This window comes from Antechinus flavipes, chromosome 3, assembly GCF_016432865.1.
Source record: "Antechinus flavipes isolate AdamAnt ecotype Samford, QLD, Australia chromosome 3, AdamAnt_v2, whole genome shotgun sequence".
In the NCBI taxonomy this organism is placed as follows: Eukaryota; Metazoa; Chordata; class Mammalia; order Dasyuromorphia; family Dasyuridae; genus Antechinus; species Antechinus flavipes.
In genome coordinates this window covers 633,308,994-633,431,042 of record NC_067400.1, presented here as the reverse complement: position 1 = coordinate 633,431,042, position 122,049 = coordinate 633,308,994, and the positions used below count along the sequence as shown (strand labels likewise).

Below are 122,049 nucleotides of genomic sequence, written 5' to 3'. Positions count from 1 at the left end.
GGCTTCCGGGATTCTGCTTTGCTCCGGTGCAGCCCTCCCCTCCTTGGGGCTTCCGGGATTCTGCTTTGCTCCGGTGCAGCCCTCCCCGCCTTGGGGCTTCCGGGATTCTGCTTTGCTCGGTGCAGCCCTCCCCTCCTTGGGGTTTCTGGGATTCTGCTTTGCTCCGGTGCAGCCCTCCCCTCCTTGGGGTTTCTGGGATTCTGCTTTGCTCCGGTGCAGCCCTCCCCTCCTTGGGGTTTCTGGGATTCTGCTTTGCTCCGGTGCAGCCCTCCCCTCCTTGGGGTTTCTGGGATTCTGCTTTGCTCCGGTGCAGCCCTCCCCCCCTTGGGGTTTCTGGGATTCTGCTTTGCTCCGGGAGAGCGGAGCCTCCTTTGAAGTGGAGATGTGAAAAGCAGGCAAGGCCTCTGGGAAGCCGGCTGGTGGGTTACCATGGGATAGTCCTTTTAGAGCTCTTTAATCCCTGGAGCAGGGGGAAATCAAGGGCATGATTCCCCTAGGATGAGGAGGACTGGGGCGGGGTCAGGGCCTCTGGGGTTGCTGAGGGACTGGGAATCTCGGGTGTGTAAGGGAACATCCACGGAGCGCTCTGGGCCCTGATCTCAATTCCTGGAGATGAGGAGAATGACAGCTGCCGGTTGCTGGCTATTTATGACCTGGATGTGAATGGCATTTATTAGGCTCGGCCCTGGGAATGGATGGACAATTTGGCCTCTCCCGTTCTCCAGGAACCCCCACAGAAATGGGGGAGACGGCTCCTATGGGAGCCTTCGGCTGAGGGCAAACGGCGAGGCCCCGGGGATTGGGCCATAGATTAGGCAGAGTGAACCCAGACGCTGCGAGAAAGGGGAGGAAAGTCTGCAAGCGCCATCAGGGAGCCGGGAGAAGATGCCTGTGAGTTTGGGGGGAGAAGGGGAGGGGGAGACTTGGCCAGCCTGGAGAAGGTGGCGGGGCCGGCCAGAAGCCAGGAGCTTCGGAGCATCCTTCCGAGGTCCCCGCGCCATCCCAGCTCCCCTTGCGCAAGGCGGGGCTCGCGCCCGGGACTGCAGCTACCTCCCCGAGGGAGCTGTGGGCCGGGAGCTGCCCCGGGATCCCCGGCAGGGGGAAAGAAGCCGCAGTCGGAGCCACTTCCTTGTACCTAAGGCGGCCCTTTCTAATGCAACGGCAGGGATGGAGGAGCGGTCCGCGTCTCTCGCAGCCCCTGCCTGGGCCAAGTGAGGAAGCGGAAGGCGGCGGAGGAGAGCGCATTCGCCCACGGCCACGCGCTTGCCTTTCACTCGGGCTCCGCCCGCCGGGCTCTCCCCTGCGGCTGAGCGCCGGCCCTTGTCACGGCCCCGGCTCTGGGGATTTGGGGAGGGGTGTGTGTGTGTGCCTGACCATTAAGCTCCTGCCCTTGAGAGCTTCCCACGGGACGGGGCAGGGAAGGGAGGGATTGGGACTGGCCTGGATGTGGCGGTGAGCTGTCCCAGGGTGGGCCTGGCTCTGCCCCCGACTATTTATGGGGCTTTCTGGGGCTTTGCCTTTGTCACAGACCCCGAGTTCCAGACAAGCGTTACACACGTGGCAATCCCACGGGAGAGGGGATGGAGAAGCCTTCGGGCTCCCTCCCGCCCCCACGCTCTGGGTTCTCGCTTCCTCCCCTCCGGGCTCCAGATTCAGGCCCTCCCACTGATCTCGCCCTGTATCCCGGCTCCTCCTGCCTCGGCTCGGATCTCGTCAGCCCGGGAGCTGTCTCCTCCCTTTCCCTGCAGCTTCTCCCACCCCTTCTCCATCCAATCCAGTTAAAAACCATTTCAGCCTAATAGGGGTAAGATCTGATGCCAGGCTTGGGCACATGAGACGAAGCCAAGCAGTCCTGGCCTCCAAACGGAGAGTTCTAAGCGAAGGGCTATGGGCGCCCACACCCCTCCCCTCAGCCGCAAACACAAGGTGGTTTCCAGGAGATCCCGAGCCCAGAAGCCCTTTAGGGAAGGCCATCCGGAGCCTAGAAGGGAGGTGGAGGATTCTGAGAGGTGCAGCTGCGGGGGGCGGGGCCCCAGGCCATGCAAAGCTGAGCTGTACACAAGGTGTCCTGCGTCTTCTTAATGTGGCAGCAAATGTGGCAGCGGAGGAGAGAGGGGCAAGAAAAAGGGCCTGGGGCAGGACCAGTTAGGGGCCAGTACAATACTCCAGGCGAGGGATGAGCGAGACTTGGAGCAGGTCGGGGAAGTGGGGGTGTGGGGGAAGGGGAGGAAGGGGAGCCCACCCATGTTGTGGAGGGACAGTATTGTCTTCCCCTATTAGAATGTAAGCCAGTGGTTCTCAAACTTTTGTTTTCAGTATCTTTATCCTATTAAAAATTATGGAGGATCTCTCAATTTTGATTTATCTGGGTTCTATTTATAGACATTTACCATATTGGATATAAAAATTATTTTGGAATTTGTAGACCCTCTAAAAGGGTTTCAGAGAAACCCAGGATTCTCTAGACTATACTTTGAGAACCACTGAAAACACTTAGAATGCTCTGGCGGGCTGGCTATCTTTTATCTATCTGTCTATGTGTCTGGGCATCCATCAATTCATCCTTCTCTATGGCTGGCTATATCCCTCTCTTATCCATCTGTATGGCTATCCAGCCATCTATATATTTATTGTATGTCCTTCCATGAGTCTCATCTTTATGGCTTTCTATTCTCTCTCTCTCTCTCTCTCTCTCTCTCTCTCTGTTTCTCTCTCTGTTTCTCTCTCTGTCTCTGTCTGTGTCTCTCTCTGTCTGTCTCTGTCTCTCTGTGTCTCTGTGTGTGTGTCTCTCTCTCCCCCCCCGTCTCTCTGTCTCTGTCTCTGTCTCTCCCCCTGTCTCTCTGTCTCTGTCTCTCCCCCTGTCTCTCTATCTCTGTCTCTCCCCCCCCACTCTCTCTCTGTCTCTCTCTGTCTCTCTCTCCCTGTCTCTCTCTGTCTCTCCCTGTCTCTCTCTGTCTCTCTCTCTCCCCCTGTCTCTTTGTCTCTCTCTGTCTCTTTCTCTCTCTCTCTCTCCCCTATCCTTCTATATGACTATGTGCCCATCCATCCATCCATCTGTTTAATCTATTTATCATCTATCCATCTATTTACCCTTCTCTATGGCTTCGTGTCCATTCATCCACATCCATCCATCTCTTTCCCCCTCCCGCTCTTTGTCTCTGTTTCTCCTTCTGTCTGTCTTTCTCTCTGTCTCTCCCTTCTGTCTGTCTCTCTTTGTCTCTGCCTTTCATTAACCCCGGAGTTCAAGAAGAATGACCCTTGAGACAAAGTAATTTAACGATTAAGAAGTCCCCAGGAACCTTGACAAGTGAATCATCTGCACGTACACCCTCTTTCCAGAGCTCTCTGCCCGTGGGTGACACCGAGGCTACCTCCAGTCTCTGTGAAGGTCTGTCTCGGGGAAGGGACATCTGAGAGGGAAGGGGAGCTCTCCAGCCGTCCAGGGGAGGCCACCGAAAGGCCACGGGTGGGAAACCAAAAAGACCGACCAGGTCTCTCTCTTGCATCCCCCCTCTTGTCCTCAGATATGTGCTCTCTGACCCTTGCCCTTCGTCCCAAGGTGAGCCTGGAGGAGAATGGACTGGCCCCAGAGGGCCCTGGTGGCCCAAGGTGAGGTGAGTCAGCCCTTCTCAGTCGATGAACAAGTTTCTTTCCTGATTATTTGGGTTGGCATTCAAAGCGTGATCCTTGCCCGAGAGCCTGGCTCTGAGGCCGTCCTCCTTGTCTCCAGCATGGAGAAAAAATCAGCAGATTCCCCCCACTCTCCCTCTGGAGCCCAAGGTCTACTGCAAAGAAAGTTTCCCTGAGAGCAGTTCTGGGCCTGGAGCTCAGTCTCCCCTTGCCCCAGTACCTGGGACCTCTCCCCCCAATCTGCCCTTGGTTACACTTTCTCCTCCCCCGGAAAATCTCCAGACCCACTTCCTGTTCACCTGCCCCACCCTTGGGCCCTCCTCCGCCTTCCTCTTCCCAAAGCCTCTGCCAAGGGAGGTCCCTGGCCAGCACGAACGTGCTCTGTGTTGTAGGAAGCGGTGACCTTCGGGGACGTGACTGTGGACTTTTCTGAGGCGGAGTGGGGGCTCCTGAGCCCCGCTCAGAGGGGACTCTACAGGGAGGTGATGCTGGAGAACTACAGGAACCTGGTGTCCCTGGGTAAGGTCGTCTCGTCTGGGCCCAGGCTCTGATCCCCAGGCCCCGAGTACCCGAGTAGTCCTGACTTTGGGAGCCGCGCAGCCCCAGCTGAAGTGGTTCAGAACTGGGGGGCCCCGACATAAGCTGTGTCCATCCTTTCCTGCTTAAGATCACTAGAGAACTCTCCAAGCTGGGGAACTACTGCCAGGAAAGGGGAAAGGGAACGGAACCTGGATTATTGTGTGACAAGCAGCAGAACTGTGGACGTTAGGGCTGAGCCACGGCAAACCCTTTACAGGCGAGGAAACTGAGGCTTGGAGGCCAGTGATGGTCCTCAAGTCCACGTAGAGTGGCAGAAACACGACTAGAAATGGGCACTCTCAAGTGACCCAGGCTTCTCTCCTTCTACCTGTGGGGTCAGAGTCCCACCAGTTTGGTTCTCTTGGGTCCCAGCCTGACATTCCTTCTAGTAGGGCCAGTTCATCTGGCTTATAGGGAGACTGAGGCCCAGGGAGGTTATACATTCCCTGGTACCAAAGATCCCTAAGCTGCAGAATGAGTTTTAAGGGATGCTCTAGAGGTGCTTGGGGCTGCAGAGAAAGGGTGGGACCCCTCAGCTCCTGAGATCCTGGGCTTCCCCCCCCCGCTCCCCGCCTCTGCTGCTGTGTTTTCCACGGCTATCCCCACTTTCTCCGGAAGTCCCTCCTGATCTTCCCCTGCCTTCAGCACGTCCTGAGCTGCCTCATTTCTGCAGACTCCTCCCCTTTCTATGATCCTGGAGCCCTTACAGCTCCTCCAGGTCAAGCCAATCACTTGTCAGAGGAAGGAAGAAGGCAGGGTCCCTGCCCAGGATCCCACAGCGAAAGGAGTAAGTTTCCAAGGCAAGATTCAAACTCAGGGCTTTGGGACTCCCAACTCCCAACCGACTCATTTTCCATTCGCTCTCTGGGTCAGGGAAGCAGAAGCTGGGATGGCAGATCCACTTTAGGGGGCCTGTGACCCGAGTGGGGAAATTCAAGACCTTTATTTTCACTCACCTCTAATGGAAACTTAACATTTCCTTCACCTCAGTGCCTTCCAGCCCTGTTCTGAAAAGGAGTCCCTGGCTTCTCCAGCCTGCCTGGCCCCCAAGGGAAGCCAAGGGACGCAAAGCTTCCTCTTTGAAGTTCAAATGTGCCATCTTGAAAATGAAGGGCTCAGCTCTCAAGTTCTTCCAGCTCTGCTGCTCTAAGGTGTAGATGAGTCACAGAATGTGAGATTTAGAGTCTGAAGGAGCCCCCCAGCTCCCAGTTCCCATGCCCCATAGCCGGTGAATTATGGGGACCTTCAGCGAGGGGCCACTCTACCACCTCCATTTTCTGAAGCTTTCAGGGCACATCATTGGTAACAATAAATGTTCTCTCCATATTTATCTTTTTCACTACATATATTTTTGTTTGTTCTTCCTCTCTTTTGAAAACAAAACTATTTAATGGTTTGTCTGGCTTTGAGTCTTTTTTTTTTTTTTTGGCTGAGGCAATTAGGGTTAAATGACTTGGCCAGGGTCACACAGCTAGAAAGTGTTAAGTGTCTGAGACCAGATTTGAATTCAGGTTCACCTGACTTCAGGGCTGGTGCTCTAGCCACTTTGTCACCTAGCTGCCCCCTGGCTTTGAGTCTTTAAAAAAAAAAAAAATTAGGTAGATGGCACAGGGGCTAGAGCCCAAAGCTTTGTTAGGAAAATGTGACTTCATATCCAGCCTTAGACACTTACTAGCTGCATGACTCTGGGCAAGTCACCCTATCCTGTTTGCCTCAGTTTCCTTACCTGTAAAATGAGCTGAAGAATGAAATAGCAAACTATAAATCTGCCCTGAAAATCCCAAAAGGGTCATGGAGAAGGAGACACGACTTAAACAAATGAACTGATATTCACCATCTCAATTGTCTTTTAAATTTTTAATTATTTTTGTTGTCTTTAATTCACTAAATTTCTGCATTTGTGTTTGTCTTGAAGTCAATAACTTGTCACTTTTCTAGTTTTTTTCAGTTGCACAGTCAGTTCATTGCTCATTTTTATTAACATAAATTTTCCCTGAAGGATTGCTTTAGCTGTGTTCCACAATTTTTTTCCTTTACCTTATCATAATTAAAATCATTTTTCCCTACAATTTGTGTGAAATCACTCATATTTTACAATTGTGTCATCGAGTCTCCATTTAAATCTTGATCTTTTGTTCATATTTCTATGATCGATTCTAGATTTTCATATTATTATGGCCACTAATATGGTATCACTTCAGTACACAGCAGAACAGAAGCAACACATGCTAAAAGGCAGCCTCAAACCCAGATGGACCTGGCCTGGAATCTCTGGTTCTGACATAGGTCAGCCATGTCTGTCATTTAGAACACATCACTTAACCTCTCAGAGCTCTAGGAAACTCAAAACCAAGAAGGTGCCCATATGCATTGGTGGAAGTTCCGTCTACTAATGAAATCATGGGTCCAGACTCTATTCCTCTTATCTCTAAAGCACATGCTTCATATTTCTGTTTTTCTGCGTGCATTGATGAATTGAATTCTGCATGCAGTGCCATGAAGTCAATTTCTGGAGAGGTGCTAGGCGATGCTGAAAAGGATCTATATTTTGCAAGGTACCCATTCATTAACCACTTAAGATCCATCATTTTAAATTTTTCCATCTTTTAGTACAGAATCTTTACTTCTTTTTTATTTACCTATTACACTTGTCCAAGTCTCAAAAAGATTCCCCACCAATGGTTGTTTATTATCCAGGTCCTCCTGTAGCTCATATAGCTTTTCTCTTGGGTATTTAGATATCATTTACCACATATGTATACTATAGACATCAATTCCTTTTCTCTAGTAATTTTCAACAAAATATTGTTTCCCTTCTTGAATTTTTTCACCATATCCATTTTCATTGTTGCTGTATCTGAGGTCAAAAAAAACAATTTTGCTTTTGGAGAGATTTTGTTGAGGCACAGCAACTGTTATGTGCCCGTAGCAACAGAACCAAAGATAGAAAATCCAGACAATCTAATCTAAGCAAACCCAGGTCACAGTAAATTTATAAATGCATCCTAAGAGACATTCAAAGAATAATTAACCTGTGAAATAGAAATGCTTTACCAAAAAAAGAGAAAGGAGGCATCTTCCCACCTTATCCAGCTCTTAGCCTTATATTCAGATAAATAAAACTATAGACCAATATCATCAGTGAATATTGATGCAAAAAAAAAAAAAGAAATATTAGCAAAACAGTATAGACAAAGAATTATTCACTATAACCAAAAATGTAGGAGTGGTTCAACGTTAGGAAAATTATAAATATTTTAAAAATTATATTAAGGGTGAAGAATAAGCATTTATTAAGTACCAACTATGTACCAGGAACTGTTCTAAGTGTTTGTACAAATGTCATGTCAGTTAATCCTACCCTGGAAGATAGGTGCTTTCGTTGTCCCCATTTTACAGTAGAGGAAATCAAAGTAAACAAGTGATTTGCTTAAGGTTACACAACTAGTAAGTGTCAGAGACTAGATTTGAACTCAGTTCTTCTAGACACTATCCTCTGCACCACCAGTAATAGAATTATTAAAATTCCATGATTGCATAGATTCAGGGAGAAAAATCTTTAAGTATCCCATTCATTTATTATCAAGACACCAGAGAGCATGGGAACAAAAGCATTCTTCTACAATGTAAAGCATCTAACCTGTGTTCCACAAATTTTTTTTTGACTCATCATTATTAAAATCATTTTTCCCTACAATTTGTGTGACTCACTCATATTTTACAATTGTGTCATCGAGTCTCCATTTAAATCTTGGTCTTTTGTTCATATTTCTATGATCGATTCTAGGTTTTCATATTTTTATGGCCACTAATATGGTATCACTTCAGTACACAACAGAACAGAATTAAAGGGGCAGAGTTAACATGTTTCAGGCATGGACCTTCTCAGAGGTAACACTGAGGAGGAAAAAAACAACAGGGTCTTAGATTCTATCATTACCTTTTAATAATGCCTTATAATTTAGAGCACCTAGCAGAAAGGAAATCAATTTGAAGTAAGGGAGAAAAGGGGAAAGAAAAGAAAGATCTCATATTATTTGTTTTTAAATTTTTGTATTGTCAAGTTAACAAACATCAACACGTATGAACATTTCCTATACAAAGAACAAAGGAAAAGAGAGTTGTACATGACAGTGAGGGTCTGTGTACATCTCCATTTTGTGTTATTTAGTGTGAATCTCATGCTCCAGTTTGGTTTGATTTGTGTGTATGTGTTTTTAAAATTAAATACCTATATCACACAGTAATACCAACACTGCCCTGCTTCTCTGTGTCTCCTTCCAAACTTTCTTCCCCTTTCTTTGGTACATTAAAAAAAAATTGTCATTGATGGTCTTTATTTTCTTCTTCTTCTTCTTCTTCTTCTTCTTCTTCTTCTTCTTCTTCTTCTTCTTCTTCTTCTTCTTCTTCTTCTTCTTCTTCTTCTTCTTCTTCTTCTTCTTCTTCTTCTTCTTCTTTTCCTCCTCCTCCTCTTCCTCCTCCTCCTCCTTTTCCTTCTCCTCCTCCTCCTCCTTCTCCTTTTTTTCTTCTTCTTTTAATATAAGTATCCCATTCCCTCAAAAACCATAACACCTCCAACCCTGCTTTGTATCAAGTAAGTATAGTCAAACAAAACTAATTTACGCATTGGTTTGCCCACAAAACTCATGTTTCATTCTACACTTACGTCTCTGCAACAGGTGGGGAACATTTTTCCCATCTTCAATCTTCTGGAGGCACAACTGATCATTCCTTCATTATTTGACTCTAGAAGTTTTCTCAGTGTTATCACAGGAGTAAAGCAGATGACTATTTGATGATAGTTCTAGAAAGGCTAGTTGTAGGAATATGACAGGAAAAGGAAATTAAGCATAGAAGCCTAGGCAAAGAGGGAAAATCATTTGCATTAGCCAATCACATAACTGTTTACATAGAAAACTTCAGAGATTCAACAAAACAGCATAGTGTCAGTAAAAAAGGAAACAAAAATAAACCAATAGAGAATACTAATCCAAGAAGAAGAATTTAAATCAAAATAATTTCAACATACTGAAAATGTTTAGGTGTTAGCCCACCAAAACACCTTAAGAACTTAAAGTACATCAGTGTAATAGTAATAGCTTTATAGAGAATCTACCACCTCAAAGAAGAGGTGTTCTGCTTTTAGACAGCTCTAGTTTTTAGGAAGATTTTTCTTACATCAGCTCTAAATTAAGCTCTTTGAAATTTCCATCCATCAGTCCTAGTTCTGGGCCAAAAAAAATCCATGAGACCTCCAATAGCTGGAAGTATGGAGATCAGAGACAAAGCACTGGACCTGGAGGCCCCAAGATTTGGGTTCCAAACTAGTCTTAGATATTTATCAGCTGTACGGTTCTTGACAAACTGTTCCATCTCTCTGGGCCTCAGTTTCCTCATCTGAAAAAATGAGAGAGTTAGACCCAATAATTCTAAAGTCCCTTCCAGCTCTGAATTTATAATTCTATGATCGCCTATTCTCCAATCTAAATGGCCCCAGTTCCTTAAATTAATCTTTGTATGATCTAAACCACAGATCTTCTACTGCCTTAGAGGCTCTCCAACTTTTCAGTATCCTTTATAACACTTGATAATGAGAACTGAAGACAATAATCCAGATGTGGTCTGAGCAGGATGGAGGACAACAGTACAATGGCCCAGAGTCTCAGTGCACCCAAAGGTGTCTTAGCAGTTTTGATGACCAGCTCAGTAGTGAGATTTAAGATTATGGCAGGGGTTGGACTAGCCCTCTGAGGTTTCTTACAACTTAGAAGCAAATACTCTTCATTATCTGTTCCTTTCAGCCTGGGACACAAGATCAGAGAACCAGAATTTAGTGAGAAAGCACAGAGGCTCACTGGGCATATTCACAGGAAGAGAGAATATTCTCCAAAATGACCCATTGGAGGAAGGTCCTGTTAAGGAGTTCAGGCTGTGGAAGCAAATGACAAATCTTACAGTGGAGGCTCCAGAGAAAGTCCTTTCCCAAGAAGGATACCTCAGTGAATGGACTCTCTTTCCCAAGGAAACATCCAGTGGTCAGAGGGACTATGAATGTACTGACTTTGAGAGAAAATCTGGGCACTCAAGATCATGCTTTCATAACAGATTGAAGAATCGCTCTCATTACCAGCCAATCTTTATTCCATATCAGAGGAATAAGAGATCCTCTGACTGTGAGGACTGCAGAAGGGTTGTGAGCCAGAACATACATCCTGTCCAACATCAGAGGATTCATACTGTAAAGAAACCATTTGAATGTAAAGAATGTGGAAAGTCTTTTAGTTGGAGTTCAGGACTTACTGAACACCAGAGAATTCACACTGGAGAGAAACCGTACAAATGTAAAAAATGTGAGAAGGCCTTCAGCCAAAGCTCAACACTTACTCGCCATGAGAGAATTCACACTAAAGAGAAACCATATAAATGTAAGGAATGTGGGAAGGCCTTTAATAGAAGCTCAATCCTTACTCAGCACAAGAGAGTGCACACTGAAGAGAAACCGTATAAATGTAAAGACTGTGGAAAATATTTCCGCCAGACTTCAGCTCTTATTACACACAAAAGAATTCACAGTGGAGAAAAACCCTATGAGTGTAAGGAATGTGGTAAAGCCTTTAGGCAAAGCTCAGCACTTAGTAAACACCACAAAGTTCACACTGAAGAGAAATTTTATAAATGTAAGGAGTGTGGGAAGGCCTTCCGGCAGAGTTTAACCCTTATTCAACATAAGAGGGGTCACACTGAAAAGAAATTCTATAAATGTAAAGAATGTGGGAAAACCTTTAGTCAGAACTCTGTCCTGAGACAGCACCAGAGAGTTCACACTGCAGAAAAACCATTTAAATGTAAAGAATGTGGAAAGGCCTTTACCTACTCTTCATCCCTTATTAAACATAAGAGAATTCACAGTGGAGAAAAACCCTACAAATGTGATGAATGTGGCTCAGCCTTCAGGCATAAGTCATATCTTACGGAACACCTGAGGATACACACCGAAGAGAAACATTATAAATGTAAGGAATGTGGGAAGGCTTTTACTCGAAGCTCCCACCTTATTCAACATCATAAAATTCACACTGGAGAGAAACCCTATAAATGCAAGGAATGTGGGAAGGCCTTCAGCCAGATCTCCGCCCTCATTATGCACGAAAGAATTCACAGTGGAGAGAAACCTTATAAATGTGAGGAATGTGGAAAATCTTTCAGCCAGCGCTCAAATCTTGCTCAGCATCGGAAAATCCACACGGGCGAGAGACCTTATAAATGTAAAGAATGTGGGAAGGCCTTCAGCCAGAGCTCAGCCCTTACTACACATGAAAGAATTCACAGTGGAGAAAAACCTTATGAATGTGGGAAATGTGGAAAATCATTCAGTCAGCGCTCAAACCTCACTCAACATCAGAGAATCCACACTGGAGAGAAACATGAATGCCCCTGATGTTCAGTCTGGAGAGTCTGAGTTCAGTCTGAGGAGTCATGTTGGAGAAATGCAGCAATGTAATGACCATGGGACAGCTTTTACTTTGGAAATGTCTTATTGAAAACTGCAAGCACCACTCTGGACAGAAACCCGAAGAACACAAGCAATGTAGAAAAGTGGTCTCTCCCACTTCATTATAAGTAAACTTATTCTGGAGGAAATCCTACAAAAGTGAAGATTATAGGAAAGGGATGAATCCATCACCACAGAACAAGAAATAGGAAAATTCACAAACCCCAATGAATACAGGCATGAGGTTTGGGCAAAGAATAGGATTTATTTACACCAAGAAGCCAGCTTGCTAGGAAGACAGACTTCTTGGTGGGCAAGGTCCTGTTAGGAATATAATAAAGGGAAGAAAATATTTTTAGCAGTGGGCAAGATCCTGTTAGGACTTCTGCAAAGATTCTGGATTCAGTCGTCTTTTATTTAGCCTTCTGAAGCTTGGGGCCAAGATTTCCAATTGAAAAGAGATTACTTATGTTCAGAGTTGCCCTGGTGGACAGAAGGGTATGCCCCTTGTAGAGATCAGGGAGGGTTTGAGAACTAAAATCACCCTTCCTACCACAGATTAAAGGGGACACATTTCAGGGCCCCCCCTGTAGTGTTCTCTTCTTTTCTAGAATATGATCATTCTCTGGGAGCAGATTTATTGGGTTGGGGGGGGAGAAAGGGGGGTGGTTCTGGAGGCAGCCTTAGTTTCAGTTTAAATCAATAATCACCTCAAATGCAGCCAGCTGATAAAAGTTCAGCTCCTTTATTGTCTCTTCCAAAATAGCCCGGTTAGTTTTCTTAGAAGCCTATCTCCCTCTTTGGTTCCAAGAGCTCTTGCAGCTTGTCCTTTGCCTCTGCCAGCTTCAACCTCCAGGTCTCTCTGAATCTTGGTTCTGAATCTCCTCACCTGATTGAATTCTGGCTCTGTCAGTCTTCAGACCTGACTTACTCCTCTGACTGACTCCTGACTGAGGTTCTAAGAGCTTCTTATATATGATCTCTTAAAGGTGTGAAGGCAAAGGTTGACTCCTCCTCTGAGAGAGTGGGATTGTGGGAGATGTAACTTTCTGAATCTCCTGGACTTGTGAACTCTAATGTGTGAGCTAATGTGAGCTATGTGTCTAAAAAGTGCAACTTAAGCATTGTTTCTATCAATTCCAGTGAGTTAACACTTTGTAAGGATTCTAACACCCCCCAAAGGTTAAAGGGGACACAATTTACATCATCATGATTCTTATTTTTTTCTTCTTGATCTGTTTTCCAGGTTAGTTGCCCTTGCCATGTTTTCCTCCATTTTTCAGTCTTTTGACTTTACTTCAATAGTTGCTGTGGTTTCATGGAGTCATTGGTTTCTATTTCCTACATCATAACTTGGGGAATTTGTTGCTTGGGTAAGATTTTGTAACTCTTTCTCCAAGCTGCCAATTCCCCTTCCAATTTTTTCTTCCCTAATTCTCTCATTTCTCCCCTAATTTCTTCCTTAAGCACTTGTTAAGGACCATGCCTCGGTGAAGGTGATGGAGGGAACCCTGAAACTGTGTCTCTGGCTTTGGGGGGAACACTTGAGAAGTTCTTCTGAAAATTGATTTGACCACTCCCAGTAAGCTGTCCCATTCTACTGGAAATCTAGGTTTAGGGGCAGTAATCTCATTCAATTGAAACTTAAATTCAATTCGAAGATTTCAGTTTGATTCAAACTCAAACTGCACTCAGCCCCTAGCCAAGTTTCCAATTCCTTATAAAAGGGGGTAACTTGGGGCACGGCCAAAAGCAGGAACATGCCATGCCAAGGAACCTCTCTCTCTCCTTGGCATAGCTGCTTCAAGGACCCTCTGCCCCCTGAGAAGACATTCTCTTTTCAGCTCAATAGAGTTGGGTAGAAATTTCGATCTCTAGCTCGGGATAAATTGGATTGGTCCTGGACTCAATTAGTCCCACCAAGATAACAGAATGAAACCACTTTTTCTTAATTCCCTGTGGTGGGTCCTTTGCAGGGGAGAGCATCTCAAGGGCTCAAGGAGAACTTCTCCCCAAAGTCAGAGAGACAGAAAGTTTCAGGGTTCCCCCCATCAAAGGGACAGGTCAATTCTCCATGAGCCTCCACAGCTGTGAATTATAACATCTGAAGGAGTTGCAAAGCAGCCTTTGCTTATGGACTGGGAATGAAATAAATTGGAGGAAGAGGGAAGAGGAGAAAGGTCAGAGAACGCAACTGCCTCTCAGTCTCCTTGTATCATCATCATCAATCTCTCACATGAAGAGATCCTTCGGACAGGTCTGAGTTAGACCTTCAGCAGCACTGCTAGGTGGCTGCCGTGTAATTACAACAAGCACTCTTCCTTCATTTACAAAACAACTCCTCCCCCAATCTCTCCCACCAAAATTCATTTTCTAACTCTTCCCCAACTCTTGCTTCATCTTTCCCAGAAATTCTAGTTGAATTTTTGCCAAGCTGGGTTTTGCTCAGAGGTTTTGCTTGTGGATGTCTTGGAGTCATTGTTTTCTTTATCATCTGTGCCCTGAGGGTTCATGCCATCTTAATAGCTGATTGTGATGGGCTTCTTTTTTTGCTGTTTGCCCATTGTTCCCAACCTACTTCCTGACTTCAGACTTGATGATAGGGCTGGGCCCTGACATACTTCTGGAGGGAAGGTCTGAGATGGTTCTGCTGGTGCTTTCTTGGAAGATTAACTGTTGTGTTATTCCAGGATCTCAGGGAAAGGCTAGGAACCAGTGAGTTTCCAATGCTCCCAAAGGGGTCTGACCCCGAACGAAGTCTGATTGCTCTCTCTGGCCTTAGTGCAGCCATTTCCTGAGTTTGGGCTTTGGTCAGAATAACAACAGAAGGCTGTTGGACTCACCCTAACAGACTGGAAGTCCTGTTGGTTCAGTGACTAACTTTCAGGCTTGCCTTTAGAGGCAAACTGCTGATGCTGTGTGCTTCTAAACTCCCTTCTTTCTCCAAACACCCCAAGGCCAGGGGACCTCATGCCCAGCCCTGTCTCCCTTGGCTCTGGATCAGTGACATAGAACTAACTGAGTAGTGGATGATAAAGCTGCTCATGAGCACCTGCTCCTGTCACAGTGCCCAGGGCTGAGGGTACCCTGACTCCAACTTCAGATATCCCCTTGCCTTGGGGTCCAGCCTCTCCCCATGCTCTTATCTGGTGTCTGCAGACAAAGGACTTACGGTGACTGTTTCTAGATTTCCCCATCAGGACTTAGGCTGGTGCATTTTCTGGGGCTGTTTAGAGTTTTATGGAGAGGAACTCAGCTATCCTGGCTCCTATCACTCCTCCATCTTGGCTGCCCTGCCCTTCATGTAATTCTGGTAGCCAGAACAGGCATGTGTGGGGCCTTCTGCCCAAAACCCTTCTCGGGACGCAGCTGGAACCCGGTGGTCAGTTTGGGGCTGCATTTCAGGAAGGACAGTCCTTAGCAGCAACAATGGTGTTAGCAAGGCTCATGGATCTGAGCTCTTTACTAAGGTCGACCCTCTCCATCTCATTTCTGATATGTTCTAGCTAGAAGCCTTGGGTCTCCTCGAAGAAGGGTCAGCAGGCGTGTGGTGAGGGGACGTGTCACCAGTCAGGGAGGGCTTCTTGGAAGAGATTCCAAATGGACAGAAGGGAGAGGGAGGGCATCCAGGAAGGGAAGCCTGGCAGAATCCAGGATCAGAGCCCCTCCCATCCATTATGGCCATGCCCACCTGATCTGGCATCGCTGGGAACGGAGGCTTCCTTCTCGCCTTCACTTTTGCTTGCTTCCCTGGCACATTGGACTCATTTCCCAGACACCTCTGTGGCCACCACACAAAGCTGGTGAGGAGAATTCTGTGTCCGCATGAGGGATTTCATCGTTGTGTATGTGGCTGTGATTTAAAAGGTCGTGATTCGAGGCTCTTTCCAACGATTCAGGCCAGTTCAAACAGACCTGAAAGGAAGAGCCAACTACACCCAGAGAGAGGCCTGTGGGAACTGAGCGTGGATCACAACACAACATTTTCACTCTTTTTATTGTGGTTTGCTTGAATTTTATTTTCTTTCTCACTTTTGTAACTTTTTGATCTTATTTTTCTTATAATTGTATAAATGTGTGTGCATATGTTGGATTTAATATATATTTCTATCATGTTTAACATATATTGGGTTATTTGCTATCTAGGGGAGGGAATGAGGAGAAGGGGGTAGAAAATGGGAACACAAACTTTTTCAAGGATCAATATTGAAAAATTATCCTTGCATGTTTTGAAAATAAAAATAATTTTTTAAAAGGGTCATGATTGTGTGGATACCACAGTTATACGTGGGGTTGTCATCCATTTGTGTGTGGTGGGGGGTGCACGACAGACAGGTGTGTTTTGCTGTTGTATCCGTGAATCCGGGCTCACGGGTGGTGAGTCTTCCGTCTGGGAGTGGAGAACAGATCCTCCCAGAACTTCTAAAGTCGGTGCTCCGCAACAGAGCATGCACTTAACAAGTGCTTGTTAACTTGCCATGACTCTTCCCGTCTGTGTTACCTTTAGAATGGGCAGCTAGGTGGTGCAGGGGATAGAATGCTGGCTCTGAAATCATCTTCCTCAGTTCAAATCCGGCCTTAGACACTTACTAGCTGTGTGACCCAGGGCAAGTTTCAAAGAAACTTGTAAAACTTGTAAAATGAGTTGGAGAAGGAGATGACAGAGCACTCCAGCGTCTTTGCCAAGAAAACCCCAAATGGGTCCCCACTGAAATGAATGATGACCATATTACTTGTTGTGGTCTCCCACTGATCTTCATGGACACACTATTCCGGGGTCTCCCCTGATTTTCACTGGTTCCTAGATTTCCTTATATGAACACACCATGCTTAATATACATCCCTCTTGTCTCTCTTTTTTTTTAATGGCCATGTTTTAATAATAAAATATTTCTCTCCCAGTCTTGATGAGATGACTTCTAATTCTCCTAGCTGCATTGGGGGTCATGCTGGTTATGACTTCTGAGCTCAGGAGTTTTAATTCCTGATTTCTGCCTTGTATTTGTAGATATCTTATAGCTGTCGTCCAGGAGAGCTGACTTGGTAACCTACATTGTAGAAGGCCAGGAGGTAAGACTCCATTCCAGGTTTTGAGTCTTACAGTAACTTGGCTCACCAAAACTCCCTTATTGAAATAGCAGAGACTGCTTGTCAATATAATAAATTAATAATCTAGGGACTGAAGCAAAATGCAAACACTTCTCTTTGTTAAAGTTAAACCTCTGAATTTAGGACAGGAAAGAATGTCCACAAGGAGACTAAAGATATTTGGGAGAAAGATACCCGAGATAATTTTATAATGAACTTTACTCTGCTGCGTATCTCAACTATTCACATCTCTACGTACAGAAGATGCAGGGTTTAATCATTTACATCATAGCAGAATTTTGTTAGGCTATAGGGATTTTTAAAGAGTGTACTTTGTATCAAACTTATGAGCAATTGAGGTATATATATATATATATATATATATATATATATATATATATATATATATATATATATTTGTGTCTCTGATCCATAAACTTCCAAGAGTCCATAATCAGGACTTTTCCTCCTGGCCCGGATATGTCACATCCTTCATCACTACAGGAGCTGGACCCAACACTACATGGCAATTTTCTTCCATCCTCTCCCTTCTTGCTCATTCCTTGGTAGGTGTACTCCATTTACCCTCAGAATTCTACATCCAGTCAATGAGATCTAAATTGATAAGGAGGGGTAACAAGAAGTGGGGGAGCCTAGCAATAGAGAGTGACTTATGTTAACGCAGTTGTGGACTTTGAGATGCCTATGGGACAACAAACAACAGCAGATGCTGTCTAGGGTACTAGTCCAGGTGTCCCCATCAAGGGCAAATGTGGTAAACAGTAGTCATTCCAAAGCTCATTAGTCATTATGTGTGTGAGAGAGAGACAGACAGACAGAGACTGAGACAGAGAGAGAAGGACACATAGAGGAGAGAGGGAGAGAGAGCGAATGAGAGAGAAAGAAGAGAGATAGAGAAAGAGACAGAGACAGAACACACACACATACATACAAACTTCTAACAGAGAAATCACAAAGTGATCACTTCACTGAAGCCAGTAGAAAATAAGCTTATAACATTTTGAAAAATTATTGAGCACTGGACTGGATTGCTATACTAAAGTGTAAGTGGCATTTAATTTGATACAGAATAAATTGCAAAATACATGTGAGTTATAAAACAATCAGCAGCCTATTAAAAGATTGTATAGACTTAAGGTTTGATCAGAGCTTCAGAGGGGAGGACACTGGAAGGATTTAGATTTGCACAGACAGTGTGGTAGAGCAAAGAGTTTTCTCCACTTTCAGTGGCTGTGATCTCCCTTTCTCTTCCTCCAAAGTGTCAAAAACCTCCCTTTACCTTCCTTGAAGGTATAATTGATGACAATGGACCACAGGGGCTGTCCATCAGCTATCCCTTGCTTTCTTCACACAGACAACTTCCTTTCCTTTCCAACCATGCTTCTCTTGAGGGATCTAACTGGTATGGCATTAAATCTGTGAATTAACTTGGCAGATTATCCCTTTTATTACATAGTTGTGGCCTGGAAACAAGAGCACTGATTATTCCTTCATATAAGTGGTTCTTTATTTCTTTAAGAATTTTGTAATTCTTACAGTACAGTACAGTACAAATATTGAGTGATCAATGGCTTTGCTAAAATCCACATGAAAGAAGAAACACATTTGTTGTTATGATCCAGAACTTGAAACAAGGGGTCAACTCAATGGAATTGATAGAAACAATGCTTATGTATGTTTACACCTTTGAGAGTTCACACCTTAGCTCACACTTTAGTTCACGAGTTGGGAGATTCACAAGTCAGAATTCAGTAGGAGATTCACAAGAATGAGATTCACACCTCCCATAATCCGAATAGAGTTGAAGCCTAGTAACGCAGCAGATGAGAGAGAAAAACAAGTGCCAGAGTCCAGTCTCTGCTCGCTATAAAGAAAGATCCCAGGAGCTTGGTGGCCCCCCTCAGTCCTTCCAGTCAAAGGGAAGAGGAAGCTGAGGAAGGCGGAGTCTGTTCAGGCTTGAGTCAGCAGGACAGTGATGAGATGATGAGGTGATGAGCTTGTTCTGGGGGGTGAGGAGCTATCTTGTTCCAGGTTGCTGAACCCAGACAGGGCAGTAGCTGGAGGGATCAATAATGCTTGTTCCCATCCCATCCCCATTCCTCTTCCCACAAACCCCTCAAGAGTGACCATTTCCTCTTTTTTGTCATTTCTCCTCATTTGGATTTTTGATCCTTAGTATAAACAATTTAGAGCATGCTTCCAAAAGGTCCCTTATAATTTGCAATTACTTGAGAACACTTTATTTATATCATTTGTCCATTAATGATCTACTAGGAAATGATTGTTGGTGCTATGTTTATATCATATTTGATGGAAAGATTTTTTTTTCCAATTGATTGCTTCTCTTTGTATTTTATTTGCATTACTTTTGTTTATATAAAATTTTAAATTTTATACAATTAAAAACTTCTATTTTGCTTTTTTATGATGTTCTTTTTGCTCTACTCCAAGATGCTATAAAAGGAAAAGCTCTCCTATGTCATAATTTTTCATGGTGCAACCTCCTCCCCTTAGGCCCTATATCTATTTGAGCTTATTATTACATATCATTATCATACACGGGGCAAGACGATGGCTTTGCAGAGACACAGTAGTGTCCTTGGGAAAGAGAGAATTAGCATTAGCAGCTTTGTGAAAGTGGCGGACTGCAGAGGTTTCCACAAAAGCCACAGAGCTAAATTCCACTCCTAACTACAAAGTGCACGCAATACCTGGGAGTTAACCTAGACTGACAAAATCACACGACAAGGGGGGCACGATGCAAACAAATGCAGCAATAATAAAAGTCACTGGGAAGAATGAAAGGCCCAGGACCTCCAGGGAAACAAGTCGTTCACATTTAATGAAGGTCAAGCACTTGTTGAAGGTCTCTGCCTCTCTTCACAGGTGAACTGAATGAGGAGTCCAAGAACGGGGCCCAACACTGAAAGCGTTTCTTCCTTATATTTACGTGGTTTCTTTCCTTTCCAAAAATTAGCTATGTCTGCCTTTAACAAGACCTGGATTCCTCTGCGTCCCTTTCTCTCCCTCCTCTCAGAGAGGAAGAGAATAATTATTTCTGTAGCCCCTACCACGTGCCAGGCCCTGGGCTAAGCACTTTACAAATAGGTCATTCGATCCAACCACGTCATGAGGGAGATGTTGTAGTTATTGTAGAGTTGAGGAAATGAGGCAGATGGGCCTGCCCATGGAATGGAAGGCACAGTCAGATCTTCCTGATCCAAACCCAGTGTTACCCAGCCAGACTTTATAAGAAAACAATCTTTCTGATGTGAAGGGCTAGTCGCTAGTTGAAGATTACAGTCATCATGCTTGTAAGACTCTCTTGTGCATGATTGGATGCAAAGAATGAGCCCCCGGAAGGGGGTTCCATAGTACTTATCTTCACTTTTTTCCTAGCATAAACTGTAATTTCCAAGCTGAGGCTGAAAGCCCTCGTCACCCACTAGGGATTCTCTGATGTTCTGTAGTGGCCGGGCTGGGGCTGAAGGCCCTTCCACCTTCCTGACTTTCCTGTTTCTTGCCAGGAGGATGTCTTTGATGTTAAGCGAGGGTTGATCCCTCGTGAGGGGTCCCATGTCCAAGGCCTGTCTCCAGATTCTCTGCTCCTGAGGGAGGTATCAGCTCCCATTCAAGCTTCTCCCACCTTCCTTGCATTTATAAGACTTCTCTCCACTCTAAGTTCTCTGATGTGAACATCTTCTAATGGTCCATCCATGTTCCTTGCACTGATCAAGTTTCTCCTCAGTTCCCTTATTCAAAACAGGAGTTCTAGTTTTACTTACAACCTCCTTCCCCCTCCGTAGGGTCACCAAGGCAACAGGAAACATCCCCACACTTGTTATAACTGCATGTCCTTGGGGTCTCCCAGAGAGAGACATATAGGGACCCCCTTCCCAAATGAGGCTATGCTTCCAAAGAAGTCAATTTCCTGGGAAAGGAATTTCCCCAGAGAAAACTGGGGACGTTTCCCTTTTATTCCATAATCCGATCTTCTGGATGTGGGGCATTCTGGGGGATGTCCCGTTGGAGGGTCCCTTGATGTCCCTGGGGAAGCTGCAGCTTCGGAAGCCTAATATCCCAGGCCAAAAGAAGCTGAGAAAGAAAATCATTTGAATCTGTTATAAGGGACCTCGAAGGTCTAATTATCGGCAGAGTGAGGAATCCTCCCCCTTGGCTGCGGGGATCAGCAGCCCACCAGCAAATGTCATTTTAGGATTCGTGCTATGGGAGGTGGTGAGGTGCCGGCTCACTGCCTTCTAGGGGGCCTTTCCTGGTCCTCCTCCTCCACCAGCACCACCCCCAGACAGGACAGTCCTCTGCAGTTGTCTCTCTCCCCCAACAAATGCACCTGTGTTTGCCATTATCCCAGGGCTTAGCGCAGTGCACCAGCACAAGGGCTTAATTAATGCTTGCTCTACCTTGCACGTACGCGTGGTCTTCCCTAATAAACTGTAAACTCCTGGGGGGGGGGACTGTTTCATATTTATCTTTGTGTCCCAATTTTAAGCCCAATGCCCGGCACACTCAGTTGGGAGCTTGCTGGTGAGCAGATGGCCCTGCCTACCTGCCGGCGGCCAGCTGGAGCCCCCTCCTTCCCAGACTCCACCTTACGGATCCCATGCTTGTGCCTCCTCCCCTCGTTCCAAACGGAAGAGCTCGGCCTCCAGAACCTTCTCAGGGGCAAGGGATCGTGTAGTTCTGTGGGGGCCGAGGCTGCAGATTGCCTTCCCAAGAGGGACGCAAGTCGATATTCAGAAGCAAAGAGCACGACGGCCCAGGGTTTGATAAAGCCAAAGATCCCAGCTATGGAGACGAGAACTCACTATAATGCGTGGAGAAGACTGGGAAGCAGACTGGCGGAAAGTAGGTCAAGAGAAGCATCTCACACCATTTACCGAGGCAGGTCCCAAATAAATAGGGATACAACTAGACATAAAGGGCGACATCACAAACAATTTATAGGAGAATGGAAGGGATTGCCTCTTAGATCTACGGAGAGGGGAAGAGTTCATGAGCAAACAAGAAAGGTTCATAGGAGGTAAAATGGACAATTTGGATTACATAAAATTAAAAGTTTTTGCACAAACAAAACTAATGCAGCTAAAACTAGAAGTCAGTCAGTTAATAAGTATTTATTAAGCACCTGCTTTGTGCCAGGCACTGTGCTAAGAAATGGGGAGACAAAATTTAAAAATAAATGCCATTCCCCAATTGACAAAAAACCAAAGGACAAGAAAAGGTGGTTTTCAGAGGAAGAAATTTAAGTTACTAGTAATTCTATGAAAAACATGCTTTAAAATGCTAGTTAGAGGAGAAATACAAATTAAACAAATTCTGAGGTCCTACTCATATCTGGGGCACGTAAGTGGTACAGTGGGTGGAGTACCAAACCTGAAGTCAGGACGACTTCAGTTCCAATCTGGCCTCAGACGTTTCTTAGCTGTGTGACCCTGAGCAAATCACTTCACCCTGTCTGCCTTAGTTTCCTCATCTATAAGAGGAACTGGAGAAGCAAATAGCAGTATCTTTACTAAGAAAACGCCGAAACTGCTCACGAAGAGTCAGACATGATTGAAAAATGGCTAGTAACACCACTCGGTGCCCACCTGATGGCTGAGACGTCAAAAAGGGAAAATGACAAATGCTGGAAGGAATGCGGGAAGATGGGCTCATTCTGCCCAGTGGAGCTGCGGACTGGGCCGGCCCTTTTGGAAAGCCATTCAGAAGCACGTCCCCATGACTAATCGGAGGACTACTTTTCGGGGTGCAGCCCGAGACCCATATGCTTTGTTTGGGGCTCAGGATCCCGTTTTGTTTGTGACAGGGATTGTGTTTTTCTAACATGCTCAATGAGGCTGAGGGGAGAAGCGATGGGGGCAAGGATTCAGATCTGAAAACTACTAAAAAAAAGGCAGAAGGCAGGCAGGGTTTGGAAGGCACGCAGCACAGTGCACGCACACACACACACACACACACACACACACACACACACACACAGCCAACGGGGCTGAGAGAGAACACAAGTTGGGCTTGGGAACAAGGCCACCGGGCACTCCAGCTGTCCCTCCATTCTCAGCTCCGAAGTTCCCAAAGGCAGAGCTTGGAGGGCATGGAGATATCACTGCTCAGCAGAGCTCAGCCTCCTCCCTTTCCAAGCAGGGCTTGGCCCCGTCCCAGAATGTTGAGGCTTTCAGCAGCCGATTCCGACTGACCAAGCGGCTGCCCCAAGCTCTAGGGAAGAGAAAGGACACTTGGTCCTGGGTGGGGCAGGGTCTAAAATGGGTCTGAAGGGGTCCTGGAGGGAAGGACCATGTGCAGGGAGAGCTCCACGTGCTGCTGAGCACTACCAGAATATTTAGGTTCACTGGTTGTGTGATCTTAGGAGAGTAATTGCCCTTCTCTGGGCTTGTTTCCAGAATTAGCAACTTTATCAAGTCACCTCTAAGGACCACATTTGCCATTTAGGACAGGCCGGTGGCGACATGGAGCATGCTGTGAAGGAGGCAGTGGGAGGCTCTGGAACCACAGCCAGAGAACCTGGATCCAAAGGCCAGCCTACTATGGGCCTCAGGCAGTCGGTCAGTCCACAAACATGAGCACCTACTTTGGCCTCGAGGGACCCTGGCTATGGATGCTGCTCAGCAGGTCCCCTCACCTTTCTGGGGCTCAGCTCTCTCACTGGCTCAGAGGGTCCATAGGATCTGTATACGGTCCATACCTTGTAACCCGTGTGAGCCTGAGTCTTATTGTGGGGATGGGGGGAAGCCTCTCTACACAGACTCCATAGTCTCTGAATCATGTGGGGCTCAGCACTGCAGGTCACCACAATGCCCTCACCGGCCACCTTGGGGGCCCTTCCAGACCGCTCTCTGGCTATCTGATGGCCAAGCCCGTCACTTTGTGCCTCTGTCTGCAGAAATGGAGCGCTTGCCAGCCAACCTCGAAAAACTAGCGCTTTCCTTAGCACAGGAGACTAAATGGGAACCCAAATTGGATTATTGCCAGCCTTGGGAGCAGCCCTGAGTCCTCCAGAGTTGGGGGCCGTGTCCTTCTTGGACAAGGGGAAGGCCACACAAAGAGACCCAACTGCTCAGACTGCTTGCTTGGGACATGGACCTGGAGGAAGCACACTGTAACTCAGCCTGATTCAGGCTTCAGTAATTCTGCTCCAAAGTCGTATGTGAGAAGGAAATAAGAGCTGTCCGGGATCCGGTCTGTGTCACACACCACACTGTTAACAAGCTGTCCCGGACCCGGTCCGTGTCACACACCTAACCCCTAAGTACCTGTCCCGGACCCGGTCCGTCTCACACACCACACTGTTAACAAGCTGTCCCGGACCCGGTCCGTGTCACACACCTAACCCCTAAGTACCTGTCCACTAGGGTGGGAGCTCTCAGGTCAGTCTAAAACTGGGGACCCCCCCAGATGACCCCCTGTCCTCCTCGTCTCACTATTGTCAGCCCCAAGAAAATGATCAAGAAGGAAGGAAGTGGGAGGATTGTCCTACGGAAAGCAGACCTCAACTCACCTGGGCTCTGGCCGGGGGCCCCGAGCTGCCGCCGCGCGCTTCTCTCAGGCTCAGCCCATCTGGGGGACGACAGAAGAATGGTGAAGGTGGCTACACCTGAAATTGTGTCCTAAGGGGATCGAGCTCGGCCTGTGCCCCCCATCCCCCACAAGCAGCCCCGGGGAAGCCCGGAATCTCCGCGGGTTGGAGAGCTCTGGGAGGTGAGAGAGATCGGTCCGCGTCAGTTAGAAACACCAGCCCCCTAAGGCAGGCGAGGGAGGGTCTCCATGGAGGGGGCACCGAGAAGGGGCCGGAGCCAGCCCAGCCACAGCTTTGGGGGTCCCCGCATTTTAGCGTTAGCAGAGTCAGTGCCAGAGGCGGAACGGTCTCAGAGGGAGGAGCCGCCTGGGCACTCGCCCTCCCAAGTTCCGCCCCTTGCAGCGTGCTCTGGCTCCCTGCGGACAGGGACGGTTTTCCGGCAGGCGGGGCCGGGCATGGGCTCCTTGGCTGACTGATGGCCGAGGTGGCTTCCTGGTTGTTCTAACTCTTCCCAGAAACCTCCCCTCCGCCTCCGAGGCCCCACGCCTCCCGGCGAGATGCTGATGGCCCGAAGGCCGCCCACGGGCCAGGATGAGCCTTCCCCAGAAACTGGCCCCGGGTTCTGCTGAATCCAGTCCGCCCCCCTCGCCCATCCCTGCACCCCCGGCACGAGATCCCGCCCGCTCGGCGGACGCTGCGCTCGCTGCGAGCCTCACCAAGAACCTCAGCAAGCGCCCGCGTGCCCGTCCTGGACACGTGCAGTCTCCCACCCTCCTGTCGTCAGTGAAACGAAATGAAAAGTTTGCTCTCAGACTTAACTCTCTCAGCGATCAGGACGTGAGCAGTGAGCTCGGGGTCAAAGGCTGGGGCAAACAGCATTTCCCCCCTAACTGCCTTCCTGGACTCACCATCTCCAGAAGCCCCTCAGCCCCCCTCCAGGGAGACACCGGCCGCTGGGACCCCTCCCTCTGACGGGAGAGGACGGCTCGGGGCCACCGGAGAACCCTCCCTAACGTTCCACCAGTCCGGGTGACCATCGGGGCATTCCCTTCATCATTCCCACTTGGCTGCGTTCCTGCACATCCCGGTCTCCAGAAGATAACGTCAGCTCCGCAACTGGGACCCTGGCTGCAGGACCCACCAGACCCGGGGGCAGGGGCTCCCCCCCATCTCCAGCTCTGTGTCCCTGTGTGAGCTCCTGCAGGGAAGGGCCTCTTGTATCCCCAACAGCTAGCAGAGTATCCGGTACACAGGCGGCACTTAATGTTTGCTGACTCTTCTCTGCGCCACAGGGAGCCGCTCCTCCCCCCTTCAGCAGTGACGTAAGAGGTCTATCTTCCTACAGCCCTGAAACACTGAATCTTCCCAACTTTGCTCATTTCTGCGTGTGGTGAAAGCCATTTCCACGTGTATTTCTCTCCTGAAAACCGACAGCATCCAGCCGCTAGATGGCGCAGTGGACAGAGCACAGGCCACATGTCCGGAGGACCCGAGTTCGGTTCCAGCCTTGGGCCACTTACACACTAACGGTGTGACCTTGGGCAAGTCCCTTAAACACAACTGCCTTAAGAAACAAAACAAAACCAAAAGCTCTAAAAAAAGAAAGAAAAAGGAAATTTGCAGCACTGGAGGTTCACAATCTCACTTGATTTTTCACAACAATCCTGACCAAGAAGGGCTACTGCTCTTCCCATTTTTACAAATGAGGAAACTGAGGCACAGGTGAAGTGGCTTGCCCCGGGTCCCACAGCCTGGTGGTGTCTGGGGCCGACCGTGAATCTGAGTCTCCTTCACTCTGAGCCCCAAGTTCTACCACTGGGCCCCAGCTGCCTGACTTTTCAGAGTTACCAGTAATTTAGATTTCTTCTGCTGAAAACATTCTCATTTTATCCAATGAGTTTTGATTTCCTTTCTTTTGTCCTGTCTATTTGATTGAAACTGTCTGGTCCAAACCCTGCTGTCCCCTCGCCTTCTCGTGGTCCAGAACTCTGGTGGCTGGACCCGGCCTTCTTGGTGGGCTGAAAGGGGGAAGCCAGCCCCCATTACTGGCAGCTACAACCTTCCCCCCACTCTCTGACCTGCTCAGGCAACAGCAGGCCCATGAGTTTCCCTTTTCTCTTCTTCAAATCTCCCCTTTAAATATTTGATTCTTCCTTTCTCTTTTATTCTATTACGATAATTCGGTCTAATTAGGAAAGCTCTCACCTGATCTGACCCTCTACACTTGCTACCATAGGTGACACAGTCAATGGAGAGCTGGACCTGGAGCTAGCAGAACTGAGTTCAAATCCAGCCAGACACTTACGACTTGTAGAATCCTTGGCCTGTTTGCCTCAGTTTCCCGATCTATAAAATGGGGACAAGAGGACCTATCTCATAGAGCTGTTGTGAGGATCAAATGATATATTTGTAAAGTCCTCATAGGCGCACAATAAATGCTTGTTCCTTTCCCTTCCCGGCCAAACTCCTGTGAAGGCCGTCTATAGTCAATACTATAGCTTTCCTCTCCTCTTTCTCTGGTTTTTGACCTCTCTTCAAAGACCCGAGACCTCTTAATTGCCAAACTTAACGGTTTTCTCCATCCTCTCTTCCTACCCCCCTTCCCTCCGGGAAGTGATCTCTTCTCCAGGTCTCTCCTTGGGTCCTGGTCTGGCTGGGGACCCTCACACTTCTGTAGGGCTCTTCCTCCCTGTGTGCCCAGGGCTCTCTCTAGAGCATTTTCCCATTCTGCACGCCCTCACCTGCTCTCAGCTAACACCTTTGTCCAGAAGATACCAGATCCCCGAGTCCAGCTCTGGTCTCCTTCTTGATCCAGTTGCATCTTGACCTGGATCAGCACCTCAGATCAATGTTCAGAGCAGAACTCGTTCTCCTTCCCCCACACCCTTCCTTGTCCAAACATCCCTGTTACTGGTCCCCCGGGACTGCACCATATCCACTCTCGCTCTCCTCACAGACCCACTCCACTGTCCAGCCTTCTTTTTACCTTCACGGCATTTCCCGTATCTATCATCTCTCCACACACATCTCCACACCTTAGTTCAGGTCTCATCACCATCCCCCGGACTATGTCCTTCGGATTGGTCCTCCTCTCAGAGGTCAAGGTGACTCCTTAAAATGTCACTCCCTGCTCCTTAACTCTGTGGCTCCCTATGACCTCTAGGATAAAATGCCGTGTCCTGTTAGGCATCTGAAGCTCTTTATGACCTAGTTCTTCCTTCCTTCCTATGTTCCTTACCTTATGTTCTTCCGCACTTGCTCCATTCCGGCTGTGTAGACATCCTGCTCTTCCTCCTACAGGGCACCTATGTCCTAATTTTGTATTAGCTCCTTTTTGTGCCTTCTCAAGGCTGCCTCTTGCTATTTCTGGCTTCCTTCAAAATTTAGCTCAAACCACCCCAGACTTTTGCTGTGTCTCTGGCTGAATGCCCTCCCTTCTGAGAGAATTCCTTATTGGTCAGAATCTATTATCTGTCATTAGCTATTTACATGTTATCTCCTTCATCAGAGACGGGGATTATTTTTTTTTCGGCTCATATTTAACTTTCTCACAAAGAATAAATGGAAGTCAAAAGTGCATTTTCTTTCATGCCGAGCTTTGTGGGATGTTACTCTTGGATATAAACAAGTTTTATTTGCTTCTCAGGATATGGAACTTTTTTCTTACCTTCTCTTCCATCATGAGAAATCTTCAAGGAACAAGACACAGGATTTCTTGCTAAGTGAACCAACTCTTCCTGCAATGTACTAGACTCTTTCTTTTACTTTGAAACACTAGACCTTTTAGTCTATTTTTCTTGATAAGGTAACATGGCAGTGGGAATGGGGGTGGGGGAATGGTTCCTCTTTGACAACTTCCTGTGGACTCTTAAGTCCAATATTTCCAGGCAGTTTTGTATGATCACTAGAAATATGATATTCTGGAGTCTGGTTCTGGGGGTGGGGACAATGGTTTTCAGACTGGCTCACCAAGCTCTGTCTTGGAGCTCATTTGCCTTAGTCTATGGAATTCTCGATTGTTCTTCCAATTTTGCTGTCTTTTAACTTTGTGCAATATTTACTGCTATATCTTAGCATTTCTGTGATCACTTTCTGCTGTTCTCTTTTCATAGCATCCATCTTATTTAAACTTTCTACCTTTTTTTCTACATAGTTCTGTTTGTTGTGAAATTCTTTAAGAGCTCCAAATTTTCTCCTGACATCTTCAATTTTAATAAGATTCTCACTCACTCTGTTCTATTCTCATTTTTCAAGGCTCTGTTTTGGTATAACAGTATCATTCCTTTCTTCTGGGGATTTTTCTTTGCTTTCTTTTCTCTCACGGCTAAGGATCTGTTTTTAATGAACTCATTAGTTTGGCTTCTCTGCTGGTTTTTCTGCAAGGTTTTCTTGGAAGTGATTTCTTTCCTTGCTTTTATGTTTGTTTTTTTAAATGTGTTTGTTAAATTTCTTACTTTTTCAGGGTGGTAATGTGAAGTTAGATTTAGATAAGAGTTATGTTTATTCTTTTCCACATTTTTTTACATGAGGTAATTTCCTCCAGGATGACCCCGTGGGTGGTAAAGTAGATTAGATCTTGGCCTGAAGGCTTTCCCAAATTTTCTGCCCTCAAGTAAGGTTGTGGCCCAGAACGAACTGGTTGATGTGCAATTAAACCTCATCAATCACACTGAAGGCTGTTCGTTAAAGGTCTTTCAATATTCACGAAATTCAGTTTTCCTCCAGCATGAATTCTCTGATATCAAGTAAGGTTTAAACTTTATATGAAGGGCTTTATATACTCCTCACTTACATAGACATTTCTCCTCTAAATATTCTTTCCTGAATAAGGGATGAGTTGTGGCTGAAGGCTTTCATCTTTTGCTTTTTTAAGATTTCTCTTCAGTGTTGTTCTGCTGATGTTGAATAAGTGCTGAGCTCCAATGGAAATTTGTCCCACGTTTTTTATATTCATAGGGTTTCTCTCTACTATGAATCCTTTTATGCTTAATAAGGGCTGAACTTTGGCTAAAGGCCTTCCCACACTGCTTGCACACATAAGGTTTCTCACCAGTATGAATTCTATAATGTTGAATAAGGGCTGAGCTCCAACTAAAAGACGTACCACACTCCTTACACTCATAAGGCTTCTCTCCACTGTGAATTCTTTCATGTTTAATAAGAGCTGAGCTCTGACTAAAGGCCTTCCCACACTCCTTACATTCATAGGGCTTTTCTCCAGTGTGAATCCGGTGATGTTTAGTAAGCAGTGAACTAAAGCTGAAGGCCTTCCCACAATCTTTACATTTGTAAGGCTTTTCTCCAGTGTGAATTCTCTGATGATTAGTAAGGGCTGAGCTCCAACTGAAGGCCTTCCCACAGTCTTTGCACGTGTAAGGTTTCTCTCCACTGTGAAGTCTCTGATGCTGAGTAAGGGCCGAGCTCCGACTGAAGGCCTTCCCACATTCCTTGCACTCGTAAGGTTTCTCTCCAGTGTGAATTCTCTGGTGTTGAATGAGGTGGGAGCTCCTGCTAAAGGCCTTCCCACATTCTTTACAATGATAAGGTTTCTCTCCAGTATGAATTCTTTGATGTCTAATAAGATGGGAGTTCTGACTAAAGGCTGTTCCACATTCATTACATTTATAAGACTTTTCTCCACTGTGAATTCTCTGATGTTGAATAAGGTGTGAACTTCGTTTAAAACTCTTTCCACATTCCTTACACTCGAAAAGTTTCTCACCACTGTGAATCCTTGGATGCTGAATGAGATTTGAAGTCTTTTCACATTGCTCAAAATCATAAGGTTTCTCTCTACTATTTAGTCTCTGGTGTTGAATGAGGGCTGTGTGGTAATGAGAGAGATTCTCATATACATTATAATCCCATGGTCTTGTGGGCCAGCAGATGCTTTGACTAAAGCTCTTCTCAAGATTAATACAAGCTTGGACTTCTTGTTGATTACTGATCTTCCTGGGAAGAAAGGACAATGGCCCAAAGCTTCTCTCCTGTAATATGAATTTCCCTGGAGGGTCTCCTGTAAAGCTTGCCATGTGCTTCCATACACCGATCTCTTGGATAGGAACCTCCCTTAGCAGATAGCTCTTGGGAACACTTCCCCTGACTCTCTTCATAAAGATCCAAGGTAATCCTCCTCCTTCTTGCTTTTGAGATGACTCCTCATGCTCAAGTTTAATATTCCATGCTGAAAAAAAAGAATGAAAACAAAATGAATTCAAGTTGCAAGGGACCTGTGGTAAAAGCTAGGTCGGTGGGTCAGATTGAAATAGAAACAGATCCTTGTGGGTCACATATTGACTTAGAAAACCACAAATTATCAATATCTTTATTGTACTGTATTTTTATTTCTTTTGTCCAGTATTTCCCAATTTTAATCTGGTCCAGTATGCACTGGGGAATTTTGTGCTGTGAATCTGACACTTTTGGACCAGGCCATTCTTGACTTGGATCATAAATAGCACTAGTCTACAGAAAATTGGCACAATTCCAGGATATATTAAGAGGGATATTGTTTGATTGCAGAATTTGGAGTCTCTCGGTATTCCTCCTGAGTCACACCACATGTGAAGAAAGCACTAGGTTCAGTAATCACCTTTAAGAAAGGACACTGTCCCACCAAGGAGTAGGGAGACTAGAAAGGTGAAGCACCTTGGGCTTCTACATAGAGGGCCACAGATAGTGGGGAATCCTGGGCTAGGTATAAGACCCTTTAGTCCAGTAAAAAGATCCTGCTGATGTGTCCGGTTTGGCTCCTTAAGGGCTCTCGGCCTTCCTGAGAGCCTGTGACAACCTGTACTGTAGTAGAAGCAGAATGATATCAAGTGGCAAAGAGACATCTGCACACAACAGCAAGTTGTTTATGCCGGCAGGCATGCGCAGTGTGCTATAGTTATATAAGGGCATTGGGGTATTTTAAGGCTGAGAGAATTTGGAATAAAGGGACCCCATGTTTGACCATCCACGTGAGTCCCACCTCTTCACTCCTCCTCTAATACCAAGAACTTGGGCTGGTACCGAGATCCTCCAGAGAGCTAGTCCTGACATTGTACTTATACCAGCTGAGATAATTTGAATGAGTTAAAGGTAGGTGATCAGCCTGAAGAAAAAGCCCAGAGGCAACTCTGGAGCCATCTTTGAGAAACCTTCCAGGATTAGGTTTCTTCCATTTGGAGCACAAGGAGCAACAGATGAATTTTGAAGAGCCAAATACAGACTTTCCTCCCTATCTACCAGGACTATGCAAAACTGGAAGGGGCAGGTTTTCTCTCACAGGACATCCTCCAGAAAGGGGGTGATCCATTTGGTCACTTTGTGAAAGGGATCCTAAAATAGAGCAGGGATCCCCAGCCATGTGGCCCTGAACTTTTATTTCCAAATATTGGTAACTCTATTTGGATATAATTAATTTCTTTTGTAATACTGTGTATTTTATTTTATGTGATTAAATCAGTATTCTGAGAATTGGGGTCCAGACAGCTGCCAAAGGATTCTTCCCAAAGTAATAGTCTTAAATGCATAAAATAAAACACTTGCAGTTTTGTTTTCAAAACAGCTATTTTTTTAAAGGTCACAAACCCCAAATTCAGAACTCCTGCATTAAAGGTATCTGTTACAAGCTAGATGAAAAGTGCCCTCCTATCTTCCCCCCTCCCCACCACCCACCTGCCCCCTTCCATCCTTCCAAGGCAGCTGGGCTGCTCCTCATACCAGTTCCTCGATCGTTGCTGGAGCACCCCCCTTCTTGTGCATGGGCTCTTCTTGGGGTCCCTTCCTCGACACCCCACGACTGTGACCCTTCTTCCTCCAACCAGGAGATCAGGTGTGGTTTGGGGCCTAGAAGTCCCGCTCCTGGGGAGGAGAAGATCAAAGGTCAGAAGGGCCCAGCAGAGGCAAGGGGGAAGGGGGCAATCCTCTGGTTTTCAGCCCACAAAGGACCTTGGAGGAGGTTGGGAAACCCACTGTGCCCCCCTGCCCAGAGATAAGGGATGCCGGGTATGGCTAGGAGGTCAGAACACTGGCAGTAAGACAGAGGATGCTGGATATGGGCTGGTGGATTATGGCCATAAAGTGGGGAACACCAGGGATGGGGCATACACTGTCAGACAGGGAACACGGGGAGGGCAGTGCAGCCGCTGTCAGATATGGCCTTCTCGTTCCTTCCCAAACTGCTTTTTCTTTCTTTCTTTTAAAATTTCGGTTACAAGAGGGGGATTTCCCAAGTGTGGCGCTAAGAGGGGCGGATCTGAAAATGAACGTGCTGGAGGGGCAAGAGCTGGCAAGTTCTTTAAAAAAGAAAAGCACGGACTTGGTTTTGCTCATCTCATTGCTGCTGCCGGCGTTTCCAGAGTGCCCACACCGAGTGGCTGGCGAGCCCTGAGCCCCCTCAGCCACAGCCTCCTCCGGGCCCCCCAACACCCACCAGCTCCATCACTGCCCAGGAACAACTCCAGCATCTTGTTGCTAACTTGGGGATCTGCAGGAGGAAGAGGGGGTGCTCCCGGCCAGGGAAGGCGCTCCTTCAGGGCAGAGGGCACGGTCCTGGGGAGCCTCCTCACCCGGCCCGCAGTCCCAGGGCCTCCTTACTCCTCACCCGGCCCGCAGTCCCAGGGCCTCCTTACTCCTCACCCGGCCCGCAGTCCCAGGGGCCTCCTCACCCAGTGAGACCAGGTTCCTGTAGTTCTCCAGCATGACCTCCCGGTAGAGCTCCTTCTGAGTAGGACCGAGATAGGCCCACTCCTCCTGGTCAAAGTCCACGGCCACATCCCCGAAGGTCACTGCTTCCTAAAACACAGACACTTTCATGCTGGCCCAGTCCCCAGCCCTGGCGGGGCCAGGAGGGAGCCCCGGCACCGGGAAGGGCCAGGAGGGAGCCCCGGCACCGGGGAAGGGCCAGGAGGGAGCCCCGGCACCGGGGAAGGGCCAGGAGGGAGCCCCGGCATCGGGGAAGGGCCAGGAGGGAGCCCCGGCATCGGGGAAGGGCCAGGAAGGAGCTCCGGCACCAGGGAAGGGCCAGGAGGGAGCCCCGGCACCGCAGAAGGGCCAGGAGGGAGCCCCGGCACCGGGAAGGGCCAGGAGGGAGCCCCGGCACAGGGAAGGGCCAGGAGGGAGCCCCGGCACAGGGAAGGGCCAGGAGGGAGCCCGGGCACCGGGAAGGGCCAGGAGGGAGCCCGGCACCGGGAAGGGCAGGAGGGAGCCCGGGCACGGGAAGGGCCAGGAGGGAGCCCCGGCACAGGAAGGGCCAGGAGGGAGCCCCGGCACAGGGAAGGGCCAGGAGGGAGCCCGGCACCGGAAGGGCCAGGAGGGAGCCCGGGCACCGGGAAGGGCCAGGAGGGAGCCCGGGCACCGGGAAGGGCCAGGAGGGAGCCCGGGCACCGGGAAGGGCCAGGAGGGAGCCCTGGCACCAGGGAAGGGCCAGGAGGGAGCCCCGGCACAGGGAAGGGCCAGGAAGGTATATGGCAGCATGATAGCACCAGCTGGCATGAGGCAATCAGGACCCCTGGGTCCCAGATCCAGCTTTTCCCTCCCTGGGCCTCTGTTCCCAAAGTAAGGAGACCCCTAAGGGCAAACTTTCCCTACGATGAGTCCCAGGGGCGGTCTCAGAAGGGGCTCTTGCTCCCTAAGTTCTCAAGTCTCCTTCGGGGCTGCCGGCCACAAGGAGGAGGGGCACCGCGGTCTGGGAGCTGGGAGCCCCCTCTCACCTGCATGCCGGAGGCTGGGCGCTGCCTGGGGAGAGGCAGGAGGCTCCCGGGTGTCGGATCTGAGGAAGGAGAAAGGAGAAGCTGGGAGAGCCGCTCCCTCACCGGGAGCGCCCACGTCCCCCCCACGTCCCCGAACGGTAGCGCCGCCTGTCCCGGTGTCCGACCATCCCGGGGGAAAGGGAGGGCCGGGCTGACTAGCGGGGATGAGCTCCCCGTTAGGGCTGGAACAAGCCGCCCGGGCTCTGCCTGTCTGTCCCCCCGGGGCACTGGAGAGCTAAGAGACCCGGAGGAGGAGGCCCAGCCCCGGGGGCGCCCCATCCTGCTGCCCGCCTTTAAGCTCCACAGGATTGCTCCCCCACCCCTTGGCGGCCCGCTTCGCAGGGGAGGGCCTCGGCAACGCGCTCCTTGTTAGCAGAAACCTCTGATTCTGACCGGCCGCAAGCCAGGAATTTCCAACCCCGAGTCACTGCCAAGCGGGACAGGAACCTAGTCCCTGGCGAGACCCGGACCAAGGGGCTTGGGGGAAGGGCGCGGCCCAGGCGGAACACCTTCCCTCCCCCATGGCCCGCCGCGTCCCCCTCCCCCGAGGGCTGCCTTTCCCGCAGAGGGCGGCCCTGACCCACCCTCTGCTGGTCTGGGAGCTCCGGGGGCCCATCCCCGAGCCGGCACCGAACCCCGGCCTCAATGAATGCTTGTGGACCACCGGGCTTGGCCGGAATGGGTGTCTCCTTCCCAAGAAGGCCCGGAGCCCTTAGAACATGTTCCGGAGCCCTTGGAACACGGCCCGGAGCCCTTGGAACACGTTCCGGAGCCCTTGGAACATGGCCCAGAGCGGAGCTGAGGGGGAAGGGTCCCTGAGACCCCGCACGGGTGGGACGCCGGCAGAAAAGGGCAGGTCGGGGTGACACCCCCCCACCCCCAGCAGGCTAAAGCGGGGGAACTTGCAGGGCAGGGCCCCAAGCCAGCGGCTCTCTGCCAGCTCCGCCTCCCCTGCCTCATCACCCAATGAGGTGAAGGCCCTGCTGCAAGCCCACTAGGCACCTGACCTCGCAGGCCACGGGACTCAGTGGCGCCCCCCCCCTCCCCTGCCCCGCCCCGGGGGGGTAACAGAGCCGCTGATCCCAGATCCCTCCTCCCCGGGGCCGGGGCTCCGCCGTTCCTCCTCAGATTCATTTTAGTCTGAACTTTGTAAACCCCACACAGAATGGCCGTTTGTGCGGCGGAACGGAAAACTGCCCCATCCGCAGGCCTCGATCCAGCACTGACTAAGCAATTACTTCCTTAGTGGTACTGTGCGCCAGGGATCCCGGCCTCCCGGGGCTCCCCGAACTCCAGGGATCCCGGCCTCCCAGGGGCTCCTCAACCACTAGGGATCCCGCCTCCCGGGGGGCTCCTCAACCACTAGGGATCCCAGCCTCCCGGGGCTCCCCGAACTCCAGGGATCCCGGCCTCCCGGGGCTCCCCGAACTCCAGGGATCCCGACCTCCCGGGGGGCTCCTCAACCACTAGGGATCCCGGCCTCCCGGGGCTTCCTTCTAGTGGGCAGCTAAATGACGAGTAGGACGGACAGGGAATTTGGGGGCTGCTGTTTTAGGGAAAGTGCCTCACTCTTCTGATCTGCTCTTCCCTAGAACCCTGGGAACCTCCACTTTATAAGAGAGGGAAACTGAGGCTGACTTGCCAGAGTCACAAGGAGGGCAGGGTCTGAGCTCGGATTTGAACTCCTGCCTTTGATTTTTTCCAGTACAATGTCTGAGCAAAGTAAATGCAAAGTCGTTTTGGGGTGGGGGGGAGAGGGTGCCACAGGACACTGATGAAGTCAGGGCTGCCTTCAGGGGCTCCAGCCCCTCCTCCCCTCGGTGACTGGGAGATTCTCCCGCCGAGGTCCAACCTGGTCTCCCCCTCCTCAGTAGAGCCCAGCGGCTCCCTCAGTCACCCGGGGATCTGAGAAAAGCCCTGTTTGGCCTTCAAGGCCTCGGCCTTCCAAGCCTCCCCCCACACCCCACAGCCTCAGCCGCCCACTTCCTGCCCAGCAGGTCCTCCTCATCACAGCCTCCTGCCCTCGTCCTCCATCCCTGGCCCCGCTGGGCCCCTCGAGGGCAGAAAGTGCCGGCCTTTCCTCCTCTCTGTGCCTCCGGCTTAGCAGGTGCCTGGCACATAGTAGGTACTTAACTGGGGAGGGGGGCAGCTACTTTGTGGGACAACCGACCGGTTTTCGAAATAAAACATCAAACAAAGGGCCGGGGGGAGCCTGGGAGAGACTCAGCCTCTCCTCCGCTGGGGCAGCCGCACATCAGTGTCGGGTGGCATTGGGAGGTGGCCCCTCACGGAGCCTTAGAAGCCCTAGCGCCCACTGCCTGGAGGTCAGCCCTCCATTAGAGGCCAAAGGGCAGCCTCCGGACCCCCTCCTTCCTGGCTCTCCTCCTCCTCCGAGACAGCTCTTCCTCCAGGCATCCCCGGCTCCCGCCTGCCACCAACGATCCTCCTAAAATCGGGCCTGATCCACTCCCACCCAAACTCGGCTGCCTCACCTCCAGGATCAAACACGGAAGGTTCCGCTTGGCATTCAAAGCCCCTCATAATGCCCCCAAACCTTCCCCATTACTTCCCCTCCCCTTCGATCCCAGGGGTCTCCTGGCAGTCCCACAAACTCTCTGTGCCATTCCTGGCCATCCTTCAGATCTGGAAGGCTCTCTGCTCTGCCCACTGCCGGCCCCAACTGCCTCCAAGTCCCAATTAAACACCACCTCCCCCTGGAAGCCCGCCCAGCCCCTCCTGGTCCAAGAGCCCTCCCCATTCAGGACTCCTATTTATTCTGCATCGAGCTCTCTGTGCCCGCTGGTGGCCTAGTGGTGCCCCCCCCCCCACTAAGCTCCTCGAGGCGGGAGGGCGCTACTGGGGCTCTGAGGTCGCAGGCACACAGTAGGTGCTTCAGGGACACTTGGGCACTGACTTGTTGGGTCAGGCGGGCTGCGGGCTGGAAGGCAGGCTCAACCACACACGCCCCGCCCCCCTTGTTCACACACTCCCCCTCGCTCCTCCCCCTCCCAGAAACCGGCCTGGTGTCCCCCACTGATTCAAATCCCGCTTTTCGAGGTCCCCAAGAACTCGGGGCCCCCCTCCCTGCACCCAAGCTCAACCCCCCAAAGCCTCCGCTCTCAGCTCCCTGGCCCCTCTGCTCCCTCCTCCTCCTCACCCGCCTAAACCCGGATTTCCCCAAGCCGCTCTCCCGGGCATCTCCCTGCTTCTGGGGGCGCCCCCTCCTCGCCATCTCAGAGAGAATCCCGGAGGCCCCTCCCCCTCGCCAGCCCCAGGTCCTCGTCTCTAACAACCGGGGGCGCTTCCCCCTAGCAACAACCTAGCGGGACAAAACCCCTGGAAATCGGGGAAAGTGGAAACGGCAGGGCGGGGGAGGGGCCGGGGCTGGGGCTGCCGCGGAAGGATTTAGTGCGCTGAGAGAAGTAGCCCAGGCCTTAGGGAAGCGGGGAAGGAGAGCCCGTGGGCCAGAAGGGCTGGGGACGCCGAGGGGCGGGCTGTAAAGAACCGCTGGGGATCCGGGACTGACTGGGCCAAAGGGGATGCTGAAAGCCTGGGGACTCGGAAGGGCTGGGGATGCCCTGGGGACCCTGAAGGGCTGGGGACTCAGAAGGGCTGAGGATGCCAAAGGGCTGGAAACCCCAGAAGGACTGGGGACCCTGGAAGGACTAGGGACCCTGAAGGGCTGGGGACCCCAAAGGACTGGGGACCCTGAAGGGCTGGGGACCCGGGAAGGACTAGGGACCCTCTAGGGCTGGGGACTCCGGAAGGACTGGGGACCCTCTAGGGCTGGGGACTCCGGAAGGACTGGGGACCCCAGAAGGACTGGGGACCCTGGAATGACTGGGGACCCTCTAGGGCTGGGGACTCTGAAAGGACTGGGGACCCGGAAGGACTGGGGACCCGGAATGACTGGGGACCCTCTAGGGCTGGGGACTCTGAAAGGACTGGGGACCCGGAAGGACTGGGGACCCGGAATGACTGGGGACCCTCTAGGGCTGGGGACTCTGAAAGGACTGGGGACCCGGAAGGACTGGGGACCCTCTAGGGCTGGGGACTCTGAAAGGACTGGGGACCCTGGAATGACTGGGGACCCTCTAGGGCTGAGGACTCTGGAAGGACTGGGGACCCGGAAGGGCTGGGGACTCTGGAAGGACTGGGGACCCTCTCGGGCTGGGGACTCTGGAAGGACTGGGGACCCTCTAGGGCTGGGGACTCGGAAGGGTTGAGACCCCGAAGGCCTGGGGACGCCGAGGTGTGGGCTGTAAAGAACCAATGGGGACCCGGGACTGACTGGGCCAAAGGGGATGCTAAAAGCCTAAGGATGCCCCTGGGGACCTTTAGGGCTAGGGACACAGAAGGGCTGAGGATGCCAAAGGGCTGGAAACCCCAGAAGGACTGGGGACTCCAAAGGGCTGGGGACCCGGAAGGGCTGGGAACCTCGAAGGGTGGGGAAGCCGAAAGGCTGAGACTCCGAAGGCCCGGGGACTCGGAAGGGCGAGCTGTAAAGAACCGCTGGGGACTGCGGGCTGGCGCAGTGCCCTTTAGACCGCCGCTCTACACCCGGCGGCACCCGGAATTCGGAGGGGCCGATGTGCCCAAGCCAGGGGAGGAGCGGCCAGACAGAGGCACTCTGGACCCCCAAAGGTTCCTCCCGCCCCCAGTGGCAAAAAAAGAGCGGGATCCAGGCGGATGGCTCACCCTTGCGCCGGCCCCAATTACAGGCCGCTCTCAGGATTTCCAACCCCCGACACCCCACGGGAGAAGGCGCCAAAGCCAAGGGACACAAAGCCCTCGGGCACGGCTCGGGAAGGTCCCGCAGAGCGGGCGCCCCTGGGGGAGCTGCAGCCTGACGGGCCCTGGCCCGGGGTTCTCCGGTGCCTCTATCAGATCCAGCCCCGGCGACCAGGCTGAGCGGATGCCGACTGCCGAACGACCAAGCCAACCGTGCCCACCGAGGCCGCTGGGATGGCCAGAAATGAGGCCGCGGGGCCCGGCTCAGACTCCTGGGACCATCGGCTGTGGACGCCCGAGGCTCTAGCGGGGCCTCAGCTCCCGTGTCTCAGGGCACCCGGAGAGTCCTCAGAGAAGTCCAGGCTGGAGGGAGTCCCTGCCCCCCCTCGGCACCCCCCGGAGTCTGCACCTGCTGGAGAACGAGGCACTTGGGCCTCTCCTCTCCCGAGACCCTGCCTGTGCCCAGGTGGACCTGGCCCCTGACCACCTCCCCAGGCCTCTGGCTCCCCCCGGAGGCTGGGGCAGGGAGCATCTCTGGGAAGCCCCCCTCCCCCCCAGGAGAATGCGCTCCCACCCTCCTCCTCCCAGAGAGCCTGTGGCAACTGAAAGGGGAGAAGGGAAGAGGCATTTCCGAGCGCAGGTACGGACCCGGCGGCCAAGCTTACAGAGGACAGGGGGGGCCGGGCCGCCGAGAGAAGGGGAGGCCCACGAAGACCTGGGCACAGGAGGCTTAGTCCCTGGTCCTCAGGGCCTCAGGCAGAGGAACGGTGAGCCCAGCGGGGGGCTGGGAGCCGGCCGGGAGGAGAGCGCTCTGCCCGGAGGGAAGGCAGCCGCTCCTGCTCCGGGAGGTCCTTGAGGCCGGGGGGCTACCCTGAGCTCCAAGACAGCCAGGGCTCTCCCCCCCTGACCCTCTCGGGCAGACTTTCCGCTCTAATCGCCCAGAGCCGCGGTCTCAACGTCAACAACTCCTGGCCGCGGGAGGGGTGACAAGCCCCCGCCCCGCTTGTGTCTCCCGCACGCCACCCCCCGGAGTTAAGCCTTCTTACCCTTCGGACAGGGCGTGAGGTCCCCGTGGCCGGCGGCGTCCCGAGGGTCAGCTGTCCAGCTCGGGACGGACCCGGCACTGCACCAGATCCGTACCTGCACAGCAGTGCGCGCCCCCGCACCCCCGCTGCCCTCACACAACCGCCCACCCGGCAGCGCGCACGCGCGGGAGTTCACGCTCCCGGGGACTCGCACCAATCCATGGTCACCGCGACCTACCCGGGGACCCCAAGCACAAGCAGCCCCGGAGCATCCACGAGGCCGGCCTGCAGCCCCTCCGGGCCCGCCCCTCCATCACCACGCCCCCTCGCGGGGCCCACCCCTTCTCAGGCCTCCTGCGGATCCGGCCCCGCCCAGTCTGGACAAAGGCCGTTTCCCTCTGGCTAGGCCGCGAGCACAACGCGCCTGCGCAGTGCGCCCTGAGCCTAGCCTGGCGTCGCTTCCCAGAGACCTCCACGGCTGCGTCTCTTCTTCACGTGGGCCGCGAGGGGGCTCTGGGAAAAGAAGTCCGCGGTTTGTGAGCGCCTGTAAAGGGTGCACAGGCGCAGTGCAGCCGAGCCCATCCCCTCATCCGCAATGTAGGTGGGAAGGGGGCGGAGTTGTCTGACCCCTCAGAGCCCGGGCTAGCCTCAGGCCTTGGACCCAAATCCCAGGCTCGAAGGGCTGACCGCAGGTCCGCAGCGAAGCCCCCTTGGCCGTTGCTGGGCCCTGATTGGCTCAGAGGGAACGGAAACAGCCAGTGCTCCCGGGGGAGGGTCTTCCCCCTCAGATTTATGTATTTGGTTGGTTGGGTGAGGGCCGTATTCGACCTCCTGGCGCTCCCAGCCGGAACCACTGGCTGTTGCCTCGGTCACAGGGGGACCTGTAGAAGGCCTTGCTTAGAGGTCCCCCCGCATCCGGGGCCAGGCCAGGGGTCCAGACCCATCTCTGCCCACGGGTCCCTGCTCACAGGAAAAGAGAGGCTGGTCCTTGCAGCCCTCCCTCCCTGAAATCCAATTCGCTTCCATCACGGCCATCTCCCTGACGTCCTGGTCCTGGAGAACAAAGGAGAAACAAGATTACTGCCCGTCTGTTTCTATAATTCAGCTTTTGTGAACGTAAAGCCCATATCATGTGCTTCATAACGCTACTGTTTTGAGTATAATGTATTTTATCGCTTCTTTTTACGTTGTGAGTGTTTATTCTGCCCTAGTTCGCACAGTTCCAGCTTCTGGTTTTCTGGAGCAGCCGCATCCACATTAATTCTTGTTGTAGCCTCTCATTTTCATTCTAATTGGGTTTTTTTTTTTAATGTTTCTTGCACGTAACAAATTGTCAAGTATCGCCTCTTGTGCCTGTTCTGTCATGTTTTCATTTTACTGGGAGCTTAAATTTATTCCGTTTTCGGTTATTGTTAAGTTTATGTTTTCCTCCATTTGTTTCTTTTGTCTTAATTTTCCCCTGCCTCTTTCAAGTCAGCGTTTTGCCCATGAGTTTTGCTCGTGCAAACTTGGAGTCCTTCCCTCTCTCCCAATCTCTTTCCTGGTCTATTTTAAGTTACTTAAATCTCTGAGTCCCCCTGACCCCCACCCCAACTGCAACCTCTTACCTTGAATAGTTGGTCATAAAGTAAACAAGTGCTTCCTTCTCAAGTTTGTTCTGAAGTTAGATGGTAGAAATATATTATTTATATACACATGTATGTGTTATATGTTATATAATGTATAATATATGTTATATAATGTATATAATGTTAAGTATCTAATTGTTTATTTCTCTTGGGGGAAGCTGACTTCTGGTCTAATTTTTTTTTAAAGGGGCCATCTTTCTATCGGCGGTATCAGAGTTTGGTACAGTTGTTTCTGCATCTCCAGGGAATTCACAGAATGTATTGTTTTCTTCTTTTTTCTCCTTGTTGCTTTTGGCTTGCCTTCCAGACATAATAATTATCGTGTGCCAGCCTTTCCAGGAACGCTCCTGCATTTCTCTTCCTCTCTGAGTCATATTGTGGGTTTTCTGCCTGGGACTTGGACTACATGCTCTGCCCTTCTCTTCCTGTTGATCTCTTTTTGATTAACGTTGTTCCAGAGGCCTCTTCTCCCACCCTTCTCCAGGGGAGACTCTGGACAGGAGGCTGGGACCAGAGGGCACCACTCTGCTCCCTTAAATGCTGTTTATGTAGGGGATAGGATAGCTTCTAATTGATTGGTTTGTCCTTTGGGGTGGGAGACTCCAAGTACAACATCCAAGGTTTGATCCCAGCTAATACTGATTCGCACAATGAATACACAGTGACCAGCAAAGAAACCCATTTATCCACATCACAGACAGAATCAGAGAAGTTATACCCTGGAGACTACGTACTGATGAGGCTGGGTGAGCAACTGGCACCGACTGATGGGATGCCTAGTTCAAATGCGAGGCACATGTGAAGAATTCACAAGGGCTCTCCTTGCCAACTTGTCCGAACCTCCCCCGCTCCCCAGGTACAGACAAATGAAGAGGTAAAATGGGCACCAAGACTGGGAAATACGGAATAGGGTTGGGAAAGCATATAGTCATTAGATTTAGAGGGGAAGTTTAACCTTGGTTGTTTGACATCGCAGCTTGGCTTTCTGAGTGGACAAGTAATGTAGGGTTACCCAAGACACCCCCCCCAGGGGTGGGACTGTAAGGTTCAGCTGGTCCCCCTCAATGCCCTTTCCCGGTTGCCTCTGGGAGCAATCTTATCAGTACTTCAGGCTTTCTCTGCCAACCCCACCTAATGACCCACGACCTCATCACAGATGAGACCACAAAGTGAAGGAGCCCATCATTCCACCAAGAGAGAGGGACCCGGAACTCACCCAGGGGGAACTCCAAGAAGCCTCTAGAGCAGCAAAGTGGGGACAGGGACGAGCTGGCTCTTCTCATGTCAACTTCTCCCCAAGTCTTTTCCTTCAGTTCCCTGGAATGGGGCCGGCCTCTTTCATCTTCTCTCTTGAAGCCAGAAGCACCCAACAAGACTGGACCATAAGCTTGCTGTGTCCCTGAAGGGTCCAGAAGGGGACTGGCCTTGAACAGAAGCTCTCACTTCTCACCTACCCCACCCTGTTTTTCACACAGGGCAGAGCATTCACCTTCTCCCATAAGGAGAGTTCTAGTGGGCTTTGGGACAGAGGTTATATGAAGATTACCTTCTCTCTGTCTCTCTCTCCTCTCACTAAGAATGCAAAAGAAACAAATCACCTGTTACAGATTCAAGGAAAGCAAAATCCCTCCCTTGTCTGTGTCTCAGTCTGTACTCCGAACCCCTCATCCTTCGTGAGAAGGATGCTTCATCATGAGTCCTCTAGGATTGTGGTTGGTCATCATGTTGATCAGTTACTAAATCCTTCTAAGTTTACTGTTTGTATGTATTTACAGTGTTGTAACTCTGCTCACTCACTCTGTATCAATTCAAACAGGGCTTCCCAAGTTTCTAATTTCTTATAGCACAATAATATTCCATTCCAATTATATATCATGACTTGTTCAATCATTCCCCAACTGATGGGCAATTCAATTTCCGATTCCTTGCCACTACCAAAAGATCTATAACCATCTTTGTCCATTTGGACCCTTTTGTCTTTGGGAAATAGACCTGGTAGCTTTAATAGCTTTTTGGCACAGTTCCAAGCTGTTCTCCAGAAGGGCTGGACCAGTTCACAACTCCACCAACAATGCATTAAATTGGCCCCTGCTGTCTCCTAGCTCCTCCAGCCTTTGTCAATTTGCTTTTCTACAACTTCTGCCAATTTGGTCGGTGTGCAGCAGAACCTCATTTACTTGGCATTTCTCTAGTTACCAGTGGCCAATAATTTTCCTTATGTGTAGTGTTCTACTCTAAAATATAATGTTCTCCGAATCCAACCATTCTGGAGAGCAATCTGGAATTATGCCTCAAAAGTTATCAAACTGTGCATACCCTTTGATCCAGCAGTGCTACTACTGGGCTTATATCCCAAAGAGATACTAAAGAAGGGAAAGGGACCTGTATGTGCCAAAATGTTTGTGGCAGCCCTGTTTGTAGTGGCCAGAAGCTGGAAAATGAATGGATGCCCATCAATTGGAGAATGGCTGGGTAAATTGTGGTATATGAATGTTGTGGAATATTATTGTTCTGTAAGCAATGACCAGCAGGATGAATACAGAGAGACTTGGAGAGACTTACATGAACTGATGCTGAGTGAAGTGAACAGAACCAGGAGATCATTATATACCTCAACAACGATCCTGTTTGAGGATGTATTCTGACGGAAGTGGATTTCTTTGACAGAGACCTAACTCAGTTTCAATTGATCAAGGATGGACAGAAGCAGTTACACCCAAAGAAAGAACACTTGGAAATAAATGTAAACTTGTAATAGGCTAAAGCTCGAGTTGATGCACTGAGGTCCCAAGCACTTGAAGCTAAATAGTAATTGGACCATACTCTATTAATATATAAGCTTGGAGAAAGAATGGCCCCCACCCACTCTTTGTGCAAGTCCTGATGTGTTGTATAGGAAATGACGATTTTGGTGGGTGGAGGCAGGGGAGCGGAGAGAGAGGGGGAAGAGACTGCTGGCTGCCTTCTTGTTGCAGCTGCTCACATTGCTATCGCAACACCCCCCCCCCTTCACCTTGGATCCCCCTTCACCTCCACAAAGAATAAAGATCAAAGATTTCCCCCTAACCTGAATTCCTGATTCCTATTGATTTTAAATCCGTGGTCATCACATAAACTGTTTGCATTTTTGTTTTTCTTCCCGAGTTATTTCTACCTTCTGAATCCAATTTTCCCTGTGCAACAAGAGAACTGTTCGGTTCTGCAAACATATATTGTATCTAGGATGTACTGTGGCATATTTAACATGTATAGGACTGCTTGCCATCTGGGGGAGGAGGTGGAGGGAGGGAGGGGAAAAATTGGAACAGAAGTGAGTGCAAGGGATAATGTTGTAAAAAATTACCCTGGCATGGGTTCTGTCAATAAAAAGTTATTTAAAAAATAAAATATAAAATATAATATTCTCTGGGAGCAGGTTTCTTGGGGGGCTTCTGGAGGCAGCTTACCTTTCAGTTCAGAGTAATGATCACTTCAAATGCAGCTAAGAATTAAAGTCCAGATCCTTTATTATCTCCTCCAAAATCTTATCTCCTTCACTTGGGGCTCAGCTAGCTTTTCTGGAGACCTTCCAGATCTTGGTTTCAGTGTTCTCCACAGGACAGCCTGCCCCCACTTCTCTGTCTTCCTTCATTCTTCCTGACTTGTGAATCTCCTCAACTGAATCCTGGCTCTGAATCTCCCAAAGTGCATCCTGGTGAGGCTCCTAGCTTATATATGCTCTCTAAAAGATACTAATTAGTACTAAAAGTACTGATAAGCACTAAGTACATTAGTGAATTGTTAAGCACCCTGCTAAACTACCATTGTCTTTATCAATTCCACTGACTTAACACTTTGTAAGAATTCTAACACCTATGGCCATTAATCCACCACTTGGCTTTCTTGTTTTAGTTCCACTCCTAGAGGGTTTTTACAAGGCATCCCTTGGTTCCGTCTTGCTGGTTGGACGCATTCTTCTTGCACAGAGCTCCAAAGCTGGGCTAGGGAGATCACTCTGACTCCTCAGAGCTGACCATGAGCAGTGAGCTCCAAGCACTTCAGCTCTCCACAGTCATTTCAGGTTTTCCTTGTGTGGAAATCTTTCTGTCTTCTTTTCTTGCTTCAGCTTTCATTCACTTCTTGTGGTTCTGAGGTTGTGGGGCAGGGGAACCGTGCTGAGACCGCCTGAGTCCGTATAAGCTCTCAGCCACCTCTATCTATCACCTCTGGGAGAACAGCCAGAGAGACTCTGTGGATGCCCTCCTGGAATCTCCAGGAACCCGACACACTACTTCCCTGCTCCTGCAGTGTCCCAAAGGGAAATAAGATGAGCTTGACTGGTTGTTAAAAAACAGATTATTGATGCTTTTAAAAATACGTCCTAGCCATTGGGCTAGTGTGAGGGACAGATGGCTGGCCTTGGAGTCAGTGAGCCAGTCAACAGGCACCTATTCAGCACCTCCTGTTTACAGGACTGTGCCATATGCTGAAGATGCAAGGACAAGGGCAAGACTGCCCTTAAGGCTCTAACATTTTATTTCATGAGCCACCCTCACCACCCCACCCCTGGCCAGGGTCTCCCTCCCTCGTCTTCCTCCCCTCCTGAACAGCCGCCAAATGATTCTCCTTCAGCACAGTTCTGACCAGCATCACCTCAGCCCAGTGATAGGAAACAGGTAGAACCGGGCCACGAATGTGTATATGGGGACACCCGCAGGCTGCTCGTCTTGGCTTGAGAGAATCAGCCATGTTTTATTTTTATTTCTCCTGTTCAGCATTTCCCAATTACTAATTAGGTGTTCCCAGAGTGTTGTGGGCCAAACTGACCGACTCTGTAAACCTCAATGGCTCACTATTGCCTCTAGGTCAAACTATGATCCCTATAGGGTCAGAGAGTCCTCCCCTTCCTGCCCCCAGGACACTGCTCTGGCCTTTCTGTTCCTCACGCAGGGCCCTCCATCTCCCCTGCCCCAGCTCCTGCACCTGCCAGGACCAAGATGCTCTCCCTCCTCCGCTTCCACTTTCCATCTCTTCTTTCCAGATCTAGTTTCATAAAAGGGACCCGCCCCCAAGGACCTTCAGCGTTGGGGGGGAGGGGCAGGCGCAGACATGGGACGAGTTCAGCCGGACAAGGGGATAAGAGGGAGGCCACAAGGAGCGGGGACGTCACACTCCGTCTGTTGGAATGTCCTACTGGGAGAGGGAGGGTCTGCTTACCTCGTTTTCTCCCCTCTCCAATCTATCCTCCCTTCATTTGCCAAAGTGGTCTTTGACCTCGTGACACTCTTCAATAAATTGCAGTGACTCCCCATGGCTTCCACAAAGACCAAACGCCACAAGACGGCCCCTTCTGCCGACTCGCTCCCCAACCCAGCGCTCTTCTGTCTCCCGGCTCTGGCCAAAGGGCTCCCAAGGAAACAGGCTCCCCTCCTGCCCAGAAAAGAGCTGGTGCTCTCTCGAGCGTACTGCCTCTGCCTCTCCGTTTCTGTCTCTCTCTCTCCCCTCTGTCTCTATCTCTGTCTAGAGAGCTCCACAGCTGCAGATCCCAGCATCTGAAGGAGTCGCAGGGCAGCCTTTGCTGACACAGGTGTTGCGGACTGAGAATGAGATAAGTTGGAGGCAGAGGGAAGAGCAGAGAGGTCAGACAAGGCAACGGCCTCTCAGACACAGAGGTCAGAGAACAGTAACTGCTTCTCAGTCTCCTTGTGTCATCCTCTCACAAGAGGAGATCCATCCTGGGTTGGATCTCCAGCAGCCACTGTCAGGTGGCTCCCGTGTATTCCAACATCTGACTCTGTCTTTCTCTGTTTCTCTTTGTGTCTTTCTGACTCTGTCTTTGTTGCTCTCTCTAGAGCCTTCTTGTACAAAATGACTGATATGGAAATGCTTTACATGACTGCACATATATAACCTATATCAGATTGTTTTTATCTCAGGAAGGAAGATAGGAGGAAGGGAGGGAGAGAGAATGTAGAGCTTAAAACTTAAAAAAAAAAAAGAAACCAAATATAAAAAAATTGTTTTAACATGTCATTGGGGAAAATAAAATATTTTAAAAAGAAGTTTAAAAAACATGATCGATTCAACATGTTACTGCCCAAACTGTCCTGCTTCTCCGGATTTCCTGCTGGCTGTCATTCTGTTGTTTTCTTCACATTGAAAAAATGCTTCCATGACCCTCTCTCTTTCTTTTTCCCCCCCAATGGCAACCCTACTGATACTCACCCCTTCTCTTTTCTCTTTACCCTTCTACTAAAAACACAAGAAATGCAAAATCTTTGGGATACACAGGTAAAGCCAAACAAGGTATGTGAGATATCCCAGCTATGGCAACCACACATGTGCCCACAGATTTCAGCAGGTCACCTGCATCAACCACAAAAATGGGCTCCAGCACTGTTAAGTCCAAGTTAGCTCCCTGGAGGCCTTAGGATCAGCCAGAGTCAGGATAAGCAAAAGTCCTTGGTCTTTAGAGGGAGAAGTGAAGCAGGCAAACTGCCAGGAGTTTTGTCAAAGATCTCACCTCGATTCTGGAGTCCAGAATCTCCACCTTTCTCCTCCTTGTTCTGACGCCAAGTGACTCTGGCCTGTATCCCTCCCATCCTCTCATCCTTGCGTATGATTATCTTAACACCAAAGATTGAGTCAGCATCAATGGTGAGAAGAGTCATTCCAAACATATGCTAATAGAGTCATTGTCTCATACAGAATAGGTAATTAGCCTTAAGTGCTGGGTTGTCTGATTCAACTACACTTTTTCATAGTTTGAGCCTTTACAGAGCACCATGCTTCTCACCTAAGATAGCTGGCTGTAAATTACCCCATTGTGCCTAGGAAACCTCCACTGTTTTCTAAAAATCAAGTAAAATGCAGAATTCCCTCAGACACTCAACCTGTATTTAATAATCTATGTCTAGGCCCTGCATTAAGCTCTCAAAATCTAAGAGAACAGCCAGACAGAACCTCCCTTGAGGAGCAGAGTCTATCCCCCTCTGTTGAGGAGACACCTTGTCCATCGATTGGTTGATACAAAGTTAAGCTACAAGAGGACATTGGTAGGGAGGTATTATCAGCTGGGGGCATTGGGAAAGGCACTGGAATGGATTCGTGAAGGAGAACTCAGGGCGCTATGAAATGAAAATGAGGAAGAGGTGCATTGCCAGCAGAGCAAAGGTCTGGAGGCCAGAGAAAGAGTATCTTGTATGAGGATCAGTACCAAGGACAACTCACCCACAGCACATTGGTTATAAAAGAACAACTGATCACTTACATAAAAGGGAAATCTAGACAGTCCCAATTGTTTTCTGTTCTACTTCATATATGAAAATGCTTGTTTTATTTGGCGTCTGACTAAAGAATTAAAAATATTTCCCCAGAGTGGGAGTCACCATGAGAATGGTCTTTGCTATCTCTGTGACCACCCATTGCTCAGACCCAAACCCAAATCAGGGACGTGCAGAGCTCACACCAGAAGGCATCAGTCAAACTTTGTCCAAGATGCGATCACCAGGGGAGCACTGAAAGATCACAGGCCTGAGAGCCTGGAATAGCCCACCACAATACCCAGTGGCAGGGAGAGTTCGGAGCTCCCCTCCAGAAATGAGCAGAGTCAGCCCTAATGTAAAGCCTGACGTTCAAAAGGCGGCCAGAAGAATAAATAAAGGTTTATTCTTTTACCCAAGTCTGACACAGGCCCAAGCCATGCACTCTCTCAGCCACTCTGAGCCCACAATCTCATTAGAGAAAGAAAGTCTGCTCATTTTGTCGATGGGAGGGGAATAAGATGAGGAACCTCAAGTTCGAGGCAAAAGCTCAGACTCAGGCCAAGCCCCTGAGAATGGGAGCTTCTCAATAAGCCACGAGGTTCACATCGACCCTAATCCCCCTTTTTAAATGGTAATGCTGGGAGGCAAGTAGTAGGATTATCCCCATTTTATAGATGGAGACTGAGGTCAATGGATAAAATTACTTCCTATTATCTTGGGAAGGAAGAGCAGTTTGAGGGAAGCCACAGTTTATGAATTCTAGGAAGCATTTTGATGCAGAGAGACATGAGGTAAAAACAGCCAGGAACAGAGAAAATATTATCTCAGCACCTTCCAGATATTCAGGGCTCTACCCACTTTAATTTGGCTCCTCTCACACAGATTGCAGGGGAAATGACTCATCCTTTGCAGGATAAGGAGAAACTGCCACCAAAGTAGTCTGGCTAGATAAAACTTAATTAAAGAATCTCTAGCTGTCCTGCATGGTGGTCAACCCAGCCACTCCTGGGGATTCCTAGTCATCCCACTTCTGACACCAAACTGTTGGTGGATTTCTCAGCCTGGTCAGCTGGAGGGTCCAGAAGAGTCGCCCCTGCCCGGCGGGTCTGCTGACTGGAGCACAAAGAAACACAAATAAAGTTGTATGGGAAGGAAAGTGCTTGCTCAGACAGCTCTTTCAGACTCACATTGGGCTTTTAAAGCTTTGAGTCCACCGAGGGTACGCAACAACCAGCAGCATCCTGCAACAAGGCAGAATAGGCAAGGAAAACATCTGCAGGAGAGGTGGAGGTGGAAGAAGGGAAATCATCTGAGGGAAAAATGGTGCATATCTAAAATGCAACTGGCAGGGAGTCATATTGGGATGAGAAAGCAGAAAAGAATACTTTTATAATTGATAGAAAAGACTGTCAGAATTAAGACAGCATGGTTGAGGTGACTACAGGAGCAGCTAGATAGCACAATGGATAGAGCACCAGCCTTGAAGTCAGGAGGACCTGAGCTCTGAGTACAAGTCTAGTCTCAGACACTTAACACTTCCTAGCTATGTGGTTCTGGGCAAATCACTTAACCCCAATTGCCTTGGCAAAAAATAATAACAACAATAATAATGAAGATAATAATAATAATAAAATCTTAGATAATAATCTAAGAACCACAATTGATTTTTACAGGAATGGCTGAAACCATAGTTACAGTTGATCTTTTTGTCACTCTCAAGGAGTATACATTTTACAGGGTTGCCTAAAATGTCTTACAGATAGAAAAAAAATGTAAAAAAATTGGAGGAGGACCCTACGAAGAATTATAATCAAGAAAGATCTCTTGGAGGTAGTCCTTGAGAGAGTTTTGGGGGAAGCTCAAAGTTCTAAGAATCAGAGGTGATAATAATTGTCATATTTCTCTATCACTGTGAGATTGGCAAAGTTCTTACCAAATATTACTTTCTTTAGTTTTCACAAGAATCTCATAATGTCTGATCTTGACCTCATTTAACAGACAAGGAAATCAATTTATCAACATTTATTAAGTGCTTACTATGTGCCAGGCACTGTGCTAAGTATAAAAGAGGCAAAATATAGTCCTTCTATCAAGGAGCTTATAATCTACCAGGGGAGACAAAATGTAAAGAATTATATATGAAGCAAGTTATGAATATACAGAATAAATAGGAAATAAGAGAGGGAAAGCACTGGAATTAAGGAGGGAAGACTTAAAGGAATCCAGGAGACACAAAGAATATCACCTGGGAAGAAAAGCAAAGGGACCAGCTTGGCCAGAATGTTAGATTGAACACTTAGTATAAAACACTTATAAAGTATTTACTGTGTGACAGACACTGGGCTAAATTCTGGGGAGACAGAAAGACAGAATTTGCCCTCAAGGATCTCACAATCTAGTGAGATAGTCATCTGTAATCAGGAGAAAAATCTAGATTGGAGCCAAGTAGTTCTGTCACGAGGAAAATGCGAACATTGTTGGGCATTTTTTAAGCATCAAAAAACTTCTTTAAAAAGAATAAAAAAGATCTGGTAGCCAAATTAAGAGGGGCTTCAAATCCTGGAAGAAGTATATTTTATCCAGAGATGTTAAGGAGTCCCTGGAGCTTCTTGAGCAGGGGAATCCATGGTTAGATTTGAACTTTAAGAATCTCAGTTTGGCAGCTTTGGGTAAGACTGGAGAGATTCTCAGGGTATAAATCATTAGATGGGGAGCTCCTTGAGAGAAAGGACTGGTTTTGCTTTTCTTCATATCCCTGGCACTTGTCACAGGACTTGGCACACAATAGGTACTTAATAAATGCCTATTGACAGGGACACTAATACATTGTTGGTGGAATTGTGAATACATCCAGCCATTCTGGAGAGCAATTTGGAACTATGCTCAAAAAGTTATCAAACGGTGCATAGCCTTTGATCCATCAGTGTTTCTATTGGGCTTATACCCCAAAGAGACACTAAAGAAGGGAAAGGGACCTGTATGTGCAAGAATGTTTGTGGCAGCCCTGTTTTGTAGTGGCTAGAAGCTGGAAAATGAATGGATGCCCATCAATTGGAGAATGGTTGGGTAAATTGTGGTATATGAATGTTATGGAATATTATTATTCTGTAAGAAATGACCAGCAGGATGAATACAGGAGGCTTGGCGAGACTTACATGAACTGATGCTAAGTGAAATGAGCAAAATCAGGAGATCATTATATAACTCAACAACGGTACTGTTCGAGGATGTATTCTGATGGAAGTGGATTTCTTTGACAAAGAGACCTAACTCAGTTTCAATTGATCAAGGATGGACAGAAGCAGTTACACCCAAAGAAAGAACACTGGGAAATGAATATAAACTTTGCATTTTTGTTTTTCTTCCCAGATTATTTTTTACCTTCTGAATCCAATTCTTCCTGTGCAACAAGAGAACTGTTCGGTTCTGCACACATATATTTTTTTTAATTTTATTTTATTTAATAATAACTTTGTATTGACAGAATCCATGCCAGGATAATTTTTACACAGCATTATCCCTTGCAATCACTTATGTTTCGCTTTTTCCCCTCCCTCTCTCCTCCCCCCACCCAGATGGCAAGCAGTCCTATATATGTTAAATATGTTGCAGTATATCCTAGATACAATACATATTTCTGCACACATATATTGTATCTAGTATACACTGTGACATATTTAGCATGTATAGGACTGCTTGCTATCTGGGGGAGGGGGAGAAGAGAGGGAGGGGAAAAGTCGGAACAGAAGTGAATGCAAAGGATAATGTAAAAAAAACAGGCATGGGTTCTGTCAATAAAAAGTTATAATAAAAAAATAAATAAATGTCTGTTGACTTGCTGACATTTAGTGTCTTCCCATTTGGACTAGTGATATTCTGTATTCAATCCTAAAGGAATGGCACTTTATTTAGAAATTACATATTGTTTTCTAGGTCTATTATTACTGTTTCACTGTGGCAGAGAAAGAGGGATACAACCTGCCTCTGGAAATTACTTTGCATTTAACTCTGTGCTGTTGCTTTTTGTGCTTCTACCTAACTCAAAAGCTTGCATGTTGTTCAGTCATTCTGTTGTGTTGGATTCTGTGACTCCATGGACATCATCCATGGGATTTTCTTTGGCAAAGATTACTGGAGTGATCATCATTTTTTTCTCCAGTGCATCCCTTTTTACAGATGAAGAACTGAGGCAAACAGGTTAAATGGTTTGTCCAGGATCACAAAGATAAATGTATGGTCAATAAAATTAGCTAGTCTGCTTCACTGTTTTTTTCTAGTTTTGAAAATTTTCTGGTTTGATCATTATTCCTTTCTGATACAGTTTGAGGGGTTGAGATGCTATCCCTTTTTCTACCCTTTTTTCGTTCTTTTTATTTATTTTTTGAGATTTGAGCACTCTTCCAAATGCATGACCTGTTCTTGTTGAAGCCATGGCTCTTGACCATGGCTATTTTCTTCTCTAGGTATTCACTAATAATCATAATAACCCAATAACCTATTAATAAGTTCTGGAATTTTGCTAGAAATCAAAATTTAATAGATCCCCCTTTTGAAAACCTGAGCACTTAGCTTTCTTCTCCCCCAGATGCCTTTCCTGTAATCCTAGAGCTGTCAGAGGTGACTGGCAGTGGCTCAATAATCACATGCAGTTCCTTTGGGCACTGGAACTTGGACACTTTGAAGCTTCCCTCTAAGGATGTCTGCCATTTTTGTTCAATCTCTTTCAATTAAAAATCCTTCTTTTTGACAGAGGAAATGGAAACAAAATAGGAGCTGCCCAGCTCACCTTGTCAACTTTGTCCATTATCACTGTTCTAGCTCTAACCCTTCCTTTGATCATTATCATTTTCTCTGCACAGCTTTGAAAAAGTCTTTGTTGTTCTTAGTTTTCCTTTCAAGTCTTAACCTTCTACTGAGCTTTAAGACTTGTACTAGGTTCCATGTTTCAATCTTAGCTCATCCCATGGATACTGTCCATGGGCTTTTCTTGGCCAAGATACTACAATAGTGGTCTGCCATTTCCTTCTCCTGGAATTTCTAGTCTTCTTCTCTTAGAGGTCCTATGTTCACCTTTCTTTCTTTTTCCTTCATTAATTGTCCTTGAGTTCATCTTCTGCACTTGTATTTTTTTTTTTTTAATATCTAAGTCAACAAACATTGAGTGCCTGCTGTGTGATAAGTGGTGGGGAACAAAGAAAGGCAAAACCTAAAAAGGCTATTCCCCCAATTCTGATTTCCCTGCTTTGGACATGAAGTTGATTAATGTCCTTCCTAACCTTGATTGTCCACAATGGAACTTCATACTGCAATTGTCGTTTGACCCAGAGCAGACCCTTACAGCAGATCTATCACTACCCCAACCCTGGAGACTTTGCCTCCTGCAATAGAGCCTAAAATTGCATTATCGGGGGTTGGGGGGGTACTGAGGGAATTTATAATTATGACGACTTGGATTCAAGTTTATTTAATTTTCAATTCTTTTCAGTCAGGCACATGAGCCATGAGAACCTGAAGCCACCCCAAATCAAAAAACAGGAAGATCACCTGAGGAGTTAGGAGAATGTCCAAGATGGCACATTCTCCATTTGAGGAGGGTCCTGTTCCAGAGATCTGGTTACGGAAACAAATGGGATTTTTTTTTTCCCAAGGAAAAGCTTTGGTCATAAAGCAGCTTCCAGTCCACTGAGTGTGCTCCATACAATACTCTCCACCAAATAAGGCAGCCATGAATGGAACAGCTTCATGAGAAGCTACATCAACAGCACCAAGATTCCATGAATTAATTCCATTGTAATTCCATGAATTACAATGAATGTGGAAATCTCTCACAAACACCTTCCCCTTTATCAGGACGACATGAGAGAAACAAGTCCTATGATTGTGAAAAAGGTCGCTTTCATGAGCCATCCAAACCTTCTCCATCAGAGAGAAACTCTAAAAATTGTAAAAAAACAAACAAACAAAACCATTGGAGGGGCAGCTAGGTGGTGAAGTGCTAGAGCACAGGTCCTGACTCAGGAGCACATGAGTTCAAATTTGTGATCCTGGGCAAGTCAGTTCAAAACAAAAGAAAACAAAAACCCAGGAATTCTGAAGCTGCAACTTTTCTCTCACTCATCATCAAGAGAGTTTACAAAGGAGAAGCCTTAGCAATGTAAGCCGTGAGGGAGATCTTCAACTGCAGCTCATCCCTAACTCAGCATTGGAGAGTTTGCATGGGAGAGAAATCTTCAAACTATAAAATCTGTGTTGAAGGCATTTACAAGAGATGTTGCCATATTAAACATGGAAGAACTCACAGTGGAGACAAATCCTATGAATGTGATGAATGAGAACCTCCATGTGAACTCATGAGGAAGTTGCCCCGAAGGGGATGTCTACAACCATAAAGGCTGTGAGAAAGGACTGAAATCCAGCTGCAGTCAACACTTTTAAATAGCAGGAAATTAACCAAATAAACTAAATGATAAAGGAAAAATGGATCACCAAAACCAAGAGAAAGGCCAAAATAATGAATAAACAAAAAAGAATTTGAAATTCTGTGGGAAAACCAGTCAAAGTAAAAAAAAGGAATAAAGCAGGAGCAACTGGACCCACAAAGTTGGACTAAAAAAATCTCCTGAGCATTTCAGCAGCTTTTTAAAAGAATTAAAGGAAAATTTAAGAAGGGAAGTTAGAGCTTTTTGAGAAGTAGACATGATAGAGCAGAGGCTGCCATCTGGGATCAGAAAAGATCAGTATTCCTTCTTTTGCCTTCTAAAGAGAAATTTTCTTGGAACAAGCCTGCCCTGGATAAAGAATAAAGAATAAAGCAGATAGGTCAGGTGGATTCATTATTGGATTAATTACTAAAAGTTATAGGGGAGAAGAGAGTAAGATTTAGTGGCTCTGGATGCTCTCTAGGAGTTTATGTTCTATAATCGTTATTAACACACGATTTAAAACACAAAGCACTTTGCCCTCAGTTCTGTTAAAAAGAATAAACAGCATAGCCTTAGAAAGGCCCTTCTCTAATGTGATTAAAAACACATGATTCAAATGCAGAGCAGGGTCTTTGGAGTATATATGAAAGTGGTCCTAACCCACTTGATTTGGCTCTGAGCTCCTCAAGCAGCTTCTGGGGACATCTAGGAATCAATGCTGAAAGGATTGGCCTTTGGGATGATGCAGTATACTTCAAGTGGCCTTTTGGTCCTTCCTCGTGAGGGGCAGGGGCCAAGAGACTGAAGCTTCCCCAGGACTTACGGCAAATAATTATTTATAATAATAATATTATTATTCTTTCCTCTGAGAAGTGGGGAAAGGATAGCTCTCTGTCCAGGGCAGACCATAGCCAATGCACAGAGGTGGGTTAAAGCAGCTTGAGGCGAGTTTCAGAGCCAGCTGTCTCTTCTGTTTTGCATTTCTTTGATCATCTGGAATGTCCAGTAATCCTGAAACAAGCGTTTCCAGTCTTGGAGGCCACAAAAACTGGGTCTGCAGCGGAGAAGACAAGATGGAAGATGAGCCTGACCCCTGCCTGGATGCAGCCAGAGAGCAATTATTTGGACAAAGGAGAGCAAAGGAAATGTAAAACATTTATTCCACGCTCCCAAGAGGTCTTCCTTTTCGATGTCTAAGCCTCAGACCCCCGAAGGGGGATGATAGTAAATCTGTGAATTGTCTTAGGATGATTCTGAAGAACTCCTGGCAAGATAGGGTGCAGACACTGAGGTCCTTCGTCCGGCGGAACTGCCCAAGCGATTCCATGGCTGCTCTGTGCCCAGCGGTGTGCCAAGTGACCCGGTTACAAAAAGTGGCCAAAGGCAGCCCCCGCCCCCGCGGTCACAGTCTAGCAGATCTACAACCAAGGGACAGAGGGAATAAAGAGGAAATGATTGCCGCTGGGAAGGCACTGGAATTAAGGGGCGTTGGGAAAGGCTTCCGTGGGTGAGATTTCAGTGGGACTTCAGATGGGACATCCACATGTAGATGCACAGCCATGCACCCGCATGGGGAACACAGACGTGTCCCCCTACGTAGCTCTGTAGGTCTAGGAGTCATCCGCAAAGCAGTGAAATCCAGAGGAGCCCACAAGGTTCCAGAGAGAGAATACAATGGGAGGAGACCAGAGGCCCAAGGCCAGAGCCTCAAAGAACAGCCACGGTTAGGGGCCGGGACGTAGCCTGATGAATGGTCAGACAGCAGCAGAAGAGCCAGAAGAGACATTTTATATCATAAATAAAACAATCAGGCAAAATAAATATCAGATAGTCCTACATTCGATACATCGGCTATAACGGCCTCCCACTCATCCAGAAGCCCTTGGTGCTGGGGGGACGGAGACAGGCGCCCTTGTCGAGCTTGGTCTCCCGCTATCCTCCATCGCAGGCGAAGGCCCCCGGGACCCAAAGGTGGTTCTGCAAGGAGAGCTCAGGTCGGGAGAAAAGCAGAACAGCTCAGGGCTGTTCCAAGCAGGAAACGTAAGAGGAAGAAATTCAGGAAGTGAAAGGGGGAGAGACAAAGAGCACGGGGGTGAAGACAGATGAGAAGCAGGAGCACCTCTGCTCCTCCAGCTGTCCCGACCTCATCTTCTCTAGCAAGTGCTCCCACCTCTTCCCCATGCTTGCTCTCGTCTTCACTCCCCCTTCCCTGAGGCCGCTGGAGAAAATTCGGCCCCCCCTCCCCCTCAGTCCCCCCTCCCCCTCCCCCCTTCACTTCCCCTCCCCTTCCCGAGGCAGCCACATAAATCCCTCAGCGGGCCCGGCCGCCCCGTCCCCAGGGTTGGCCGAACCGTCTTTCTAAATGAAACTCTTTCCCGAGTCTCAGTTTGCCCGGGGAGACACCCAAGCAGCGCCCAAGGGTAAGGATGGAGGCTCCCGGTTAGATGAAGAGCTAACAAAGGGAACCAGGGAGGAGCGGCCGAGAGGCGGGAGGAGAAAGCGGGGTCGCAGCAACCTTAGAGAGCGAGAAAAGGGGGGTTCGCTCTGACCCGGGGTTTCTCCCCCGCGGGCTTTGGCCTGTCTCGCCACAGGGGGCATCTCAGTGGCCACCCAAGAACGTAACCCCGCCTCCAAGGGGACGTCCCGGAAGTACCTCAAACTCACCAAGCCCCCAGCTGCTCTCTCCTCCCCAGCCCACGCAGAGGCCCGCGAGGGCTCCCCCCTGTGGCGCCCCGCCCGCATCCACTCAGCCAAGTCCGCTCCCCTCCTCTCTGGCACCGCCGGGCTCCTTCCCCAACATTCTCCCCCAGAACTACCGCAATGGCCGCCGGGGACGCCTGTGGGCCTCAAGTCTCTCCCCATCCCCCCAGCCTCCCTTCCCAGTCGGACCCCCCTCCTCAACAACTTCCAGGGGCCCCTGGCCTCCAGGGTCAGAGAGGAAGTGCTCTCAAGTCCAAAGTCCTCCCTAACCGGCCCCTTCCTAGCTCCGTGCCCAGGACGCCCCCACCTCCTGGACCTGCACTTCCCCAGGCCCCCCCTAGAGGGCAATCTTTCCGGCTCTGCCTCCCAAGTCAGCGACTCTCTAGCGGGGCTGCACTTCCCCAGAGCGCGTTTGCACCAGGCTGGCCCTCGCTGACTCCTGGGAGGAGCTCCCGCAGAGCAGGGCCCGGCATTGCCTCCGGGCAGCCTTGGCTCCGCCTAGTGGGCAGGGGGTCCCAGGGCGGGGACACAGACAGACACTCACACCTAACTGGGGTCAGAGAAAGCTCAGAGCGGGGGGTGGGGGGGGGGTTGGGGATGGGGGGACAGGAGACGCACCCAGACAAACAGCTCAGGGGGGCAGAGGCTCAGAGCCCTAGAGGAGGAGCAGCGTGGGGTGCGGGCAGAACACCCCCCCCCCCAGGGACAGAGGGGGCTCAGAGGAAGGGGCTGCCTAGGGGAGCAGGGACCAGCTTGGGGGCGGGGCCGTGTAGAGAACTCCCAGGAAGCTGGGAACCCCAGTAACGGGAGATGTTCCCCTCCTAAGATTTATCAAGTGCGTTTAAGCTTGAAATCACGAGAACACAACGTCCTGGCCCAATTCCTGGGGCCCTGAGACCCTAGAAACTCGCGCTTCAGAGAGCTGGAGCAGAGAAAGCGGAAACCAGCGCAGGTCACCCGCGATGCCTTTCGGAGTCACGTGGTTTTAAGATTTAGAAGCACTGGATTTCTCTCAATAAACGGCTCCGGGGAAGCATCAGCAACCTCGGCTCCTCATTCCCAACCGCCAGGGGCCCATTGGTGTAGTGCTGGTCACAACAGGGCGGGACACACTCACTCACACTCACTCTCACACACTCACACACATTCACTCACACACACACTCACTCACATACACTCACACACACACTCACTCTCACTTACTCACTCCACTCACACACACTCACTCTCACTCACACGCACTCTCACATTTACACTCACACACTCACTCTCACACACACTCACTCTCACACACTCACACACACACTCTCACTCACACACGCACTCTCACTCACACTCAGTCTCACTCACACACACTCTCACACTCACACACACTCACTCTCACACACACTCACTCTCACTCACATTCTCACACTCACTCACTCTCACACACACACTCACACTCACTCACACACGCACTCTCACTCACACGCACTCTCACTCTCACACTCACTCACACACGCACTCACACACACACTCACTCACACACGCACTCTCACACACACTCACTCTCACGCACTCTCACATTTACACTCACACACTCACTCACACACACTCTCACACTCTCACTCACACACGCTCACTCACACACGCACTCTCACTCACACACACTCTCACACACTCACTCACACACACACTCACTCTCACTCACATTCTCACACTCACTCACTCTCACACACACACACTCACACTCACACACGCACTCTCACTCACACGCACTCTCACTCACACTCTCACACACACTCACTCTCACACGCACTCTCACTCACACACTCTCACACACTCACTCACACACACACTCACTCACACACTCTCACTCACACACACTCACTCACACACACTCACTCTCACACTCACACACTCACTCACACTCACACGCCTCCAGGGGTCAGAGGAAACTCCGAGATGAGGGGAGGGGCTGCACCTGGCGGGGTTGCCCTCCCCTCCCCTTCCCGGCTCCCGAGGCCGTGTCTACACCACGGCACTCGGGGCAATCAGGGCTTCAAGAGCTCGGCCTTTCCCGTCCTTCCCTCTAGTGCGGCTGCTCCTGCTGCGACCAGAGGCTCCGGCACGGCTGACGCCCCGCGAGCACGCCCAGGTGCCCAGAACACACAAACACAAGTTGACTGCGTCCAGGACTGGGCAGAACCGCGCATGCGCCCTGTTCGGGTCTCGGCCTCATACTGCACCTGCGCACGGAACGCCCCCGCGGAGATTCCCAGAAGCCTCTGCGCTCACTTTGCCGGGGTACACAACTCGCAGGGCGGTTCCGGATGCGCAGGCGCAGTTCGAGGGAGAAGCAAGCTGGGAAGCGGAGCAAGTTCAGGGGGAGCGAGAGGTGAGAGGGGTATGTGTGACGTCACGGGGCTCGGAGGGGGGGCTTCGACGTCACGAGACTCTATCCCGGAGGAGGGAGGAGAGAGGAGAGGGGCGGGGGCGCGATTGGGCGGCCGGAGGGGTGGCGGAGATAGGATGCGCTGGGCTCGAGCGTGTGTCTCTGTGTGTGAGGGGGGCCCGCGTGCATGCGCAGAGGCGGCGCTCCCAGACCCCCTCCGCCCCCCACCGCTGGGCCGTCGCCGTCTGAATGTGTCTTCCCTCCGGGCAGAGGGCAGAGGCTGCCCGCGACCACCTAGGGCCTGGGCCCCAGCCCTGCCTTTGGCCCCGCCCCGTGGCAGAGGGACTTACTCACCTGGGGGTTCCCCCAGCCCGCGCCCGCTTCCCGGGGCCTCCGCCCTTGGGGCGTGGGTGTGGGTGCAGCCCGGCTGGTCCCGGCAGCTTCCCTCTCGTCCCCGATGCCGAGAAGCAGCAGAGCCCTGCGCGCGCGTGTGTGCGTGCACTGCCTGAGCGCGCTGTGGATGTACGGCCAGCTCTGTGGGTGCGGGTCTGCGCGCCCTGCTCGGAGCCCCCCGCTTCCCCCCGATGGGCAGCGGCTAGAGCGGGAAACCCCTTGGCTGCAGGCCCCCCTTTCCTGCCCTCTGGATCTCTGGGCCACTGGGACCCCCATTCCCGTCTCCACCCTCTTCTCCCTCAGGCCCAGCCTCTCCTTGACCTCCAACCCTGCACTTGTGCTCGGGCGGGACCCCTGGGCCTTCGTCACCCCCCACACACTCTGGTCCCTCGGGATGGAGAGGGCGCGGGCGGCTTCTCTGAGCCCTGGCCTCCCGCTCTGGCTCCCCCGACACCCCCTCGGGGCCTTCTGGCAGGGTCGGCTCCTTCCTTGCGCCCCGCCCCCGCTATCCTTGGCGGCCCACCCCCTCCCCTCTCCCCGGCTCTCCTGGGTCACCGGCTCCATCTGCACCAGGCCGAGACCCAAGGCCCCAAGGCCCCGCCTCTCTCCTTCACCCGGCTTCCTCTCCCCCCTCAGGTCTCATGGCACTGAATCTCCTTCCCCCCGAAGGAAGCCCGGAGGAGGAGGGCAGATCCCCAGGGGTCCCCTTGGGCCTAGACCAGGTGAGTCGGGGTCCCCTCGGTCTCCAGGCTCCCCCTCGGCCTCCAGGCCCCCCTCGGTCTCCAGGCCCCCCCCTCGGCCTCCAGGCCCCCCTCGGTCTCCAGGCCCCCCCCTCGGTCTCCAGGCCCCCCCTCGGCCTCCAGGCCCCCCTCGGCCTCCAGGCCCCACCCCCCACCCCCCGGGCCTCCAGGCCCCTCTCGGTCTCCAGGCCCCCCCTCGGCCTCCAGGCCCCCCTTGGTCTCCAGGCCCCACCCCCCACCCCCCACCCCCCGGGCCTCCAGGCCCCCCTCGGTCTCCAGGCCCCCCCCTCGGCCTCCAGGCCCCCCTCGGTCTCCAGGCCCCCAGACCCTCCGGGGCTCCCTGGGGCAGCCATCAATGGTGGGAATGAGCCCGGACAAGGCTGGCCCGCCCCTGGGCTGCAGGCGGGGCTCAGAAGCCACCTTCCCTGTTGTCCTCGGGGCTCCCGGGGGCCAACGGGCCACCTCCTGCCTCCCCAGCTTGCTCTAGGGCCCCCCCCCCAGATCCCCTTCGTCCCCATTCAGGGCTTCCAGGGCTGGGTCTGGGCTGAGAGAGTGTAGGTCCTCCGAGACCCTCGGTGAGGGGACCCAGGCCCAACGTCCCCCAGGGGCGCTCCGGGCCAGCAGGCTGTGTTTGGTTGCAGGAGGCCGTGTCCTTCGGGGACGTGGCCGTGGACTTCACGGAGGAGGAATGGGGGTGCCTGAGCCCCGCTCAGTGGCAGCTCTACAAGGAGGTGATGCTGGAGAACTACAGGAACCTGGTGTCCCTGGGTAAGGCTGGGGGGCCCAGACCTGGGGCCCGGGGCTCCTCTGAAGCTCCTCCAGACTGCCGGCCTCTGGCCCTCTCCTGCAAAGACCCCTGGGTTGGGGCTTCCTGAACCTCCAAGGGGGGGGGTCTTCCCTGGTCTGTGGCAGGATCCTAGGCTGGGGGGGTGGGGAGCTGCCCCAGGCTCGGCTCTGGCTGGCTGAGCCCCTGGGCCCCCAGTGTGGACAGCTGGAAGGGACCCCGGAGGCCACTGATTCCTGCCTGTACCCGAAAGGATCCCCTGCTTCTGTGGCCTGGATTCTAGGCGGGCACGCCCCCTCCTCCATGCCCTTAAGCCCCAGCATGAAGCTCCCAAGAGAGACTGAGTGTGGGCCAAGTGTATCCAGGGCACCGGCTGCCCCCACTCCCAGAAGCCAACGGAGCCCAGGGTCCCATTAGAACCTTTGGCAGCCCCCGGACCCCAGTGACTGCCCTGGAGCTGGCGGGCCCCTCAGACCCTCAGATCTTCAGAACAGCAGTGGTCTGAGCAGCCTCCCCAGCTGGTCCTCGATGTTTTGGTCACAAACATAAGACGTGGCATTTTCTGAGGGAGCCAAAGCCTTTTTGTCCCCGGGGCTGTCCCCCTCCCGTCAGCCAGCAGCCCCTGCTTCGTGTCCTTCCTCCGAGGCAATGCCCAGGGTCGGGCTGTGGCGCTGCCTGGGGACCTCCTGCCGCGCCCTCCGGACCCCTCCCCTGCCCTGCGGGTCCAGCTCAGAGCCTCGTGTCGGCATCCCCACATCCGCACAATCCGCAGTCCCTGCCGGTGGCTCACGGACCTTGTCATACCGGACACGGGGCAGCCTGGCCGCAGGGAGACGCCGAGCCCCTCCCTTGGAGGCCTCTGCCAGGGGCTCCCCCGCTGCCTCCTTCCCCCCTCCCGGCGCCGGCCCGGTGCCACGTGGGCCCCCCACGAAGGGCGAGGGGCTCCTTCCTTTTGCTTGGTTTCCCGTTTCTCTCCCACAGGAGAATGGAGCCCTTCGGCCCCTTGTTGTCCGCTGTTGCCGCGAGGCAGTGAGGGCGGGGCCGAGGCAGACCCCGCCTCAGAGTCTCCCCCCAGGGGTTGTAGGGATCGCAGATGACCTTTGTACAGTGCTTGGCTAACCCCGGGGATGGCCCCTTTTCTAGCCTGTCTCTGCCGTCTGTTTCCGGCCCGTCCCACTGGGAACAGGCGCCTCCGCCAGCCCTCCCTTCGCGTCCCGGAGCTTGCTGCGCGTCCCCAGTCGGTCCCACTTCTGCTTGCAGCTTCTTGAGAGCCTGGGAGGGTCCCCGCGTTTCTCCCTCAGCCCCTCTGTAGTCAGACACGGGGGAGTCGAGGAGGCCCGAGTTTGAATCAGAAACCGGCCAGCCCCGTGTTCAGGCATCAGTACAGTGGGGACGGTAACGACGCCCACTTCTCAGGGATGCTCTGAGGGCCAGATGAGGTAACGGGGTGAGGAGGCTAGCCTCTCGTCCTGGTACCATGGGGGGTCGGAGCTGGAACGCGGCTCAGGGGCTCCTCCTGCCCATCAGCATCTGGTGCGCCCCCTTTGTGTGGCTCTGAGAGCGGGGAGAAAGGCCTCCAGGAGATTGCACCCTGACAGGGACCCCCTGCAACAGCTCAGCCCGTGCAACACCAGAGGCTGAGGACCTGGGGGCAGCTCAGAGGGGAAGGGCCAGGGCAGCTGGAGAGGGGTGAGGGGCCTAGCCTCCCTCGGTGGTCCTCAAGATGGTAAAGAGTCCCTGGCTTTTGCAAAGAGGGAGATGGCCCATCATGGCAGGAAAATCCCCTTGGGAGCCGAGTGGGAAAGGAGAGCAAGAAGGGGACCATCGCAGTGGTCCAGGCCCGAGGCTCTGGGGCTGCCTGGGAGTGAGGACAGAGGCGGGATGGGAGGCTCCCCAAGGACGACATGACGGCATGTCCAGGAGCCATCTGCATCTCCACTTTTGGAAGAAGCCGGAGCAAAAGGAGAAAAGGGCAAGAGAGGGAAGGAGGAAGAGGAAAAGTGGAGAGGGGGAGAAGGAAGAGAGAAGGAGGAAAAGGAAAGAGAGGAGAGAGAGCACAAGCCCCAGCGGACCCCTGCAGACTCCCAAGACCCCTTCACCCCTTGGTCCCCTGCCACGTTCCAGCCTGGAGCTGTTTCTCAGCATCTTCCTCTGTTTCCGCTTTCTGTCCCAATGTTTGTGTGTATCCTCCAGGGACCACAGCTACTTCTCATTGTCCTGTCGGTGTGACCCGCTCTCAGCTCCTTCTCTGCTCTGGGTTCCGGGTTCTGTGCAGTCCGGAGCTTCTAAGCCGCTGTCCCTCCGCAGCCACGAGCCAGCCCGGGTCTCCTCCCACTGAGTCTTTCCTGCGAGGTCCTCTGGCTTGTTGGCCCATTGGGGGCGTTCCTGGGTCTGTCCGCAGTACTCGGGCTCTTTCTGCTTTCTGTCTCCGAGTTAATGAGGGCAGGTGGGCGCACTGATATCGGCCTGGAGGGTCGCAAAGCGCTTTCCCGATGTGGGCTCCCGGGGTGCTCCCGAGCCCGGGATGCTCCACCAGGCTCCGTGGCCGGGAGAGATGTGCGTGTGGGTGCTCCCGCCTGGGCTGCCCTTGGTTCTGCTCAGCCCCCACCGGATTCAGCCACGCTCCCGCCATTCTCCCATCCTTGGGAGAATGCGCCCCAGCCGGTCGCGACCATTATCCCGTTCTCGGCAGCCCCGGGTAGGATGTTGCGGTCCTCCCGTCCTTGGGTCTCCTGTTCTTTGAGGCCGGGGTCAGACGCAGCCGCCCTTGGGAGAATGCACTCCGGCCGGATGCAGCCATTATCCCGATCTTAGGCTCTGTTCTTAGCGCGGGCCGGACACTGCCATTCTTTCTCCCGTGCTTTCCAGGGGGACTCTGAGCACAGCCTTTGGGGGACCCCTCGCAGAGTCTCGGGAGGGTCCGGGGTGGGGCAGACAGAGGCTGCCTTGGGGCCCAGGACAGAGAATCACTAACTCCTCCTCTTCTCTCCCTTCCCGGCCCTGACTGGACGGTCTCCGTCCCGCGTGGTGGATCTGGTGGGTCCCCTGTGTCATTCTTTGGAGGACCTACAGCTGCTTCCTCAGAGCATCCAGCTAGGGGGCGCAGTGGATAGAACCCTGGACCCACATGCAGGAAGACCCGAGTTCAAATCTTGCCTCGGACACTTACTACTGCGTGACCCTGTGCAGTCTTTAAACTGGTTTACTTCGATTTCTTCCTCTGTAAATGGGGATAACGATAGCACCTACCTCCCAGGGTTGCGAGGATTTGATGAGATTCTATTTGAAAAGCCTTTTGCAAACCTTCCGCTCGATATCACGATCGTCTCCTGGACACCCCAGACCCGCGCGAAGCTCTCGGTAACTGTCCAGCCGTCCTTCCGCGGGGCCGGTCCGCCCTCTGCTCTCCAGCGGTTCCGCGGACTGCCGCCCGGGTCCTCCGCCCCTTCACCTCAGAGGCCCATCCCCCACTGAAGCCGCCATTGTGTCTCCTTTCTTCACTGCCCGGAGTTGGGCCAGCCCTTCCCCCGGGAGGAGAGGTGGCCAGAGCTTGTCCCCGGCTTGCTTAGTTCTGCTGAAATGTTTTTGGTTTTGGTTTTTTTTTCCCGAGATGAGGGAATGGTCGGATAAGGAAAGAAAAATGCACAAGATATCCATAAAATATATTTTTAAAAGATTGACACTGATGAAGCTTGATCCCAAAGAAGAGAGACGAGATACCTCCCTCTGCCGCTTTTTCAAAAGAAACGGGGGGAGGGGGGACTGAAAATAAATTTATAAATCCACAAACACGTATTTGGCTGCTACCGTGTGCCCGGCAGAGAGCTGGACGCTGCCTCGGAAACCCTATGTTTTGGGGTGGGGACCACCACCACACGTAAAAAGCTGTGTATGTACAAAGTAAATATACTGCGGGCTGGGAGCGGGGCAGTGACGGACCGGGGAAGTTAGGGAAGGGGGCGCTGAGCCTTGGAGAAAATGAGGGCTGGGCACGTGTGCCGGGCAGACGTGGCAGGTGGCCTGTGTGCCGTCCTGGAGCCAGAGTGGGGAACCCTGGAAAGCTGGGAGGAAAGGCCCGAGGGGCTGCAGCCCGAGGGAGGATTTTTATGTTGTGGGGGAGGGTTTGGCAAAGATCAATGGGGAGTGCGGGAGTCATCCCGAAAGGAAGGGGCGCTCCATCGCCGCAGGAAGTAGCCAAGCGGCCGCCTGGGTGTGCTTGTGGTTCTCCGATCATACTTTTTTTTTTTTAATAAGAGTTTTTCATTTTCCAAATATATGCAAAGATAGTTTCCAACATTTGCCTTTGCAAAACCTTGAGTTCCAAAATTTTCTCTCCTTTACCCCATTCTCTTCCCCTCCCCCCAGACAGCAAGTAATTCAATATACATTAAACAGACCATACTCTTTAAAGCCTGGAGTGAAAGTTCAGAGTTTCAAAGACGGAGAGTCTCATTTTCCTGTTCTTTCTGCCATGAAATGTCCAGGTTTGTTAAATTCTCAGTAGAGGAGAGACGTTTAGAAGAGAAAAGGTAGTGGCGGGAGGCTTTTGGACGCCTGGGGGTCCTAGGAAACCGCGCTCGGCAGCAGTGCCCAATCAGAAGGCTCCTTGTCGCACCCTCGGAGGCCGGGGCGTTGTCTTTGTCCGGGCTGCTTGGGTGCCAAGCTCTGAAGAGCGGGACGGCCATTCCTGCCTGGTCTGCCGCGTCCTCGGTCCAAGTCCCTGGCCCTGGCCCCGCCCAGACAGGATTCCTCCCTGAAGCGGGACCCACGTGGACCAAGAACATTTCTCTAAATTATTGTCTCAATAATAGACCCCTTTCACTGTGTCCTTCGGAACTGCTGCTCCGCAAGCAACAAGATTTCATCTTTAAGTCTTTAAGCCCCCATCTTCTGGGGGCACTTTCCTCATGCCCCAGATCACTCTTCGAGGTAGTGGAGGTGGGAGATCCCTCTCAGCTCTCCCTCAATCAGTCCCTCTCCACCGCCAATTGGAATTCTAGCAGCATTAGCGAGCGACCCCTTCCCTTGGTGTCCCTGGCTCATTATTCCTCTCCTTCCCACTCCTGCCCCAAGGAGCCCCAGCATACCCCTGGCACTCCCTCCCCAGATGCCCTCCAGCACCCACCTCACCATCCCCCTCTTCCCTGCAAGGGCACCTCCTCCCTCCCATTCCTGTCTGCAGCCCCAGTCCGTCTTTGTTCCCACTTCTGGTTGGCCTCCAGTCCCGCCATTCCCCAGTTCTCTCCAGACCACCCTCCCCCACGTCTTCCCCACGATGAACCAATCGAACTCCACGCTGGTCTCTTGGGTCCCTCAGCCCTTGCTCAGACAGGCAGGTCCCGGGCTGAGCCTCACCACCCCCTTCCCTCCTAGAGCTGTGTCCTGGGGGGATTCAGAACTGTTCTCCCCCGGCTCACTACCAACCGGGCCCTCACTGCCGCCCCCTCCCTTCCCAGCTCCCTTTCCCCTCTCCACAGCAGCTCTTCCGCCCTCAGCACCCACCTCCCAGCTACTGCCGGCCCTGTGGGCCTCCTGACCTCGGTCAGCTCCTCTACATGCCCAGATCATGACTCCATCGCAGGAGCGCATCCCCGCGGCTCCACCGGCTGCTTCCCTACTGCCTACAAACATCTGAGCTCCCCGGGGAACCCCCTCCCCTGATGCTCATCTCCGTCCCCTCCCTTATGTGAAGGCTGAATACAAGGGCCCTCTCACTCCTCACTTTCTGCAGACAGTTCTCCCCAGCACCATAACTGATGGGTCCCGAGCCCCAGGTGGTGATGATGGTGGAGGAGGAGGAGGAGGAGGAGGTGGTGAGGTGGTGGTGGGGGTGCAGGAGGGGGTGGAGGAAGTGGTGGTGGTGCAGGAGGAGGAAGAGGAGGAGGTGGTGGTGGTGGTGGTAGAGGAAGAGAGGGAGGAGGAGGAAGAGGTGATGGTGGTGGTGGTGGTGCAGGAAGAGTAGGAGGAGGTAGTGGTGGTAGAAGTTTCACCATAAACCAAATATGTCTAATATTTTTCTCTTTAAGCCAATTCTGATGGCAGTAAGATACACACTATGTTCATTACCCCCTATTCTTTCTCTCACATATAATAGGTTTCCTTTGCCTCTTCCTGAAATGTAGTACCCCCATTTTACCATTTTCCGGGTACAATTTCCCATTGGAGGTGAAGGAGGAGGAGGTGATGGTGGTAGTAGTGGTGGTAGAAGAGAAGAAGGTGGAGGAAGTGATGGTGATTTTGGAGGAGGAAGAGATGATGGTGGTGGTAGTGGTGGTGGTGGAGAGAAGGAGGAGGAAGAGGAGGTGGTGATGGTGTTAATGGTGATGGAGGAGGTGATGGTGGTGGTGGTGGAGGAAGAGGAGGTGGCTATTTGGTAAAGTAGTGGAACAAGGAGTTGTACCAAATTCCTTTTATGACACAAATATGTTGCTGATATCTAAACTAGGAAGAGTCAAAACAGAGAAAGAAAATCATAGACCAATTTCCCTAATGGATATTGATGAAAAAACTTTTAAGAAAATATTATCAAAGAGATTATGGCAACTCATCATCAGAATAATATGTATGACCAAATGGGATTTATGACAGAAATATAGGGTGGTTTAATATAAATAAAACCATCAGCATGATACAGTATATCAATATTAAAACTTATAGAAATCATATGATTATCTCAATAGATTCAGAAAAATTTCACCTATTGCTACTAAAAGAAACACTAGAGAGTACAAAAATGAGAAGTTTTCCTTAAAAGGATAACTAGCATCTCTCTAAAACAATCAACAACTATTATATGTAATGGAGATAAGCTAGAAGCATTCCTAATAAGATCAGAGATAAATCAAAAATGCTCATGATCACCACTATTGGGCAATATTTTACTAAAAATGTTAGCTTCAATAAGAGAAGAAAAAAAATAACTAAAGGAATTAGAGTAGGAAAAGAACCAAAACCTTCACTCTTTTCAGAGAGTCCTAAAGTATATTTAGTATAATCCTAGTATATATGGAGAATCAATTAAAATACTAGAAAGAATTAATAACTTTAACAAAATACCAGGATATAAAATAAACCCACATAAATCATCAACTGTTCTACATGTTACCAACAAAGTCCAGTAGCAAGAGACCAAAAAAGAACTATAGACAATATATAAATTACCTGGGATTACCTACCAAGAGGAGCTGAAAGAATTATATGAACACAATTACAAAACCCTTTTCACACAATTAAAGTTAGACCTCTGGGACCTAGCCTTACCTGTTATAAAAGACTTTAGATAGGGTTAAGGCCAGAACAGAAGTCAGTTTAGCTTTCAGGATCTTAAAATCATTGGCCTGATCAGTGCCCCATTTGGGGAGAATTGTGTCAGGGCCTTGAATAGAATCATAGAAGGGCGTGGCAATAATCACAAAGTTAGATTTCCAGATTCTACAAAATCCAGCCAGACCCAGGAAAGTATACAATTGCTTTTTTGAGGCAAGCTCAGGGAGTGATGAGATTGTCTGTTTCCTCTCCATGGTGAGGTAAGGGGTGGTGGCAGTTAATCCATGGGTCAAAAGCTTAATAGAATGACAGGCAATGTAGGTCATAGACAAAGAAAATATCACCCCAGGAGGGCACAAAGTTAAGTATTGTTATGGGAAGTCAGAGAAGCCTCATCTACATATTGGATAGCCAGTGCCTATCACTGCTGACTGACAGGGCAGTCACAAAAGTCCTGAGGTAGCACTGTCCATGGGAATGGGTGGGGGGTTATGTTCTCCTGGATTTGTCCATTCAAAGAGCAAAAAAAGATTGTGAGTCTTTATGCAGTGTTAACAAAAGAAGCATCTTTATGATCCGGAGTAGAAAACTATTGTGTGTCTCCAGGCATGTTTTATTGAGCTTACAGCTATTACTGACCACTTGCTCTGATTATAGAAATTTGCTATAAGAGGAAAAAGCAGGGACACGATTATAATATCATTAACAAACAATCATGAAGTAACTATTCCACTTCATAGCCAGGACTCAGGAATAGTAATATGGGCAACAAAGAAACAGAACTGGGAAACTGAGTTTGAAAGATCCGACAATGAACAGAGACTAAGGTTACCCTCCCAGCTCTGCCCAGATAGACGTCCACCTGTGACAGTTCAGGAAGGCATCCTTATGTGTAACTTATCAAGTTTTTTCTCCAATGGGGGATTACTGATTTAATGATCCATCGGGTAATCATATCCAAATTCAAAACTCAAAAGAGTATCAGTTACAGTCCCAAGAGATTTTATCACTAATAGCAAATACTTCTAATTGCACCTTAGGGATAGTTATATTATTTTAAAATGGTTACTAGGAATTACATACATAGGAAATTTTGTTTAATATCTTTTATATATTTAAACTCATTTTGATGTAAGGGCCAATCATTAAACAAGCTTATAGATTCTGAGTAAATACATTCCTTATTTAGTAATTATACATCCTAAATAGGTTCATTTCTCAGGATTGATGACCTTGCTATTGGTTACAAGAAAACTGGCAAGCTTATAAATTAAGGGAAGTTGACAGAAACTCCAGGGAAGGGATTGAGCTTGCTGTTGTCCACTCCAGGTAATCTTAGTGTTTTCCTATGCTGTTTGATACCTCCCTCCACTCTGTGAAGGGGGGAAAAGGGGTTGCATACCCTCATAACTGAAAGTGAACTGATAAGGCTTTCCATTTACCCCTCTTGTTCCACACACAATAATTACCAATTTTATGTTTAACTTGATGATGATAACTTCATATAACGTAGTTAACCCTTTTAGTATTTTCATAAGAAATAGCCAAATAGTTTTAATTGTAATTTCCTCTTAATTTTCTAGCAAAGGTAAAAATATCTACTTCCCTGAATTACATTGACAAAATATTATAAAACAGGATTAGCAAGGCTAAATAAATTTTCCGCCTTCTTTTGGTTGTTCAGATTATTCTGTCCCTAGGCTGTTGAATCTTTGGACATTCTCAGGGAGGATTTCTATTCCCTTACATAAGTTTTCCTTTTCTTTTTGGGAGAAAATACAATTCTTAAAATTGAGATACAATAGATTTTAATATTGACATTATATTTCACAAAAACCCATATAAAGTTATCAACTATAAATCAATTATATCCAATAAAGCAGTTAACTTTCATATAATATTTATTTTATGCTAAGCAGTTTTGCAATCATGTGATCTTCACAAAATGAATCATTATTATTTCTCTTTACAAGTAAGAAAATGGGGCAGAGATAAAATAATTGGCTATAAATTACATAGCTAATATATTTTTTCAACTGAAACAGAAAATGGTGGACTTACCAAATGCAGAGGTTGATTGGCTTTCTCATGTCACACTGCCATGGTGGGTGCTGCCAGAGTCACCTGGATTTTTCCCAGGCAGTTTCTGAACAGAACCTGCTGAAGGCCAGGGTGACTGGTGCCAGGATTTAGCTTTAATGGTAGTTTCAGTGCCAGGGCTCAGGGAATACTGATTATGGGGCCTGACCCCCACTCTATTCCCAATCCCCCAAGTTGCACTGGAAAGGTGTTTGGGCAAGGTTCAGTGCAATTCCTATGACTATTTCTGCTACCCTCATTTCTATAGGTAGGCAGAATTTGAATTTTTCTACAATTCTTTGGCATTCTCTTTTCTTTATATGACCTGAGATGAGAGGGGTTTGCAAACAGAAAGACTTGCACTATTTGGATCTTGTTAACAACTGAAAAGCACCCGGGACTATGGGGAGTGGAACAAACTGAGTGATCAACATTGTGAAGAGGGTCCCTTAATACCTTCTGCTGTGCTTTCCCAGTGGGGCAAAAGGGGGGGATTCAGATAAAACAGGAGTCAAGGAAGGTTTATCAACAAGTTGCAATTTACCTCATTTTTCTTTTTCTCTTTCACTCCCTTCTTTCAGAACGGGTTAAATTCCTAGAATTATTCCCAATGTTTTTAGGAATTTTTTTCTTGTAATCTTAAAATCACTAATTGCCTAACAACTTAATAATTGCTCTCAAAACCTTGAGAATCTGTTAAGATGTTATTTTAGCAGTTCCATCATTTTAATTGGCCAATTTTATTGGCCTGGTGGTCCCCAGGAAAAAAATCCAGGTTTTTTTCCCCTTAAAAAATCTTTCCCAGCGTCCTAACTGCAGCATAGAAGTTTTATTTGTTTGTTTGTTTTTTTCTTTCTGGCTGCATTTCAAATCTTTCCAAGTAACAAAGTCTAGTTCACAAAATAAACATGCCAGAGACATTCTACACTGAGATGCAGATATAGACAAAAGTCATGGGGAAGAGGACTGATCCATCTTTGCCAAAAGCCATAAAATTTCTTTGCCAAAAGCCACCCTATTACACATGCCTCATCTGGCATCACAGAAAGAATGGTAGATATTCACTAGCTAGAAGGAAATTTTTGCTGAAAATTGCAAGAATTTCCAAGTCTGGACGTCCCCAGTCAAAGCTCAAAACAACTCAGACAAGCCTTCTCCCAGTTGCTTGGGGTGATCCAGTTACAGAATCCAGGGAGAAAAAATGGGGAGCTTAGCATGACAAGTTGGGGGTGAAACCAGGAGAGGCCAAACTCTCCCCATATAGGGCCACAAAATGTTAAGGTTCAAAAGGAACCCTAAAAGGTTGGGGTTATAGACCAGTGTCATGAGGCATCTCAAAAGAATTTGCAGGATTGAACCTATTTCCAAGTTAAGGGGCAAAACTTATAACATAATTGATTATATTAATAACAATAGTAAGAAAAAATTTATCAATAGATTCAGAAAAAAGCTTTTGATTAAATATAATATTCATTATTATTAAAAAACAAACAAACCTTAAAGCATAGGTATTAAGGGATTTTTCCCTTGAAGTGATAAGAAGCATATACTTAAAACCAACAGCAAGCGTTATTTGTAATAGGAGTAAATTAGGAGGCTTCCTGATAAGATCAAGAGTGAAAGTAAGATGCCCATTATTTACCAGTACTAATTAATGAATTAGAAATATAGGTAATATTAATAAGAGAAAAAAATTCTGAGGGAATCAAAATGGACAATGAGGTAACAAATCTCTTTTTTAGTAAATCTTTTATTTTAAAATTTTTATTCATTTTAAACTGAAATGCAAAACAAGAAATAGGGAAAAGTCTTTCTGTATATTCAGCATAAAATGCTAAATTTCCATTTCAATCAAACTCATCTAATAAATACTACATGTTTTCAAAGCTCCCACGCTTTTTCTTGTTTCCTTGTAGGTTTTCTTTTTCTCTCCACTGTGACTTTTTATTTTATTTTTTTTCCTTCTCTCCTTCCCTCTACTCTAAAGAAGGCTACAATTTAAGGATATGTGTGTATTTATAACAATGTATATAAATACATGCAGATATAGATTTAGATAGATACCTATAAACACACCCTCACACACATATGTATATACACATTCATATACACTTATGTAAAACCATGCTATATATGTCTACACTTGTCATCCTTTTCTGTAGAGGTGGATAGCACCTTCTTTCATTGGTACAAATCTTTCCATGTTGTTATTGTTTTTCTAAATCAACCAACTAATCATTTCCTTTACCCTAGCAGTATTTCAACACAATTAGTTCCTGAGAGATGGTCAAAGAAAGTTTTTTCCTAATTCTCTGAATTCCTTCTATTCTTGGCTACTTTTATTTTAATTTTACAATATAAGAAAATTTTAATTTAAAATAATCAAAATTATCCATTTTATACGTCAAAAATGCTCTCACCTTATAGTATAGTTTAAAATCTGACATTATCAAATTGTCTTCCATTATATCCTTTTCCTTTTTTTTTTTCTTGGTTTCTTTGAAATTCCTGATCTTTTGTTCTTTCAAAGGAACTTGGTTATTTTTTTTCTAGCTCAGTAAGATGATTTTTTAGTAATACAATAAAGTTGGCATTGAATAAATTGATTAGATAAAATTGTTATATTTTATTTTGTTAGTTTTACCTACCCATGAACAATATATTATTCTAATGATTTTAATTTAAATGTATTCATATAAAAATGTTTTTATATTTATGTTCATTAGTTCCTTTATCCATTTTTATACACATATACTTTGGTATTTTATACTGTGCAGTTACTTTAAATGATTTAAAACAATAATAAATAATATTAGTGACAGTTTTAGTGTCATTTTTTGTCTTTTAATAAGTCTATTTTAGTTCTAACTTTGAAATCATAATAGCCAAGTTGGCTTTTTTATATAATAAATTCTACTGTAGTTCTTTATTTTATCTTTGTGTATATTTCTCATTTTTATTTTGTTTCCTGAAAACAACATAGTATTGAATTCACATTTTAATCTGCTATCCATTTCTGTTTTATGGATAAACTTTTGCCAGTCACATTCTAAATTATGATTACTTGTTATATATTTTCCTCTTTCCTATTTTTCCTCACTATCTTTCTTCCCCTATCTCTCTTCACTCCTCTAATTTATTTCTTTCCATTATTTCCCCCTTCTATTCCTTAACCTATTCACCTCTAATGTCCTTCCCTTATGTTCTTCCCTTACCCTATCTTCTTGTCCATTTATTTCTTTCTAAATTAAGAAGAGTTTTATACATTTCTAGATATATGTTCTCTTTTTTAAACATGTTTGATTAGAGTAAGGTTCCAGCACTACCTAGCTCCCTCATGCTTTTTCTGATATCAATTCATTTATGGTTCAATTGTATTAAATAGTGATTCCTTTTTCTCTCTCTACACAGTTTTGTTTGTTTTTTTTTTTTTGTTTTTTTGAGTGACTTTCTATTACACAGCTCACTCTAAACCTTTCTTTCAAATTTATAACATTTTCAAAATTATAATATTTTCACATATAAGAAGTAAACAATTTGACTTTATTGAGGCATTTATATGTCCTAAGTGGGAGTAATATACCTCTGAACTAATTGACACACTGTTTTAAAGCATCATATTCAAAAGCAAAGATTCAACATGATTTCCCTTTCCTCAGCAAAAATCTGGGAGCATCATAAATAAAATCTATAAAATATGATGATATTTTCATTCTAAGAAGTATGTGTCTCTGCTTATTATTTTTTTCTTTTATCAGATTCCTCCAAGGATAATTCCCTTTCATCTTCAATGCCAAAATATCAGTAAAATTATTATTCTCCTGATGTTCTACCTCATCAAAGGCTACATTATTTTAGCAAAAGAACTGCAAAGGATGTACTATGAGTGTGATTAGCTCAAGACATCTGACTGAGGAAGTTAGTAAATGGAAGGACATGAAACTAATTCAACTCATTCAGAGATAACTATCTGAGAGACTGATTTTGAGCGAGTTATTATTTCAATAGTATTTTGTTTTCCAAATATGTGTAAAAATAGTTTTCAACATTCATTTTTGTAGGACTTTGTGACCCAAATTTTTCTCCCTCTGTCACTCCCTTATCACCCTCTTCCCCCAAACACCAAGTAATCTGATGTAGGTTAAGTGTGTATATTTCTTTTAAATATTATTCCATATTTCTCACATTTTGCAAGAAAAATCAGACCAAAAAGGGGAAAAGCCATAAGAGAAAAGCAACAAAAAGGTAAAAATCCTATGCTTCAATCCATATTCAGTTCCCATAGTTCTTTTTGTGGATGAAGATTGCATTTTCCATTCCAAGTCTATTGGAATTGCCTTGAATCATCTCATTGTTGAAAAGAGCCAAGTCCATCACCTCCAGCATGCTCTATTCATTTTCATCCCCATATATACATGGCCTCAAAGGAGCTGCAGTTATCCAATTTCTGAACTATTAAAGAAATTTTACCCATAATTCCCTTAGAAACAAGAGGAAATACAATTCACAAAGCTAACCTGCTAACTGGAAGTAAAGAATTTTAGGGACTAATTGGAAAAAAAAAAGTGTATTTGCAACTACCTTTGATATCACTTACTGGAAAGTGACTCTCTAATCTAAGGATCTATTATTCTTTAAGCAGAATTTGGGACTCAATATCCAGGCCTTCTTGAAAACATTTACAACCAATGAGAAGTATCATAGAGAAACATTGTGCAATGTTAATATATTTCTTTTTTTTATTTTTAAATAACTTTTTTATTGACAGAACCCATGCCAGGGTAATTTTTTTTACAACTTATTCCTTGCACTCACTTCTGTTCTGATTTTTCCCCTCCCTTCCTCCACCCCCTCCCCCAGATGGCAAGCAGTCCTTTACATGTTAAATAGGTTACAGTATATCCTAGATACAAGATATGTGTGCAGAACCGAACAGTTCTCTTGTTGCACAGGGAAAATTGGATTCAGAAGGTATAAATAATCCGGGAAGAAAATGTGTTAATATATTTCAAAGGAGGATGGAGAGAGCCAGAACTGGAGAAGTATACTCGAAACAAGGTGTTAAATCAGTGGAACTGATGAGATAATGGTTTTCTAGTATACATATACTTAGTACTTAGCACAGTGATGTAATGGTTCTCTAATTCACACATACTCAGGATACTGTAATGATGTAATTGTAATAAGATATTTAAATTGGGGACAAAGTCAGACTCAGAGGGACACTGGTTGAGACTGGCAGACTGGAAGACTGCTGAAGGGGACTGGGTCAGACTATGACAGACACAGACTTTGTAAGAGACAATAAAGACTTTGTACTCTACTCTTGTCCATTCTCCTGGTGTCTACCCTGCTGAGACTAAGGCCCTTTGGGAGGACCTCCAGAAAGGTAAACCTGAACATTATAGGAGGAGGTGAATCAAAAATGAGAGAAAGAGGGTCTTTAAGCAGTCAAAAAAACAAAACAAAACAAAATAAATATCATGAGGCAATAATACAGTCTGTTCAAGGAAACAAAAGGGAAGGTAAACTAATGGGAAATTGTATAAATGTTACAGATTCAGTATAATCAAAGATGGTAATGAAGAAGGAATTTTGCTCTTTTTTTTGCTTTCATGATGGAGGTAGTCTATATTTTTTTTCTCTTTCTGAGTATGACTTCTCAGATCACTTTTCACTCTATATCTACTAAGAAAAAAATCACATATAGAATATTAGAAATATTCCTTCCTGAACTGATGATTTATGGTGCTATAAAATATAATGGCATAATTAGGGTAACAGTCGGGTTTAGAATTGAAAACATACCCAAAAAATGTGTATAAGGGGTTATACGGGACACTAGTAGAACAAAGACTGATGAGAGGAGTACTTCAGTAACTCAGTGGGGACTTAGATTAGTAGACAGGCCTTCCACAAAGATAGCATCTTATTAAGATTCAGAGAGAAAATATTAGAGCCTTTTTAGAGTGTTTTTCTTACTACCAGCAAATAGAACATAAGAATCTCAGGAGGAGATGATGCTCTGCCTCTAAATCTCTCTTGAAGCATCAGACAGAGGAAGACATTCACTGATCTGGTCTCCTCTCCTGAAGTATAGAATTGGGCTCTGCCACTCAAAGGTTAGATAGGGGAGTGGGAAGAAAGATGTTAGTTATAGCCTGGAGATTCTGTTTTTCTCCAGAGATGTGATTAGGTTGTCAGTTGCAAGACAAGGAACATTAACTTCATGAGATCTAAAAAATGGCACCAAAGGTTTAAATTTTGTCCCAGAAGTAAATCATTGAAAACTATTTTTATTGTTTATTGATAATACATTCCTAAATAGTAAATTACTAATAATGAATATGGTTAATTAAAAAAACAACAACTGGGAAGAGCTTGAGAAAATTTTACAGATTCCCAAGGAGAGAGGGATGTGAGATGCTAGGGAACCTAGCAACAAGAGTGCTTGGGAACAGAATAACAAGGGTCTGCATTAATCTTGAGACCCTTCATCGTGTACCTTGCACACAATGCTCCATTTGCATAGGCAATAAGCAAAGACAAGTCTTGTGCTACCTGACCCTTGTAGTCTTGGGCTGGTTGGATCTCAGTCAGCTCACTCTTGAGAATGGATGTTGAGTCCTCGGGTGTGAGTTCTGCCTCACTGGCTAAAGGTCTGGGCCACACCCTATAAACACACCAGGACAGGCATCGGGCACGCACCAAATCGAGATCACCTCCACTGTCTCAGGAGCTGGGTTTCTGGATGCACAAGCTATTGCTGGGGCCTGTTGGCAAGGGAGATGAGAGGGGTATAAGAACAGGACAGCAGCGGGAGAGAAAGTCAGGAGAGACAAGATGATGTAACCAAGCAATAAAGCTTCTCTAACTGCATAAGTGGTGTCAGACTATTCTGTGATATTTGGAGATGTCAGAAGGTCGTAGAGGCCATGATAATTGTGGGTAAGTGCTCAGACTCCAGCTGGTGTCAGCAGGTTTGCACTAGTTGAGGACCCCAACAACTGGCCCCCGAACAGGGACAGATAGAAGTTAGGGGAATCCAGGTTTTGAGCACCCAGAGACAGAGTAGCCATTTAGCCTAAGCTAAGTGGGGCCGTTGAGGCTGGGGAAGTGCTATAACCCTTCTGGGTTGGGATCTGATTTCAGTTTCCTTTTAGTGACACCCTTGACTGTTGATGTGTACAGTAAACAGGAATATAAATTGGCTAAACAGAAACACTTCACAGTACATCTTAAACAATGCAGAACGTTTGTAAAAATCCTTCTGATAGTGTCCCTATGGTTGGAGAATATGGGACTTGATCTTGACAAAATTGATACTGTAGGGTACCAAATGACTTCTTATGAGGACACAATTCCTGGTGTTTTAGAAAACACAGATTTCATGCTCTTTGGAATAATCAGAGCAGCTCTTAAAGGCTCCACCCACCATCCCCTCACACTGAGTACACAATGCCAGACTAGGGGATCCCTGAGCAGGGAAGAAGCAGCGGCAGAGCCAGAGTTAGAAACCTTGCCTCTTCCTTTTCCTCCCCTGCAGGCACGATTATATCCATTATTGCCAAGGTATGAGTATCTCACTCCTAACGCTCCAAAGACTTCTACAGAAACTAGAGAGCCCAAGGGAGCAGGAGGGACAGATCGGATAGACAGGCTTGAAAGCCTTCTTGTAAAACTCCCCCCATGGGTTGTACAGTTTCAATGAGCACAATATTTCATCCTGCCAGTCTCCAGGGCATGCAAAACAGTCCAACCTTGTGTCAATGGTATGTTAACAGAATAATACAACTGGTTAGGCAGGAATTTCCCAATGCTTTGATTGTCCATTACATGGATGATTTATTGTTAGCATGTAGCGATGAAACTCAGTTACAACATGTGCACCAAGCAATCCTCACTGCACTGCAGCTTAATGGCTTATACCCTGCATCTGATAAAATTCAAACTCAACCCCCCTTTTTTATTTGGGTTATGTGGTAGACAGAGTGTATGTTTCTTTAAATCCTCCCCAATTGGATATAACCAAAGTGAAAACTCTGAATGATTTTCAAAAGGTGATTGTGCTGATACAATAGATGAGATCAGTAGTTCCCTATTCCACCTTCACTATGAAGCCCACATATGACATATTATTCAGTGATTCTTCACTACTGTTCCCCTGTCAGTGGACTCCAGCACCCAGAGATAGTTTTCACTCTATTCAACAATTATGGTCTAAACGGCTCACACATATAAATCCCACCCTTCCAATTGAGTTAACCATACAAAAAGATGTCCCGATGTATGCCATGCTCCAACAAGGAGAGAACCCTATCGAGTTGTTGTACCCTTGAAGAGCTATGAGGGTCATAGTATCTTGGACAGACTTGCTGGCTGAATTTTTTTGGTCCTGCATACAAAGGACACATTGGCTTAATGGGACCTACCCAATTGTGCATGCCCCCATACTAGAAAAACACATTTTAGCTATTGCAAAGGACAATTTGTTTTGGGCCTCCATAGTGTCTATTGTAAGCTTTAAACCTACCTGTGACAGTCTGTATCAGATGATCAGCCCCTTATGGGTCCCCCCTAAGATCATATATACAGAACCAGTTGTGGCCCCAACGTGTTCACTGACGCCAGCAAATCAGGGAAAGCTGCCATAGTATGTCCTAATACCAATCCACAATGGGTTCTCCACACCCCCTATGAGTTTGCTCAACAGAATAAACTGTTTGCTATAATTAAAGCCTTAGAATTCTTCCCTCAGGCATGTAACATTGTTTCGGACAGTGCCTATGTTGTAAAGCCTCTTCTTCATTTGCCTTCTGCCTTCATTGAAGATAGAAATACTAACATATCTTTTTTGCTTCAAACAACTCAATCAACACTGCCCGAACCTCTCCTATTTTTCATGCATGTTCGATCTCATACTGATGGTCTTGGTCCCATTTTTTCAGGCAACTGAGCAGCGGACACTCTGTTATATCCTTCATCAGTAGAAATCATCTCTCCTTCTTCTTCAGCTTGAGCCGCTCACGAGAAGTACCATTTATCTGCTAGATCACTGAAAATACTATATGGTCTTAGCAGAGAGGAGGCAGCCACATTAATTCACCGGTGTGTTATATGTGCTCCCTTCCATCCCTCTCCTTCAGTTCCTCCTCCACAGAATCCCTGTGGTGACCATCCAAATGCCCTCTGGCAAATGGACGTTACCCATTGGGGCAAGCAGCTCATTCACATCACAGTAGATACCTTTTCCAGGTTCCTGTGGGCAACTATTCAAGCAGGTGAGACGACCAGGCATGCCATCTAACATCTGTATCACTGTTTCTCTCTCACAGGCCCTCCATCATGCCTTAAAACTGACAATGGCCCCGCATATTCCTCCAAAGGCTTTGCTCTCTTTTTACAGGAATTTGGGATTCAACACCTAACAGGCCTTCCTTATAAGACCGTGCTGCAAAAGCAAAAAGGGGGAGGTGGAGGTGGAGGGATGGGATGCTTAATTCAGTCCCAATTGTATGCTGCTCTCTACACACTTAATTTTCTTCAATTTTCAGCTAGTGATACCCTTACACCAGCTTTATGCTTCTTTGCTATGCCACAGGTCAAGGATTCACAGGTTTCTCCCCATACCAGGACAGCTCCAACACAATGGCAAGTGATGTGGAAAGACATATCGGACAGGTCATGAAAGGGGCTGAGGGTGGGGCACAAATGGGGGACAGGGTATGTTTATATCATTCCAGGTCCTGATGAAGCCAGACAGTGGGTGCCAACCCATTCCTTGCGATTTCTGGAACCTTTAGAACAAGAAGAGCAAAAGGAGGTAGAAAAGGAGGACCAGGACATGCCAGTTGACAGAAAAGAGAGAGCAGAAGAGAAGACTGAAATGGCTGTGTCATGGACTTGCTCTAATCAAATTCAAGAATTGGCAAAGCTTGTAGCTGACAGTAATGTATTAGCAAAAAATTTCAGCCTCCCTTACGATGTTTCTCATGACCTTATTGATTGGCTATACCAACATACAATACCAATACCCTCATGGTTGTCTCACATTTTACTGTTAATTGCTTTTTATTGTATTGCTGTTGCTTTTGCCTTGTATTTTCCAATGCTTTCTCTCTCTCTTACAACAGTTCCTTGCAGGACTGGTGACCGAGGGGCATCCTCTTCATAGAAAACAAAAAGGGGGAGATGCTAGGGAACCTAGCAACAAGAGTGCTTGGGAACAGAATAACAAGGGTCTGCATTAATCTTGTGATTCATTGTGTACCTTGCACACAATACCCAATTTGCATAGGCAATAAGCAAAGACAAGTCTTGTGCTACCTGACCCTTGTGGTCTTGGGCTGGTTGGATCTCAGTCAGCTCACTCTTGGGAATGGATGTTGAAGCCTCGGGTGCGAGTTCTGCCTCACTGGCTAAAGGTCCGGGGCACACCTTATAAACACATCAGGACAGGCATCGGGCACGCACCAAATCGAGATCACCTCCACCGTCTCAGGAGCTGGGCTCCTGGATGCACAAGCTAAGCACATACTTGTTGCTGGGGCCTGTTGGCAAGGGAGCTGAGAGGGGTATAAGAACAGGACAGCAGCGGGAGAGAAAGTTAGGAGAGACAAGATGATGTAACCAAGCAATAAAGCTTCTCTGACTGCGTAAGTGGTGTCAGACTATTCTGTGATATTTGGAGACGTCAGAAGGTCGTAGAGGCCATGATAATTGTGGGTAAGTGCTCAGACTCCAGCTAGTGTCACCAGGTTTGCACTAGTTGAGGACCCCAACAACTGGCGCCCGAACAGGGACAGACAGAAGTTAGGGGAATCCAGGTTTTGAGCACCCAGAGACAGAGTAGCTGTTTAGCCTAAGCTAAGTGGGGCAGTTGAGGCTGGGGAAGTGCTATAAGCACACACAGAAAAAGAAATAAATAAAAGCTTGGATTACAGATATAGAAGGAGAAGGGAGGAAAAGATTCAGTCAGACAGTAGCAATCTTTTTTTTTTTTTTTTTTTTTTTTTACTGGAGCTATCGTCAGTGGAAAGATTCATGACATTGGAAGCATTGTGTTCAAATTCCAGCTTTAAAATTTAATAGCTTCATGATCCTGATTGAAGCAATTAACATGAGTGTCACTTTTTCTTTTATAAAATTAGCTAATGATGATTACCTGAGATACTGTTGTTGGTGTTTTTGTTGTTGGAAAGGCTGAAGTCTTTCTCATTCTATCAAAAACAGTAGAAGTTTGTGGAACTCTCAAGAAAAAAAAAGAGAAAAAAGAGAGAGGTGGAAGCCATTTTATAGCTGTGGAAACCAGTACCTGTGACATTGGCAGTTCGTGACTTCAAAACTACAACTATGACACTTTAAAGGAGAAGTCAAGATATGTGTCTGTAGCAAACCCCAGAGAGAATGAGCAGTCTTTTCTCTGGCATTTCATTGTCTTTACTTAATTATGTATGTTTTACTTCTGTAAAAATATGTTTATCTGCTGAATGTTGGAGAGTGTGGGAAAACTGGGACACCGATACATTGTTGGTGGAGTTGTGAATACATCTAGCCATTCTGGAGAGCAATTTGGAACTATGCTCAAAGTGTCAAACTGTGCATACCCTTTGATCCAGCAGTGTTACTACTGGGCTTATATCCCAATGAAATCTTAAAGGAGAGGAAGGGAGTCACATGTACAAAAATGTTTGTGGCAGCCTTTTTTGTAGTGATTAGAAATTGGAAATTTAATGGATGCCCCTCAGTTGGAGAATGGCTGAATAAATTGTGGTAAATGAATGTTATGGAATATTATTGTTCTCTAAGAAATGACCAGCAGGAGGATTTCAGAGAGACCTAGAGAGACTTACATGAACTGTTGCTGAGTGAAATGAACAGGACCAGGAGATCATTATATACTTCAAGAACAATACTATATGATGATCAATTCTGATGGATTTGGCTCTCTTCAACAATGAGATGAACCAAATCAGTTCTATTAGTTCAATAATGAATAGAACCAGCTAGACCCAGGGAAAGAACTATGGGAAATGAGTGTGAACCACAACATAGCATTTCCAATTCCTCCATTTTTGTCCACTTGCATTTTTGATTTCCTTCTCAGGTTAATTTTACTTTATTTCAAAGTCTGATTCTTCTTGTGCAACAAAAGAACTGTATGGATATGTATACATATATTGTATTTAACATATACTTTAACATATTTAACATGTATGGGACTACCTGCCATCTAGGGGAGGGTGTGGGGGGAAGAAGGGGAAAAATTGGAACAGAAAGTTTTGCAAGGGTCAGTGCTGAAAAATTACCCATGCATATATCTTGTAAATAAAAAGCTATAATAAAAATATGTTTATCAGATTAAAAAAAATTATGTATATACCTATTGCTGAACATAAGCAGCATGAAAATAAAAGAGAGTTTTGGAAAAAGAGGCAACGGAAAACGTGTTCATCCACCAAGATAATTATTGAAGAGTTTTATGTCCATTTTTAAGCTTGGGGCATGTATGTGAGCAATTCGATAAGCAAAATTTCAGGTAAGAACTTCTGTGAAACTGCTCATTGATCCAACAATACTACGACTAGATCTATATCCCCAAAAGATCATAGAGTGGAAAATAAATTAGTACAAAAAGAATTATTGCATTTTTTTTTGGTAATGGCAAAGAAATAGACGAGCCTATCATTTTGAGAATGGCTGAATGACTGTGGTATATGATTATAATGAAATTCTTTTGTGCTTTATGAAATGAATAGGCTGATCTCAAAAAAACTTTATATGAATTTATGCAAAATGAAATGAGCAAAACCAGGAGAACACCATACACAGTAAGAGTAATATTGGACAATGATCAACTATGAATAACTTAGTTATTATGAACAAAACCATTATCCAAGACCATCCCAAATGACTTATGATGAAAAAATGCTACTACCCATCGCCAGAGAAAGAACTGATTAATTATTAATATATATCAAATCATGCCATTTTTCACTTTCTATATTTTTTATGTTTTTTTCCTCTTTGGTTCTGTATCTCCTTTTACAATATGACTACTATAGTAGTATGTTTTGTACAAATGAACATATCTAACCCAAATCATTTTTTTTACTGTTTCAGGGAAGGGACAGATAAAGGAGGAAGGGAGGAAAAATTGGAAATTTCTTTTGCTCTAAAAAATCTACAAATTGATTTTGGATCCATGAGTCAAAAAAGGATTCTAGTATTCATAAGGAACAGATTCTACTGCTTAACATATCCTCACATTAATACAAAGGAATGAGAGATGTGTCCATATATGAAAAATTATCAACTCCATATATAAGCTTAAAAGATGGCATATATTAAATTAACTTATCTTATCCTAAGAATATTAACTACCAACTGCCAACTACCAAGAAATCATGTTATTTACTCGGAGAATATAGATACTAATTAAACTTTGGAACCTACCTTCAGTGAAATCCTATCTCAGATAAGACAGAAAAAATATAGCTATATAATAGTATTGACAGACCATTTGACTAATTATGGTCAGTCATACCTTAAAAAAAAAGGAACTAGGGGCAGCTAGTTGGTATAGTGGATAAAGCACCAGCCCTGAAGTCAAAAGGACTAGAGTTCAAATCTAGTTTCAGACACTTAACTGTGTGATCGTGGGTAAGTCACTTAATCTCAATTGCCTCGCAAAAAAACCCCTCAAACTTCTGCTTTGTGGCAAAAGAATTTTAAAAGAAATCTTTTAATTGTATCTACTTTCTGCTAGATCCCTTTAAAGCAAGGTAGGGATGAAGACCAAAAACATCTGGTTGCTAATTGCCTTGAGGAATTCTATGTTAACATTCTCACGGGGACCCATGATCTGAATATTTGAACTGCATTCTGATAAACATGTTGGAAACTCTGAGAACGGAGCAAACTTCTGAATGGAATCAGCATGTGGCTTTTCTAGTGATATAGTTGTACAACCCCATCAGCATTATCTTAATGATTTTACCCATCTGCTGTTTGCATCTGAAAAACTCCTCTCACCCCCAAATCTATGGTTCGACATCTACGAAAAGAAACAGAAGGTACTCATCATAATTCATATCTCATATATGAAAACGTTGATTGAGATAGATATTGAAAGAAGCTTCCTACCTAGATATAGCATCAATCAGCAAGAATGCTGAAAGAAAAAATGGAGATATGAAATTCACGTTCATCATCAGAACTTTTGACTAGGAGATGAAATTCGATGAAGAAATCTTACTAGTTATGGAATATAGAAATTAGAAGATTAACATATCCTCACATTAATACAAAGGAGAATATCCAAGTGGAGAATAGCTAGGCACCTTTGTTTACAAAGCCTCTCCTTGAATTTTTGAAGGCTCAAGAAGAAAATTAATCAAAATCGCTTCTTGTTAAATATTGAGTGAGTCGACCTGTTAGATCAGCGTGCTAAAGATGGAAGTCTCTCATCTCAGCAGGCTCAACAAAGAGGTTGTCTTTGAGTCATAGAAAGTGTATCTGATTCGGGCAAGGAATAAAAAAAGGATATATTTCAAACATATAATGCCATATGTTTTCTGTATACTACACTATGTTTGCTCTTCAGCTAAACAGTAAAAGTAAAAATAGATGATCATTCATTCAACAATCATCTGGCTATTAAAAATTAACATTCTCTGCATAAACATTAGTCATAGATATAAAAAAATCTATGTAAAGCATCCTTTATAGTCACCAGCTCCCCAGAATTAATCAACAACACGACGAGCTAACAATAAGGGCCCTACTAATGAAGCTTTAATGGATTCTACTGCTACCAATAGGCCTGATCTGCTATTCATAACCCAATGTGTTGCCTAGAGATATTACTTAGAGTTTTTGATCAGAGTAAATAGGAAAAACCCTGTAATTTTCACTCTCTCATGGTTTTCCCATGGTCACACAACCACTACACTTACATCAGAATCCTATACCAAAACTTGTTGAGATATTCCCGAATTCATGGGCATCCACTTACTTTCCAGTTCTTAGCCACAACAAAGAGAGTCGCTATAAATATTTTGGAGCATAGAGGTTCCTTTTCTTTTTCCCTTGACCACATTAGAAAACAAACATAATGACGACGGTATTGCTGGATAAAAGATTATACACACTTTTATAACCCTTTGTGCATCATTTCAGATTGCTCCCAAAATAGTTGGATCACTTCAGAAACCCACAAGAGGTACATTAGGATGCTAATTTTTCCACATCTCCTTCCATATTTTCCTTTCCACCTTCTATCATTTTCGCTAATCTGGTAGTTCTGAGGACTATATTAAAGTTTTCTTTTTATTTAAAATTTTTTAATCAGTTATGATTTGTCACATTTTTAACGTGACCATAAATAATTCCTACTTTTTTCATAAAAAACTGCCTGTTCATATCTTCAGCCATTTATCAATCGGGAGATGACTAATATGCTTATACAATGTTATCTGAATCGTTCAGCTTAGAATCTGACTTGAAACATATTTTACTGTCAATAAAAAGTTATTTAAAAAAAAACTTACATTTTAATGTAAGACAGTATAGTAAAGTGGGATGAACACTAATCTTGATAGCAGAAGAACTGGGTTCCAATCTAATATTCTTTGAATTCTCCCTTTGCTTTCCTCAAATTCACTAACATCCCTGGATCTATTTCATCACCTTAAAAAATTGCATGGAACTGAAAGGTCTCCAAGCACTCTTCTAGGTCTTCTTGAGACTCTAAAACACGGATCTATGCCAAGGCATCCTCTCGATTTCTGTTACAAAGGTACTTAACCCCAATCCCAATGTAGGTACATGTACCTTCAACCTCTAGCATTTCATTCTGCCTTTTTGCCAAGTCAAACAAGTCTCAGTCCGCTTCTTTGTGACCTTTCAGACGTCTATGATGTTATGCTATCCTCCTTGAATCTACTGACTATGATTTGTACTTGTCTACAAACATGTTGTTTCCTACTGGGAGAATATAAGGACTTCTCAAAGAGGTAACTAGAACACTAAAAAGTTAGATATGATGGATCTTTGGAGAAAACTTAATGGAGACAGAAAGGAGTACACTTTCTTCCCAGCAGTTCTCGGAACCTATACAAAAAGGGACCATATATTAGGACATAAAAACCTCAAACTCAAATGTAGTGAGGCAGAAATAGTAAATGCATCCTTTTCACACCACGATGCAATGAAAGTTACATTCAACAAAAAGCCAGGGGAACGTAGACTAAAAAATAATTGGAAGCTAAATAATCTCATACTAAAGAATGATTGGGTGAAACAGCAAATCACAGACATGATTAATAACTTCACCCGAGAAAACAACAATAATGAGACGTTGTGCCAAAATGTGGGGGATGCAGCCAAAGCGGTAATAAGGGAAAATTGCATATCTCTAGAGGCCTACTTGCACGGGCCCTGGAGACCTTGGAAGAGGGAGGCCGCTGCTGCGGGGGGCGCGGGCGGAGGCCGGCGGCCCCCGCAGCTTTGCCCCGCCTCCCTCTCCGGAGGCCGCTGCTGCGGGGGGCGCGGGCGGAGGCCGGCGGCCCCGCAGCTTTGCCCCGCCTCCCTCTCCGGAGGCCGCTGCTGCGGGGGCGCGGGCGGAGGCCGGCGGCCCCGCAGCTTTGCCCCGCCTCCCTCTCCGGAGGCCGCTGCTGCGGGGGCGCGGGCGGAGGCCGGCGGCCCCGCAGCTTTGCCCCGCCTCCCTCTCCGGAGGCCGCTGCTGCGGGGGCGCGGGCGGAGGCCGGCGGCCCCGCAGCTTTGCCCCGCCTCCCTCTCCGGAGGCCGCTGCTGCGGGGGGCGCGGGCGAAGGCCGGCGGCCCCCGCAGCTTTGCCCCGCCTCCCTCTCCGGAGGCCGCTGCTGCGGGGGGCGCGGGCGGATTCCTCCTCCTCCTCCTCCTCCTCTTTTAAAATTTAAATTAAAAAATTTTAAAATTTAAATTAAAAAATTTAAAATAAAAACAAGGAACTGCTAAATATATTTTTTTTAGGGGAAGTATTGTTTGTTGATATTAAGGCAAAGACAGGAGGAGAAATCAACTCCATTTAATTACCCAGGGATATGGGAAATTCAGGGAGGAATTCTGTTGTACAAAATGAGGATGTCAAAACAAAGCTTCATTTCTTCATACAAACATAAAGTTCTGGACTGAGTTTCTTCATATAAACCCCCAGAGTACACGTTACATTGCAAAGAAAGCAGGCTGTATTTATCTTTATCAAGCTTTTATTGACCTCAGCGTCACTGCTAATAACCCCAGGTGTAGCTGGGAACTCTGAAGGCTCGGATGGAGCTTCCAGTTTCCCTGACCATTGTTTTAGTGGAACTAAATACACACAAGTTCAATAACAAGTAAACACAAGAGAAATTAAAGCAATATGTGGCGACAAAACATGCTGACTCTGAGCAGTTACTTTATTTGCTTCTAGAGGCTAGGCCTCTGTTCTATATAAACCCCATTTTGATTTAGCAACTCAAACCACAAGTTCTGTTGATTATTGAATCAGTTTGCATAATTTGTAGTACTAGTACAAATACAATGATTGTTCAAAAATGTGATGTCTCTAAATGAACCATCAATTTCTTTGGAGAGCTCTTTTTCTTTTAGAAATTAACTTCTAGAACATAGGATCGTTTCTCTCTCAGACTTGTGAAGGAGGAAGAAATTTGTGACCAAAGATGAACTAGAGACCATTACTGATCACAAAATAGAAAATTTTGATTATATCAAATTAAAAAGCCTTTGTATAAACAAAACTAATGCAAACAAGATTAGAAGGGAAGCAAAAATTAAAATAAAATAAATCTCTATATAGATCAATTTATCCAATTTGGACATAGTATTCTTAAATGATGTATAATGGATGAAAGATTAACAATTTTTAGATGCTACTAGCGACAAAATTTCAGTAAAAATGTCAATGCACTTACTTACTCTTTTACTTGCTCTTGGTTTAATTTAACCTGAGATTGAACCAGTGTCTTTTTGCATTGGTTACTTTAACCTTAATCTCGTCTATCTTTAATATAAACTAGAGGACCCCCTTAAGCCATTAATAAAGTTCAAAAGAAAACTTACCAGGTTTTCTCCCAGGAATCTGGAAGTCATTCTAGGAGTCAATAATCACTGCTCATAGGACACAGGCAGATTTCTATAATTCTGTCTCATTTACTTTGGATACAATTAGAGTTTGTAAAACTTAAAGTAGCATCACACGAGCTAAGAAACTTTACAGGAAAATAATACTGCTCCAAAAGACTACAAGGCATCAACCTGTGAGGGATGTAGGAGACCCTGACCCAAAATGACTACTCAGAGATCACTTGATAGAAAGCAGAAAGATTGTTTATTAAAACCTCCAGAGGATGAGCCCTTCTGTCATGAGATAAGGGAAAGAGAAAGCTTGTGGCAGGAAGATGGGGGAAGAAGGGATCTAATTGGTTGTTGCTATCTGGAGAGATTGGAATGGAAGGATTCTGTTACCAGAAAGCACTTGATTTCTAGGAAACAGAAAATCAGGCCTTTTGGCTTCAGATAGACAGTAGTCAAGCTAATAGACTAAATATGGATAAATGTCAAATACTGAGAAATGTCACCAGCTCAAGTTAAGTAAATATATTTCTAGCTGGCCAAGGCTCAAGTAAATATGAGCCTGAACATATTATACAGGTCATAGGGGAAAACATAGAAATAAAGAAAATAAAATATAGAAAAAAATCCACATATTTCTGTAAGTTCTACACCTTATCTCTCTATTCCACACAATTCCCCTTGTAATATGTAAATGATTTTATCATATTTCTAGGGACTTATACACCATTCAAAATTAATGTGGTTTATCAAGCTCACCATCAAGATCATCCCTCTCTAATACATTCCAGCCTTTTCTCTGAAGAATCATCATTTGAATAGCATCTTCTGTATGCAACATTTTGATAGTGACCATGGAATTATTCTGGTTACTAATGAAGTTATACAGGGTAGACATAGTGACAACAGGATAATATCACCAATTGCAATAAGTCCATACCATAAAAATTGCTTCCACCAGCTTTCTTGGAAACAGTTATCACAGAACAGACTGGCGTTTGGCAGACATAAAAATATAAAAATAAATTAAGATGACAGTCTAGGGAAAGTGAGGCACAACATTACATACTTCTGAATATTTGAATTATTGAATTACCTCCCCCTAGATACCTGGGGGGGGGTTGGCATTATAATTTTGACCAACCCAATGTGAAGGAAATAAATCAAAAATGAAACTAGAAAATGCAAGAACTTATAAGGCGAGTCTCTTCCTGATAAGCCCAGAGTTATCAGTGGTACAAAGGCCCTCATCTCAGCCAGAGAATCCCGTTTGAGATAGACAGTTCACCATGTTAGAGGGTCTGCGCTCATTTGTGCACTTAACTCAGCTTCTGCTTATATAGGGAGTAACAGTGCTCAAGACAGCCCCATGATAGGAGGGGCCCTAAGTCTGTAAGGGATTCCAAAGGAGGGAAAGGGTAGGGCCTGGAGTAGCTCTACCTGCCCCCTCCGATAGAACAGGAACTGCTACCGGGATCCAGAAAGGATTTCTGAGCAGAATAGGCACAGTGAGACCATGAAGGCAGCAAACCCCGAACTTTAGAGGCTTGATCTCAACACTGCAGTGTCCTCTGAAAATGTGGAGATACCAATTAAGAAACTGGGGCTACAGAGCCGGAGACTGCCAGTCCCGAGACTGTGTCTATAGCTTGGCGATTCCCTGAAAACAGGCAATCAGAGAACAGGCTGCCAGAGCAATTCCAACAGAATAAGGGTGGAATAGCTCCACCTGTTCCCACTAAGAAGAACAGGAACTGCTACCAGAATCCAGAAAGGATCCAGATTTCTGAGCAGAATACGACAGTGAGACCATGAAGGCAGGCAAACCCCGAACTTTAGAGGCTTGATCTCAACACTGCAGTGTCCTCTGAAAATGTGGAGATACCAATTAAGAAACTGGGGCTACAGAGCCGGAGACTGCCAGTCCCGAGACTGTGTCTATAGCTTGGCGATTCCCTGAAAACAGGCAATCAGAGAACAGGCTGCCAGAGCAATTCCAACAGAATAAGGGTGGAATAGCTCCACCTGTTCCCACTAAGAAGAACAGGAACTGCTACCAGAATCCAGAAAGGATCCAGATTTCTGAGCAGAATACGACAGTGAGACCATGAAGGCAGGCAAACCCCGAACTTTAGAGGCTTGATCTCAACACTGCAGTGTCCTCTGAAAATGTGGAGATACCAATTAAGAAACTGGGGCTACAGAGCCGGAGACTGCCAGTCCCGAGACTGTGTCTATAGCTTGGCGATTTCCTGAAAACAGGCAATCAGAGAACAGGCTGCCCGCGCAATTCCAACAGAATAAGGGATTTCAAAGCTAAAGCATCAAATAACCATCACACATATAAAGTTCCCAAACATCCATAACAGCAATAATTGCACATTTAAGAGTTTCCATCCCAAATCTTAAACACAAACCTGATCTCTCTGGTCCACACAAACAGAAGCAGGAAAGTCTGATAGGAATAAAAAACCTTACCTTTGTGATTCCACTCCAGTAGTTTTGTTTCCTTCACTCTGGGACCTCAGGAAAGTTGGAGTCATCTCATCTCTAAATTTTTGGAGAAATTATAATTATGGTTCCAGGAAAAATAAGGGAGACTCTCGTCCATTCATTCGATCTCCTAACTGGAAGTGAATAATTTCAGAGATTAACTGAAAAGAAAACCACACGTTTATTGGAAACGACTTAGGGTGTCCCTCACTAGGAAGTGACTTTCTGTTGGAATACACGGGAGCCACCTGACCATGACTGCTGAAGATCCAACCCAGAATGGATCTCCTCTGCTGAGAGGATAGAACAAGGAGACCGAGACAGTGGCTGTTCTCTGACTTCTCTGACTGAGAGGCCGTTGCATTGTCTCACCTCCCTCCTCTTCCCTCTACCTCCGACTTATCTCATTCCCAGTCCCCAACACCTGTGTCAGCAAAGGCTGCCCTGCAACGCCTTCAGATGCTGTGATCCACAGCTGGGGAAACTCTCGGGGAATTGAGCTGTCCCTTAACGATTCCCCGGTTTTGTTTGTCGTTGTTGTTTGTATTTTGCTGTTATTTCCCTCTCCCCCCTCCCCCCCAGCATGGCCCGCACACTGAGGAACGACAGCGACACTCACTTCTGGAGGGCTGTAGCAGGTGTTGATCTTGTCAAATATCACGGAGGCAAACTCTCAAACGGAGAAGAGGACTGTGATCGCACAAGCATTTAAGTTTCTCGGTCTCCTGGCTCGGCCCTTTGATGTGTTGGCCCATTTCATTACCCCGAATACAAAATTCTTACCGGGACTCTTCTTCCTTAATTCTGGAGGGATCTTTCTCACGAACAGCGCTGGTTTTTCTTGTAATTCTCCCCCCAAGTTCAGGTGCCATATGTTGGACTACACGGGAGAGCTGCTGGAGGTCCAACCTAGAATGGATCTCCTCTTGGGAGAGGATGATACAAGGAGACTGAAAGACAGTTGCTGACCTCTCTGGCTGAGAGGCCATCACCTTGTCTGGCCTCTCTCCTCCTCCCTCCGCCTCCAGTTTATCTCATGCCCAATCTGCAACACCTGTGTCAGAAAGGGCTGCCTGCGACTCCTTCGGATGCTGTTATCCACAGCTGTGGAGGCTTTAGGAGAACTGACCTGTCCTTTAACAACTTTCCAATCCAAGAATATGTCTTTCTTTAAGTAGAAATTGGGCCCCGATAATCAGCCTTTTCAGAGGACACATAGCCAATGAGCAGTATTATATAAAGATTCTATTCCAATACTAATCTCTTTCAAAGTAGGGAAAAACCAAAGCAGGGGAAAGGTTTTAGCCAGCCATTTGGCACTCAGAAAGCAAAATAACACCTCCAGGAAATACCATAATCTTTATTTCAAGAAAGAAAAGGAAAAGTGAACATTTAGAAAGTTTTATACTTGTTGCAGATGCTATCTACTCAAGAACTGCTAAGTAGAAAGGATCTGACATTTCATTTTGCTGAAGGGATGGAGGCTACCTGTAGTGTTTTTCTTTCCTCCTTCTGAGGATTCAGTTAGATGATCTCAGGTCACTTACAACTCTCTTATCTATCAATCAACAAGAATTACAAACAGAATACAGGAAACGTTCTCTCCTGACCCTGTGCTCTATGAATTTATGAAACAAAAAGTTGGTGATGAAAATGATCATTGGGATTTGGAGATATCTGACAAAAAAAATACAAAAGTTATAAGGATCACTTAAATCAAAAAGATTAAATCTGAGGACACTGCACTAGCCCATATGTGCAGCAAAGGGGACTTGGCCTAGTAGCAGATCACAAAGACATTAACTAGCTAGGATTCTGATGGAATAAAACAGCCTGCCTTCCCTATTTGCAGCAAAAAGAGGATTTTGATCTCTCTGTGCTTCCCTTTTTACTTCCAGGAAGTGAGATGAAGCTCTACCTCTAAGGACCTGATTCAGAATCATAAAGAGGAAGACCCTCACCCAGTCTGGACTCTGCCACTGTGCTGTAAAGCTGGGATCTGCCACTCAGAGAATGGAGATGAGAAGAGGAAGACATAACTTAATTATAGATTCAAGATCCTTAGAGATATGATTCTCATTTCAGTAGTAAGACAAATAGTGTTGACTTCATGAAATCTCAAGAGTGTCACCAAAGGCTTGAAATCTGTTCCACGTAGAAAATATCAGCTGCTATTCTTATTGGTGATGATACCCCCATCAAAAATTACTAATTAATAATGATTATGAATTAAAATAAAATTTAAAAATATAGTCGGGAGCTACTTGAGAAACTTTTGCAGGTTACCAAGAATAGAGGGATGTGAAATTTAAACCATACCCTCAGAGGATGGAGATAAGGAAGAACAGCTGAGGACACCGTGAGTGATTTTCAAGCTTTTTTCTGGATTTTAACTAAAAAGAATCTTTTCTCATATGCATTTCCTTAATTTAGTCACTGATTAGGACTTCCTGCATAAAGACAACATTGTTAAAATATTTTATATTCTCATCTATCCATATCAACTTATCAAATTTATAAGTTTTCAAAGCTTTCTCTTCCAATCTCTCTCTCCTCTCTCTCTCTGTTTTTCTCTGTTTCTCACTGTGTTTCTCTGTCTCTGTCTCTCTGTCTCTGTCTTTCTCTCTGTGTGTGTGTCTCTCTCTCTCTCTTTTTCTCTCTCTGTTTTTCTCTGTTTCTCACTGTTGCTCTGTCTCTGTCTGTCTGTCTGTCTGTCTCTCTCTCTCTCTCTCACACACACATACACACACACACACACACACAGACTATTGAATACCTACAACAAATTAAGGGGATGGATTGTAGTTGCAGAAGGGAGAACAGATCCAATGCAACAATAATAATTTTTTTTTTATGAATGCAAAGATTCTTGAAATTGGAAGCACTATGTACTGATTCCAACTCTGAAACTTAGTAGTTTCATGATCCTGTCTGAGGCAACAAATATAAATATCATTTTTCTTTTTTATAAAATTATTAAAAGAAGGTTGACTGAGATAGTGCATAATAAAAGCATGGTGAGAAGGTATAATATGTTGTTTATAATGAGAATACCTAGGTTCAAATCCTTCTGTTATTTGTGACTTCTGTGACCATTTCTATAGAAGTCAAGTTTTTTCATCAACAAACCTAACTCTCTAGATTTTTTCACTTTCTCCATAACTGTTTGGCTCACATTGGTCACCCTCTCCACTCCTTCTAGGGCCTTTTTTATGTTTTGAATTCCATATTAGAATGTAAGTAACCTTTGACAAATCCAGAGACCCCAGCTTTTGGGATAAGAACTTACTGTTTGACAAAAATTGCTGGGAAAATTGGAAACTAGTATGCCAGAAACTAGGCATTGACCCACACTTAACACTGTACACCAAGATAAGGTCAAAATGGGTTCATGACCTAAACATAAAGAATGAGATAAATAAATTAGAGGAACATAGGATAGTTTACCTATCAGACCTGTGAAAGAGGAAGGAATTTATGACCAAAGAAGAACTAGAGATCATTACTGATCACAAAATAGAAAAATTTGATTATATCAAACTGAAAAGTTTTTGTACAAACAAAACTAATGCAGACAAGATTAGAAGGGAAGCAATAAACTGGGGAAATATTTTTATAGTCAAAGGTTCTGATAAAGGATTCATTTCCAAAACATATAGAGAATTGACTCTAATTTATAAGAAATCAAGCCATTTTCCAATTGATAAATAGTCAAAGGATATGAACAGACAATTCTCAGATGAAGAAATTAAAATGCCAATTTTCTAGCCATATGAAAAGATGCTCCAAGTCATTATTAATCAGAGAAATGCAAATACAACTCTGAAATACCACTACACACCTGTCAGACTAGCTAGAATGACAGAGAAAGATAATGCAGAATGTTGGAGGGGATTGGGAAAACAGGGATACTGATACATTGTTGGTGGAATTGTGAATACATCCAACCATTCTGGAGAGCAATTTGGAGCTATGCTCAAAAAGTTATCAAACTGTGCATACCCTTTGACCCAGCAGTATTACTACTGGGCTTATATCCCAAAGACATCATAAAGAAGGGAAAGGGATCTGTATGTGCACGAATGTTTGTGGCAGCCCTCTTTGCAGAGGCCAGAAACTGGAAACTGAGTACATGCCCATCAATTGGAGAATGGCTGAATAAATTGTGGTATATGAATATTATGGAATATTATTGTTTGGTAAGAAATGACCAACAGGATGATTTCAGAAAGGCCTGGAAAGACTTCCACAAACTGATGCTGAGTGAAATGAGCAGGGCCAGGAGATCATTATATACTTCAACAACAATACTATGTGATCAATTCTGATGGACCTGGCCATCCTCAGCAATGAGATGAACCAAATCAGTTCCAATGGAGCAGTAATGAACTGAACCAGCTATGCCCAGCGAAAGAACTCTGGGAGATGACTAAGAAGCATTACATTTAATGCCCAATCCCTATATTTTTGCCTGCCTGCATTTTGGATTTCCTTCACAGGCTAATTGTACAATATTTCAGAGTCTGATTCTTTTTGTACAGCAAAATAACAGTTTGGTCATATATACTTATTGCGTATCTAATTTATACTTTAATATGTTTAACATCTACTGGTCATCCTGCCATCTAGGGGAGGGGTGGGGGGAAGGAGGGGAAAAATTGGAACAAAAGGTTTTGCAATTGTCAATGCTGTAAAATCACCCATACATATAACTTGTAAATAAAAAGATATTTAAAAAAAGAAATTAAAAAAAAGATTGAATAAACTGATCAATACCAACAGGTACATATATATAGTCTCTTATGATAGAATGAAGGCTCTTTGCAGATACTATTTCCTACAACTTTTGTCTTTGTATCAGTGGAACCTAGCACATTGCTTGAAAATAAGATACTTAATAAAAATTGTTGATTAATTAAAAAAAAAGAATGTAAGTTATCTGAGGCGAGAAATTGCCTCAATGAGGGTTATATAAAAACCTCAGACAGGGTTTTAGTCATCTGATCCTCAGAAGTTACAAATCTTCCCAATTTGGAAAGAAAAGAAACTAACACTAAATTAAATGAGAAAATATTTGCAAAATACTTAGAATAGTGCTTGCCATATACTTAATGCTACATAAAATCCAATTATTATTACTGTTCTTATTCTTTTGTTGTTAGATAGATACTCAGATGGGGAAACTGAAGTCTTGCCTGTTTTTTATAAAGCAGTTGATTTTTGAGGAACTCTCCAGAGAAAATAAAGAAAAAAGGGGGCAGGTGGCAACAGATTAACTATCAGGCAGTGTCTGAAACATCTACAGTTTCTGTCTTCAAGACCATGAGTTTTGACTCCTAAATGATGAATTCTAGATGTCTATGCTTGTAGTAGAAACATGAAAGAAAAAAGACAAGAAGAATGGGCAGCCTTCGTTCTGGCCTCACTTGTGTTTATTTAATTATGGGTCTTTTAATCCTGTTCAAATGTGTTAAATTTCTTCACGAATACCCGTGGATCATCATAACCTTAAGAAGACTGGATTGAGGAGATTGTGAATAACGTACTGAAAAGGAAAACAAGCCTTCAGTAAATTACAAGTCAAGGCAGTTTATTACGAATGGACATCAAGTGTGACTCCCTGTAGTCTTTCAGTGAACAAGCACACACAGTGGGTTGGGCTTCTGTAGGAACGCAAATCCAGATGGAGAACCCAAAGCTCAGTTTCTGTCCTTATATCTCACATAAGAGGCTGCTGGATTCGCAAGCACTACGAATGAGGGGAATTTTCAAAAGAGTGGATGAACCAGGTGAAAGTGCAACAGGATGATTTTGGATCCAGGATGTTTTGAGAGTCTGCGGTAACGAGAAGCTAGTTGGATCCTCAATGAGGAATAATACACAAGTCTGACGATGCAATTTTCCTTCTTCAACTATCTTAACACTTTTAAGCATGCTTTTCTCCACAAAACGTTGTTGTAAATCTCTACAGAAAAGCAGTATTATCAGCTAACAATAAATAAAAGAAGACTGAAAGTATTTTGCTTTATTTTGCTTTCCTTTGCTTGTATTCTTTTCACATATTCCAAGATTAGCTTACTCCAAACGATACAACCTAGTCTATAGTTCTGGATTTCTTGGGAGTGTGAACTAAAGGACCAAAACAGAACATAAGTAGAGAAAAGTACATACATTAACTGTTGCAATGGTAAGAGGCATAAAAGGGGCCTCACACACATTTTGCCAATGTTGCTTTTAATTGCAATCAAAGAGATTTCAGAAATGTGAGGATGGCAAAATAGGAAGAAAAGTATGTTAAGACTTTGGTGCAATTTTTGAAGATCTGATGACTTTTACTTGCTAGCTAATTTGTTGCCATGATATGAGAAAATTGATAATAACTATATCTAAGTCTACCCATGAAGAGTGAGCCTTGCTATGTGACAAAATAAACTCAGGAGAATATAATCAAATTGAATTTTGTTTTCAGATCTTTTGTGTGTGTGTCCTTGAACTAATGTTTTATGAGTTCAAGAAAAATATCCAGCTCAATGGGAATGAGGCCGGTGGATCTCTGTCCACATGAAAAAGGTTGGAAGGGAGAACTGGAGAAGGCCAAATTAATGCCTCCTAACTTAGTTTTTCACCTGGTTATATTTGAGTCTGGATGAGGTATCCTGTCATATACTTGGCTGCTTTTTCTAATCTTATTTGAAATCATTTGGATCTGAGGTGCTTTATCTAATTCTATATACGCTAAATCATTTTGGGTCCTTGGACTTAGGACTGGTGGACTAATATTGATGCTGTTATAATCATGTCTGTTCTTTATATTCATATAAATATCTTTTACTAAGGTAAAGTTGATATGATATGACATACTGTAACTTGTTGATATGATATGAAACACTGTATCTTATCAATGCTACATTTTGTCACTTCTACATTGCTTTAAGATAAAGAAAGTGATTTTATGCTTTTCAATTTGAGATTATTATCATTTCCATACTGAGATCTGTAAATTACCTATTCATAGTCACGTATTCCTGCATAAAATATGGTCCTTGAAATTTCTAAAAACATCAGGTTAGTTGGACCAACGTATAAATCAATGACTTAGTTTAAGTTAAAAACAGTTTTCCAGTTTGCGCATGAAGAAAATAATTTGAGGGAAATCAGTTTTCTTAGAAGAGTAACTTATAGAATACCTTGTGTTATTGAAAAGAAAAGTCAGTTTTTACTTAGGTCTGTTATCTACTGTGAATTAATATCTCTTTGTAGATAATGTCCTGAAATATAAACATGCCTTACTACAAGCAACTCATTTGATATATACTCAAAACATCGTATACAATTTGGAATTAAATACTTAGTTCCCTTGCTCATCCCATCCCAGGATGTTTTATTTTTTTTTAATTATATATGAATGAAATTTATACATGTAAGTAAATGCAATGGGTATTAGATGTCATCTTCACACAAAAAGTTTGCTTTTTCATATAAGGCTAAGATCCTCAAAAGCCTCTACTCTTCCTAAGGAAAAAAATTAGAAATATTAAGAAAAAAAATCAGAATACATTGTAATTCTAAAAGGAAAAACATTGAATTGAAAAATCTTTTTTCCCTAAGGCAATTGGGTTAAATGACATGCCTAGGGTCACATAGCTAGGAATTGTTAAGTGTCTGAGGTCAAATTTGAACTCAGGTTCTCCTGACTTCAGGGCTGGTGCTCAATTCACTGCTTTACCTAGCTTCTCCAAAAAATCATTTTAAAAAATTCTTCTTATAGCATTATTTTATTTAGCACATTTATATTAATTACAGAGTTTGAAAAAAGCAAGGATATTTAAAAACTGAAATATTTTGAAAGTTAAAGAAAACTAAAGCTTGTTAACTTAATGATTTTCTCACAACTCTATTATTGATAATTTTAGAACCATAAAGTCTGATCTGAGTTTAAGGGATTATTAGAGAAGCAAAATTTAAGAGTATTTATTAAAATTTCTTTGAGATACATTTTAGAAAAGGTTATAAAAAGAACTCCTAATAATCTGTAAAATACATGAAATTAGTCACTCAACTCTACTGAAGAGGATCCCTATTCAGAGTTACCTTGAGGATGAGAACAATTCCAGAATGTCCAGGAGAACTGCTAACAGAGAACCTGTCAAAAGAGTGGGACATTTGGAATTCAAGAAAAAAATCTGCTGATTAAATGTTCACTGGGTATGGGATACAAGAAGATAATTGATGTTGATCATCATTCTATAATTTGGGCCTTTTAGTTCACAGATATCTATGTATCTATGTAGTTCACAGTGTATCTAGTTGCCAGGAGACATGCAAATCTCCTTTCAAAATTTATTTTATGATTTCAGCTGTTATTATGGTTTGCACTGTAATTAATCGACATTGCAATTAAAAGAAAACCTTGCATTAATTCATCTTTTCAACTCACTTTTGAAAAAAGGAAGAAATTAAAACCATGTGGCATTTTCCTATAGATCCTGTTTAGAAGTATTTGATCTTGTCCTATAATTGCTTTTGTTCTGTAACACCGTAAGTCATGATTCTTTGTCAATAAATTGTGTTTAGAATTCAGCTGGCTTGCAATGGGTCACTTTTCGAAATCCATCTCATCTTCTCTCTTCTTGTCTCAAGGAACTTAACTCACTGTACGGGATGATTATGAACTCACCGGATCTAATGTCTTTAGACTACCAACCTTTCCTTCAAGGATTTCTGGTTGGTTTTTATGCACTTGGACTCTCAGAAGTGAAGGAGGAGGTTGCTGCTGAACACTACTACCAAACTTCCAACCAATCATAAGAAGCCTCAGCTCTGCAACCAGTCACGTTGCTATAAATTATATGAAATCTCCTGTCATGTTCTGTTCTTTCTTTTGAATTCTTCCAAACCCATAAAAGCAGAAATGTCTTTTTGCTCTGAAGTTTTGGCATAATTGGAGGCAAGCCACTGACCTATTTCACAGGCAGCAAACCCCCTTTTTATTATTAAAGTCTTTTATTTTCAAAACACCTGCATAGATAATTTTCATCATTTACTCTTGCAAAACTTTGTGTTCCAAATTTTTCCCTCCCTTTCCTTAACCCCTCCCCTAGATGGCAAGTAATCCAATATATGTTAAACATGTGAAATTTTTCTATACATATTTCCACAATTATCATGCTGCACAAGAAAAATGAGATCAAAAAGAAACAAAATGAGAAAGAAAACAAAATGAAAGCAGATAACAATAAAAAAGTGAAAATACTATGTTGTGATTCAAACTCAGCCCCCACTGTCCTCTCTCTGGGTACAAATGGTTCTCTTTGTCACAAGATCATTGGAACTGGCCTGAATCATGTCACTGTTAAAAAGAGCCACATCCATCAGATTGGATTATAAGCAAATTAGAAGAACATAGGATAGTTTACCCCTCAGATTTGTGGATAAGAAAGGAATTTGTGGCCAAAGAAGAACAAGAGTTCATTGTTGAACACAAAATAAATAATTTTAATTATAACAAAATTAAAAAAGGTTTTGTACAAACAAAACCAATGTAAACAGGATTAGAAGGGAAGAAATAGACTGGGAAAATTTTTTTTCACAATTATGAATTCTGATAAAGACCTTATTTCTACAATATATAGAGAACTGACTCAAATTTATAAGAATTCAAGCCATTCTCCAAATGATAAATGGTCAAAGGATATGAACAATTTTCGAATGAAGAAATTGAAAATGTTTCTAGTCATATGAAAAAGTACAGTAAATCACTATTGATCAGAGAAATGCAAATTAAGATAATTCTGTGGTACCACTACATACCTGTCAACTTGGCTAGAATGACAGGAAAAGATAATGACGAATGTTGGAGGGGATGTGGGAAAACTGGGACACTGAGGCATTGTTTATAGTATTGTGAAGAGATCCAGCCATTCTGGAAAGCAATCTGGAACTATGCCCCAAAAGTTATCAAACTGTGCATACCCTTTGACCCAGCAGTGTTTCTACTGGGCTTATATCCCAAAGTGATCTTAAAAGAGAGAAAGGCACCCACATGTGCAAAAATGTTTGTGGCAGCCCTTTTGGAAGAAGAAACTAGAAACTGAGTGGTTGCTCATCAGTTGGCGAAGGGCTGAATAAGTGATGGTATATGAATGTTATGGGATATTATTGTTCTATGAGAAACAGCCAATAGGATGATTTTAGAGAGGCCTGGGGAGAGATACAGGAACTGATCAGCTGAGTGAAATGAGCAGAAGCAGATCATTATACATGGCAACAAGACTAAACGATGATCAACACTGATGGATGTGGCTCTTTTCAACAATGAGATGATTCAGGCCAGTTCTAATGATCTTATGATGAAGAGAGCCATCTACATCCAGGGAGAGCGCTGTGGGAACTGAGTGTGGATCACAACATTTTTTCACTTATTTTGTTGTTGTTTGCTTGCATTTTGTTTTATTTCTCATTTTGTTCCTTTTTGATCTGATTTTTCTTGTGCAACAAGATAATTGTATAAATATATATACGTATATTGGATACACATATATGTATATACACATTCAATATATGTATATACATTGTATACATATATTATATATACAATGTATATATGTATCCATTTATATATACATGTATCCAATATTTGTATATAGCATATATATGATACATATATACATATAAATTGTATAAATATGTATACATATACTGGATTTAACATATGTTTTTAACATGTTTAACATATCCAGTAATCCAATGATTATTTGCATCTAGGGGAAGGGATGGGAGAAGGGGGGCGCAATTTGGAACATAAGGTTTTGCAAGGGTCTATGTTGAAAAATTATTCTTGTATACATTTTGAAAATAAAAACATTAATAAAAAAATTTTAAAAGAAAGTTGTACAGGGCTGAAACTCTGAAAAGGTGTGCTTGAATTAGACAACAGAGCACTTAAGGCTAATTACCTATATGATGTGAGATGATGGCTCTATATTCATATATTTAGATGAGATGGTGATGTGATGGCTCTCCTCACCTCTGGTGCTTGCTGAGTGTTTGGTGGTGAGGTCATCGTAGGCAAGACTGGATGGCTGAGGGAGAGACGTGAGAGTCACTTGACTGCAGGACGAGGAGAGAGACTGGAGACTCCAGACTCCAGAGTCCAGGATTCAATTTTGGCAAGCCACCTGGCAGCTAGCCTGGCTCCTTCACTTCTCCCCCTAAAGACCAAGGACTTTGATTTATCCCGACTCTGTCTGATCCCGAGGCCCTCCAGGGAGCTAGCACGGACATTATAGAAAGTCACCCTCTTCTCTTTGATTTCTTTTCTCTCTGAGTTCTCAGAATATGCCTTTTTTCTGGTTCTTCTCCTGCCTGACCCTGCTCAGTCTCCTAGGCTGAATCTTCATCCAGGTTATGCCTACTGTGAGCATCCCAAACAGTCCTCTTCTCTCTTTATACCGCTGCAATGGGTGATTTCATCAGCTCCCACAGATTCAAAGATCATTTCTATTCTGATGATTCTCTATTCTCAGATCTTATCCTGCCCCAAACTCTTGGCTGATCTCCAGTCTTACATCTGAGATATCAGATATCTCAAACGGGATGTCCAGTAGGCCTCTTAAACTCAACATGTCTAAAACAAAAGCATTATCTTTATTCCCAAGCCCCACCATGGTGTGGGCCCTCATCATCTCATGACCAGACCAACTGAATTCATCTTAAACTCTACTAGCTTGCTGATGGGTGTTCCTGCCACAAAGTGACTCCTTAAAATGCAGTTCTCTCTTTCTCTCTCTCTCTTTCTCTCTCTCTCTCTCTCTCTCTCTCTCTCTCTCTCTTCTCTCTCTCTCTCTCTCTCTCTTTCACATACACACACACCTCTTTTCTTTTTTGTCAGTTCTATTCTTCTTCTCCTCAAGTTTTTTGCTTCCCAAATTTGAGAAAAAGAATCCTTATAACAATTAAGTTTACTCAACATACTAGGAAGGTTATACAGTATGAGCAGGTTGGGCTTAGATCAAGATTTCAGGGTTGGTTTAACATAAAACTCTAAATAGAATGAATTATGTTAATAATATACATATATATATCAAACAAACAAAAGCAAAAAATGATTTTGAGAAAATCCAACATTTATTTTTTAAAAAAACCTTTAGAAATCATAGAAATAAGCTCAACATAGTAAATAGTATTTATCTAAATCCAAAAGGACAATTATATGTAATAGAGAAAAGTCGAAGACCTCGTCAATAAGACTGGGCATAAGGCAAGGATTCCCATTGTCATGGCCGCTTTTGAACAGTGCCAGGTATACTCGCTATAGCACTAAGTCAGGAAAGAGAAATTAAGGGATAAGCAAAGAGGAAACCCAGCTATTGCATTTTGCTGATGATATCATGATTTCCTTAGAAAATGCTAAAGACTTGATCCTAAAATTAACTGGAAAAATTAGTCAACTAGATTGCAGCTATAAGGACCAGATCTCAAACTGTACTACTCAGCATTAAATAACTTGGTGCCAGTCCTTGGTTACTGAGAGGACGTTGACCTAGTTTACCTTCAGTTTCAAATGTAACAGTGCGCAGTGTAAACCAAGATTTTCTCACGGTCTGCTCGGCACGGGTGGGCCACAGTGTGCATGCGTGGGCGTGGGGGCCACGGAATTCTCGGCACGGGTGGGCACAGTGTGCATGCGTGGGCGTGGGGGCCACGGTCCGCTGGGCACGGGTGGGCCTCATCTGCTTCTGTGTGTCTGTGTGGGGGCCACAGTGTGCATGTGTTCGTGTGGGGGCCACGGTCCGCTCTGCACGGGTGGGCACAGTGTGCATGTGTTTGTGTGGGGGCCACGGTCCGCTCTGCACGGGTGGGCACAGTGTGCATGCGTGGGCGCGGGGGCCACGGTCTGCTCGGCACGGGTGGGCACAGTGTGCATGCGTGGGCGTGGGGGCCACGGTCCGCTCGGCACGGGTGGGCACAGTGTGCATGCGTGGGCGTGGGGGCCACGGTCTGCTCGGCACGGGTGGGCCACAGTGTGCATGCGTGGGCGTGGGGGCCAAGGTCCGCTCGGCACGGGTGGGCACAGTGTGCATGCGTGGGCGCGGGGGCCACGGTCTGCTCGGCACGGGTGGGCCACAGTGTGCATGCGTGGGCGTGGGGGCCAAGGTCCGCTCGGCACGGGTGGGCACAGTGTGCATGCGTGGGCGTGGGGGCCATAGTCCGCTCTGCACGGGTGGGCACAGTGTGCATGCGTGGGCGTGGGGGCCACGGTCCGCTCGGCACGGGTGGGCCACAGTGTGCATGCGTGGGCGCGGGGGCCACGGTCTGCTCGGCACGGGTGGGCCACAGTGTGCATGCGTGGGTGTGGGGGCCACGGAATTCTCGGCACGGGTGGGCACAGTGTGCATGCGTGGGCGTGGGGGCCACGGAATTCTCTGCACGGGTGGGCACAGTGTGCATGCGTGGGTGTGGGGGCCACGGTCCGCTCGGCCGGGGTGGGCACAGTGTGCATGCGTGGGCGTGGGGGCCACGGAATTCTCGGCACGGGTGGGCACAGTGTGCATGCGTGGGCGTGGGGGCCACGGTCTGCTCGGCACGGGTGGGCACAGTGTGCATGCGTGCGCGTGGCCCTGCTTCACTTCTCTGACTCCCTCTTAGGAATAAGCATTCGCTCCTCCGTGTCGCGGCCCCACGTGCCCCGGCCCAGGATCGCCTTTCCAGGCGTCACAGGCGGCTCCCCGGCCCGACTCGGGTCAGGTTCACGTGCAGAGAACAGCCCGCACCACCTCCCGCCCCGGCAGAAGGCAGCCAAAGAGGTCGCGGTCAGTCCGCGCGGGGACCCAAGAGCCCCCAGCCTCCGCGCACACACAGGCACAGGCGGGACCCGCTCGGATCAGCCGCGTCCCCGGCCACGCCCCCCGCCCCGTCCCGACCAATGGCGTGCGCCCCAAGCCGGGCGCGCCAATGGAGCGGGGCTGGGCGGGGCCACGGCATGGTCCCCGAGTGGCGGCTCCCGGCCCGCGGGCTCACGCAGCTCCCCACAAACACACATACACGCCCCTCTCAGTCACACGCGTGTCCACGGACACACGCAGAGGGTAACGAAGGAGGAGGAGGGGGGAGAAAGAGCGGGCGCATGCGCGCTCTATGCTTCGCCCCGTCAGCGGCCCACTCCCCCTGGCCCGAGACCTGGAGTCGGTGGCTGCGCATGCGCAAAGCTGCCGCCGGGGGCTCCCAGAAGCCTCTGCGGAAATCTCAATCTTTGTACCCGGCTGCAGACTGAGCGCCAGACGCGCAGGCGCAGACCGACCGGGGCGAGTGAGCGCGAAGCCGCTGTGGCGGGAGCTTGCGGAACAGTGAGGGGGAGCGGAGGTGTGTGACGTCACGGACCCGCGGGGAGGGGGAGGGCGTGACGTCACGGGCCCCGGGGCGGAGAGGGAGAGGGGGTGGGGGGGTTGTCACAGAGTGTGTTGTGTCTTTGTGTGTACGCAAGGATGGATGTGACTGACGCGGCGCGCACGCGCGTGTGCGTGGGTGCGAGTGTCTGGGGTCACCGTCCAGCTGCCGCGTGTCTGTCCTTGGGGGCCAGAGGCCACCCGGGGGCACCGAGGACTGGATCTCAAGGCCCCCTTCTGCCCCCGGCCCTGCAGGGGGACTTTCCTCACCCGGGAGTCTCCTAAACACGCCTGGCCCCCGGGGCGTGGCCGTAGAATCTAGCCCATGGCCACCGGGACTGCAGCACAGCTGCTGAACCTCAGGGCGTGTCTGCGTGCGGCCTGTGGGTGCATGTGGGCTGTGTGCGCGCGTGGGCGTGGGTGCAGGCTGTGCTTGTGTGCGCGTGCATGTGGGCGGTGTGCACGCGTGGGCGTGTGTGCGCGTGTGTGCTGTGTGCGCGCGTGGGCGTGGGTGCAGGCTGTGCTTGTGTGCGCGTGCATGTGGGCGGTGTGCACGCGTGGGCGTGGGTGCAGGCTGTACTTGTGTGCGCGTGCATGTGGGCGGTGTGCACGCGTGGGCGTGTGTGCACGTATGTGCATGTGGGCTGTGTGCACGCGTGGGCGTGTGTGCACGTGTGTGCATGTGGGCTGTGTGCACGCGTGGGCGTGGGTGCAGGCTGTGCTTGTGTGCGCGTGCATGTGGGCGGTGTGCACGCGTGGGCGTGGGCTGTGTACACGCGTGGGCGTATGTGCACGTGTGTGCATGTGGGCTGTGTGCACGCGTGGGCGTGGGTGCAGGCTGTACTTGTGTGCGCGTGCATGTGGGCGGGGTGCACGCGTGGGCGTGGGTGCACGTATGTGGGCGGTGTGCACGCGTGTGTATGTGTGCGGGTGTGTGGCGGGCCCATGCGCTGTGGGCATGCCGTGTACCCTGTGCTTGTGCACGTGCACCTGCGCAGGGAGGTCGGTGCGCGCCTGTGGCAGACGGCTCCGGCAGCCAGGCTGGGAAAGCCTGGGATCCCTCCCAGCATCAGTGTCCGCAGCAGCCCCGAGGCCTCTGGCAGCCCCAGCTCAGCGCCCCCCCCAGCGCCCTGGTGGGCAGCAGCAGCCTCGGCCACTGCCCCCCCCCCCCAGTAGAGACCGTCCTCCTCCGCCGGCTGCCGGGCCTGCCAACCCTTGGGGCTCACAGACCTCCCCACCTTTAGTCCTGTGCTGCCTGACCTTCCATACAGTCTGGCCCCCGGCCCCCGCCCTCCTTGGTGGCTGACCCCCTCCCCTCTCCCCGGCTCTCCTGGGTCACCGGCTCCATCGCAGGCAGGGCCGCGGCAGCCCCAAGGCCCCGCCTCTCTCCTTCACCCGGCTTCCTCTCCCCCTTCAGGTCTCATGGCGCTGAATCTCCTTCCCCGGGAGGGAACCTCGGAGGAGGTGGGCGGATCCCCAGGGGGCCCCTTGGGCTTAGACCAGGTGAGTCGGCCCCCATTGGCCTCCAGACCCCCCCCCCCTCGGCCTCCAGACCCCCCTCAGCCTCCAGGCTCCCTGGGGCAGCCATCAATGGTGGGAATGAGCCCGGACAAGGCTGGCCGGCCCCTGGGCTGCAGGCCGGGCTCAGAGGCCACCTTCCCTGTTGTCCTCGGGGCTCCCCTGGGCCAGTGGGCCCCCCCCTGCCTTCCCAGCTTGCTCTAGGGCCCCCCCCCCGAGATCCCCTTCGTCCTCATTCAGGGCTTCCAGGGCCGGGTCTGGGCTGAGAGAGCGTACGTGGAGCCGGAAGGTTCTCCGAGACCCTCGGTGAGGGGACCCAGGCCCAACGCCCCCCAGAGGCCGCCTGAGCAGGCCCCCTCCACGGCCCCCCGGGGGCGCTCCGGGCCAGCAGGCTGTGTTTGGTTGCAGGAGGCCATGTCCTTCGGGGACGTGGCCGTGGACTTCACGGAGGAGGAATGGGGGTGCCTGAGCCCCGCTCAGTGGCAGCTCTACAAGGAGGTGATGCTGGAGAACTACAGGAACCTGGTGTCCCTGGGTAAGGCTGGGGGGCCCAGACTTGAGGCCCGGGGCTCCTCTGAAGCTCCTCCAGACGGGCCGGCCTCTGGCCCTCTCCTGCCCATCCCCCGGGACCCCGGCAAAGACCCCTGGGTCGGGGCTTCCTGAACCTCCAAGGGGGGGGGGTCTTCCCTGGTCTGTGGCAGTATCCCAGGCTTGGGAGGGGGGACTGCCGCAGGCTCGGCTCTGGCTGGCTGGGCTGGGGGAGGGCTGAAAGGGACCCCGGAGACCACTGATTCCTGCCTGTGTCCGAAAGGATCCCAGGCCTGTGTCCTGTCTCTGTGCCTCACCCCCGTCCTCCGTGGCCTGGATTCTGGGTGGACACACCCCCTCCTCCATGCCCTTAAGCCCCGGCACCCAAGAGAGACCCAGTCTTCAGGCGACCTCCAAGGGTCGAGTGTGTCCAGGGCGCCGCCCACCCTCACTCCCAGAAGCCAACGTAGCCCAAGGTCTCATTAGAACTTTTGGCAGCCTCTGAGCCCCAGTGACTCCCCTGGAGCTGGCGGGCCCCTCAGACCCTCAGATCATCAGAACAGCAGGAAGCACTTCCTGCAGAAGGTGGTCTGAGATTCAGAGAAATTCAGACTCGGGTAGAAGGGAGAATGTTCCAGGAAAGAAGGAGGGAGGGAGGGAAGAGGAAGAGAGAGAGGGAGTAAGAAGAAAGGAGGGGAGGGAGAGAAAGAAAGGGAGGGAGGAGAGAGAAGCAGAGGGAGCTGCAGCCGGCACTGCTGGTCCCAGATTCTTCATCCACTTCTGCCTTCTATCTGGGCCATCGGGGGCCTGTTCTATAGTGACAGACTCTGGTTTCCCCATCCACTGAGCTTCACCGCTTGCGGGCCCCTCATCCGCTTCTTGGATTTGGGACCCTCTCTCCCTCCCTAGAGCTGTAGTCCAGACCGGGGTCTCCTCTCAGCGAGTCTCAGCTGGAGGGTCACTTTGCCTCTTTCCACTAGAACCTTGTCGTCCCTCTGGGGCTCCAGTCTGGGGATGGAAGGGGCAAGTGCCTTGTATTCTGTTTCTGGGTCTTCGTATAAGTGGATCACCTCTCTCTCCTTCCTTGTCTTAATGCTTCAAACCCCTTTGGTTGGGTTGCAGACCCGGATGTACTGGGCCATTCCCCATGGGCCCCTTCGTGGCCAGCTAGGGACTTCCCAAAGGAGCCGTCTCCTCCTTGTTTTCGGGGAAACACTGAGGAAAATACTCTGTGTGTGTGTGTCTGTGTCTTCGATCTTTGGGGGTGCTCTAGGGTGTCTCCAGAAGAGGGCAGCAGTTGCCCCTTTGTGGTCTTGGGATGGTCTCTGACCCCTGTGGAGGTGTCAAGATGGCCATCCAAGGATAGACAGAGGCTGCCTTGGTGCCTAGGACAGGGAATCACTAACTCCTCCTCTCTCCCTCTGACTGTCTCTGTCTGTTTCTCTCTATCTCTTTCTCCCTCTCCCTCTCATTTCAATTTGTATTTCTGTCTCTTTCTGTATATCTGAGTCTCTGTCTCTCTCCCTCTCCCTTCTTTCTCTGTCCCTCTCATTTCTCTGTGTATCTCTCTGTGTCTCTCCCCCTTCTTTCTTTGTTCCCCCCATTTCTCTTTGTATCTCTGTGTGTCTCTGTGTCTTTCTTTCCTCTCATTTCTCTTCATGTCTCTGTCTCTGTCATTCTATTTTTCTCTATTTCTCTTTCTCCCTCCCCCCTTTCTCTGTTTTCCCATTTCTCTTTGTATCTCTGTCTCTCCTCTCATTTCTTTGTGTCTCTGTCTCTGTTTTTCTCTGTTATTCTCTTCCTCCCTCCCCTTGTCTCTCTGTTTCTCTGTGTCTGTGTCTATCTCTGTCTCTCCTCTCATTTCTCTTGGTATCTCTGTCTCTTTCTCTTCTCATTTCTCTTTGTGTCTGTTTCTGTTTTTCTCTATTTCTTTCTTCCTCCCTCCCCTTGTCTCTCTATCTCTCTGTGTCTGGGTCTATCTCTGTCATTTCTTTTTATCTCTCTGTCTCTCTCTTCTCATTTCTCTTTGTGTCTCTGTCTCTGTTTTTCTATTTCTTTCTTCCTCCCTCTCCTTGCCTTTTCTGTCTCTCTGTGTCTCTCCTCTCATTTCTCTTTGCATGTCCCTCTGTCTCTCTTTCTCTTCTCATTTCTTTTTGTGTCTGTCTCTGTTTTTCTATTTCTTTCTTCCTCCCTCCCCTTGTCTTTTCTGTCTCTCTGTGTCTCTCCTCTCATTTCTCTTTGCATGTCCCTCTGTCTCTCTTTCTCTTCTCATTTCTTTTTGTGTCTCTGTCTCTGTTTTTCTATTTCTTTCTTCCTCCCTCCTCTTGTCTTTTCTGTCTCTCTGTGTCTCTCCTCTCATTTCTCTTTGCATGTCCCTCTGTCTCTCTTTCTCTTCTCATTTCTTTTTGTGTCTCTGTCTCTGTTTTTCTATTTCTTTCTTCCTCCCTCCCCTTGTCTTTTCTGTCTCTCTGTGTCTCTCCTCTCATTTCTCTTTGCATGTCTCTCTGTCTCTCTTTCTCTTCTCATTTCTCTTTGTCTCTGACTCTGTTTTTCTCTATTTTTCTCTCTCTTTCCTCCCCCTTCCTCTCCCCCCCCTCCCATTTCTCTTTGTATCTCTATCTCTCTTGATTCTCCTGCTCCCTGGCCCTACCTACCCCCTTGTTTTCTCCAGGGCTGGCTCTTGAACCTGTCCCCCAGGCTCGGTCCTGGACCCTGTAACCCTTTTCTGTGGGCGATCTCCCAGGCTCCCTGTGTGGACCACGGTCAGGGCTTCATTTCCCTCCTCAGCCCCAGGCGCTCATCCCTGCAGCCCGGTGGACATTTCCACCTGGAAACTTCATAGGCACAAACTGTGCTTGCCCGACCCGAGCTCCTTACCTCCCCCCCAGTCCAGCCCTCTTTCTTCACCCCCTTCCCCAGCGTCTCTGGCGCCAGGGGCCACACCCTCTCGCCCCCTACTGCCACTATAGGAGTCGGAGCGTCTGGCTCCGCCCCCCCTCTCCCCCCTTACATTCCCTCCTCCGCGGAGCTGATCGGGATGCGGGGCTGGCTGGTCGATGGGAGCTCAGGTGCCCCAGGCATCCCCAGGGCAGGCTTCGGGAGCCGCCCCCTGCTCCCTTCCCAAGTCCTTGTGCCCATCCACGTTCTAGGAATCCAGCGCCGGGGCCTCCTCCACCTCCCCCGTCCTCTATCCCCCACTCCCTCCCAGCCTCAGTCCGGGTCCCGCGCTCCGCCCGAAGTGATGACAGCGGGCTCCTCCGGACCGCCCGTGTTTTACGTGTTTGGACCAACCTGCGTGGCGGGTGCGCCATTCTTCCCCGTTAGCCCGGGGTTCCTGGCTCAGAGGAAGCCCTTAGTAAGTGCCCGTTGCACTGCAGACTACACTAGGACCCTGAAAAAGGAGGGTTTCCGGGTGGAAGGGGGCTGGCAGACACAGCAGGTGAGGCCGTGGACCCGGGCAGGGGTAGCTCCAGCCAGGTTAAAGCTGGTCCGGGACAGGCCTTCTGGCGGCTGGTGGAGGGTGGTGGTCGGGAAGAGGCCGAGGGAAGGAGGAGGAGCAGGCGCTAGGTCAGGAAAGTTAGGCACTTGGAAGAGAAGGGTTTCCATTGGGCCCCGAGTTTGGAAGGTGGACTGGGGAAGGGAAGTGAGCAGCCTTTACCCCTACCCCAGATCAACCAAAAAGGGGGAGATTGGGAGCACATGGGGCTGGACAGTCTTTTGCAGCGGCATTTCACACCCTGTAGGACACCGAACTCATAGCGGATAAATTCTTGGCAGATTTGTGCTTTGGGAAGAGGTGCAGCCAAAAAGGGAAAGACAAATCCGGGTCGGGCACAAAACAGACCCGCATCTGCCTGACCCTTAGCCGCTGGCCGCCTTAGCTTCCTGGTCCGCACTCTGGGCCCACCAGCAATGGCTTTGACGCTAAAATGAGATAGTTTACAAAGCGCCCTGCACAACTTGAAGGAGGATGTAAACTTTTGTGTGGACATCTACGTAATGGGAAGGGAAATGTTGACTGGGGACATCCGTTCTTGTCAAATCTCCCACAAGTGTCTTCTCGGTCTCCAAGCGCTGGCATCCCCCCCCCCCATCCTGCCTTTTAGAAGCCCTCCTGACATGAAGGCTGCAGCCTCGGTTGTGTCCCCTCACAGTGGACAGCTCAGTGACTGGGCCGGCATGCTCCTTGGCTGGAGGTTCCCTTAGGAGCTCTGTCCTCTGCACTGGGGCGGGGCCCCAGGGCAGGTGTGAGGAGGGAGATGGGGCAGGGCTGCTTAATAAAGGCCAGTTGCTACAAATAAGTAAAAAAGGAGAGACAGGGTGCTGGGTCCAGTCAGCAGGACTCATCCTGCCGAATTCAAATCCCACCTCAGGAACTCACTGGCTGTGTGGGCCCTGGGCAGGCCCCGCAACCCAGCTTGCCCATTTCCTCATCTGTCAAATGAGCAGAAGGAAATGTCCAGCCCCTCCAGTGCCTCTCCAAGGAAACCCCATATTGGATCATGGAGAGGCAGACATGACCGACCAACAAATAGGCAGGACCTGGCTCTTTCCCTCCAGTGGCCATGGCGCCAAAGTCATGCCCCTTGCCCGTTCCCCAGCACACAGCCCTCTTCTTTCCTCTCCCGTGGGCAGGGCTGAGAGAAGACAAACCAGACCTGATCTCCTGGCTGGAACAAGGGGAAGAGGTCCCAAGCAGTCCCCGTCTCCGGGAAGGAGACCCTGCGGCTGCTGGGTCCTGCAGCCCACCTGGGCCTTCAGGTATGGCAAGATCCCTTCTTGGTCTCATTTCCCATTCCTCCATTCTCATCACGGATGAAGGAACGAAAAGCATTCGTATCATGCTTGCCACGTGCCCACTATTGCACCAAGTCTGGAGGAAGTAAGACAGTCTGCCCTCCTTCAGTGTGAACACGTGGCCCTCACCATCCTCGGGACCCACTGCCCGTCACCCCTGCCCTTTCTGAAATGGGATTTCTTCAACTGAACCCCAAACTTCCAATGTAGTCTGACCATGTGGCAGGACCAAGTACTCCCTGTGTGCCCTGTGCTTGCGTTACCTCTCTGTTCTTTGGGCTAGTAAGTCATGATTCTAATAAGGGTTGAACTAGCGTTCTGAGGTCACCCACAATTTAAATGCAAATTATCTTTATTTTCAATATCTTTCAGCCTGGGATATTACAATTGAGAATCACGAGGAGTCTCTTCTTAAACAAGAAAAAGGAACATCAGAAACATTAACGGGAAGTCCCACGAGGGATGTTGTTCCCCAGGTTCCTGAATTTGGGGAAGGTCCTATCCAGGAGATCACATCCTGGAAGCAAATAGGAAACCTTGCAGGGGAGACCACAAGGAAAGAATTTTGGGAGTGGCCTTTCCAGGACATCTCATTATGGAAACAAAAGGGAAACCCCACACAGGAGACTCCAAGGAAAATATTTTGGGATAATCCTGTACAAGACATCACATTATGGAAAGAAATGGGAAACATTGTAGGGGAGACTCCAAGGAAAGAATTTTGGGGATGTCCTGTTCAGGATATCATGTTGTGGAAACAAATGGGAAACCTTGCACAGGAGAGTCCAAGGAAAGAATTTTGGAAGGATCCTGCCCAAGATATCACATTATGGAAGCAAATGGGAAACCTTGCAGGAGAGATTCCAAGGAAAGTCCTTTCTCAGGAAAGGGGTTTCGGTGAGTCCACTGTGCTTCATAAGAAAAATCCCACTCAACAAGGAAGCCTTGAATATACTGGCTTTGGTAAAAGCTTTAATCAGAGTATTTCCAAGCACAAAGCATCATGGGATCATAATGAATTTGGGAATCTCTCCCATTACTATACACTCTTTAATCAATATCAGAGAAACGAACCCTGTGATTTGGAAAGTAGACAAGATTTCAGCAAGAATTCATTTCTTAGTCAAAATCAGAGAATTTATTCGGAAGAGAAACCTTATAAATGTGAAGGATGTGGGAAGGCTTTTACCAACTATTCAGATGTTTTTAATCATGAAAGAACTCATGGTGGAGAGAAACATTTTAAGTATAGGCAATGTGGAACAGCTTTTATGTGGAGCTCAGTTCTTACTGAACACCAGAAAATTAAAATTTGTGATAAACCCTGTGAATATAAGGAGTTTAAGGAGATCTTCAACCAGAATTCAGACATCACTAAGTATGAAGGTATTCATAGTAGAAAGAAACCATCTGACTATAGTGACTGTGGGACAGCTTTTATGTGGAGCTCAGTTCTTACTGAACACCAGAAAATTAAAATTTGTGATAAACCCCGTGACTATAAAGAGGTCTTCGGCCAAAATTCAGACATTACTAAATATGAAGGTATTCATAGTAGAAAGAAACCGACCGACTATAGTGACTGTGGGACAGCCTTTATTTGGCGCTCAGATTTCATGGAACATCAGAGAATGATCACTAGTGAGAAACCTTATGAATGTAAGGTGTGTGGGAAGGCCTTCAGCCAGAACTCGTCCCTCACTCAGCACTTCAGGATCCACACTGGAGAGAAGCCTTATAAATGTAAGGAGTGCGGCAAGGCCTTCCGGCAGAACTCGCACTTGATTCGCCACCAGCTAATTCACACCAGGGAGAAACCCTACGAATGCCAGGAGTGTGGAAAGGCCTTCAGCCAGAGCTCAGACATCATATATCACGGAAGAAATCATGATGGAGGAATTTATTATAAGTGCAGGCAGTGTGGAAAGGCCTTTACATGGAGCGCCATTCTTACTGATCAACAGAAAATGCACACTTTTGAAAAACCCTACAAGTATAAGGAGTTTGGAGTGGCCTTCAGCCAGACCGCGGACATTTTCAAATACGAAGGACTTCATAGTGGGAAGAAGCCATTTGAGTGTAAAGACTGCGGGGCAGCTTTCAGTTGGCACTCAAACCTCCTGGAACACCAGCGAACTCACACGGGTGAGAAACCTTATGAATGCAAGGTGTGTGGGAAGGCCTTCAGCCAGAGCTCCTCCCTCACTCAGCACTTCAGGATCCACACCGGAGAGAAGCCTTATAAATGTAAGGAGTGCGGCAAGGCCTTCCGGCAGAACTCGCACCTGATTCGCCACCAGCTAATTCACACCAGGGAGAAGCCCTACGAATGCAAGGATTGCGGCAAGGCCTTCAGCCAGAGCTCGGACATCATGAAACACGAGAGGATCCACAGTGGGAAGAAGCCCTACGAGTGCAAGGAGTGCGGGGCCGCCTTCAGCTGGCGCTCCTACCTCATTCAGCACCAGAGAACGCACACGGTGGAGAAACCCTACGAGTGCAAGGAGTGCGGCAAGGCGTTCAGCCAGAGCTCGTCCCTGATCCAACACCATCGGATCCACACCGGGGAGAAGCCCTACGAGTGCAAGGAGTGCGGCAAAGCCTTCAGCCAGAGGTCGTCCCTGATCCAGCATCACCGGATCCACACCGGGGAGAAGCCCTACAAGTGCAAGGACTGTGGGGCCGTCTTCAGCGGGCACTCTGGCCTCATCCAGCACGAGCGGATCCACACCGGGGAGAAGCCCTACGAGTGTAAGGAGTGCGGCAAGGCCTTCAGGCAGAGCTCGGCCCTCATCCACCACCAGATCATCCACACTGGAGAGAAGCCCTACAAGTGTAAAGACTGCGGGAAGGCCTTCCGCTGGAACGCGGTCTTCACGGAGCACCAGAAAATCCACACCGGAGAGATCCCCTACGAGTGCAAGGAGTGCGGCAAGGCCTTCATCCAGAGAGCGGCGCTCACCCACCACCAGCGGATCCACACCGGGGAGAAGCCCTACAGGTGCAAGCAGTGCAGCAAGGCCTTCATCCAGCGGTCGTCCCTCACCCACCACCAGCGGACCCACACCGGGGAGAAGCCCTACGAGTGCAAGCAGTGCGGCAAGGCCTTCATCCAGCGGTCGGACCTCACTCGGCACCACGTGATCCACACGGGAGAGACGCCCTACGAATGAGCGCACACTTCGGCCCTCCGGTGGAGAAACTGCAGCAGCAGCGAGGGAAGGACCTCAGCTTGGCTGCGGATTAGCTTCTGTGCACACAGCATACGTGGCGCAGCCGGACCTTACAAGTCCCCTGTTTAGCTAAGCTTTGGTCCAAAACCCCTTAGAAAAGTGGCTGAAGTCTTAGGAAGGGGGAGTAAGGAGAGTAACCCCACTTAAAAATGGTACATCTCTGTTGTCTACTTGTGACCCTTTGCCTTCTCCACCCTCCAGTGACTAGTGCTATGAAGGGAGGTGACTTCTTTTCCTTTTGGGGATTACAATTTGGTACTAGCAGAGCCCCCTTCCGTTCTTTAGAGGAGTGGTCAAAGAAGAACTCTAGTAGTTTAGTAGAAGAGTAAGTGACTATTTTAGATAGTTAAATCCTACCCACTCCTCTTTCAGGAAACTTGCTTTATGATTGTGACCTCTTCCTTGTTCAAGATTCCTATAAAGGGTACTTCAAAACTGTCTTGGGGTAGAGACCTGTCCTAGGGCTATACCAGTTTGGACATTTTTCTCTCTAGGATAGAATTACTTGGATTTAGAATACTGGTTAATAAAATTGGTTCTGGCAGACGTCCCTAAAACACAAAGTATAATGTTGGTAATTTTTTTTTTCTGTTTGCACCAGTGACATCCAATTCATAAAGAAACAGATTCTCAAAGGCTTCTTGATGACTTAGAAAGCCACAAATTAACATTTATATATGTATGATATTTTTACTTATTAAAAAAAGAATTTCCTAATTGCATTTTAATCTAATCCAAGCAATTTTGTGGGCCCCATGGTGCCTGAGGGCTTCAGGCTAAAACTTACTCTGTTCTACAACATGAATATGAAGATTGTAGAAAGTCCTTCAGTCAGCTCATACCTTATCAACATCAAAGAATTTACACTGGAGAGAAATTTTGTGAATCCCATGTGGGTGAGAAAGCCATCAGTCTGCATCAGAGAATTCCTTCTGATGGGTTCAACGCACCCTGTAAATTTATTGAATGTTGGAAAACCTAAATTATTGAGGGAAAGGTCTCAGTTGACATCAACAAGTTTCTCCTAAACAAATCCCGACAAAGCACTGAACAAGGAACGTCAGGGATCAAACATTAGCAAATGTGTGTAAGAGGGCATTTCTTCAGATCTAAGGAATACAGGTAAGGAGTGAGCGGTTATGTCTAAGCCTAGCTTCCTTTCACCTCAAAATTTCAAGAAATGTGCACAGTGAAGTTTAAAAAAAAAAAAAAAAGACATTCTCACCAAGAAAATCTTGCATACTCCATTGTAATGAGTAAATTTTAAAGGACTCCAAGGATAATGCAAGAAGGTTGTTTCATAGACATCTCACTTTATCTCACTGTAGTGACAGCGAGAAGGGATTCTCTTTGAGGAAGGGAGAGATGAGGGAGAACATGGCAAATATTTCTTGAAATCAGCGTGCCACTGGTGAAAGACCATCAAGGTGCATGGGGAGAGGGAATGTGAGGAAGGAAATAAGGTTAATGAACCACCCATTATTATCCAAGCTATGATAGGAAAGGGTGATACCATGATTTCGGTAAACCTGTTCTGGTTTGGGTAGGCAAGCTGGAAGGGGGAGGGGCAGTGTACATTTAAGGGTAAAGGAGTGGCTTCAGTACAGGGAAAACCTGCAGATACCTAGGCAGAATGGATAGAGCACTTGTGGATGCAAGATATGTGGAGTCTGGAGCCAGGAAGAATCACTTTTCCCAGTTTAAATCTGGCCTGAGATTAGCCATAGCAAATCACTTTGTTTGCCGTATTTAGTCAGGATGAATCCCTAATGAAGATTTTTCCTTTTAATAGTACTAAGACTGGATTGTTTCAAGCACAAGCTGCTGATACCTGGTGTTGGGTTTTTTCCCCCAAAAGAGAAGTATAATAGAATTTAGTGGAATTAACAATAACTGAATATTTTTAAAAATATTTTTCCAATTTTAAACATTCTTTTAAAATTAATTTTGAGAATAACTTTGAAGCATTAATGAGCTCTGCTATCTAAAATCTATAGGGAATTGAAAGGAAGCCACAAGATTAAGTCATTCTCTAAAGTGATCAAGGGACATGAACAGTTTACGAAAGAAGAATTAAAACCAACAGTAATCATTTCAAAAATTTGAAATAATTAACAGAACTGCAACTGCAATCACCCCAAATCCCTCAGATTAACACATAGGTAGAGGATGAGCAGAATCAATATCTGAGGAGCCTTAAAAGGACAACTGCATTAGTCACTGCTGGTTCAGCATTGAATTGGTCCAACAATTATGAAAAAGAATTTAGAATTGTGGGAGGAGAGTTCAAAAAAATGTTCATACATTTTGATTCAAATATTCCATTTCACTCTTTGTAACCCAAGGAGCATAATGACAGTATGTGGTATAGTGACCCTTACCCAAACTAAAATCAGAAACTCTCAAAGTAAAAAGAAGCAAAAAAGGAATTCTTTACAATCTTTCGAGAAAAGCAACTCTCAGCAGACAAGGTGTCAGTAGAAAAGTGCAAAGCACAAATTGAAAAACAAAATTATGTAGATCAGAAACATGGCCCCCCTCCCGATTTTTTCTCCCATTGTCTGGGGGAGTCCAAGCTTACACTCTAAACATGGTAGTCTATCCTAGAAACAAAAGAATATTAATAAATAACAAACTCTTAATTTAAATTTCCTCAGAGAACTGCTACACAAGCAATATTCTTGGATAAGAGAATTGTTACCTGAATTCCCAAAGCCTTCATCACTTTTAAAAGAAGTACTTAGGGCAGCTAAGTGGCACAATAGATAGAGTACCAGCCCTGAAATCAGGAGGACTTGAGTTCACATATGATCTGATACTTAATATTTCCTAGCTGTGTGACCCTGGGCAAGTCACTTAACCCCAATTGCCTCAGAGGAAAAAAAAAAGGTACTTAGCTGCTAATTAAAAGGTGGGGGGTGGGGAACAGGAAGGGGAATGTTCATCCTAGACAATCAAACACCTGCAGCTTTTTAGCTATAGTTTAACTTGCTATTGCAAAGTCTCAAGTCATAATTAGGGTATAATTCGAAGCCACATTCCCTGATGATGTTTATCCCATAAAACAGGAAAAAAATCAAATTAAAAAATCTATGTTCATTTCTTTTTTTTTTTTTTTTTGGCTGAGGTGATTGGAGTTAAATGACTTGCCCAGGGTCACGCAGCTAGGAAGTATTAAGTATTCGAGGCCAGATTTGAACTCAGATCCTCCTGACTTCGGGCCAATGCCATATAGCTGCCCCAATTTATATTCACTTCAACAAGATTCCATCTCAGAAAAACATTCATCATGGCATTGTTGGTAGTAAAACTTTGGGCCAAGTATGTGGCTATATAGAGTGGTAAACAAACATTTGAGAATATTATTGTACAATGAGGAAGTCAAAGCAACATGAGAAGCCAGCTAGAAGATGCTATAATACCCAGAGCACTGGGGAGTCAGGAAGACATGAGTTTAAATCTGGCCTCAGCCACTTCCTAGCTGTATGACCCTGAACACTTAATAAATGTTTATTCCCTTCTCTCTGCTCTTTATATTGGAAATGTCCATTCACAGGATGGCTAATCTCTAACCTGAACTCAGAAAGCAGGAAAAAAAGGCAACCCAGAACCCTCTTTTTTGTTTACAAATATAAACTCCTAATAATATATTAAAATCTTTATAATTTTTTCCAATAACAAAAAATTGGAAATTTAGGGGATGTCAACTGGGAAATGGCTAACATATAAATATGATGGAATACTATCATGCTAGAAGAAATGATGAAAGGAATGGTTTCAGAGAAGCTGGGAGACTATAAATAAATATTATGCAGAATGAAGTGAACAGAAGCACAATAATTTATGACAATATTTTAGACGTAAACAACTTTAAAGAATTAAGAATGCTGCTCAGTATAATAACCCAGCATGATCCTAGAGGCTTCAGAACACCTGCTCCTACATGCTGATGGAGAAGTGATGGGCTAATAGTGCAGAATGAGACTTTTTGGAGGGACACAGATAACCCAGGAATTTGTTCTGTTTAACTCTTTATCTGTAATTTGAATTTTGTTTTCTTCTCTTTCTTATTGGTGATAGAGGTGGAGCTGGGCGAGTAAGTGGATTTTTGCTGATTGGAAAAAATTCCATTTTATTCCATTTTAGCCTTTCAAATCAAACTTCTCCAATAGCCTATTCAGTTCTACATATTTTTTTCTCTTCACCTTTCTGTGATATTGATACAGCTTTGGGAAAGAAATGTTAATGTCTCCTACAATTAGTGCATTATTTGTGGTTCAGCTAACTTTTCCTTTATGATTTATGGGATTTGGTGCATATATGTTTACTAATGATAATTTCATTGCCTATGATGCCTTAAGCATAAAATGATCTTCCTTTATCTTCACTACATTGTGATTTTTTTCTTACTTTGATAACATGAAACTTCTATATTTTTTTAAATAATCAAAAGTTTAAAGTACATTAACAGTTATGCCACATTAATTATCCTAAATATTGAGGGGAAAATATTTTTCCAAACTCCTTCTATGAGATATTGTTGTAATATCCAAACAAAGATGAAGCAGAAGACTAGAACAGAAATTTGTTATTAGTGACTACTGATGTAAAACTTTTATACAAAACCTAGCAAACACTATAATAAACACCATAATAAATTTGGATTTATAGATGAAAGGCAAAGAAGGTGCAATATTAAGAAAAAAACTAAAGGAATCAATTACATTAGCAAAAGCAATCAAAAAGACAGAATTAAATTATATACTGCAGAAATCAACATACTATACCTGTCATTTGTATAAAGCTCTCAAAATCATAGGCATAGACAGGCCATTTCTTTTTTAAAAATTTATTTATTTTAGGTTACACATGTACTTTCATTTTTTACACATTTTCACATGAGTTGTGTTGGAAGAAAAAAAAAACAGAACAAAAAGGAAAAACCACAAGTAAAAAAAAGGAAGAACAAAAGTGGAAATAATAGGCTTCAATTTGCATTCTGTCTCCATAATTCTCTCTCTGGATTTTCCATCCAAAGTTTATTGGGATTGTCGTGGATAATTGACTCATTAAGAACCAAGTCAATCATAGTTGATCATTGCACAATCTTGCTATTACTGTGTACAATGTTTTCTTGGTTCTGCTCGCCTCTCTCACCATCAGTTCATGTAAAAAATTTTTTTAAATCAGCCTGCTCATCATTTCTTATGATGGTCCAATGATGGCCAATATTTTCATATGCCTTAACTTATTCAGCCATTCCCCAATTGATGTAGCCCATTTAAAAAATGACTAGTAGCAAAAACCTAGAATTCAAAGCTATTGACTGCAATGGTGAAATGCTGAAAACTAGATGGCACAGCAGAGTTCTGGCGCTAATCTGGTCTCAGGAGCTTATTGGCTGCATAACCCTGAATCAGTTGCCTAACCCCCATTTGCTTCAGTCACCTCATCTGTAAAATGAGGATCACAATATCATCTGATACCATCTACCTCCC

The 122,049-nt window shown here is 46.9% G+C and overlaps 3 protein-coding genes across 12 annotated transcripts; 2 read left to right on the top strand and 1 right to left on the bottom strand.

The window, feature by feature from the left end:
- The first annotated feature begins 460 nt into the window (after window positions 1-460).
- LOC127556866 (zinc finger protein 595-like) lies at window positions 461-117,114 on the top strand. Of its 8 annotated transcripts, none has more exons than XM_051990349.1 (5): window positions 461-891; window positions 3,560-3,614; window positions 4,023-4,149; window positions 113,157-113,282; window positions 113,691-117,114. In XM_051990349.1, the coding sequence occupies exons 2-5, from the start codon at window positions 3,576-3,578 to the stop codon at window positions 116,489-116,491; spliced, it is 3,093 nt and encodes a 1,030-aa protein (XP_051846309.1). In that variant the 5' UTR covers window positions 461-891; window positions 3,560-3,575; the 3' UTR covers window positions 116,492-117,114. The 8 variants fall into 8 exon arrangements, with proteins under 8 accessions (XP_051846309.1, XP_051846308.1, XP_051846307.1 ...); XM_051990348.1 differs by having other exon boundaries at window positions 462-891; window positions 3,525-3,614; XM_051990347.1 differs by lacking the exon at window positions 461-891 and adding an exon at window positions 2,978-3,388 and having other exon boundaries at window positions 3,525-3,614.
- LOC127556871 (zinc finger protein OZF-like) lies at window positions 9,264-12,094 on the top strand. Its single transcript, XM_051990354.1, has one exon. The coding sequence runs from the start codon at window positions 10,151-10,153 to the stop codon at window positions 11,645-11,647; it is 1,497 nt and encodes a 498-aa protein (XP_051846314.1). The 5' UTR covers window positions 9,264-10,150; the 3' UTR covers window positions 11,648-12,094.
- Window positions 18,293-40,223, bottom strand: LOC127556869 (zinc finger protein 383-like). 3 transcript variants are annotated; one of them, XR_007952555.1, is made up of 7 exons: window positions 39,877-40,223; window positions 34,061-34,119; window positions 33,017-33,143; window positions 32,070-32,210; window positions 28,030-30,546; window positions 24,345-24,403; window positions 18,293-20,905 (listed from the first exon to the last, which is right to left on the bottom strand). XR_007952555.1 is itself a non-coding variant. In XM_051990353.1 (5 exons), exons 2-5 carry the CDS (start codon window positions 34,064-34,066, stop codon window positions 29,231-29,233), a joined length of 1,590 nt encoding a protein of 529 aa, XP_051846313.1. In that variant the 5' UTR covers window positions 34,067-34,119; window positions 39,877-40,223; the 3' UTR covers window positions 27,960-29,230. The 3 variants fall into 3 exon arrangements, 1 of the variants encoding a protein (XP_051846313.1); XR_007952556.1 differs by lacking the exon at window positions 18,293-20,905 and having other exon boundaries at window positions 24,217-24,403; XM_051990353.1 differs by lacking the exons at window positions 18,293-20,905; window positions 24,345-24,403 and having other exon boundaries at window positions 27,960-30,546.
- Window positions 117,115-122,049: the final 4,935 nt, after the last annotated feature.

Coding starts and splice junctions, on each gene's coding strand:
- LOC127556866 (XM_051990341.1), top strand. CDS start 59,794: ATGAGGGGAGGGGCTGCACCTGGCGGGGTTGCCCTCCCCTCCCCTTCC. Junction 60,236..61,252: donor GGGAGCGAGAGGTGAGAGGG/GTATGTGTGACG, acceptor CTCCCCCCTCAG/GTCTCATGGCACTGAATCTC. Junction 113,283..113,690: donor CAGCCCACCTGGGCCTTCAG/GTATGGCAAGAT, acceptor AATATCTTTCAG/CCTGGGATATTACAATTGAG.
- LOC127556869 (XM_051990353.1), bottom strand. Junction 32,211..33,016: donor CAGGAACCTGGTCTCACTGG/GTGAGGAGGCCC, acceptor TCTCCTCCCCAG/GAGCGGGACTTCTAGGCCCC. Junction 30,547..32,069: donor CAGCAACGATCGAGGAACTG/GTATGAGGAGCA, acceptor CTTTTTTTTCAG/CATGGAATATTAAACTTGAG.
- LOC127556871 (XM_051990354.1), top strand. CDS start 10,151: ATGACAAATCTTACAGTGGAGGCTCCAGAGAAAGTCCTTTCCCAAGAA.